Source organism: Vigna unguiculata, chromosome 6, assembly GCF_004118075.2.
Source record: "Vigna unguiculata cultivar IT97K-499-35 chromosome 6, ASM411807v1, whole genome shotgun sequence".
Taxonomy (NCBI): domain Eukaryota; kingdom Viridiplantae; phylum Streptophyta; class Magnoliopsida; order Fabales; family Fabaceae; genus Vigna; species Vigna unguiculata.
This window is the reverse complement of record NC_040284.1, coordinates 19,850,281-19,971,047: the sequence shown is the minus strand read 5'-3', so window position 1 is coordinate 19,971,047 and position 120,767 is coordinate 19,850,281. Positions and strand designations below refer to the sequence as shown.

At 29.3% G+C, this 120,767-nt stretch overlaps 8 protein-coding genes and 1 long non-coding RNA gene across 17 annotated transcripts in view; 7 read left to right on the top strand and 2 right to left on the bottom strand.

Moving 5' to 3' along the window:
- The first annotated feature begins 8,039 nt into the window (after positions 1-8,039).
- Positions 8,040-9,693, top strand: LOC114187030 (cyclin-dependent protein kinase inhibitor SMR9-like). Its single transcript, XM_028075134.1, has one exon. It carries the CDS (start codon positions 8,687-8,689, stop codon positions 9,143-9,145), a length of 459 nt encoding a protein of 152 aa, XP_027930935.1. The 5' UTR covers positions 8,040-8,686; the 3' UTR covers positions 9,146-9,693.
- A 23,362-nt stretch (positions 9,694-33,055) lies between these two features.
- Positions 33,056-37,822, top strand: LOC114186761 (uncharacterized protein ycf20). 6 transcript variants are annotated; one of them, XR_003605142.1, is made up of 4 exons: positions 33,056-33,134; positions 34,328-34,450; positions 36,357-36,979; positions 37,372-37,822. XR_003605142.1 is itself a non-coding variant. In XM_028074764.1 (3 exons), the coding sequence occupies exon 3, from the start codon at positions 36,418-36,420 to the stop codon at positions 36,871-36,873; it is 456 nt and encodes a 151-aa protein (XP_027930565.1). In that variant the 5' UTR covers positions 33,056-33,134; positions 34,328-34,450; positions 36,357-36,417; the 3' UTR covers positions 36,874-37,132. The 6 variants fall into 6 exon arrangements, 5 of the variants coding, with proteins under 5 accessions (XP_027930565.1, XP_027930570.1, XP_027930566.1 ...); XM_028074764.1 differs by lacking the exon at positions 37,372-37,822 and having other exon boundaries at positions 36,357-37,132; XM_028074765.1 differs by lacking the exons at positions 33,056-33,134; positions 37,372-37,822 and adding an exon at positions 33,314-33,389 and having other exon boundaries at positions 36,357-37,132.
- Positions 37,823-47,285: 9,463 nt separating this feature from the next.
- LOC114187709 (nuclear transcription factor Y subunit A-1) lies at positions 47,286-51,491 on the top strand. 4 transcript variants are annotated; one of them, XM_028076032.1, is made up of 7 exons: positions 47,357-47,587; positions 48,361-48,649; positions 48,803-48,915; positions 49,078-49,149; positions 49,381-49,545; positions 50,672-50,792; positions 50,895-51,491. In XM_028076032.1, exons 2-7 carry the CDS (start codon positions 48,373-48,375, stop codon positions 51,056-51,058), a joined length of 912 nt encoding a protein of 303 aa, XP_027931833.1. In that variant the 5' UTR covers positions 47,357-47,587; positions 48,361-48,372; the 3' UTR covers positions 51,059-51,491. The 4 variants fall into 4 exon arrangements, with proteins under 4 accessions (XP_027931831.1, XP_027931833.1, XP_027931830.1 ...); XM_028076030.1 differs by lacking the exon at positions 47,357-47,587 and adding an exon at positions 47,286-47,348 and having other exon boundaries at positions 50,672-51,491; XM_028076029.1 differs by having other exon boundaries at positions 50,672-51,491.
- A 1,099-nt stretch (positions 51,492-52,590) lies between these two features.
- Positions 52,591-57,241, bottom strand: LOC114188707. Its single transcript, XM_028077324.1, has 5 exons — positions 57,082-57,241; positions 56,170-56,484; positions 54,660-54,861; positions 53,141-53,369; positions 52,591-52,942 (listed from the first exon to the last, which is right to left on the bottom strand). Exons 1-5 carry the CDS (start codon positions 57,166-57,168, stop codon positions 52,705-52,707), a joined length of 1,071 nt encoding a protein of 356 aa, XP_027933125.1. The 5' UTR covers positions 57,169-57,241; the 3' UTR covers positions 52,591-52,704.
- A 3,504-nt stretch (positions 57,242-60,745) lies between these two features.
- Positions 60,746-61,708, top strand: LOC114187648. The gene is made up of 2 exons (XM_028075955.1): positions 60,746-61,136; positions 61,365-61,708. Exons 1-2 carry the CDS (start codon positions 60,836-60,838, stop codon positions 61,523-61,525), a joined length of 462 nt encoding a protein of 153 aa, XP_027931756.1. The 5' UTR covers positions 60,746-60,835; the 3' UTR covers positions 61,526-61,708.
- A 7,768-nt stretch (positions 61,709-69,476) lies between these two features.
- On the top strand, positions 69,477-78,078 carry LOC114188712 (THO complex subunit 3). The gene is made up of 11 exons (XM_028077333.1): positions 69,477-69,700; positions 69,863-69,958; positions 70,689-70,818; positions 71,158-71,249; positions 71,450-71,518; positions 72,679-72,736; positions 72,851-72,950; positions 73,154-73,240; positions 73,342-73,420; positions 77,598-77,730; positions 77,812-78,078. The coding sequence occupies exons 1-11, from the start codon at positions 69,638-69,640 to the stop codon at positions 77,844-77,846; spliced, it is 942 nt and encodes a 313-aa protein (XP_027933134.1). The 5' UTR covers positions 69,477-69,637; the 3' UTR covers positions 77,847-78,078.
- A 510-nt stretch (positions 78,079-78,588) lies between these two features.
- LOC114188713 lies at positions 78,589-80,137 on the bottom strand. Its single transcript, XM_028077334.1, has 2 exons — positions 79,218-80,137; positions 78,589-79,057 (listed from the first exon to the last, which is right to left on the bottom strand). Exon 1 carries the CDS (start codon positions 79,972-79,974, stop codon positions 79,273-79,275), a length of 702 nt encoding a protein of 233 aa, XP_027933135.1. The 5' UTR covers positions 79,975-80,137; the 3' UTR covers positions 78,589-79,057; positions 79,218-79,272.
- A 21,525-nt stretch (positions 80,138-101,662) lies between these two features.
- Positions 101,663-102,784, top strand: LOC114186542. Its single transcript, XR_003605108.1, has 2 exons — positions 101,663-102,086; positions 102,410-102,784. It is a non-coding gene; the product is annotated as an uncharacterized LOC114186542 (long non-coding RNA).
- Positions 102,785-119,068: 16,284 nt separating this feature from the next.
- Positions 119,069-120,767, top strand: part of LOC114186639 (proteasome activator subunit 4) — a 15,869-nt gene continuing 14,170 nt past the window's right edge. Inside the window, exons 1-3 of the mRNA XM_028074601.1 lie at positions 119,069-119,423; positions 120,558-120,660; positions 120,753-120,767. The exon at positions 120,753-120,767 is cut by the window's right edge and continues 98 nt beyond it. Coding sequence (XP_027930402.1) covers positions 119,263-119,423; positions 120,558-120,660; positions 120,753-120,767 — 279 coding nt within the window. The 5' untranslated portion in view covers positions 119,069-119,262. The remainder of the gene's footprint in view (positions 119,424-120,557; positions 120,661-120,752) is intronic.

The window sequence follows — 120,767 nt, the reverse complement described above, 5'->3', positions numbered from 1 at the left end:
TTACATTTATAAATAAATAAAAAATGTCAGTTTTCTTTTTATCATATCTTAGGTTTATATGGAGGAGGAAGTTTTATTGAAGAAATACAACACTGATTAAATTTGAGTCTAACAATATCAGACATTAATACCATTTTCAACCTAAAATATTAAGACAATGTGTTTATGAGTCTTTATTTTATATAATATTCAATTTTTTCATTTTTAACTAATGTGAAATTTAAACTTATACTTAGATTCCTAATCAATCATAGTATAACATTGCTAAAGTAATTACATCTGATATACATATTACTTTAGTGGTAGAAATAAGAAAGATTCAAAATAATTTATTTAAGAGGAATTATGAACAATACTTTATGCAAGTCACTGTTTCACCATTGTAGGAACATGCTCATCGGATTCTCCAGAAGTAGTGAAGGACGCAAACAGAGTTTTATAATCTAACATGTTTAGTGACCATGTTCTTTGTTTTTTTCTTTCAATTTTAAGTTTTTGTGTTATCATATCCTATTTTCAATCTGTGATTTTTTGAAATAGTTTATTTTAGAAACGCTGACAGCTTTATGGAAAAACTTAAAAAAGAAAAAACTTTTCTTAGTGCAATTGAAACATGCATATCTTAATTGTAATGGTGCTTGGATGTATCTGGAATTTCAACCAATATTTTTTTGTTTCAAAAGATATATATGAACTGAACTTTGTGGAACAGGTACATGTAAAATATTTTAAGTTGAGTCAGGTTCCAGAAAAGACAATAGTTACATAGTTGTCAACCTTTTCTTTAATGTTTTTCATTTCTTTTGTTCATCTTCAAATACACTCAGTGATTATATATATATATATATATATATATATATATATATATATATATATATATATATATATATATATATATATATATATATATATATATATATATATATATATATATATATATTATTTAGGTTTTGGGCGGCTTATAGACTCCAAAGAAAGTCTATGAAATGATTTCAAAAACAATTTATGCACTAATACTTCTAGTTTAGGTTTCATAAATATACTGAAAAAAAATATAGAAAAAGATTATTTATGTACATATATTTTTCATACCAATTTAAATATATTTTTTTCTCAAGTTTTTTGTGAATTTTAGAATTAGTACATTTTTAAAATTTTATATTAATTTAATCATTCATTTCTAAAAATAAGTGAATTTAGTTATTTTTATCAAATTTTGTTAAGTTTATTTGACATTTTAAATATATTTTATGATAATACTTAAGTTAATATTGAAGCGAAAATATGTTAAACGATGTAATTAATTTAAATATTATCATAAAATACGTTTGAAAGGTTAAATAAACTTTAAAAAGTGATTAAAATAACTAAGTTCATGTATTTTAATAAATGAATGATTAAATTGGTCAAAAATTTTAAAAAAGGACTAATTCCAAATTTCACTTAAACTACTTAAAGAACAAAACATATTTAACCATAATAAATATAATACACTTACACTTAAATTAATGTACATATATTTTTAAAACAGTGATACTAAATAAGATTAAATTGTGTACATATTTTACTTGATTAAACTTAAACTTTTGTTATTATTTTAACGCGATAGTATGTTATCAAAAATATGGTTTAACAATTATGTGCACAGTTCAAATAAAATAAATTGTATTGTATTGATAAGTTTCACAAAAAGTTGAGTTAAGAAAAGAATTGATTTAAGTGTTTTTGCCGACATTTTTAATGATGATGCAATTTACATATGATGCAGAGGTTGCAACTCTGACATGTGATTGTTTGCAACTCGAAGGGACAACCGACACCAACCTCTCTATATTTTGTATTTAAAATTTATGTGTGGACCAAAGGAGCATGCCCATTTGTCTCTCATACTTCTTATCATTCATCAAAATCGTAACACTAAAAATCCTCAATATATATATAAAGATTATTTGTTTGAGATGTGTCTATGATTTTGTCTATTGAAAAATATAAAAAAAATTAATACGAGTTTTGGTATAGTTACATATTATTAGGGATTAGGTATAAAGTTTAAGGTTTAGAATTTTGAGATTAGATATTAGAATGTCATGGTGGACTGCAATTTGCATTAAAAGAAATCTGTGGGTGAGTTAAAGTCTGTAAGTTTAAATAGATTTTTCATATAATTTGAAGGAAGTCTAAATGGATAAAGTGTGTATAAATTTGATTTATTTATTAAAATAATACATATATATATATATATATATATATATATATAAGTAGTAGGAACTTTAATTTTAATTTATGACTTTAATTTGTTTATGTAATTTCTTTTGTCTTACGGTAAATTAATCTTTAAATTTTTTAAATTATTATATTAAAAGTAAACTTCTGTTTTTTTTTTATAACTTTGTTGATTTTGTTTCAAAATTTTTCTTTTATATCATTTCACACTTATATGAAATGAAAATAAACATAATAACTTGTCAGCTTTTGTGCAAATTAGTTCTTCAATCAACATTACCAATTTACATATGCTATTAAAAGTTTAAATTCAAATACTTTATTTCAATTTAATAAGTAATTTGGACTTCAAGTTCTAGATATGCAATTATTAAATACTAATAGAAAAATAGGATTACATATATTAGTATAAAGTTTTTATTGGTTTTATCACTAATAATATTCATTTTTAAATAAAGTTCAATTAAAATATTATTATATACTCTAAAATTTCAATTATATTGATATCTCAAAACATATTTATTATCTGTTATTATATAAAAATTTATTAAAAATATAAAGAATACAAAACATGAAGACCAAACCAAATTTATGTTAAGAAAAGAAAAAAAAATACATGAAAAAAAAATCTGACCTTAAACTAACTTTTGTCTATCTTTAGTTATTTGCAACGTAATGACTATTAACATTGTTGTTACCCTTTAGCGTTACTTGTTATTTTGTTGCTATTTATAGTGGTGTTACTCGTATTCTCGACACTCTTTTCTGATGTGTATTATTTTTTTCATCTATTTTTAATGCATTTAAAAAGAAACTTTTGTCTATTTTAAATATCGATTGAAATTTATTTTTAAGATTTTAACTATGTTTAATTATTGGATTTTAAATCAATGAATTACGTTAGGAATACTCAGAGAACCTATTTTGTAGAATTATACAACACATTAGACATGATTGCTTTGTAAATTTATTTTTGTTATTTTGATACATATTATTGACGATTGTAATAATCATTGTAGTCATTAACATATGTAACTGTTTATTTTTTATAGTTTTGAAACTCACTAGTTTTAGTTTTATTTCTATAGGTTGCTTAATGAGAAGCATAATTAAAATTAAATAAATATTAATAAAAATTTAAAAGGTTAATAGAATATGGTTATCGAGAGAGTCATAGTCTATAAGGAATCATAAATTATTCTTGGAATAACCATAAGATGGTAAGTGATAAAGATTATAGTTAATGAAAAAACCATAATTTAAGTGATAAAATAGACTGAACTGTAATCTATAAATGGTAATAGAGTATAGTTATTGTGAGTGATAGTCTATAGATTATGATTTAAACTATGGTTTAAACTATGGTATGATAGACAATGATCTTATAATCTGAGATTAAAATTATAAAATAACTATATAATTTATGACCTTTATTATACTAGTGTGAATAAATTAAATATTCACATGTGTGGATGTGTACAAAATGTTTATGACCTTTAATATAAATTAAATATTTATGTTATGTGTGAATGTGTACAAAATGTTTACATGTAATTTGATAATTTATCACATTTTTTTTTAAGATTATTCAAATAAAATGGATAAGAAATACAGTTTTTTTACCTTTTCTTATACGACTTGCCTAGCTTTATGTTAGAAAAAAATTACTCAGATAATATTAATAATAATAAAAATATAAAATAATATAATAATAATTATTAGATCAATAATAATACTGAGACAATATATAAAACAATCAATATTAATGAGAGATTAACAATTATAATAACAATATTAAATAAAAGATAAGATAAAAGGTAGGGGAGTAGAAATATACTGGATTGAGGCATGCATAGCGCTATCCTTAGAGAGAAAACGTTCCTACTGCACAGAGCTAAACAAATATATCAATACACAATCATATGTGTTTCTTATCATATGCGTTTCTCTTCCAAGATACAACAACCCGTCAGATCGATCGAGTGCAGCGAAGGATCTCCGAACCTTATAAACACCACTGTCTTAAAAATAATATAGAGAAAAAAAGAAAAACAACACTTTTAAGAAAGACTCTAGTGTTTGTTGTCTTTATTGTTGTTGTTGTGTCTTTCTCCATGCACCTAGGAGGTATTTATAGGTAGAAAAGAGAGACAAAGAAGTAAATAGTAATAAAAATATAGCCGTTAGCCATAAAAACCATTAACCCATAAATTAAAGATTTACAAAAACTTCAATAACAATATATATTAAAGTTGTCTATTCTAAAAACAAATGATATATTTAGATTTTTTTTCGAATATTGGTAAAATAAATACTATTTATCGAGTTTAACGATTAAATATATGATATAAAAACAACTTTATATGTCATTTAATTACATGTGATCGTAATTTTTCAAGGTAATTACTATAAAACATTACTAAATATATATAATATCATTCACAATAAATTTTTATTTGTTTTTTTCATTATTCTTCTTGTTTCATCCGTGAAATATTAATCTTTCTCATATTTGTTAATTATATGATTTTTCATCCTATTGTAAAATAATATTTATTTTATATGGCAACTCCTGATAGCATTCGAAGTAGATTGATACTCCATTTCTTAATAATCATTTATGTCCTGAATATAACGATATAAAAGTAAAAATAAAAAATAAAAACAATTAACGAACCAATAAAATTCATATAATTAAGAAAATCGATACTCAGCAGATCAAATGTATTTCTAAAAAAATCATAGATAATATGAGATGAAAAGTCATAACACCAAACAAACTTTTGTTTAAATCAGTTTGATTATCAACACATTTGTTACATTCATGATATATGTGTGAAACTTTTAAAATTAAACATGTACCTATAATGATAATGATGTCATTTACCTTTCAATCTTTAAATATTGAGATTATTGAAAAAAAAATCACCAATATTCAATCACTTGCTAGCCAAATGATTAATTCAGTGTATAATATATTAAAATTGAAGGTTTGAATTTCATGTGACAAATAATTAATGAAATTTGGATGTTAACAGATGTCAAAGTTTATAATGTCTACCACAAACTTATTTAAAAAAAGTTTAAAGGTTTAAATATTATTTATAAATTTTATTCAATTTTAATTAACTTATAATTTTAAATATATTGTGATGGGTAACAAATCATCTTAACTTGTTTTAAGAAATAAGTAAATAAATATTTTTTAAATAAAATTAAAAATAAAATATATTATTTTGAAATATGAATGATGTTAATAAAATTATTTTTAATTTTAGAAATAATTATCTATATATACCATGATATATATATATATATATATATATATATATATATATATATATATATATATATATATATATATATTAATAACATTATATCATCTTTCTTATAAAAAATAATTTACTCATTATACAAAAGAAAATGAGAGAAAGAAAATAGAGTGAGAATTTGTATTGTTTGGATTAAAGAAAAAAGAGAGTGAAAAAAAAGTTTATAAATGACTCGATTAACATGGTAAATTAAAAAAACTATAAAGTGATAGAAATAATCAATTTGTTCTTATAATTATAAATTAAGTTTAATTAAATATCAAATTTGAATTTATTTAAATATTAAATATTATTATTATTATTAATATTATTAATATCGTAATTTCAATATTTGTTATATAATAATTTTATATTATATGATATAACATCATAAATTATGTTATTAGTATAATCAAATATTGTTACATGTATAACATACATGATCTTTTCAAGTAAATGTAAAAAAAAGCGGAAATTTTGTGCTAACTATTTTTTCATTTTACTTACCTAAAAAATGAACATTCAAAATTATATCTTTCCTATCAAATGATCAACGAAAATAAATAAAATTTTTCATAATTTAATTCACATGAATTATTCCATTAATTGTCTTCACAATCACAAGAAAAATCAATTTTATTTTTGTTATTAATTAAAATAAATCTTACTATAAATCTATAATATTCATCTAGCTTTTTATTATAAATATGTTAAAACTAACAAAACATTAAATTTTTTCATTATATTAATAAGAGATAAGACAATTTTGTAATATATAAATAGATAAAAAAACTTAGTTTATAATATTATTTGTAAAATGAAATTAATTTTAAAATTTTTTCATTAAAAAACATATTCTGTCGATAAATTTTACAAACAAATAATTACTAATGAAATTTTGTCCATTAAAAATTATTATTTATCGACAAATGTAATACATGATTTTTTTTATACCACAATTTATTTTTCTTGTTTAATCATTCTGGAAATCTTTTGAGTTTACTAATTTAATCCTATTTTAACTAATCTATATCTACAACAACTGCTTCTAGTTAAGTAAGTAATTAAAGTACGAAGTAGATAAGTTTTGTACTGATTTATTATCCTCCCACTCGTGTAAAATTTTCTAGAACTCTGTGCATACTATGCTACCAATTATTAACTCCATACTCACTCATAAACCTTTTTTATTACATCCTTATCTTCTTCAACTCCCTTTTTTTTTACACAAAAACACTTTGAATTAAAAACATGGTGGCTCGTGACCTTAACCTACCTAGAAACCTAAAAAATTCTAGCAACCTCAAAAATTCTTGTGTTCCTAATAATCTCTTCTTTTCACCTGTGTTTATCCAAATACTAATGCAATCAATTCCAACATCGAAAAGTTCTCTGGTGGTAAAACGTGTAATGGAATATGTTCATTGCAATACATGGGTGAAAAAAAAAATAGAAAAAAAATGAATGGAATAATAATAATAGAGTTTTAGCAATTAGCACACCCCTCCTAGGATCCTATGACGAAGAACAATAGAAAAACAATTTAGGAGTCTGATTCTGATAAGGTGAACCTATAATTTAGGGCTAAAAGACAAAACAATAGGACTAGAAGACAACCCTCTGTGCCCCTCCTATATTTCAACCCCTAAATTAAATTAATGTTACCAAACAAACACATCAATTAGTGGGTGCATGCTTAGAAATAATAACATAAATATTTTAATGTCTGAATCACACCATATGAGAATCTTAACTATTAACTGTTGTTCCTCGGGCAACGGGCACCTTCTCCTCCATCTACGAACCACAATGTACTAAGATCAATAAACTACAACTTCAAGAAATTAGAAGCTATGCTTACTAATTAATGATCATCTTCAAACCCATTAGTTCAAATATGTAAAAAATATTATTACAATTTACGCAATTAAAGAGGAATTTTTCGTGCTTTGAATGGAGGGAATATACCAAGAAAAAATGCAGAGAGTTACACATGAAATAGCCTCAAGTTGTGGCTACTATAGTGACATTATTGTAAAAAGGTTTCCTTTTTTGGCGACATTATTATTATTATTAAATAAACAAATAAAGTGGTAAAGATTTGATGGATGATGAATTTGGGTAGATCCTACTTACCTAGTACCCGAATTTGAATGTAAGGTAGCCATGCACAGTGCATTTGAATGGTAGCTAAGTTCTAAAAAATCCTATGTGATTAAACAAAAACAAAAAACTGAAAAGAAAAGAAGATTCTTTGGTTTAATTACTAAGCCTTTAACACTTTTGGTAATTGATGAAATCCCAGAAATTCAAGTGAAGACATGTCCATCAATAAAGTTTCAATAGGGTCCCCAAAATTTGAATGTGCCTCTCTCCCTCTCTAACTCTCTCTTTGACTGCTACGGGCAGCCCTGCCCGCTGCCCGTCATAATTCCAACATTTAAGATAAACAAACCCAAATAAGCTTGTCACAAATGTAAAAATCAAAAATCAAAATCCTCGCTTTTTTCTTCTCCAAAAAGAGTTAAAATTTGAGCCTGTAATCTCTTCTGAAGTGCTGCTAGGTCTTTTCTTTTCTATTCTCATAGGTTTTGTCTTCTTATGTTAATGTAATTTGGGGTTTCTTGAGTTATGTCATTAATTACTGCAAGAGTGTAATTATGATTTGGTTGGAAACTTAGGTTTGTGTAAAAACTGTAGCATACCTCTTCAGAATGCCAAAATGGGTGTTTAAAAAGTGCTTGATGTACCTTTTAAGAAACCTTGTCTTGAAGATTCCTTGCTCCACTCTCTTGAGTTTGGCTATTTCAGTGTGATAGTGGTGTCAGTTATATATATACAGAAGGGGTGAAGGAGAGATAGTTCCCACTTGAATCATCATTACCAAACTTCTCCACAAAACCAAATCCTCTCTCACTCTCCCTCCCAACTTTTGAGTCAAAAATTATCATTTCAAACTTCTCTTCTCCTGTAGGATAAGTTTGTGCCTTCCAAGTGTTTGTTTTTGTGACCCTGCTCTGGTGCCTGCCCTGGTAAAGGTTCAATATCTTGTAGTTGCCAGCTTTTGTACATGCCAGTTTATACCAGACTTTACCACTTCTTTTAAACCAAACCCCTCCAGAATAAGCTTTTCCCTCCTTTGTCTCAAGAAAATGGCACCTTCTGGAAGGACAACAACTGCAGCAACATCAACAAGGACAGCCTCAAAGACAAACACCACCACCACAACAACAACAAGGAGAACAAGACAGCAAAGAAGAACAGTACAGTTAAAGAAGAAGAAGCAGCAGCACACAAAGAGCAACAAAAAGCAAGAGACTGAACTTGTTCCCACTGTTTTACCCTCCAGCTGCTCCTCCATAAGCTCACAAGACTCCTCAAAGGAAGTGGACATGCAAGGTTCTTCTGAGGTCATTGATGTGTCCTTAAGTCCATGCTCCACACCAAAGGGTCAGAAGTTTAGGATTCCTGAGATTTCAACATGCCCTCCAGCACCAAAGAAGCCAAGGGTTCTTTCCAATTGCTCTTTGCGAAGGTCTCCACTTTCATTCTTTGTACCACCTGACTTGGAGCACTTTTTCTTAGTGGCACTTCGAGATGTCTCAGTTTGATTTTGTGTGTTAATAGATGATTGAGAAAGATACATGTGTTATAGTAATAAGATCATCACACTTTAGAAGATGGACTTTTGAAGTGGTTTTAGTATATTTTCTCTTCCTGTGTGTACCTCTAGCAAATGACAGAGGTATGCTTTTGAGAACTTTAGATTTTCGTGTGTTCATCTTAGAAATAGTTACCACTTCCCCCTTTCTTCAATTTCTGCTAATTTTAACAATTTGTAGGGTTTGCAGTCACTAAATTTAGCTTGGGTGGTTCCCCAACTAAATTTAGATTTTTAGCTTACTTTCATTTTTTTTTTCTTTTCCCTCTTATAGAAGACATGTTCTGACCTTCAAGTGTGTGCTGAGTGCAAATGTAATGGGTTTGGTTTAAGGTGTGTGAGTGTTCAAGCTTGCAACTCAACAAAGCTTCAGCTGTCGATTAGAGAAAGTAAAGTCATACACTTTCCTTTTGTATGAAAAATCCCTCTGTTTTCTTCTCCCTCTGCTTCTCATACTGCATCACTTGTTGGCAATGATACTTCTACTTTCACAGTTAATTTTGGTACCCTTTTGTTTTCTATGATACATTCATGGCGACAATAAGGTAGGTAAATTGTTACCAATCCATTTTCTGCATTACAGAAATAAATAATTTCAGAAGTAGTAGTACTACTCTGTACTCTGCAGATGAATACACGCAAATTGGTATAATAACAAATTCAAATCAAATCAAACATCATCTTCAATACCTGATATCATGATTAGCCACTCTTTGTAATTAAGTGTTTGATTTTTAATCTGTAGTTGGTAAGACTAAACCCCACTAATCATTATACAGTAGCACTATAGTTTGTCTTCAACATTTGATTAAATTAGGCTAAAATAGTGTATACCATAGTCAAACCAAGGGTCCACCACATGATACATGAAATTAATGATACTGTATGTGTCACCATCTCTTCCTCACAAACAAAACTCATTTTTCACAGACGACCCTTTTCTAACTATGTTGTTTTGTTTTCTTAAAAAATAACTATGTTACATTGTTACTCCTTATTTGGATCACATGAAGTCATAGGGATTCTACATGACTACAAAACACAAATCTTTTAAAATCATTTTGCAATTTTGCCTCGAGACAATTTTTAAGTGGAAGCAGTGAAGACATAGGCTGCATAGGTTCTGTCATGACAGTTTTAGCCCTTTCTGTCCAAGTTGGAAGTTCATGAAGGCTCGAGGTGGACGTATTTGGTGTACAGTTTCATTGTTTATTCATGAAAAAATCAACATCTCACGTGACACAGTAATATACGCAGATATTTTAATCAGGATTATACTTGACAAATACTTGTCTTAATATGTATTATGATAGTTAATAATAGTTAATAATGCAGGTTTTGTATTAACAAATGATGTGGTTTTCTTACAGAGGAGTGGCTAAATGGTGACTGAGAAGGTGGAAATGAAATGATTTTTATTAAGATGTGTGGTTTTGTGTGTCTGTGGATATGCCAGCATTTAGAAGAGAATCCAATGAAAGACTCTCGTGCGGGTGTGTCATTGTCATGTTAGAGAATCTCAAGAAATTTCTCATCATTTTTTTTTCCATACTTTTAGACTTTTTCTGCTTCATCATAGTTCTCAGTAATAACTTTGAGAGCAATTATACTCTACACACGGATGTACACTATTCCTCTCTACATATTGATAATAGTATATTCTGTTTATTTACTTAACTGAAGATATACATATGTATAGAAAATATTAACTTAGAGAAACATAGTTAATAAATAATGTCTTTTAAGAATATAACAATAAGTATTTAAGTTACCATTGTAAATATTAACACAGTAACATTCTTTGAGGAAAAAAAATTTTTTTTTAATGATTTATGTAGTAGAAAAGAAGTAAAGGGAATGAAGATAATTGAAATAGAAAAAAAAAGTCAGAATAGAGATAATTAGATTGAGAAGAAACATATATGAAATAGAATAAATTTAGAGATTTATTTAATTTAATAGAAGTAAAAACTAAAAATAAAAATATTTTATCGAGATTATTTAATTTTAAAATTTTATGATTACTAATATATTTTTATTTATATTGATAATATTATTTTTATTATTATTTATTTTTATTATTATTTGAAAATGAACTACATAATCAATTAAAAGAAAATGCTCACCGCGGTATCCTCAGAAACACCGATATATTTAATGATATTTGATGTTATATTTTTACATTAAAAACTAAAATAATTAATTTTATTATTTTAAATAATAACAAATTTTATAACAAATTTTATAAAGAAAAAAATGTCATTTAAAATTTCTAAACAATATATCTTACTTAAATTAAACATTTTAGAATTTCTATGATCTCTACCAGAATGCAAGCAAAAAATCTCTCCATGACACTTAAAGAGTCATTTTTTAGTGGAAGCTTGAAACATTTGAAAGTATTTCATTCTTGAAAAAAGAAATGAAATTTATAGTCTTTTTTCAAATTATTTCAACATGAAAATATCGCCTATGTGAAAATTTTTTCCCTTTTTCAATAATATATTTTGTCATTCTTTCAAATTAATTCTTTTACATTTGATTATATTTTAATTTTTAACAATATTAAAATATAGTTATTTAATTATTTAATTATTTTTTAATTTTTAATAAATGTGTGCATCAAATACTTATTAATTAGAGTTATATATTATTTATGATATTTTTGTCTTTAAATAAAATAAAATTACATTTATAATAATTAAGTCAAAATTCCTTTAATATTATAAATAATCATACACTTTTATAAAATTTAAAAGATATTAATTATTTTTAGCCAGAGTGTTTTTACTGAGGACCTAGAAAAAAATAGTAAAAACAAAAAATCCATATATCTTTCACCCATTTGCACAAAAAGTGCATGTGGGTTTATTTATTTATTTTTCTAATTCTCTCTTATAAAATTATTGCAGTCTCTTATCTTATTTCTTTTATATGTTAATTTACTTTAAAATCTATTTCAGTATTTGAAATATCATCCTTCTTTTTTTAATTAAGAGATGTTTCAAAATAAAAAATGTTAACAATAAAATTTTGTATGAAATCAGTATTTTCAGCAATATATGCTCCTTTTATATTTGCCTTTAAAATGTAGACAAAAATAATTTAATATAAAATAAAATTTATTTTCCAAAAAAAAATCTTTAAAGTACAAATAATTTATATTTTTATATAAATTAAACACTATTTCCTTTATATTAAACTATCTGACATTAAAAAAATATTATAATAAAACAATTTTAGTAAATCACTACAAAAAATTTATAAAAAAGCTTACAAACTTATATATATATATATATATATATATATATATATATATATATATATATATATATATATATATATATATATATATATATATATATATATATATTATAAGTTTACCATTAACCAATTCCTTCTTGAAAGCTTGTATTAAACATTCTTTACTAGAGTCTGACCTCTAATTCATTTTAGAATCTTAGGTATACAAATCTTGGTCGCATAAATGAAGATAAGTTCAAGGTATATTCATATATGACTTCAACATATATGTTAATTTATATTTTTGGACCTAACATATGTTTGATGACAACGCAATAAACTTTTCTCAAACTTCTCATCATCACCGAAATTTAATATTGTATATATTGTAACTCTATCATCGAAATTATTCGCATGGATTAAAATAATAGTTTGAGACAACTTATTATAGCTTTTTTATTTAAAGTCAATATTTCTAAAACTAAATCCTTAAAATTAGGACCTATCTAGTAAGTGATGTACCAAATTATAATAATGTCTGTGTATATAAATAAATAAAAGAAAATCTCAGGAAAGGCTAGACTTAAAACAATTTATATCTGAGGTTAAAATGTAAAATAAAAACTATAAATTTCTTCAAATTATTCGATTTTTTAATGTAAAATTAATTTTAAAGTTATCAGAATTAATTTTATCGTATGAAATTATAAGAAAAAGAATTCTAATTAAACAAAAAAAGAATATCTTTTTGTGATGGCATGCATTTGTCGTAGCATTTGTTTTTTCAATATTCGTAGCCGATGTTATGTATAAAAATACGCGCTTTTGTCTTTTTCCCGAAAGACAAGCCAAAATTGAATATTACATTTGAATCTATGAATTCGATTAGTTGAAAAAAAAGAAAAAGTGGCTGAAGAATAAATTCCTATTTAAAAGTTTGAATATTTTGTTTTTCAGTTCCTTTTAATTCAAAGAATACAAATTGGACCAATATAACAAAGTTGAATCTCACTTTCAATGATCTTCATCATTCACCTCACACATAAATATTCAATGTCATATTCCAAAATTCAAATAGAATCTTGCTGCTGGAGTATTTAAATTTTTGGGGATAGAAATTTGTTACACAAGTTTAATCTCTGAAACATCTCTTGATATAGATGTATATAACATTATCACTATTTAATTATTATTTGCACACACACACATATATATATATATATATATATATATATATATATATATATAATGATATTTTTTAACAGTTAAACTATTTTAATAGCCAGATAATCCATTTTATTATGGATGAAATAGAAATAAAAAAAAAATATTAAAACGTCTTGATATGGTAAAAGAACACAGGAACCATTAGAATTTTTCTATGTTAATCAAATAGCATTTTTTTTTAATATTATTTTAAGAAGTAGCTACAAGAAACCCTTATCTATGTATTAAAAAAAAGAAACTCGAAATGAATGCAAAGATATTTAAGCTTTAATTAGAAATTATAGTTAAGGCTGAAAAAAAAAAAGAAAAATGGGATTATGGAATTCAGTAGCTTCTTTGAAAGTTCTGAAGCAAAAATGAGTGTCAACTTACATGATGGTTTTCTAATAACACGACTTTGTTAAAATGAATCTGCTTGGTTTAATTCACAGAAGGTAAATTGCACTAAGTTATTTAATTGATATGGAAGTATTGTGTATCTAGCCTCACTCTAAGATTTAGAAATAATAATATTATTATACACTTTTTTTAACACCGTAATATATGTGGTCAAACTAATTAAATTAGCTTTTAATAAAAAAAATTGTATTTACTGATGGAAAAAAAAATCATCAACAAAACAAAATTTATTGACAAATTTTACTGATGCTTTTTAGGATTTTAAATACCAACAAAAATATTCATCGATAATAGATCTTTCATAAAATCTGTTAATAATTCAAGTTTTTTATTAAATATTTATCGGTAAATCTTGTTAGTAAAATAAATGTTAAAGTTTCCATTTTATAATTTTAACAATGTTATGATAAAATTTGTTGGTAAATATGTAGAAAATGAATTTTTTTAAATCCATTCGTAATTTTATTTTTATTTTTTGAAAATTTGTTGGTAATTATATTTTTGAAAATGCGTCGGTAAATCCTTTAGTAATTCCATTTGTAAACCTTTAATAAAGTAGGTGTCAAATTTGACAAAATATTCATTATGAATTAAATGGAGATAAGTGAGAAGAGAAAGAGAAGAAAGACCAAGGGGGAGAGGAGAAATAGGTGGCCTCATTAGTTATGGCGGTGACAATGACATCAATGACCATAGTAGTAATGGTAGAAGAGGAGGAGGAAAAAGAGAAGAAAGAGGAAAAGGAAAACATAGAGGATGAGAAAGAGGAGAAAGAAGAGGAGAAGGAGGCAAAGGTGGTAGCTACAACAATGACGATGATAGATGTGATATTTATCAATAAATTTTACCAACAAAAAAAATCATCGATAATTATAGAAAAAAATATTTAATGATGGATTTTCAGTCGTCGATTATTACGAACATTTTTTTTATTCGTTGGTAAAATTTATTGACGAACATTTTACCGACAGAACTTGGACAATCGATAAGTCATCATAGTTTTACTTTACCAACAATTTTTTCTTGTCGCCGACAGATTTTGTCTGTCAATAAATTCGGTTTTTCTTGGCATAAGTAGTATTTATTATGGAACTAAATACTTATTTAACTTTATCTTTAACATTTTATTTCCTTATTTTTGGTTGGTTATTTATTTTGTATATGTGATAGTCACACATCATTTATGAGTTGAGATTAAAGGCAATTTAAATACATATTTAAACCATTTGATATGTCTTTTAAAGATAACATGTGGAAGAAGTTAAAAACTTCAAAACAGATAATATCTCAGATGTGGTGATTGATTTCTAATTATGTTAACAAATTTGATGTTAAAATATTGATGCTATTTGTGGAAATGAAAAATGAGATTCTTAAAACAAACCCTTGTTCCTTTTAAATTCATCAAATAATTTCAAATTACTTAAGAGTAAAAAAAACAATTTAAATTCATATTTTTCTTATGTACTAAAAAAAACTATGAAAGAAGTTCTAACAATAGAAAATTTTGATTAGCTAGATGAGTTTGTTTGGAATCACAAACCATTACTTAATTTGTATTAAATTATCTGAAAGTAATTGAATTAAAATAGTTATCCAAAATTATAATAATGTGGGGCAATCATTTCCAAATCCTAGACGAAAATGAGTAAAATAGTATATCATATCCCTTGGTGGAATAAAAGGTGATGATATGAAGCTAACTAAGTAGGAAGAGCAGTGCCAAAGAAAAGCTTTTCATTATAAAGTGAGTTTTAAAGGTCAGCCATGTGTCAAAGAACTGATACACTACACAGAGATGATGATGATGGTGAGATATGAGACTCAGTGGCTAAAGCATCTACATATATAGCTATAACTTTGAATATTGAAATCTTTTTCATATGAAATGTGGAACATATATAACTGTGAAGGAAATTTTGCAGTCATTATAGATATTGGTGTTCTTCCACTTTTCTTTGTGCTACCACTTTCTTTTCTTCACACTGCTGTGGTCCCTTTCTGTTGGCCATGCATGCATCATCATATACACTCACATCTTCTATTCTTTTCTTCATCCACTTCTGCATCCCCATGCAAAACTATTTTCTCAAAAACATGCATGCATGTGCACAAAGAATAGATAAATCACATTTATTTTATATATGTTAATGTATTTTTTAAATGTTATATGTTAGCATTATGTCATAATCTTATATCATCAGTTAGAATAATTATTTCACCATTTGTTCAAGACATAAATAAATAATTGAAGGTATTGTTCGATCAATTACATCATCTGTTTATAAGAAAAAGTGTTATTCATAAATACTAGTAGGAACATTTAGAGAATTTTAATCTGACTTTTTTATGAATTTAAAACAAGTATATTTTTAATTAAAGTTAGAAATATGAGTTTTAAAGCTGAAGTTAAAGTTACTTGTTAATTTTTAACAACCATTTCTCAATAAGTGCACTGGTGTATAGTAATATCAGCAAGTGTCATATTCATAAGGATTTAACAAATATATTGAGAGTTAGTTTTTGAGTTTTTTTTATTTGAATAGAGAGTGCATGTAAAAATAGATAGTAGTAATTAGGTTAAGTGGAGTAGGAACTATGACTTGATTTCATCTTATCTTCTTCTACTACACCACTTCATCTTGATTACTTATTATGCAAATCATTCAATGGGAGTACTCTTTCTCTATAAATCTAGGTTCATCCCTGAATCACTAGAACCTAAGGACTTCAAACCCAATGTGATTCCTCAACTTCTTGTGGAATGAATCATTGATTTAATGTGCAAGACTCTTTCATCCAGCATCCCCTCTAGGTACCACGAAAGCACTAGTACATGTATGATGAATTGATTGGAGACCAATTTTTCAACTCAATCTAAACCAATTAAATAAATGAGTGATCAAGTCATCATTAAGCATAAATCCAATCACAAATAATTGAATGAAAGCAAAGATAGATACCCAAGAAGTAGAAGTGAAAAGAATCAAAATTGATTACATCAAACCTGGACACGAGGGAGTTCAACTACTAATAGAATATTACAATGTACTTCCAACAACATCTACACATAAGATTTACACTAAGAACATCTCACTCGAGCCTCACAAACCTTATTATGTCCTACTGTTACATTTCTAACTCTCCACTTGATGCTTAGAATGAAGACATAAGGTCTTTATTTATAGGAATTTTTTAGCAGTGCTCAGCCTAACTTTTGGTACTTAGCCACAAGGGTTTCTTCACAAGTGGGTTTACTTCTCAGCTCAGCCCCTTATTCTGGTGCTTAGCACTTGACCTTTCCCTCTTGGGAGGATTTTCTTGGCTGCTCAGCCTCATGGATTTCTCCTCCAGATTTCCTTGCAAAGAAGGTTTCCTCATGAGGCTCAGCTCCATTTGTTGTGGTCAGCCAGAAAGTCAAAATATGTTGTCCTGTCTTTTCTACTTCCATGACTCAATGCAAGTGATTGTGGATCAACTGTATCCTTGATATTTTCTCTCATATTCATTTCAAAACAAGAAAATATCATTATAATTCATAAAAATCCAATTCTCACTACATCATTCTATATCTTAAGCTAAGCATGTTTTTTTTATACATAAATAGAACCATTTGATGCATGATAAGTGTCAATTTCAAATGAAAAATTTACTTATTCTTGACACTTATCATTCAATCTCAGATATAGGATTAGTTTTCCAAACCTAATCTAAATCAGTTAAAGAATATGAGTGATCAATTAATCCACACATGTAATAGAAAAACCAAATCATTAACACTAAATAAAAGCTTATGTATATATGTAAATCAAAAGAAGTACAAAGAAATAGGAAATGTTTCATTCAATCTCAATACAAGAGAAAACTCATGGTGATGATAAATTCTCTTTTTACAACTAAATGGAGTTTGGGAGAAAAAGATTGAACTTCAATCTTTTTTTCCAATTGATCCAAGTGTCCTTCTTCAACTCCCTAACGCTCCTCTGTACATTCTTTCTCAAAAAGTTCTCTTCTGAATCAAAATAGCTTTATAGTGACAAAAAATAATTAGTCACTGTAGTAACCATTTTAAATACCAATTTATTAACTAAAAATTATTGGTAACTAAAATAGTTTCAAAAAATTATAATTGGTCTATAAATTTGTAACTAAAATAGTTTCTATTATGAATTGATTTATAAATTGGTCACTAATATTAACTACCTAGGTTTTGAATACCAAAAGAATTGGTCTCTAAATTAGACTCTAATTACGAAATTGGATACTAAATTGGTTTCTAAACATATTTTTTGGTCGTAAAAATGGTCACTATTTAATAGTTTTCTTCTAGTGTATGTTTATATAAGAATAAAATTGGTGCTCAGCACCAACTTTCAGCGGTTAGCTGTAGAGGTTTTCTTAAGGCTCAATCCTCTGCTTTAACACTCAATGTTGACATTTCTTCTCTATAAGTGTTTTCTCTGGACTCAACTCCTCATCTTGGTGTTCTACCTTCTAACACTCAACACTAATCCTGACACTCAGCTACACTAGTCCTTTTATCTTTTGCAAAAGTATTGCATTTTCATAAAAACATTCATTAAAATTCACAAGTAATTAATTCTTTTGACCATATTTTTGTGTTTCTAAGCTTAAGGGATATAATTTACTAAAGAATGTATAAATTTCATGTGTATTATGTGTCAAAAGCATATGTCAAATTAAGTAATCTAGACACTTACCAATATATATTTAAAAATTAAAAATTAATATTAGAAAAAACAATGTCCGAGTGGAATTTCAACATGTTGTTTTGATTGAGTGTTTCATTACAACAAAATCCTGATGACAAAGTTTACCAACCAAAAATAATTAGTCACTATAGTGACCAATTTAGATACCAATTTATCAACTATTTTTTTTAACTAAAATAGTTTCGAAAAGTTATAATTAATCTCTAAATTGGTAACTAAAATAATTTCTATTATGAATTTGTATCTAAATTGGTTAATGACATTAGCTACCAAAGGAATTGGTCTCTAATTAGTAAATTGGTTTCTAAACATATTTTTTGTCACTAAAATTGGTCATTATTTAAGAGTTTTCTTGTAGTTTTTAAACAGAACAAAGCATGAAGCATAAAACATGAATATATGTTGATTAGATCATGAGTCCTTTTGCTTCATCTGACAAATGATAGAACACCATGGCAAGTTCCAATAGAGTTGATAGGTAAATGTTGATCAATCAAGCAATAAGTATAATAGAAGACTTTAAGCTATCACGATCTCAAAGAATGTTCCTAAAGCTTAAGTTTGGGATGTAGGGAATGCCTTCACCATCTCTTGTTAAGATAATCACACCAAGTTCAAGCTTCTTTCAAATATCTCTTGGTATTCGAGTTAAAGTTGAAATGTCCCCAATTGTTTTCTTACACAAGTTGTATGCCAACTCTAGTTAAGCTATATGCCCAATATGGTGTGCACTTTTGTCACTCTTAGAGGTAAAAAGTTATGCATCCTAGCAAGACAAGTACTCTCGACTATCAAAGAAGTTGTGTAAAGAGGAAATGAGCAATTAATGCTACATGGAACACGTATTCAATGCTTCTCAACTTAAAAACTCAGCAAACGATAACAGAAAGAACAAGAAGATATTCAAATGAATTCAAAGTTACTCAACAGAAAGAAAAGGTTTGCAACTGTCACTTGTTCATGAGTCCATATAAAGACATTTTTTGAAGAAGAAAACAAGGAGAAAGTTATCATTTTGCAAGTACCAAAACTCTAATGAAATTTCTCCTTGCCTTAATAATTTGTGTCATCTTAGCAAACTAATAAAGAAGTATAACTTTTCTATACCTCAAAAGATAGTACCCTCTCTAGTGAGCAAAAACTATAATCTTTTTTATCATTCAAATATTGTATTTGTCTTCGGTCAGGAGTAACTTGTTAAAAGAATACTTATGTAAGCCAAAATTATTTTGTGGAAAGATAACTTCAACGGAGTTGATCAAGTGTGGAATGAATTTAAAAGAATACTCAAATTGAAAGAATACTTGAATAGAGTTAACCAGAAATAACTAGAAGCATACAAAATGTTTAATTATTCTTGACAATGTTAGTCTGCTTAGTGAAATTGATTAGTGAAAAACTAAACTTAATATATATAGTCAGATGAACCAATATAAAAATATTAAATATTTTTTCTTTAATTTTTTATAATATATATATATATATATATATATATATATATATTAATCTACCAAAAAAAGGAAAAAATTTAAAACTAAATTTATAAAAATACTTTATTTATCATCTTAGACTCGTCTACTTATCATTTGATAATATACATATGAACAATACAAATGAAAAACTGGAAAACTTTATAAACAAAACTCAATTCTCAATTCTTGTATTATTTCCTATTTTATGTGAAAACTAGTCAGTGCACCAGAATTCTCAATCCAGTGGACCTCATTTCTATTGACCAACGACAAACAAATTAAAACAGAGGTTATTATGTCAACCATTTTTGCACCCTATACTATTTTGATTTAAAGTAATTAATAATTATTAAATGTGATAACTGCTTTAAATATTTAAGAGCATAATATGATTGATAAAATATTATAATTTCAACACATAAATAAATATAAGGTTTCTATATCTAGACATAAATAACTACAATGTTAAAATATTGCTTAAACCGTAAATATCACTCAAAAACCAACATAAACGCTAGCACACAACAGTATATCATATCATTCCAGATTTTCTTTTCCTAAAACATTTAGAAAATTTAAAAACCATCAACTCACAAGTTCCAATACAAAATTTAAAAATGATATTTATTTAACACTAATCAACCTTCGCATCTATGAGATATGCTAAAAAGGGTACTTAAATTTCAATCTTTTTCTATTTCGTACATTTTAATAAATGTCATTTAGTTACACATTTATCATAATAATCATGTAAAACTCATAACAAAGAGTTTAGTTACTTCTAAATATTAGTCCGTCACACAAATAATGGATTATCATCATAAATCACTTTTATTTATGAATTGGAATATAATGTACATTTCATTTAAAAAAATGTATAGATGTAAAAGTTTATCTTGATTTTCGAAAAATAAAATTAAAAGGTAAGCTGTTTTTAAATCGGTTCAAAATGTAATACAAGTCTTTCAAATTTTAATTATATCCATTATTAATATTATTATTTATTTATTGATATCTGAAAAGGGTCATTTGACATTTGGTGTACCCATTATTTTCTTTTATATATATATATATATATATATACTGTTATATACTATAGTTTATGATTATGATTAATAGTAGTGCCGTGTGTATTAATAATATGTCACAGACAGACACCTTGGAATGAGGGAAAAGATAAAAAAAAAAACCTAAGTGAAGGCTTTGATTGTTCATACTTTTACATCCAAGAATAAAAAAATGGCCACTTGCACTTTGATTTAGGTTTAAAGTGGAGTGAATGAAGATTTTGTACAATGATGCAACTATATATTATACTATTATATTCATTAAATGACAACCTCTTTTACAGTGGAGGTTGCTCAATGTAACTTTTTACCAAACAAAACTTTGATTAAGTAGTTTGTTTGTTTAATCACATCTTTTGAGTCCAAGGACCAACTTGCAAAACAAAAACACTCACAAACTAAGATTGCTTAATTACCAAAATTACTTTATTATGTTCCAATGTTAATGTCATAATCATCATTAGATTTGTCATGTCACCAAGCAATGTTCCGATTCATGGCAACGCGTTTTTGGATTATGTGAAGTAAATAAGGGTTTGTTTGTTTGTTTTTCTTTCTTTCAATTTATTCCCAAAACTAGGTTTTCAAAATTAATGCAAAGTTAAACTAAATAGTTAGATCAACCTTTTCTTTCTTTTTCTCAAACCCTAGGATTCCCTTCTGCATTGTCACTATTACTAATATATTATGCAAAGATCATGTTATCTAATGGCTCAAGTGTAGTAAGACGCAAATAACTTATAATTAGTAAATATTTTTCTACCATGTTAATGTTATTCAATATAACTTAATGAATTAAATATATTTTTATTTTTTGAACTTTGATTCAAAATTAAAATTTATTTTTATCTAAAATTTTGATATATTTTATCATAAATTTTAAAAATGAATGAATTAATATAATTATTTTAATTCAATTACGTTAATTTTGTTTAATGAGTCAAATACATTTTTCAGTAGATATTGGAGTTGAAATGTATGAAATAGTATAAACAACTCAAATACTAATATGAAATAGGTCAAAAAAATTTAACTTACATAGATTAAAAGGACTATATTAATTTATTTTTAAAATTTTAAAACTAAAATATATTAAAATTTTGAATAGGAACAACTTTCAAGTTTGTATCAAATTTATGAACTAAAAAAATACTAAACTAAATTAAAAATTATGTAAAGAAAGCATCGATTCAATCGATTAAACTGTCTTATATTAATAAAATATAAGTGTATACTATTGAAACAATGTCTTGCATTTTTTTCAAAAGTTAGTTGAATTGCTAGAATAATGTTTACTATCTGTAATGTTGATTTTTTTGTCATTGCCTAAGTTTTTCTTTATATTCACGTGTGTCTTTTTTATGCAGACATCATTAAATATTAATTAAATATGCAAATGCCTCTTTCAAAAAATACTTCTACTTTTATTTATCATCTTATACGAGATTTGAAGTTAGAACTAAATTTCGTTGATATTCTAATGCTAATTAAAGGAATTTAAATATTTAGTAAGTAAATAAATAAAAGTAAAACACTTTAAATTAATTCAAAAAATAGTACTACTACATGAGAAATCATAGAAGTTATTCCACTCTAACAAATTAATAGGCATTAAAAAATGTTACAAGGGATAGATGAATTAAGCTAATAAAAATCATAATAATGAAAACTAGAAAGAGAGATTTAAGCAATTTAAAATTTAATTTTGATTTGATTATAATTTTATGATCAAAATGTATTACTTTTGTAAGAGCATGTTCCCATGTAATTATTTTATGTAAAATTTAATTATTTTATTTACTTTTCTTTATATATAATAAAATATATTTTACTTTTGAAATATATATATATATATATATATATAGATTTACTTAGTTTTTTTAAAAAATATATTAAATAATTTTAATTTTATTTCACTGATCAAAAGTTAATTGTTTAGCAAGTACTTATGTGACAACTCTTTTATAACAGGTTTAACTACTTTGGTTTCTGCTTTTATCCAAAAGTGTTAAATTGATCTTCTAGTTTTTGTAAGTTTCAATTTGATCCCGATTTTAGAAAGATTGCTGCAATTTGGTTCTTCTCGTTAAATTTTTTTAAAGCGAATCAATGATTTTTTTAATCAAAATTGGCACAATGATTATGTTAATAATTAATTACATCAATAAAGTAAATTATCTTTATTAATAACTTCAATTTTGATGAAAAATATTTGATATATTTCAATAAATTTAATGAAAATGACCAAATTGCATCAATTTTTTAAAATTTTAGACTAAATTGAAACTTAAAAAAACTGAAGGACTAATATAATATTTTTAGACAAAAACAGAACCAAAAGAATAATTAAACCTTTATAATATTTATAGAAGTTTTCATGTTTGCTTCTTATAATTTATTTAAAAGAGTTACATTTTATATAAAAGAATTACAGACAAATGCACTTTTAAATAGAAAACCTTAGCTAATTTGATTGCTCATAATTTGCTTTCCATAGAATTTACCTAGTTCTGTTTTTTTAATATTTTATTATATTATTGTTAGATTTTCCTCATTCTTCAAGCGATTTGTGATCTTAAAAACAAGACATGTCATTTTCAAATTTCATTTAAAAATCATTTTTAATAAATTACTCATCTTTAAATCTTTATATATGATACGATTTTGAGATATTCCTAGTTACTTATAAATTCCACAAAGCAGAAAAGATTGTGATTTCAATCATTGTTTTAATTTATCCTCGTGAGACTTTGTTCATTAATTAGCTTGTCGCATCCATTTATTCAATTATAGGAGAACGTAAGTGACTCATTGAGTATTTCATCTCCCTCTAAACTCCACAATTTTCAAAATAATCATCATTAGAAAAAATGATGAACACAATTTTAGTAATATAATTGGCATTAAAATTTATCTATTATGCATATATTTTCAGTTATACATATATGGTTATATACGAGGCTTCACACTAGTAAAAAAAATAACTTTTTAAGTCTGTTAAATTTTAAAGATGATAGCAAAAAATCATACGTAAATTTTAAACTTGTTAACAATAGACTTAAATATGGATAGATTCTACATAAAAAAACAACCAATTTAATTTTGTTGTGATCATAATAAACTTAAATTTATTGTGTTTTTTATTATATTAATTTTGTTTTAGCACTAAACTAAAACATAATAATTGAAATGATTCATTTTCAACATACAATAAACAATTCAAAAATCAAAATAAACATTAAGATGTCTAAGTTAAAATTGGTAATCTAAACCTTAAAACAAGACCTAAACAAAACCTAATCTCCACGTAGGAGTAGATAACTTGTCCATTGATGTGTTATTTCGGCCATGTCCTTCATTGATATAGGTGACAAATCGAACACCTAAAACAAACAATATTATTATGTAATGGAGTTCCTTAAACCGTATAACTCATGCACTAGTTATAAGTGTTTAACATTGTTCAATTATCATAAATTCTTGCCTGAATGATAGCTTTTATCCAATATATCACGTAGTAGCCACATTCCCATGAACTAACTTACCTATTGCATTATAATAAAAGAAAGAAAAATTTACATCATACAACTTGTACACCAAAATAATTAATTTAAGAATTAAATGAAATCTCACCTTAGGATATATAATTTTAATTTGCTTTTATCCAATATATCACGTAGTAGCCACATTCCCATGAACTAACTTACCTATTGCATTATAATAAAAGAAAGAAAAATTTACATCATACAACTTGTACACCAAAATAATTAATTTAAGAATTAAATGAAATCTCACCTTAGGATATATAATTTTAATTTGCTTTTGTATATTCCTTTGACATAAAAGGTTTGTGCCACCCACAACTATGGTTAAATTGAATATACATCGGTAATAATTGTTATGTACGTATTGGATGATATGAAAGTTGTATCATTACCCTTGAAGTAAGTTCTTTAATTTGTCGTTGGGTTTCTTATGAAGAGAACATAACCAAACAACTAGGCAACCCAAGACATAATGTTATCCTCTCATGCTCAAACAATCTCAAACAGAAGAAACACAAACATAATAATCCAAGATTATGTTACACTGATTCAAACATTTCAAAATTAACAGAGAATCAAATTACTCTAATACATCTAACATAATATTCTACTGAGGTGTATATGAGTACTAAAACTTGTGACGTGTTGCCAAAAAAATTAAAAGATAAATTTAAATCAATCGGAGAATTAAAAGACTTAAAACATCAATTTAAGTTTGTTGGATAATTAAACAAATAAAAAAATTTAAGCATGTAACAAACTTCAAAGTCTATTTTTGCACTAACATTTAAAAAATAACTTTATATATAACTCTTTCATACAAAATTAGCTTGAAAAAGTAAGATTTATATGTCCTTATGTAAGATAATCGTCTTATTTTGTAGTGCACGTAAAATCTTTGACAAGATTGAATTATATTTTTGTAGACACAAAAAGAATTTCTTTATAAAAAAGATATGTTTCACTATATAAGTAATATAAGTCCATATGCACTAGCACGCAATCGTGTACATGAGATAGGTTTAATTGACCCTAAGTCTGAAAAACGTTAAAATGTTGACTGAATAAAAAACTATTACTTTGAAAAGCAAATGGAAATTGATTTGTGCAGATTGAGCCGTGGAAGGCATAGAAAACGGAATAAAAGGAGAATCCAATGTGGCTGTTCTTCAACTTGATTTGATAATGTGAAACGATGTATAACCAACTTGTGTTTGTGATTAGTGAGACAAAAAAGTATTGTTTGGTTATTAGTATTTTGTTAACCCTTTTTTCTTCGTGCACACTCACACAAAGAAAGGGTTAGAAAAAAAAAAAAAAGGTTTTCGTATGTTAAATCATGTTGAAGGGTCAATTCACTACATCAAGAACAAGCCATGGAGACTACTTTTCTTTTCTTTATTTTCCACTACCTAATGTGCATGGCTTGTGGGTGCTTTTCAGACATTATAGGTCATACTTAAGAATAATGTTTAGAGTAACATTTTCTAAGGAAATTTTTACTCTTTTTGATTTCAAGAGTATGAAAACATTAAAACCTTGAAATTAGCCATGGAGGAATGTTATTGTCTTCCTTCACTCATGTTGTCTAAACTCTTGCATTATGTTGTGCACTTGTTAACTGTATATTTAGATTTTATTTTACTTAGGTAAACGTATTCATAAGTGTTTTTATGCTATAAAATAAATGACTTTTTTAATATGTTGAAATTGATTTTTTTATAAAATCTTTTATTCGGATTTTCTAAAATTTGTGGTGAGTATAAGTTAATTTTCTATTTATCCAAAATATTTATTAAGTATATCTTGCATATTTTTTGTCGTATTATATTTTTAAATGAATACCTTTATAATAAGGTATCAAAAAAAAATAAATTAATGGGTTGTACTTTTATTGTCTGGTCTAATGATGATTTGTTATATGAAATCAAATTGATCCTTTTTTGTTTTTGTTTTATATAAATTTATATTTTAAATTAAAAAAAATGAAATATATTTTTATTGTGTTTTCGGCTATATTGGAGTTTGACCTACTCTATTGTGTTGAGCTAAATTTATCTAACTTTTTTAGGTCGCTCGTATTTTAAAGAATCTAACATCCAACTGTCCATCTAAATGATTAGTTAAGTTTTAACTAATTTAACATCCTTAAATATAGGTTTTATTTTTTTTTTATCTGGTCAAAAGATTTCAATGAGAATTCTCTCACGTTTAAAACGAAAAAGGAAACAAGTTATAAAAAAATTAAATTACTCTTTTAGTTTTTATTTTTATATTAAATTGATCTTTTAAAAAAGTGATTCAATTTGTTCTTTGTGATTAATTTTTCACAAGTAGAGTTAAATTTTAAAAAATAACAAATTAATACGTGACGTTAATTTTAGTATCGTTTGTGAACAAATTAATAATAATAATAAAATTAAATATATTTTTTTAAAAAGAGAGACTTAATTAAAAAAAAATATTGAAGGACCATTTGATATATTTTTAACAAAAATAAATATTAAAAGAGTAATTTAATCTTAAAAAAAATCTAGAGAGAGAAAATATTAATTTTAATTACCAATAAAAAGATATTTATTGGATACTTTAATATTAATATTTTAATTAAGTTTTCAATTTTTAACTTAAACTGCTCATTAATATCATTTTATTATTAAATGTGAATTACTAAGTGAGAGTTTTTTTTTTTCAGAATATTAAAGTATGATTTTCCAAAATAAAAAACGTTTTGAAACTTCTGTATTGGGAGATATGGATCACATGTCCTAATATTTCGTACCTTGTCTTATATGGTTCTTGGTGGCAGGGGCTATGATTAACATAGCCCATGAAAAAAGACTCACGGGCACTGCAAGAGCTTTATAGTATCTTTCGGAGATATTCATAAATTAATATTTTATTAAAGAATTAAAATTTTTATAGTAAGAAATAGTATTAAATATGTTTCTCATCTACAAATTATTTTAAGGAAATAAGTTTTATTTTTAAATTCAAATAGACACTTATTTTATCTTTGTATTTTATAAGTAATATGTAAAATATCTTTCGAAACAAATGGTACGTGAACCGTAAACAAATGTTAGATTACCTATAAGATTTTATCTATGAAAACAAAAGTACCAGTAAAAAGAATTAACCGACAACATTTTAAAGATAGATTTTATTGACATATTATTAATTATAAACAAAAATATTTATCGATAAATTATAATATTTATTTGTTGATAACGTTTGTAAATAATTTATAATGTTTATTATCGACAAAAAATTTTGTTTGTAAATTTTATTAGTAAAATAGATGTCAAAGGAGAAATAGAAAGAGAAAGAGGAGAGGATGGAACAAGAATAAGAGTGGCTGGCTAGATTTTGGTCGTCAATAAATATCTAAGATTTTTCTTTTATATTTTATAATGTAATAAATTTATACAATATTTCCTATTTTCTTATTTTTCATATATGATTATTTTAATTTGATGTACTTTATACAATGTAATTATTAAAACGTGGAATAACTTTTATTTTAAATCATTTTATCTCAAAAAGTTGTTATTGGATGGAAAATTCCTTAATTTCTCAAAAAATGCATATAAACAAATTATATTAACTACAAATATTTGATATATAATCAAAATTGATGTTATATATATTTACTACAAATATCAATTGACATAAGATTATGTTTTAGTTTAATGAATGTATATGACTTACCAACGTATTAAGTACCAAATATCGAAAGAGAGATCATTCGCAAATTTATATATATACGAGTATCAAATATGTTGGCACATTTATTTTTAAAATAATAGGATATATTAAAAAATGCATAAATTTTTTAAAAATATGATAAATATATTATTGTTATTATATAAATTCAAATTAAAATTATATATATTAAATATTGTAAAAATAAAAAATATAAATTATTGTTATCATAAAAGTATTATTATTTTATAAATTAAATACTTTATAAATAAATATCGGTCAAATATTTTAAAGTATCGGATATGAATACATAATTCAAATTAAAATATCAATACATTTTAGATAACAACTTTTAGTATTACCCGTCTTCCTAATGAATCATTACCATATAATTGATCTTTATCTATTGAGTTAAATATGTTTTTGGTCCCTTAACTTTCAGAGAATTTTGAAATTAATCCATTTCGAAACTTTGGACCAATTCAGTCCTTCATCTTTCGAAATACGTAGATTTAGTCTTTTTAATTAAATTTTGTTAGATTTATTTGACATTTCAAGTGTGTTTCATAATAATATTTGTCTTAACATTAAAGCAAAAATGTGTCAAACAGTATAAACAACTCAAACACAATCCTCAAATGCGTACGAATCATCAAATAAACCTAACAAAATTTGATTAAAAGGACTAAATCTACGTATTTCGAAAGATGAAGGACTGAATTGGTCCAAAGTTTCGAAATGGACTAATTCCAAAATTCACTGAAAGTTAAGGGACCAAAAACATATTTAACCCTTATCTATTTTAGAAGATTATGCTTTGTGATTTTTGATACATATATAAATGTGAAATTTAATTTTAATTAATATAAATATACATAAGTTATATGAAGAACTTTGTTTAATCCAACAAATGAAATTGAAAAATGTAATATAATATATATATATATATATATATATATATATATATATATATAATATTATAGACAACAAACTATATATTAATAATATAAAATAGTTGTGTACCATAATTTAATCAAAATTCATAATATTTTAAAAATATAATTAAATTTTTCATATTTATAAATATTTTTAAAGTTAGTACATTAGATTACTTAATAAAATAGTGTAATTAAATCTAACCTAATATCAAAATAGATTTAATAAATTGTGATTTATATACTGCATCCGAGGTAGAATCTCCAATAATTGTAAATGCTTGACATATATGTATAATACAATTCAAAGGTATATCTTTACAATGTATATTATGCTAATTGAACAATGTAAAAGTTGAATTTTTATGAGGTGTAAAGACCTAGCTATAGTATCGAATCTTCGTTTTAATTAAAGGGCTAACCAAGGGATATGTGGTGCAAGGTTTAAGAAAGGACACCTTGCCTTCGGTGTAAATCAAAAATAAAGCAAAAGTACTATTTTATATAATTAATTAATTAATTAATTAACATAATTTGATGTTAAATCGTTAGTGTACATCATTTTCTTCATAGTTATATGTGATAACAAAACCAAAATGAAAATACAATTCTACATTTTGTGGTCCTTAATTACACAGAGAAATTAATGCATTCTAATTATATTCCCAGAATCAAAGATTGATATTGAACAGAATATATAGCAGTTCATCATTGCACGTGGATGGAGACATGGATTAGCATGCATATTCTTAGGGTTCCTTGACCTAATTCATATATATACCGGGAAAGATAGGATCTTAGTAAATTTCCCTTTGCATATAAATAAAAAAGAAAAAAAATGAATTATAAGAGAGAAGAAAAAAAAAAGGAAGAAGACAAGAAGAATCCATTGTGTATGCAGATGGTTTATTTTAGACCAAGCTAAAGGATCACTCGAAAGATTGTGCCAACTTTTATGTAAAAACTTTTCTTGATAGATAAAGGCAAAGGTGTGTGCATAGGAAAACCACTTATCTATCAAGAAAGTACTGATAACAATGGAACTTTAGACTGGAGCAGCATTAAATTTTGAGCTTATAACTTTAGTTGACTCTAACAGCTACCCTCAAAATTTCTCACAACAATCTCACTCTTGCATGCATAAACCCTACCACCATAACCTCATGCTCTTTAAAGGTGTTCATAAACTTACTCTCAAATCTCAAATAATGCATTTCTTTAAGGAATTATTGCATATCATACGTTCTTAATAAATTTACGTTCTGTGATTGTACAATTGTCTTGTAACGAAGGTTAGGTGAGCCAAGTCACAATCCAAGTGTGAGATTCTTAGAAGAATAATTGTTGAGGAGGAGATTGTTGTATGTGACATCAATTGTCTCATTGCAAAGACCATATGGGCTGAATCATAATCAAATCATGACGCTTGGACTGTTATGTTCTGAAGCAAAGAGAGTTGCGTCCTGATTAATGATTATAATTTTTGGTCTAGTGATAAGTGTTCGATCCTAACGAAAGATCACCATAAACATATTTTGTTTTAAGGAACACATAAGCAATCGTCTTTTAATTTTCACACGAAATGAATCTTAATCAAACATGAAAATTGTAAGCCTTGATCGAAAAACGGAGTGATGAAAAACTTTACAAGATAAATTAGTTAGTGTAACTTAGTACTGATCGAGCAATAACTTCTTTTGATGGAGGAAGCATGGTTCAATGATGAGGGACAGAGGTTTAGATATAAATGACAACAATTATCTTTTTCTGCTTTTATGATTGGCAAATAAAAGGAAAATGCATGCACGAAGTCACATGTACATGAAAAGAGAGAGATGAATGGTTGGTGTTTTCAATAATGTATAATATTAAACCATGTTTAAGGCAGGTGTGAGTTTTTGTGTGTATTTCTAAAGCAAAACAAAGCAAAGCAAATTGGTCAGTAGATTCCCATTCCCTACTTATTTACAAAAGAAGGCTTTAACACTTTAGACAAACCAATGCATCAAGATTCTCTCCTTCTATATCCAATCAAGGAGTGTCTTCTTTTCTCATTCTGCTTCATTGTTTCAGTTTATTTATCTAAGTTTTTCAATTTCATGCATTTAAGATGCTATACAATTATATACTTACATATATAGAATTTATCCACATTATACCAAGTTTAATTTTCAACACATCATTTAATACCTTCAATCTTCTTGTATCTCCTCCCTCTTGCTACTAATTTTGTAAACAACAAATTTTGATATTAAATATTTAGCAATTCCCATTTCAATTTTGTTATAAGTATGCGATTTTGTTAATATTAAAAGAATTTTCACTGTGATTATATGTTATAAGTTGCATTGTTTTACTGAACGCACGACACTTTGGTGTTTAATTATGGGTCTGGAAGCAAAATATTACACGCAGGTGTATTTGTTGATCGGGAAGTTCTTAAAATAGTTTATAAACGAATTTGAATCTAACATTGGACTTATGAAAATGAATCCAGTTACTCTCAATGATTACCGACTTAAACAAGTACTTATAAAGTAAAAATTCTTAAGATAACATTTTTTTAGTTGTACTTTAAATATTTAAGGTCCTCTCTTTACACACATGTTAGGATGATTTTAATTTATCCAAAAACTTCATCGTAAAATCATGATATGTATAAGGGTTGGGACGTCCTTAAAATGTTTCTGTCTATATATTTATATGTTTTGTTGATTAAAGAAAAAAATTGTAGGATATGATGTTGATAATTTCTATCAAAACAAAAAGCACCACCCACATTGTCATCAAGCAAAAACGATGAATATGAATAAACAATTTGAATGTATCGAACTTAGGCTTTATTTTCATTTCCTTATAGTTTTTGTCAATTTATTTTCATTAATAATTATAAAATATCACATTATGTTTTCGTTGAGCGGGATTTTCTTATATACGATATTGAACTTGTGAATAGAAAAAATGGAATTGGAAAGAAAAACTTCACCATAAATTAGCAGTTACTCCACACGAAAAATCGATAAGTATTTTTAATAGCACATTTGAAGAAAAAACACGCATTTAACATTTTTGTCATAGCTAAATCAGCCAACTATACCACATTCTTGAATTTTAGTTAGAATAATGCATATTAATTGCTAACAATAACTGAAAAACTTAAATTTTTCAAAATCTTAGTATATCAACTTGATTAAGAAAAGTATAAATTAAATTAAATAAAGATAAAGAACCATTTTTACCTTAACATTTTTTTTCCTTTAGTCAAACTCTATTGACTCCTTTACAGGTATGTACGGTTCTTTTGTTTATTATGGGCCATAGCTACAAGATTTTGCTACTATTGGATCTATTAATATAAGGCTTTTTCTTCTTGCACCATACCATCGCTGCTGCTACCGCTTCTTAAAGATGGTTTTTTTATGAAAAATAATGTTTTTGTAAAGGTAGGAGTGAAATTAACAAACTGGGTGTGAGAATAAGAAATTCATTATGTAACAGAGTACGAGGAAAACTAAAAGCCCAAACCAGGTATTGGTTCGATTCAACTTCCTCTCTGTAGTGTGGTTCACTTATTTCGTTCCAAGCAAGAGGCTCTTGGATCCTGGGCAATTAGGTGAGAACACGATTGAAAGAACTTTTCTTAATAAATATATTGCTTGTCTTTATATTTTTTTAGCATTTAATTACTATTTTTTCTGCATATAATATCATACTGAATTTGTTTTTGGACATAGGTTAATTCATTATTTAACTCTAAAATGATATACATATTTCCCTTTGGAAATTATTTGGATGAAGCTTAACAGTGGATGAGTTTCTGACCAAGAAAAGCATGGCTTCTTCAACCAAGATGTAAATCTTAGTCATAGTAAGTTGGAGAGGACGTTGTAGTTATCTCTTAAATAATCCACACACAACAAGAATAATAAAAAACCTTGTCACGAACAATCCCATGATATTTGTTTTTGATGAAATGGTAGGTTTTAGGATAGTGATGTTCATGAACAAGTTGTTTGACGTAATGTCTGAAAGAGTTGCACCAAATATGTGTATATTTTCTTTCTGAACTATATGAATGTGAGACAGTGATCCAATGGGGTGCCTTTCAAATTCATTTACCGTTGTTTCTCCATACCTGATACCACTGAAAATGGTGTTATGGTATTGCTGAAAGAAGCACGGAGTATATTTGGCTTGTGTATTTAGTTGTCTTCATTTTGAGTGGATTGTGCCTCTCTTGAATTCAACTGAAATTTTCCGTCTGCAGTGCCGGTGGTGGCGTCGGTTCCATGTATGGTTTCAACATTTGTATTTGTGTTATAATTGTTTGTGTAAACACCAGTACTTGTGGAGCGAGCTTATGCCCATTACTTTGGACATTGCAATTCATGCAATGAACACCACCTGTTCAACGAAAATGGCCAAAGAATTCCCCCTACAGCAACATTTCTAACTGGGTCTCTTTCTCGTTCCACACTTCGTTGCTTACTACCTTAAACCCACTGCTACTACACCTATACTTAGTTTATGTTTCACTACTTGTTATGTTCATGATATTTCCTATTGCTCAATATTTCCAATTCATATATGATATTGGAAACAGTCAAGTCCAGTCTAGAGTGTCATTTTTATTTTCAACCATGGGTCAGCCCTGGCGCCCTCGGGAGCTAAGCCCCATTTTCGTGGTCCACACAAGAGGGAGCTTTTTCAAAGCCCCCATGAAGTGGGTTGGGACAGGGTTAGCCCCTTCATCTCTTTTGTCCAAAACTTTATGCGAATGAAAATTTCTTCTTCCCCTTCGTGCAGTTCACAACAGTCTTCGGTGAATTTGCCACAGTCTTCGTCGAGCTCGACAGCAGCACACGGTGGTACACAACAACGGTGATAGTGACGACAACCGAGTGGTAGAAGAGGAGAATCATCGGCGAGGTTAACGTTTATTTCAACTATTTATGCAATACTTGCTTCTGTTTATTAATCAACAACACCGATTCTTTGTTTCACATTGAATTTCTTCATTTCTTGGAAGCAATTCAGCAACTTTTGCATAACCCTTTGTCTCGATGCTTGATTTGGTTGATGGGATATGTGGATTGGGTTCACTTATGTTTTGGGTCTGATTTTGATTTTTGCATTTGTGGGGTTATGGTTTCCAGGGGAGCAAATATTGTGGTGCACTAGTTTTGTTGGATGGAATGTCTCACTGAACTGATACTTTCTACCCTTCACTTTGGAAAACTTAACCCCTTTCTAACTTCTATTTCTTGTAATATTTGAGCTTCAGAATTGTTGTCTATGGCTGCTTCTGCTTGGTTGAGCTACGTGCTTCTTTACCTAGTGAACAACGACTTATGAATGTGTTAAAAGTATCATTCTCAGTTAGTTTATGTTGGAAGTTTCAGGCTTTTGCTTGGAATTAGGGAGAGTAGTCGAAAGAAATTGATTGAAAGAAAAGAGGATTTTCGTTCTCTTCCTTTTGTTCATATTAATGCTATTTGGATCATGCTTGGTATTATTATTGTGGCTTGTTTTTGTTATTAAATTTCAATTATTTATTAACTTGAGAGTTTATCATTGACATTGTAATTCTGTGAAGTTATCTAACTATTTATAAATAGTTCTACACAATGCATGGATGGAAATTTTCGTAGAATCTGATTTCAAACAAAAAAATACTCTTCCGAATTTAGATGTAGATTATAGCTAAAGTTGTATCTAAAGAAAGCAAAGGATTTGATTTTAGAAATGGATATATAACAACTGCACTAACCAGCTTTGATATATCATCAAAACCAAAAAGTCTCGAATTTCGTACCTCTTTGAATCTAATGATATCGGGGTGCTTCAAACGTTTATCTATTATACTCTTTGAGTTTCTATTATGTTTATCTAACGTTTTTGCCAGATGTTTATGTCATCTTGTTTGTGCCTGGAATAAATAAATTTGGGAAATACCACATGCACTGATAATGAATCATAACTGTTTTCAAAATTGTTTCAATAATGATTTCTGATTAATTGACTAAGTGATTTTTGTATGTTGAGGATGAATTGAAATTAAACCTTTATATGTACAAGATAGGAGAAGATGACTGTTACAAAATAAGAGAAAATGGGATCCAAAGATATACACAGATGGAATAACAGTTTGCAGTTATTATCAGAATATTAGGCAACAAGTTGATATAGTTCAACTTAAGAATAAATTTATAGTCATCGTTTGTATAATTTAGTATTGAACATACTTATTAATACTTATGAATATTCTAGTAGTATCATAATATTTATGAATAGCATCAGTTGGGATCTTTTTTTAACAGTATGCCACCTTATGTTGTTTATAAATTCATTATTTTAGGATTTTTGGATTGCAAATGATATCATTCTCTTATTAGGTTTGATTGGTTTTGTATCTTTGTAGAATGTAACTTATAACGTTTCATTATGGCTATGTACAAATCAGTCCACGAACCAAAGAACTATTCTTGATGAGTCATGCAATTAATACAGATCTATTCAATTTGTAACAAATCAGTAAGGACTCTACAACTATAAAGCATTAAAGTCCTTCTCGCAGTAATGTCCTTCTTATTTATATCATGAAACATACCAGGTTGGATGTCTATTTCTGTAAGCTAAGTTCTAATATAATGCAAACTACGTGTCATTTTCTAGTTTCATTGAAATGATCACATGACTATGTAAACAATATTAAAGTCATCATGTTACATTATTCTACTCAATTGATAATTCTTGCATATGTTTTGTGTATCTTCTCAATTCTTGATATAATGATTTTGTGATAGCCTGAAAAATAATAGTTTACATTTCCCAGGGAGGCGTTTTTCCTGTGTGAGTGTGACTTTACTGATCATTGATATAAATAAGAAAGACTAATGGCACATTCATCAAGCTTGATCGCTATGGGCCTCAATTTTGGTCCACTTCCTAAAACCAAAGTCAGTGTTTCTGGAAGTTTTGTACGCAGATCTTCAGCAGGACTTCGCATTAGGGCGGTGCAAGAAAATGGTGGACCACGAAGGCTGGTGGACATCATAAGACGTGTGCCTGAGTTCTCAAGAAATTACTTCAAAAGTCCTTCTCGCAGGGCTCTGTTTGGAGGAATCTCCTTGTTGGGTGGATTCTATGTTGCACAAACAATCTCACTGTCTTTTGGAGCTCTAGGAGTTAATGATGTTATTGCTGCAGTGTTATGTGTTCTTCTTACAGAATATGTGACTAAATTCTATTACAGCCGACCAAAAGTTACTTTCCCAGTTGCTCTTCTCAACAACTTTAAAATGGGTTTCACCTATGGACTATTCATTGATGCCTTTAAACTTGCCAGTTGATCTTCAACATCAATTCAGCCACTAAGCTTGTACGTGTACGTGTCAGAACTGGTCACCACATAAAATGCAACATGTCATGATACGTTGTACCTGGTCACACTCCAAGGTTGGTTTGCTTGTGTTAAATGTCAAACCCTTGTAAATGTTAGAATTGCTCCTAGAATCATACTTACATTTCTTGTAAATTAACTCACATATCAATTATTCCTCCCTTATATTTCTTCCAATTCTTTTATAATTTGTGTGGGTATTCTGGTCTTTTCACTATTCTTCTGTTCCTGTTATGTTCTAAATGTTTTGTCACTCACAATATTGGATTTATGAGCCTATGATCCCATTTTGATTACATTTTTTTTGTGGACCTTGAGGATAAATGGCTTCATAGAGAAATGGTATCTATCCCATGTGATGGATAAAATATAGATTTATTACGGTTTCATTATATCCATTGATTATCTAAATCTAATTTTTCAAAGTTTTTTTGTTTTTGTTTTACAGTTTACTACCCTGCCATTCTATGGAAAATCTACATTCCTGGCTCTATTATGTTGCTGAAATAGTTGCAAAGTAGTAGTTATTGAGGCACTTATAGCAAAAAACCAAAATTGTGACAATACTAATCCATAAACGTAGATAGTGGAGATGTTTGGTCATCAAACCCATCAAAGTCTGAGACAAAAAACAAACTGTTTGATTTTATGGGCATGATGTTTCTGGTTTGTTGATATCATCTTTGTGAATGTTAGGTGAGGGTGTTAAAGTTCTGGATATTTAGTCCTTATCAATGTCTTCCGAGGAATCTTCTAAACTCGGTGTCCCAAAACAAATTCAGTTGACTATATTCATTGCTTTGGGAAAAGAGGCTAAATAATTTAGAAGAATATGTATATAGTGAAGGTAACTCGTAGGGTATTATTCTTTTTTGTTGGATATTTGTATACTTCCACTTGCTATCGTTACTTTACTACTTAAACTTAATAAATCAATAAAAGATATTAGTTTAAAAATAATTTCAAAATTTCATTTTTGGATGATGTGATTTGTTTATGTTGTGTTTATCTTTTGAATATTTCTTACAGATGGTATTAATTCCCCGTAATGAATAAAGTGGATTAGGTGGAGTGAGTGTTTGAAGTAAGAAGAGTATCCAACCATATCTAAAATCTTTTATGAAAATTGTACGAAAAATATACTTTTATCACTTAATATATTTTTCTTTAAATTTATCATCCCAAATTACATATATTAATTTAAATGTGACCATAGTTTTATGTTATAAAGTTCAAAACCTGGTTTTTCTATTTATTGGTGTATAGTTTCAAATGTTAGGTTGTGTATTAGTAATGTCTTCATACAAGTTTTATCATCACTTGTATCAGGTATAATTTATTATTTTAATAAAATAAATTTATTTTATTTTCAAAAAAGATGAAATTTTACTTTAAAGAAAATAAAATTTCATTTCACTCTTAAATTACATCAACTTAAAATTAAAAATATTCAATCATAGTATTAAAAGTATCCTAATATAATACTAAATATAACTATTCAAGAACTTTAGTCATTCAAACATAAGTTATAACATAACGAAATTAAAATATAATCATAATTAAATTTGAGTTATATAACAATAAACATACTGTTCCTTGAATCTATAATATGATATTAAAATATAATCATAATTAAATTTAAGTATATAACAGTAAACATACTGTTCCTTGAATCTTCTAAGTTGTATAATATGATATTAATAAATTGGTGTATTTAACACCGATTCACTAGCATTTAACAATGATATTAATAAAAATTAACTTTTGAATTTCTAAAAACAAAAAAGTCAAAAATAACAAGATGATATCAAATGGTTGTTAAAAAAAATTAACTTTTGTATTTTTTTTAAGTGAAAAATATTAAGATAATATCAAATGGTTGCTAAAAATTCTGGTATCAAAGTATACTGTCCTATGATTATTTATAAAATATGATTAATTAAATTGATATAAAATGTGTTGCATTAACATGTTATCATATTTTAAAATATAGTTTTCATTTTAATGTATGCTATTTATGTATTGTACTGTAACTTAACTTTTGAATTTTAATTTTATTTTATATTTTTAATTATAATTTTAGATATCGTTTACAGAGACATTTCTACTATAAAATATGTGTAGATAAGTAAAACCAATCTTTACCATTTTTCTTTGAGAGAAAACAAAAACTCCCAATCCTTTACTTTTTATCATTACGAATATGATATACTTTGTTTGAATAAAAAATAGATTTGAACACTAATAAAAGAATTTTATAAAAACAAAATAATAACACATTTTATAAAAACAAATAATAACACATTTTATAAAACAAAAAAGAATTTACCAAAAATATAAATATATCTTTTTAAATGAAAAAATTACACATTAAATAACTAAAAATACAAAATATTATTAGAAAAAAGAAATACTCACAAATAAAATAAAATACTATGTTGCATATACATATAAATATAAAATTATCATTATTTGTAATCATTGACATTTTCTTAATCCAAAAAAAAAAAGAATAGTAAATCAATTTTAAATTTTATTATTGAATCATTTAAATTTAATGACCTTATTTCTCCAACTTTGTTCAATAAAATATCAAGTATTACATATGTAGATTAAAATATTGTTAAAATTGTCTTTGCCCAACCCAATTGAATATTTTTAAAGGGTGATATCATCATTATTTATTAATCTTATTTCTCCAACTTAGTTAAAAAAATATTAAATATTACATATGTGAATTACAATATTGTTAATTGTCCTTGTCCAACTCAAATGAATATTTTTCTCAAAAGCAAGGATGATGTCATCTTATATATTAATCTTATTTCTTCAAAAAATAAAAAATATCCAAGATGTGAACTATAACATTGTTAAATTATCCTTAAATCCTACCTATGAAACTTTTTAATGACTAATTTAATGACTAATGTAAGGTTCGTTAATATTATTTATTATTCTTTTTGCCCTAAACTAAAGGGTTGTTCTTGTAAGTGGATTTAAGGGGGCTGGCCCAGTAGATAAAATCATTTCCAGTTGTCCTAAGTCACATTTTCATTTCATTTCAGAGAACTTGAGCTGCAGCCGTCAACCCCCTCCGCTAGGGTTTTGTTCCACTGTCACGTTAAGCTAAAGGAACTTATACTCCATGTAAGTGTCTCTTCCAGCAGTGCTAGTTCCCTTTTTGCTATCTTATTTTGTGTTTTCGATTAAAAGCCTTCGTTAACTCAGTTTCCCTGGTTCTGTTCCGTTGTCCCGCTAGTTCTGCGAACCCATCTTTGAGTTGTTGCGCTCCGAGGTCCCGTGTCGAAGCTCGGTTAACCCTTTTCCAGGTACGGGAAGTTAGGGTTTCTAGTTTCGAGTCGTTTTGAACTGTGTATGAGTTGGTTGTTGATTTTATGGTTTGATCTTTCGTTTTGATGCGTGAGAGTATCTTGCATGATTTGTTTGGTTGGAAAACATGGCTGCTGCAGGTGAAACAGTGGTGAGACCTATTAATCTCGTTCAGGCGAGTCAGCCTCGCCTAGGCGAGACAAACAGGGGCTCGCCCAGGCCAGTTTACGCGAGTGGTCGCCCAGGCGACCCACTCCTTATTTTGAGCGAGCGAGCATCTCGCCCAGGCGAGAGGGGTCTCGCCTAAGCGAGATCCCGCGTTGCTTCCTGATGCCTTTTTCGAGCCCTCGCCTAGGCGAAGGGGACTCGCCTGAGCGAGAAGGTCTTGCCTGAACGAGACCCTTCAGCCTGAGCAAGGGATTGGGCGAGACTGTATTGTGTTTGATTGTGTGTTACTCTCTTATGATTGGAATTGTATGGGTATGACTGCCATGATGAGATACATGTACATATGTATGGATATATGCCTAATAGATTGCTATATATGTGTGACATGATTCATAAATGATGAATGATGAGTGTTGTGGGAACTTGGCATGTGAGATGAATGAGTGTTTTGGAACTAAAGGAACATGGTATTGATATGAGATGAGGCCCTAGACTCATGGGGTGGTGATGATCAGATGTATGGATTCAAAATGTGATGCGTACGAGGAATTAATCTCAGGGATTGGTATGGAATTGTAAATATGATTTAATGTTCTCTTACTGCTGATTTATGAATGTTGGTCCGTGTCAGCGTGTAATTCCTTGGGGTCTCTAGGTGGGACCTCCGGGGTTGCGCTTCAGTGGTCGGGACGTAATCCCATGGCCCCTGGTAGTGGGTGTCCATGGTGGTGCCCCATCTGTATAACTAGGTAAGGATTCAAGGTAAGGTTGCATCCTGACACTCTAAGGGGTCAGTTAGTCTCACCTAGAGCAGACTGACTCTTGTGGTGAGAGTAGCAGAGGCCCGAAATTCATTAAGGGCTAACCTTGTGGTGAGGGAAAATTGATCCATCGTAACACTTGTAACACATAGCTCGGGGGTGAGCAGAGGTATCCACCACAATTGCGGGCATTCGCTGAATCCGACCAAGTTATACGTATCCGGATGAGTCGAGTCGAGTCGAGTCGTAGTGTATTGATTGAAAAGTCATAACATGCTTGGTTGTTGTGTGGATATTGGATGGTGAAAGTATATTTGACTGTATGATGAAAATATTATTGGCTCTAGCTTACCCTGTTTGTTGTATGGTTATCTTGTATGTGGTTCTTCTTTCTTGCGATGATCATCAATTTGATTGATGGGAGCAGATGGGCGAGGTTCTCGTGGTCAGCAAAGAAATGGTAATTTCGCTGCTTAGCCTTTTGGGCCGAATTTATCTTATTCATGATTTCTTTAGGACTATGGCCCATGTATCGCTTTATGCATTACTACTCTACCCTCTTTGATAGACTTGTATCTGGTTTTCCGCTGGCATCGTGGTGTGCCCAGGTTGTAGGGATTGTGTTAAGGACCCCCAGACTACTCCATATTACTATTTTGTGTGACGTGTCTTTTAATTTCGCATAATAATTAAATGGGACGTTACAACTAACACGTCCAAGTCAATCTAACTCAACATTATTAAAGCTAGTTCTATACATTTGACTATTCAAAGTTACTAAAAATGAACTTCAATCTGAATCCATTCCTAAAGCTCGTTTTTTGATGTGAGAAAGAAAAAGACCCTTAAGTGTGAGTGGTTTTAAAGTGTGTATAAAAGAAACTTAAAGTTATGAAAAATTTGATAACTTCTCAAATTGTTGAAGTAGAGAAATAAATAAGAAAATCTAATTTCTTTTCTTATTTGATTAAAAAATATATCTACTAACATATTATTATTGATTTGGTAAGTGTTGGTTATTTAAAGATACGACTTTAAAAGAAAATCAAGACAAAAAAATATGTTTTGAAAAGGTATATAAATAAGTTTAAAACAATTCATTGTTCATTCTATTTAAATTTTTATCTTTCTAAATAATAATATGTTTTAAAATTTTATATTTCTAAAAATTATATTAATATGCTCCTCATGAGATAGTACTAAACATCCTTTATTATATAAATTCTTATGTAAGGATGTATGTATTTTGTTTTTTATAATGTATTGGTGGAATGAATTATTTTGATTTGTTATTGTAATGAATTATAACAAAGTTGTTTTTATTAGAATAAAAAAGAATCTTGATATTATTTTGTGTGTAATAAATTATCATTACAATGTGTATATGCTATTTAGTGATGATGAGAATATCCATAAAGTGATTCACAAGTGATGTTATTTATTTTTATGACAAAGTAATATTATTCAAATGTCCACTTGGTCACTTAGGTCAAGCCATGTTTCATACTTTAGGTAAGTTAAATTGACTTTCCCTCTTTCAATAATTTAGGTGTTCATACGTTGATTTGCTAAAAAAACAATCATATTAAATTTTGTTGTCTAAAATGGTTCAAGTGTTAATTTAGGCATTTGAATAAGAAAGAGTTAAGGATGATTATCTTTACACTAAATGATATATTTAATCACTTGAGTGTCATTTCATCCTTAAAACAATTCTTTTTATCGGTAAATGTTAATTGTTAGTTTTTTGTTAGTGAGAAAGTTGAACCAACAACCTATCCTACCTTTCTTTCTAAACCTATCAAACCAACATTATTTATCCAAATGAAGAGTCGATATTGATTATCTTTCATTTTGAAGAATGTCATCTAGTAAGGATGATTGATTTTTAAAATGACATTTAAGTGTTTGGAATAAAGTATCAGAGTCCATTGATAAAAGAAGACATCTTGGTTTAAGACTTGTGCTATTTTTGTAAAAAAACAAAGAAATATAAAAAGGAGGGGATTGTATAGTAGTGTGTATAAAATTTTACAGAGAGGTGTGATATATATATATATATATAAATGAAGAATGTAAATATAAGTGAGATGTTTATTCCTTAGTCGAGGCTCAACTCTTTTTACTTAAGAACGTAATAGCCCAAGCCCAACGATTTGATTGTAACTCGGTCCACTTAACTTTCACCATGAGACAATTGGTGCCACATGTCAGCAATTGTCTTTCTAGGAATTCCACTCTTGGGAATTGTGACCCACCAACCTGGCCTCCGCCACGAGATGATTGTGCAATCCACAAGAATCTGTCCCTTAACAATTGTCCATCTAGAATCAAACTCGTAACCTTGGCTTTGATACCAATTGTTAGATTGTGCACACCAAATCAAAAGTTATAGCTATTAGTGATGACACAACTTTTTTTTTTACTTAAGAGTCTAACAGCTCAAGTACCATGATTCAATTGTGACTCAGTCCATCTAGTCTCTTTCACGGGATAATTGTACAAATCACAACAAAAAATAGTATTAAGCCCATTAAAATATATGTTTAGATAAATTTAAGTCTTTTTTTCTTTTTGGAATAAAAAAATGTTATGTATGTAATATTTTAAAAACTTACCAAGATTGATGAAGTTAATCGAGAAACTTAGAAGATAAGCTTAAAACAAGAACATGTTTAAATCTATATAAAAAGAATTAATACCACTATTATACCAAGTTTTATGTAGAGAATGCGAAAATTGTATAATAAATTAATCATAAAAGAAAAGTATGGTTAATCTTTGTTATAAATGGAAAAAGAATATGGTTGATGATTAAATGAGTAGAGTCAATCTTAGCCTTATTTGAAACCGGATGGAAACGGGGACAAATTATATTAAAAAGGTTTAGTAATTTAGTTTTATATTTAGATATTTAATTTACTTTAATCTTTATTTTTTATTTGATTAAGTTTCTATTTTATTTTTTTAAAAATCAATCGAATATCTTTAAAAAAAAAAATAAATCAACGTGACTCATTCTCTTAAATTGACGTTAATGTTTTTTTGGAAGTGTCACTTGTTAAAATATGGATTTATCACGTGTTAAAATTTAGGTGATATTTTATTTGGAAAATTTTAAGTGTCAATCAAAATCAGAAGAGTTCCAGGTAAAATATAACCAAGATTTTAACACCTAGTGACCTAAATTTTGACATGTGACTTTTTTGAATGGTACTAGCACCAATTTAAAAGAGATCACATTGAATTTTTTTATAAAAATAGGAACTCATTTGAGTAAAAAACTATTCGGAGTCCAAGCGTGAGTCTAAGTCACACGTTGAGTAGATATAAGAAAGTTGAGCATAGTATAAAGATGAAGACCCATAAAATTCATTGTCTTAAGGTTTTAGGTTAGACTTAAGTCAAGTCTCATTACTGTTGTGTCTCCATAGTAAACCTACTCCCTTGATAAAGACTCATAAGGGTATCAAAACCGATAATTAGTTTTGGTGATTGGCTCATACAAGTAGAACATGGTTTCCATCTTGAAATTCTTCCTAACAAAAGTTTTAGGTAAACATGTCTTGAGTCTAAGTCTCACATTGATAGATATTAAAAAATCAAGCACTGTATAAAGATGAATATCCATAAATCCATTGTCTTAAGATTTAGAGTTAGAAGTGATGTCAATCCCTTATGTGGGTAAAACATAAACTTTTTCTCTTGAGTAGTTGTAGGATATTCTTAACAAACTTAATTAGTAATTTGGTTTCTATATTTAGCTTTTTTATTTGTTTTGGATGGGTCTTTTTATAGGGAGGAGAATGCACAAACATAACACTAATGAAACCTGAGCTCAAGGGATTGACACCACTTTTAACCCAAAACCTTAAAGAAGACAAATAATATAGAAGATAATAGTTTAAAGTTACCATGTTTTGTAAAGCTCGTTATATTGAGGATAATTTTATATGTACAGGGGCGATTGAGGGGTTGGAAGGTCTAAAACAAACTTAAGAATAATGTATTTTATTTAAAATTTATTTTTTGTGCTTTTTTGAATGCAATATAATTTATTAAATTGTCATAATTAAGTTCATTAAACTTTCACACTGTTCTCTAATTTCAATTTGTGTTCATCATTTATTGCATTAGAGATTTCATCTTCAATATCCACCAAAAGGTCAAACACTAACTTGTTTGATAGTTATGCAATTCAATTCAAGCAAACGAAAATTCTACTTTCTCATCAAAATATATGCAACACAATTAAGAAAGAAAAGCATACTACTGAACAAAGAAACAAGAGGATAGAAATATTAGTACACACAACCAACATGAGATTCAATGAATGAAATTTGTTAAAACTTTCAAAGAATAACTCTATAATAGAAGCAAGCAAGAAGGGGTGGAATCCCTAGATGATAAGTTACATAGATAAAACAAGAAAATTGAAATTAAAATTGATTATAAGAGAATAAAAATAACTAATCATTTTTTTTCTAAACAAAATTATAATTTATTGAAACAAAATTTAACTCATTAAATATCATTTTTAATACAAACAAAAATTAACATTGGTAATTTAATTAAATTTTATTTTCAAACATACAATTATAATTAATTTAATAAAAATATATTAATATTAATTTTTTTAAAACATATTTTTATAATTAACTTAATAAATATATCAATGCTAAAAAATATTTTGATATTTTTTTCTTAAACACAATTTTATAATTAATTTAATAAAAAAAATTAATATATATATATATATATATATATTTTTTTTTTTGTTTATAGAAATCAAAAAAAGGATATATGTATTCAAGTTGGGTCAGTTTCTTTTTCCAATCCAATTAAACTTAATTAAGCTGGATGGATATTTCTTTTTTTTTTTTTTCATTTAACAACCTAATTCAATCAGCATTAAATTTTTTAATTGATTTAAGAAATATTTTTCTTGACATAAAAATACCTAAAATTAGATATATTCGATGTCTTTTTTAAATTTTATAAAATAGTACTGATACTTATAATGCATACACAAATAATATTTTTTTTAGTGAAATATAATTATTTTAATAAAGCCATTCATAATTAATATTTTATTATAATTAACCTTAATCAAACTTATTTAATTTGAAACTTATAAATTTGTTATCAGCTAAATTTTTCGAATTGAGTAAAAAACTAGTATAACGCAATAATCCAATTCATGAGAATATATATAATATGGCTTATTATACAATTCACATGTTGGGTGTGACCCAGTCTCATCTCTTTCATTTAATAAAAAATTAAACTTTATTTTCTGATATTATAGTGATTAGTCTTTCCTTTAAACTCAACATTTCTTTTTCTGTGTAAGTTAAGGTTCATAAGTCTTAAGCTATTCATCATATATCCAAAGATTTATTTATTGAAAATTTAATTATAATAAAATACATATATAAAAATAGCTGCTTATAATAATATTAATTACAATCATTAGTATTAGTATTATTATTTTATATAATAACTATAAAATAAATCATCAAAATGATTAAAAAAAATCAAACATTACAAATATGGATTAGGATCACAAAAGTGACTAATAAATAGTATTTATCATTATGATGGATGATTAATAATGGTTTAATATAATTACCTTTTTTCCTAGTTTGAAAAAAATATATTAACTTTCTCTATTAATATTAAAGGTAATCTTTATCTTCTACGACTTTTAAAATTTAAATGATAAAAAAAGTTTGAAAAGCGTGATGCATTTGGAAGGGAAGGGTGAGACACGTGTCTGAGGTTGCTGTCAGCTCTGGAAGGATGTGGTCCCCACACAGAGGCCACGCGTTTCGCGGATTTGTGCTGCTCAAGTGCGTGTCACGTGGGCCACATTTTTCTTTTGTTGGGTTCCTCTCAAGGGCTCTGATAACCTCACCCGCACTCCTCACCCTCCAATCTCCAACCCGCTATCTCCGGTCACCTTTCACCTCCGTCTCCCACGACGCACCCTCTCGTGCCACCGGCACTGCCGGTTCCCTTCTCCACGTGTCCTTGATGACCCACAGGTAGGTGACGTCATCATTACCCCTTTTTTGGAAGAAAAAAGTAATCAATTAATTGATTAAATAAAGGAAAATGCACTTTGAGGACTCAGGACTTAAAAAGACCAAGACCCAAAGACTTTGTGAGTGTTATGTTTGTTATTTTACCATTTTTTTTTAATTCAACGTTTGTTTCAATTTCTTTTTTTTATTTAAACTTTCTCTATGGTAATTGGTGTTGCTGCTATTAATTAATTTCTGGTGCTAATTTGAGAGAAGTGTGTGTGAGAGACAGAGAGAGAGAGGAATCAAGATAGCTCCTTTTGAATTTTCTATCAGAATCTGAGGACCCAAAATCTAGGGTTTTCTGTTCCTTCTCTTGGTAAGTGAGTGGTCTGGTATTCTTTTCACTCGATTTTTCTCTCGATTGATTTGGGGGTTTCGTTTAATTGCGTGATTCGTTTCTGTCAGAGTCTTTTTGGGGATTAGGGTTTTGGCTTCGTTCTTCCTGGGTGAATTGTTTGAAGATTGGTCGGAGAATTTGTTGACTGATTGAGCTGTGATGTGGGAATTCTTGAATGGAATCACGAAATATTTATTTTTTCGTGGCGGGAAGGGGATTTTAGCTGAGCTAGGGTTGTGTGTGAATGTGGGGAGAATTGAGGGTTTTTGGGTGGTGTAAAGTGACAAATTTGTTGAAATTTGGTGAAGCTGAGCTTCGTAGGTAGTGTGCGGTTGGCTGTCTGGCGCTGACCGACAGTTGGATAACATATGCTGTTGATGTATGCTATGGTTTTCCTGTGGTTCTGTTCGGTTGTCTGTTTGACTAAATACGGCTTTAAAAATTTAAGATAGTATTTGAGTTTTAGTTCCCCTGCTTTTTATCTATAGATGTAACTATCATTTGATAGATGTTGTCTATTATACACAAAATGAATGAATTCCAGCTTTGTTACTTTTTAGCTGGTTAAAAAGGCTTGTTTGTTTTTATGATGAATCATGATCAATTTCGGTGGGAGTTGCTGGTTGGTTTTTATCTTTTCCCCTTGAGATTGAATTTATTCTTATAAAGGTTATCAGTTTTGTTTTATTATCAGTTGGGTTTGTCTTAATGTAAGGAATATGTTTTTGTGGATCACTATGTTTCTTTTGTAGGGATCTGTAGACATGCAGTCCAAGTCTGAAACTGCAAATCGACTGAGGTCAGATCCTCATTCCTTTCAACCTGGAAGTGTTTATTCCGAGCCTTGGTGGCGTGGTATTGGTTACAATCCCTTGGCCCAAACAATGGCTGGGGCAAATGCATCCAATTCGTCATCTCTTGAGTGCCCTAATGGTGATTCTGAGTCCAATGAAGAAGGCCAGTCTTTGTCCAATAGCGGGATGAATGAGGAAGATGATGATGCCACTAAAGATTCGCAGCCTGCTGCTCCTAACGAACCAGGTGCTTAGAGTATCATTTAACCATTTAAAGACGCATGATGGAAATGGAATTAGGGAACATAATCAAATGAATTGGTACTTTTTGATTTTGTATTTTGTAACTTTTTCATTCTTCCAAGTATTAATACGTTTTGTATTTTTTACTTCTTTGCAGGAAATTATGGACAAGAACAGCAAGGGACGCAGCATACTGCATCATCTGCGCCATCCATGCGTGAAGAATGCCTTACTCAGACACCGCAGCTGGAACTTGTTGGTCATTCAATTGTTAGTCTTTTCCTTTGGTCTCATCACTTTTTTAACATTTAAACATGGTCCAAATATTGACTACATTAATAGCATAACTATAATTTTATAGAAAATATGTAGTAGAATTTATTGCTGCATGTTTTGTGGAATGGATTGGACTCTTTAAATTCTTTGATACAGGCGTGTGCTACAAATCCTTATCAAGATCCGTACTATGGGGGCATGATGGCTGCTTATGGTCACCAGCAGTTGGTATGTAATTAATCTTGTGCAAATACTTTATCAAAGGTTATTATTGCATATATAGGTCATAGTATAACAGTTACTGATTTGCAATTTCCTCAAATTAGTGTAATAGGAAATATGGTTAGCGTATAATCCTGGACAGATATTTGTTTCATTTTCTTTGGTCTATTCTCTTGCTTAAAGCATTGGTCATATTTGGATAACAGATAAATAACTAATAATATTTTTTACCATTAGGGATATGCTCCTTTTATAGGAATGCCTCATGCCAGAATGCCTTTGCCCCTTGAGATGGCTCAAGAGCCTGTATATGTGAATGCCAAACAGTACCAAGGAATTCTGAGGCGAAGACAAGCCCGTGCTAAAGCAGAACTTGAAAGGAAGCTAATAAAATCTAGAAAGGTACAAATGTATCGAAGCTAATTTGTCTTTGTTATTGTAACTACTATTTGAACAAGTGATATATCTAACTACATTTTACGTGAAATACTTTTTCAAACGTTTTTCCTTTTACTGTCCTTCTGTACTAAACCTTATTAGTCTCTGGTGATCTAAAAAGGAAAATCATTGGGACATGAATTAATTTGTCTAATCTATGTGTGAAGTTTTTCTACCAAAGATGCAATGGAAGTAAAAAAGAAGCCTACCTCTTGAATGTAATTCTGTTTGCCGAAGGTGTAATATAACCATGAACACTGAGCATGTTTAGATGAAAAAAAAAACTAGTGGAATGTGAGATTCCTGTTGTCATGTTGTACCATTGTACCACATGACCATATTTCATTGTGTGGAGGTCAAGATACTTGTGCATCAATATCCATTGCAAATGTCCATGACTATGCTGAATTAAAGATGTTGTGACAAATTGGTTCTTTTTTATTCCAAATTGGAAGTTGCTGTGAAAATATTATGAACATAAACATCTATTGCGTAATAGGCTGAATCATAATAAATATAAATAAGAACAACTTCCAATATACTTTATGCTAGGATCTATCATTGTAAGTCAGGAGTGTGGTAAAAAAAAATAGCATTCCAATGCAGGAAGCAGAAAATACTGTGCATAAACGTTAACAACCTTTTTATAACCTATGTTGAAAATCAGAATAATATATTCTGTATTTATTGTAGACATGAAATTTTTAGTAGAGGAAATAAAATATTCTCTATTCATGCATTAGGAAAATATAATGAATCACTTTTCACGGTTTTCATTCCAATCTCTCTGATTTCTCTCGTAACAACCCAGTATCTCCTATAATGATTTTTCTGTATTAACTTCTGTGGATTCTCTCTAATTTTGCCTTTCAGTGGTAAACATCATATGCAGTTAACTTTATGCAAACAGTAATATGTTTGAAACTGAGAATCAAAACAGGAATTGAGTAGCTTATTCTTTTTACTTGACATGTTGAAAATGATGTTTTTATGAAACATGTAATTCAGTTCTACTTGTGCCACTGTCATGTTTGATATTTTCTGGATCACTGTTGCACTATTGGGCTGTGCTAACATCTGTGTCTCACAGCCATATCTTCACGAGTCTCGGCACCAGCATGCTATGAGAAGGGCAAGGGGTACGGGAGGACGATTTGCAAAGAAATCCGATGCTGAGGGCTCAAACAACTCAGGCAAGGAAAAGGATAATGGTACTGATTCTGTCCTATCATCACAATCAATTAGTTCATCTGGTTCTGAACCTTTGCATTCTGACTCTGCGGAAACCTGGAATTCTCCTAACATGCAACAAGATGCAAGAGCTGCAAAAGTACAGAACAGGTTTGATGCAGCTGGTTACCGAAATGGCAGTGGCTCTTACAATCATCACGGTTTGCAATCTTCGGTGTATCATTCATCCTCAGGTGAAAGAGTGGAGGAAGGGGACTGTTCAGGTCAGCAACTAAACCACAATTGATGGGGGGGATTTAGAGGCCGAGGTTGGTTTGTATCCTAGAGACATATTGGTGAAGAATACCTTGGTTATCTGTAAACATTCTTGGCAATATATGTGCCAAGCGGCAAATCATTCTTGGCTTGTTCTTGTGTTTGTGGTGTGAATGATATTATGGGGAGCGAAAAGAATGATTGATTATTGATATTTGTGATTTCTGTTGAAGTCGGTCAATCAATCCTTCATTCTTTGCTCATTTTTAATTTTGTACAGTTTTATAGTGGTTAGTCAACTCCAACTTCAACCAACTTGGATGGATGATGATGATCAGGTTAGAAGAAACAAACTCTTGATGTACCAACACTCTGTTTGACTGCTTTATTGTGTAGTTCAACTGGCTGTCAATGTTAACATGAGACGTCATAGGATAATGAACATGCTCTTAGTTATTACACCATTTGTTGGCTTTTGTGTTTATTTTTCGCTTGTCATTGTTCTATAGAAAATTATATTTTCGTGAATGAAAAAGTAATATTTCTGGCATATTCAAACGTAAGTTTGGTCTTGTAGAAGTGAGCAAGATTTACTCGTCCGATTATTCTTGTATATTATAATATAAGTGGGAATCTGTTCAAAGAGAGAATAAAGGTGCTTTTATCTAAACTTGAAGTACATGTGATTCCTTGGTCATTAGCTTGTAGGACAAATATGTGTATGTTTTTGTTTCATTCAAATATTAAAATAAGAGGCCATTGAATTACAATGTTATCCATTGAGTTTAAAAGTTATCAATTCATTCCCATGTTTTATTACTGAAGTGATGTATTCGCCTCTTTAATAAGGCAGTTCGATGGAGAAAAGGCCAATGTCGTGCTCGTTCTGATTTCTCCACTTGCAGCTTTGCGTAGTTATTTTGGGCGTAATATGGTAAAAACGCATGCATTATTAGTAAAGAAAAAACTGAAAAATGGATCCACATTCTTTAACACTTGAAATTAGTAGAATCGCGATAACATAAAAAATATTTTAGTTCTTAAAGTAAAGAAATATTATCTTATAAATTCTAATAAAATTATTTGAACAGATGAGCTTCTAAGGTTCTTGACAACTTGATTAACAAAATCTGGTCAAATCCAAAGGACTCATTTACTAGAAAATTAACAATTTCAGAAACTGAAGTACATACACAGACTTTTAGGAATCAAATCAGACAATTAAAAAATAAAAGTAACATTAAAGTGTTTCCTTTGGAAAACAATTTATTAATTTATTCATAAACGACAAACCATTTAAGAAATGTTTTTTCAGCAACATGCAAGATTATGATGCCACTTTCCAATATTACAGATGTTTTCCGTAACAGAGTCCTCACGATAGTTTGTTCTACAAAATAAAATAATTATTCTACTTTACTTTTAAGATGTAATCTTCATTTTAAATGAATATATTTAAAACATTTCTTACCTATCAGACAAAAACTAACCTCTGCCATTTTAACTTGGGCGCGCGCATGAGAAGCACGTCGAGGAAGAAAAATAATCCGTTAAGAGCATCGATTTGAAAGCGAACCACTTTTATGTTATTATTTCATACATGGTACTTTTACACTCAAAAGGAAAATTGTGAACTAGTCACTACATATATTTCATTTAGGTATATATGATTAACCTTTAATCATGCTGTTTATCATCATCCACATCATCTATCACATCTTCGGTATTATTATATTGTCCCATGAAATTATTTTCATCATCAACATCATCTGCATGCTCTGCTCCAGTTTTGCTAGTATCAGCAGACCCAGTGGCATTAGCCACATTTTGTTGTTTATCCATCATCCCAGACAAGGCTAAAGTTGGAGACCATTCAAGAACATCGTCAATGATGTTAGATACCCTCTTGTGGTACCTGCAGAAAACCAAAGCAACATTTTGTAACAGTTAGAAAAGACCAACAACAAATAGTTTTGGTTTTCCACTTTATGGGTTTGTTTATAGATGCAAATGAAAAGGAATTTAAGCTCGAGTTGGAGTTTATGATTATTTTTCTGCCAGAATGTGAAAGGATATAATCATTTCATCCATTGTGTTTGTGTTTAGGGCGTACCTTGCTCTGGCAGCTTCATCAGGTGCATGATGCCTCAGCAATAATATGAACAGCACAGCTACCCCAGCATAGAAAAGTCTCGTTGTCCACTTGGGCTTCTCCTCTTCATCTTTCTTAGGCCAAAATCTAAACAACTCCCGAAGTGTTGCTTCCTCGGCAAGGATGTTAGGGAAAAACCAGATTCGCTTTCCAAGAGTGATATATAAAACGCCAAATATTGCACCTCTTACTACAACATTAAAAAAATAATTCATGAGGCCCAGGGAAGCACGGAACCAGAATGTGGTGCACTTAATAAGCATATTTCAGACAATAACCCACTTCTAATAAGATAGTTACAGCTGCCAAGAGCACAAGAAGTTAAAGCAAATATATCGTATTCCTTGAGCATCTAACAACTATTACAATATATACATTCCAGAAGTCAACAAGTTACGATGTGCATTAGCAACCCAATGGAGAAAAATAGCTGGACAAAGCAACATAACGTAAAAATTTGAAAAGGCTTGTCGAAATCCAAAGCCAAGCGACATAAAGGTGCATGCGATGGATTCTCATATTTAACAGTTCTAAAATCATCCGGCTTTCAAGCCATATAATTCAGAGGGGGGCATATATTTTTCTGCAGAGGGCAAGAATTATTCAATAATAAAAATTCCCTGTGCAGCAGATGTATTTTTTCCACACATATCTCCATTATTATTGAAAATGACCTCCTCATGTATCATCAGCTTAACAGAGTATTTGTACACAAAAATATGTGAATAAAAATCATACAATGAATCCTATTTTTTCAATTTTTATGATTATATTCTTTACACAATTCAAATTTCAAACTAAGCATTCAATCCTCCTCCTCCTTTGAGGTCGAAAACTCTTGAATCGTAGTCATGAATGATAGATCGACTTCCAATCACCTAATGTAAAAGGCTTGTTTCCTCTGTTCATAATCATTGTTATTAGATTAATTTCTAATTTCCTAATGAAAGCTTTTTCACTCCTATTATTTTAAAAAATATATTAACATATTCATATCTTCTCTTAGAAAGTGGACTTTACTCTAACTCAATTTCCGACTTGACTAGGTGAAGTTTGCACTTAGTTATATACTATAATTTGATCATATATCCCTAGTATCTCTAGCAGATATGAGATCTCCAATACACCCCTCGTGTTGAGAATTAGACATCTCAATCGTGTGACTAAATATTCTTGATAGTAGGTAACAGTCACAACAAATTTCGTTCAAATAGGCTCAAATACTATCTTAGAAAGTGAACCTCAAACCTAATTCAACCTCACAAAACAAGCTTATAACATGAGGTTAACACTCACTTGTATACTATAAGTTAGTCTTATCTCCAATTGAGAATGTCCAACATCTTTAAATTCTAAAAATTGTGCTATTTTGCACTGTTATAGTACTATAACTAGCTCATGCAACACAGACTAAATTAACTTAAACTACATGAAGAAACTAGCCAAAAACAATCAACTATTAAAGGAAAGAAAAACTTACTTAAAAGTACAGATAGGATGAGGAAAAGGATCCCAGCACATGAGTAAAGTATCAATAGCTTGCAGCGATGAGGGTACACGGGGAATAAGCATATAGCCAACGTTAACACAGGCCAGAAAAATGAGAGGAGTGTCTGCCAAAGTGGATGGCGTTTTGCAAACGTCCATGCAAAGAAAGCATCATTTTCAGAAAATGCTTGTTCCTGAAGACAATCAAATTTTGTTAAATTCAAGCACAAAAATAAACCCAATCACATAAACTACGGCAGAGAAAAAACCCACATCGTGATAATTTTAAAATTGGAAATGCACTTAAACTCCATGAATACCTTACAATGTTCATATATTTCTTCCCTGAAGTTGTTTTCTTTATTTTTTTTCAAGATAAAAAATATACTGAATTGCAAAAATATGTAAGATAAAAATACAATTGTTTCAGTATATGATGCATCATACACATAGAGGTAGCAAAAGAATATACTTATCTATGAATGCACCACCAACTTATAACGTAGAAATTGAAAAACCAGACACCCACTAATGCAAACAAACCTATTCTAGATAAAACCAAAATGAATATATCAACACCACAAAAAATTGAATGATTCAATCAGCAACATAGTTATCAATCTAGTACAATAGCAAGTCGCACCCAAAAATATTGTAGCAGTATAGAATGTGGCACAAAACAAATGAAATTCAGCCAGAAACAGAAGGAAATGTCGCAGCCACAGGAAAATGAATACAGTCACACGAAAACTGTCAGAGAAGAGGCCCCTAATAACAGTGAGAGGGCATCCTTCTGAGCTCAGTGTGCGTGCTCCAAAACTGAGTGTGGGAAACCGTAAAAGGCCTAGCTTTCATTTAAGGTTGGAAAAAGGAGTAAAATCTTATTTGGCACCCTAGAAACCCAAAAATGACGCTGGAAAGAGGCTAAACATTCTAGCCTGTTTTTTAGTAGCAGCCTAAGGATGCTCCACTCCACAACAGCCTTATAGCACCAATATTAATAACTATGAATTTATCAAGCTATTGAATTCTCAAAATAACAGAAGTAACCATATCAGACAGAGGCAAACCAAAGGTCCATTTAGAATGACCAAAAGTTTCCAACATGTAAAGCTTCCCCGTTGATTTTCCCCTTTTACATTCGACTACTTACCAAATCTAGTTCTCTTAAAAGCCTTCAATCAATTTATCTTAGACTTTTCTCATCAACCATTCTCAGTTCCACCCCTCATCCTGTAGAAGTGATCTGAGAACTCTAGCATCAAGACCTGAGAAACCAAACCTACCCACCCACCTGCCCGGATAGCAATAAAAAAAAAAAGGTTCGATGAACAGCTTGTGGGGGTAAAAGAAACGTCAAACAGGTCAATAATGCAGAGCCAGAAATTTCTGAGATATTGACAGACTACATTCAAGCACATACATGTTGAACTTTCTGATATAATCATTGCAGCTCAATAATTGCAGAAAGAAGGCTCAAACCAAGAGTAAACAACACTAACAGGGAAAATTTCCAAATGAGCAGGCCAGGTAGACAACTTTTTCTTCCCAGGACGAACAGTTTTTACAACACGATCACAGCGCACTAAAAGATTTTTCCCAAGTAGAATGTTGGCAATCTCCTCTGTCTCTAAATTCCTATCTGATTCTAGAATATCCTTGAGCTCCGGATTGTTTTTCAAGAAGCTCACAAAATCCTTCCCTCTAAAATACTCAACACGAGTCTCCTGTAGAACAGCCCATCTCGAAACCAATTCCTTGTGGTCTCTAACCTTCTCAGCAAACACCTGGAACACATCTTTCTTGACAGCTTGTTTCTGAAAACAAAGAAACCCCAACTCAGTCACAAAATAACATAAACAGCTCTTTTATCGGTAAATAAAAGAGGCAGAATAGCAAAAATCGAAGCCTAAATCAATAATCAAAACGGGAAATGACATTCTACAAACGGGAACAAATAAAAAAAAAATAGACATTTCAGCATATATCGAAGCCTAAATCAATAATCAAAACTACACACACCAGATCAAATGTCAATAAAAACTCAACCTGGCTTGCCAAATTCTCTTTTGCCATAAAAAACACTAGTGAAATTGAAAATGGGGAAGAAAATATTACAATCACAACAAAAACCCTATTTGGAGAAATTAAAAAAAAATTGAGCTGAAAACATGGCACTATCACACACTCACGCCAAAAGTATAGTGCTTAACATTCTTCCGCGGTTACAATCAGTACATTACCGAAAGCCAAACCCCCAAAAAAAATTGAAACCCAAAATTTGATCCGATGTGTGATTTGGTGACAACGAAAATGAGAAGAAAAGGCGTAGAGTGAGATTAAGAATGAGAGAAAGATAGGAGATAGAGGGATTTGGAAGTGGAAAATTGAAGATGGGAAATGAAAACCCTAACCCTAGGAGGGACGTCGGAGGCGGGATCTGGTGCGGAGGAGCGTCGGGGCCTCTTCTTGTCACCTGCGCCTCCCGAAGACTTCTTCATTTTCTTGTCTCTGTTACCCTACTCTTTCTCTCTCTCCTATTTTTCTAACATTTTATTCACACTCTTCTGAATCTTTAGATTCAACTTATACATGTCCAAAAAGAATATCTTCAAATTCAAGTGTAATTTAACTAAATTTTTGACAAACAATTATACTTATATTTGACGTTTATTATTTTAAATATTAATTAAATAATTTAAAAAATTACAAGTATATATATATATATAATACTATAAATTATTTAATATAAAATAATATTATTTTCTTTTCTCCACGAAAAAAATCATAATTACATAAACATGCAGTAATAACAAGATACATTTAAAAAGTTATAAAAATATTAAAATTAATTTACCATAACAATAATAATTTAAGATAGAGATAACTAATGGAATGGGACAAGATAAATACGCATATACCTAGAATTATATAATCAAGTGTTATTTATATAGGTTTACGAGAAAAAAATAATAATATACATTCACGGCTTCATTTAATTGCAAATTATGTGAGAAAAGTATTGGTTTGCTATTAATTATTTTAAAAGTTATATTGGCAGTTTTTATTTCGCTGACAGTATAAATTTGTCACTTCATCTTCAATAAAATCATAGTTTTGTTGCATTTAAAAGATTGAAAAAAATACGTATTCACCCATGACAAATTTGTTAACTTATAATAATTATCTTAACATATCAAGTAATATAAAATTTCTTTCTTTTAATTCTTTTAATTATCATATTTCTTAACTGAGAATGATAGACATTAATCTTAAAGTATCAGAACATGTTTAAAATAATATATTCTTACAACTATACGATGCTTTTACAAGGTCGATGATCTTCTGTGTTCAGGAGATATGATGTGTCTCCTAATACACTTTAACATTCAGATTAGTAAAGTAACAAATACGATAAAGAGTAGCATGTATAATTTAAGATTTTCACATATTTATGTTATTATATTAGACTTTTATTTGTATAGGATGTATAGCCAAAGGGTGTTCATGCATTATTGTACATTTTTAATACATTTTTCTATAATTAACATTTTACAAATATGAAAATATTTTATCCATTATTGCACCGAAAATAACAAAGAGTTGCTAAATTATTGGCAAAAAAAATAACTAAACAAATGTTGTGAATGATTGAATTTTAAACTTTCACAAATTTTACATATGACAATACTAAAATTATATATATATATATATATATATATATATAATCAATTAATAATATAATTTGGTCTCTATTTTAGGTTGTTACGTTTTGATTTTCATTTTTTTTACTTTAATTTTTATTTTTTAAGACTCAATGTGATATCTTCTATTAAATTAGAAATATCATTTAAAAAGTGTCGTGAAAATATATATTAATCACTTGAAGTCCTTCCACTGGTCCAACAAAGGTTATAGACTATGGTTATTTTAGGATTTACTCAACCGTTATAAAATTGTAGTATATCAAATTGTAATTTAAAACAAATATCTCAGATTACGATTGGAATCATAATTTTTATTTATAGACCATGACTCTTGTACAAGGTCGATTCAAGATTCAAGGGTAAAGCAAGTAAAACACTCGCTAATTATAAAATTATGTCTAAAAAATGCCTCAATTATTTTTTTACTTATATACCCATATCAAATTAATTATAAAATTATGTTTAAAAAAATGCATCAAAAAAATATTTTATTACTAATATAGCACTATTAAATTAATTATAAGTTGATGTTTGAGAATAAAATTTAATTAAATTATTATTAGTGTGTTATTTTTTATTGGTATTAAAAATGATGATTAATGAATTAAAACTTTTATTTAGTAAATTATGATTTTGTTTATGAGAAAAAAATGATTAGTTATCTTTATTCTCTTATAATCAATTCGAATTTTATTTTTTTCTCTTCTCTTTTTGTCTATGTGACTTATGTCTCTCCTTACTTTCTTCTCTTACAAGAGTCATTTTTTTAAGGTTTTGCTAGATTACATTGTTTGAATATCATATTATCCATGTAAACCAATTTTTTCATCCTCATATTTGGCTAGTATGTTTTTCTTTTCTATTTGTGTTGTTGTTTTTGTTCTGGTTTGAATTTGTATGTGAATTAGAAATGTGTTTTTTTTTTCCAATTTAAAATTTCGGTGTTTTTCGATTTACGAGTTTCGGAAGTTTTTTTGCATATATCTTAACGACGAACTTGAATTTTTTTACAAAACTATTACTTAGATTAGTGTGTTTAGTCTTTTGATGGATAATAGATTAATTGGAGAATAATTCAAAGTTGGATTTTTTGTAGAAAGATAATTCAAGTTCAGAAAAAGAAAGACTTACCATCAAGAGTTGAGAAGAACAATAATTTGTTTTAATTATTTGTATTAATGATTAATCTTAATTAAACTCTGCAAGTTTGTGAAAAGTGTTAGAATTGAGAAGGAAAAAGATACCTGAGAGACTTCAAGATACTATAAATCTACTTAGAAGTTTACTTTCTTGACAACCATAACCAAGTTTTATTGTTTTAACTCATTCATTTTATATACTTATCTTTAGTACTGTTTTATATATATTATAATTTTTATTTTATATAAGATATATAGATATGTCAACTAGAAAATTTGAACAAACTATTAAAAAGTGTAAAAAAGAGGAGAATTGAGGCTTTAATTGCATCGCATAAAGGAGTTATGAATAAATTTATAAAAATAAATAAGAAAAATGAATTAAGAAATGATGCTTTTTGAATGAACAAGATAATAACAACATAGGTACAAATAAAAACAACAACAATAGAGAGAGTAGTAGTTAGAGAGAAATAGTTAATGACGGGGATAATTCTGATTTCAAACTCATGGTAACGAGGAGGAGATTAAGAGACTAAATCATGATTGTACTCTTGACAAAAGTATATACATCAAAGCCAATGGTAGAAAGAAATTTCTTAAAGATAAAGATAAAAAAATATATTTAAAAGCAACAATATCTCAAAATAAATTAAATGTTTTATTATCTATTAAAAATTGTTAAATTAAATTAATTATCACAATTTTAGGTCTTCCAAACTCTTGAGTCAACGAAACCAAATGTAATTTCAAATATACTTCAACCTTAATATAATTAAAAAAAACGTTAAAATAAACACCAAATAGATTTTTTACGATACAGCAATACTATATACTTTTATTATTATTTAATTATAAATATTAAATATGACAAGACCAAAGTGCCCTTTAAGATATCTATATATCACACATGGAAGGTTGGATTTGATTAAATTTGAGTAAATTCCTTACCAATTCCAACAAAAATATCTTTAGATGAATTGAGTTGGATTTCTCTATTTTTCTGGTAAAATTTATAATTTTAAAATATCTATATTATACTCTTCTCTAAAAAAACAATTTATTTAATATTTAAATATTTAAATAATTTAATATGTCATCACATTTATAAAATTTTAGTTGATTAGAATTCACCTAATAAAAAATCACTGTGCGACAAACAATAATACTAAAAAACATAAAATTGAAAAGGTCGGTGTCATGAACACCAAAGGTAAAAGACACAACATTATCTTCAATTTCAATGGTTGTGTGTTGTGTGTTAGATATTTGGGGTGAGTGAAGGAGCAGTTCCAGTTTCCATTTTCCATTTTCAATTTCAAATGCTCTCATCCATGCAACTTCTTTGCTTCTACCAGCAGCCACCATCATCATCACTGTTTGTTTTGCACACTAATGGAGCCATTTTCAAGAACAAGAGGTTCATCACAAACCCTTCTTCTTCTTCTTCTTCTTTCAGTTCTTGTTCTGGGATTGTTCATGCATCATTGAAGGAAGATTCACAGTCACAGCAATATGAAGTAGAGCCAGAAAAAGCCAGAGAAGCACTCAAAAAGCTTGATGAACAAATGCAGTCTCTCTCTAGTAAAAAACTACCCTCCAATAATGCTCCAAAACTCAAGAGTACTCTCTCTCTCACTTCTTTTCTTCTTTATATCTTCAATCCATTTCTGAATCTTTTTCTGCTTTGAATTTTTCAGTGATTGATGATATATATTATATGATTTCCAGTGACCCCATGAGAGAAAATTTTGAAATTTAAGTTATTTTACAGTGTTTTTAAGGTGTAATTTTTCTGCTATTCAGTATGATTCTTGACCTGCATATTTTTCATTATTCAACCTTTTTCAGTTCCAAAAGTGAAGCTTCCCACAGAGCAGAGAATTGACAAAGACAAGTTAGAAATTTCAGATTCGTTTCTTGGAAGTGTAGCTGGTGTTCTGATTCTCTTCACTATTTTCTATAATGTTCTGTTTTATACAGTGATTAAGCCTTCCATTGATGGTTCATAACATGTGGTGCTGGTGTGTGTGTATACATAGAAAAAAGTAGAAGAGAAAAGCATAAACTTTTTATAGCATAAGAACCTCATTTCATTTTATATGTATATGTATATGATATGATATGAAATGCAGAGTTGGACTGTATCAGTGTTCTGAAGATTAGAGATTCAGAATTTGGATGCCATTTTGGAAGAAATCACTATTTCATCTCACTTCTTTGAGTTTTCTACAGCATTTACACACCACTCCATTCAATTAAAAGGTAAAGTAAAATTAGAATCTAGAACTTGTAAGAAATCTGATGTTAATTAGAGATAGATTTTATCTTACCAAAGAGTTTGGTTAGACTAAATTAAGTTTAAAATCCTTTGAGATTATAATTTATTATCTAAAGTTTTAATTTTATAAGGTGGACTCAAGGTGTTTTTGGATTGGGAAAAAGATAATAGGGAGATGAGGTGGATGAATTCGAGGGAATATAGAGAGAATTGTGGTGTTGTTTATTTTAAAGGATGAATAAAGGAATTTGGAAGAAAAATTTGTGAAAATTTATAAATAATTTAATTGATGTGATGGATAAAAAAATATTTTAATAGATAAAATGTGTAGATTACTATTTTGTGCTTATGATTAAAATGAATATACAATAAAAATGTAAATGATATTATTAATAGGGTTAAATATGTTTTTGGTCCCTCAAGTTTGAGCGAAATTTGGGTTTAGTCCCTCATAAAAATTTTTGACCAATTTAGTCCTTCATCTTCCAAAATGCGTGAATTTAGTCCTTTTAACCAAATTTTGTTAAGTTTATCTGACATTTCAAGCGCATTTCATAATAGTATTTAAATTATTTATACTGTTTGACACATTTTTGCTTCAATGTTAACTTAAATACTATCATGAAATGCGTTCGAAACGTCAGACTAACTTAACAAAATTTGGTTAAAAGGACTAAATTCTCGCATTTTGAAAGATGAATGACTAAATTGGTTAAAAATTTTGATGAGGGACTAATTCTAAATTTCGCTGAAACTTGAGGGACCAAAAACATATTTAACCCTTATTAATATAACAATAATAATTATCGTTGTATTGTTATTATTATTATTAATTATAATAATTAATATTATTATTATTATTGATATAATTGTTACTATTAATAATAATATTATTGTTAATGTGATTATTATTCTTTAAAATTGTTGATATTAATAATTAATATTATTAATTTTTAATATTATAATTAATATTAGTATTATTAAGCGTAGTTGTTTTTTGTTTGTTGTTATGGATTTCGTAATTCGTTCAACATGTCGGTGAAGCTTTAATTTAAAACGAGGACGAAGTTATTTTTGGATTTATGTGAATATGGATGTTATTATAATCTTTCCATTCATGTTGAGCAATATATTTGCATCCGTCCCTTTTGTTGGAAGAGTTGTTGTTCATAGGATTTTCAGTTGAATTACTTTTTTTGGTAGAAATAACCATGATATAATGGGTTTTTTGGTTACTCGTTTCGGTTTCTGTAATGAGCTATATGAAGCCACTATTACCATTGAATAAAATCAGGCTTTAAGAAGTACAATTAACAATTTTTGACCGTGACACCATGGGCTGCTTCTTAGAACTCCAAGCAACTAAGCCATTTTAGGCTGAATTTATTTTTGCATAACCATTTTCATAGCTTGTTGATGCATAATTGTTGGAACTTCTATGAAACGAGTCACCAAACTCATAACATACATTAGGCTTGGCCTAGTGGCAATTAAGTAACTAAGACTTTCCACCATTTGCTTATATGCAGTAGCATTAACCTTCAACCCTCCAACATTCTTTGTGAGCTTACACCATAGAAAGATTGGATTTTTGACAGATGAGCAATTTTGTAATCCAAATCTTCTCAGCACTTCATTAGCACACTTCCTTTGACAAATAAAAATACCATTTGAAGTTTGTGTGACTTCCACGCTAAGAAAATATCTCATGCATCCGAGATCAGTCATCTCAAATTCCCTTTAATTGAGCTCTTACTCTTCAAAAATTTTCTCACTCTTTTATGTAAAAATGAGGTCATCTACATACAAATTCTCAATAAGAACACATGTCTCCCATTCATTCTCTATAAACAAAGTGTGATCATTTGTGCTTCTTTCAAAACCTTCACAAAGTATGATTTTGTGAGGATGGTTCATCCAGAACATCCCTTCCAATCCATTTGTGCAAACACTCTCAAATGCTAAAAAACAAACACATCATCACACAACCGTCCATGCCTACGATTCATCCCTTAATCCAAACACAAGTTATAAGTCAAGACTAAATTATAATGCAACAATTGAGTTAATAATATAATTCAATAATGCACAAGAATAAAAACTTACTCAAAACCGAAACCAACCTCTCTTGAAATAATTTTTCATAAAACATTAAAAATTAGTCCATCCATTTCAAGTACTAAAATCATAAAAAAAAACACCTTTCATACCATAATTTGTTTCCACAAAGTCCATATTCATTTATCTTTGAAATGTAAATAAAATTACAATTAAAATATGGAATATTTCATCTCTAAAAATTTAAGTCGTAAATTCTTACCAATAACTAAAATATAAAGATTATAAAGCTTAACTAAATTTTTCCAAACCATATCATGCATTAAGGGTTTTAAAAGGGTTAAATATGTTTTTGGTCCTTTAAAATTTATTGAAAATTGAAATTAGTCCATCTTCAAAACTTTGAACCAATTTTATCTCTCATCTTTATAATACGCAAATTTAGTCATTTTAACTAAATTTTATCAAGTTTATTTGACGTTTTAAACATATTTCTCAACTAACATTAAAATGAAAATGTATCATATGATGTAAACAACTCAAGTGCTATCATGATATACATTTAAAACGTCAAATAAACTTAATAAAATTTGGTTAAAATGACTAAATTCACGCATTTCTAAAATTGGAAGACTAGATTGTGTCAAAGTTTTGGAGACGAATTAATTTCGATTTTCATTGAAAATTAAAGAATCAAAAATATATTTAAACCAATTTTAAATAATGTACACAAAAATCTAAGTTACCTATCGTTTTAAATATATACATGCAAATCAATATCCAGCCTACCAACCCATTTCTTCTTCACACTTAAAAGAAAGAAATGTGAAGAAAATAACTTACCTTCTCTTATTTAATTATGGTGTGCAATATGCTAATCTAGATATTTAAAGGATTTAACTTAGAATTTTCAAAACCTATGAATCATAAAAAGTTTAGTTTTTGAGAAAAAAAAAAGAAATGATGGAAAAAGAATTACTAAGCCAAAAATTAATTAGTTCTCTCTTATATAAGGGTTAAATATAAGGTGGTAAAATGGGCCACGGTCGTGGGCCGGTTTAATCCGTTGCTCTGTTTTGGCCTGATCTGCCAAATTGATAGACAAAAGATAGGTAAGTCCGCTAGCCTGTTTTTTAAATTTAAAAATTAAAATAAAAAATAATTTAAAAGATTAATTTTTCTAAATAATATTTTTAAAGATGTAAATAGATAATACTATTGTAATTTAAATCATTAACAGTTACAAATTAAATTTTAATTATTAGTTTAATAGTAATTTAACATAGAAATCTAATATTTATTTTAATTAATTCAATTAAAAATATTAACTAATCAATTAAAAACTTACAAAATATTTATATGTTTAAATATGATTTTAATACTCATTTATATGTATATTTATAAACAAGTTTTAAAAGTAAAAAAAAAAAAAGGTATCCGGCAAGCCTTTCAACCAATCTTATGGCGAGACAAGTTACACCTGTTAGCCTGTTTAGTTTCGTAGGCTAGGCCGACACGCCTTGTTTTTGGCAGACCAAGGTTGACGGGCCAAAATAGGTCCGATTGACCTTAAATATCTTTCTTAGTCCTTAAATATTGATGCAAAATTATAATTTATGTTCCAACCTATAATACAATTTAGTCTCAAAACTTTAAAAGTGAAAAAATATATTTCTCCCAACTTAGCTGCATTAAATTTTATTTGACGTATTAAGCCACGTTTTATATAAAAAAAATAATTTTACATTTAAATTTAAATTCAAGGAGGGATTATAAAGATCTTAAACCCTTTTTATAATTACATTGTTGATAACAAAATTATGCGTGTGTTTTTTTTCCTTTTTTATATATTTTAGATAAGTAATTGTAGAAGCATGTAATATGTTGTATTATTATGGATAATGATCATTTACTATCACATTTTGACAACATTTTGACTCCATGACGTGGCGAGCTGACGTGGTAATGATTTTGAAATTTAGTGAGTAAATTACGTGGCATTTGTTTTTGAAATGAATTAATGTAAAATTAAAAGAGAGTATGGCTCGAAGAAACCCATGTGAAGTGCGGTCTCTCTGCCATTCAAAGTTTCCATTTTGTTTTTCCTTCCATCTTTGTGTTTTCTGCAGTGCTCTTTCTCATTCTCCTTTTATTCCAGTAAATGTTTGTGTTCATGCATTTTGATTGAAGTCCATCTAAAGCAAAGAGAATGCAAATGAGTTGTCTGTCGCGAGAAGGAGTAATAGCAGAGGAACAGAGGTGTCTGTTTTTAGAAGAAGGAATGGCAGAGGAACATAGGGTTTCTCCACCATAAAAAAGCGAAGGTTTCTGTGCCCAGTTGGCAGTGTTGTGGGGTTTGTGGTCTTGACCATTAAAGTAAGAAAACAGAAGCGGTAGTAAGGGTAGGGAGAAGAGTATTGTCTCTGTCGTTGGGGTTAGGGAGAACAGGTGGAGGTGGTTGCTGTGTCGTGCAGAGGAGCAAAGCGAAAAGACATGAACTTGAATTGCTATTCTTGAATCCCTAAGGCGAAGCCCCTCCTCCGTCACCCTCTGTACAAATTTACAATCTTAGATCACTCATAAGGGAGAAAATATGTTCACTACCTTTAAGAAATCATACCATGCTAATAAATTGTTTTCAAGGTTAAATAATATTCGGGTGGTTTAAAATGTGATAACTTGTCCAAATAATCCAATATCACATGATCTCATCTCACTGTAACTATTACTTGGTGACCAATTAACAATTAAATGGTGACCAATTTATCCATTTTTGTACAAGATCACAATCTCAAATTACTCATAAGGGAGAAAATATGTTCATCGTCTTTATACATGCTAATAAACTGTGTTCAGGGTTAAATAATATTCGGGTGGTTTAAAATGGGATAACTTGTCCAAATAATCCAATATCACATGATCTCATTTCACTACAACTATTACTTGGTGACCAATTAACAATTAAGTGGTGATCAGTTTATTCTTTTTGTACAAGATCACAGTCTCAAATCACTCACAAGGGAGAAAACATGTTCATAGCCTTTAGGAAATTATACCATGCTAATAAACTATTTTCAGGGTTAAATAATATTTTGGTGGTTTAAAATGGGATACATTGTCCAAATTATCCCATGTCACATACCTCATTTTCCTGCAACTATTACTTGGTGAACAATTAACAATTAAGTGGTGACATTCTTATCACTTCTTGAACAACATCAAAATATCATATCACCAATGGGTATAAAATATGACCACCACCTTTAGAAAGTCATACCATGCTAATAAATTGTTTTCAAGGTTAAATAATATTCGGGTAGTTTAAAATGAGATAACTTGTCCAAGTTATCCAACATCACATGACCTCATTTCACTGCAACTATTACTTGGTGAGCAATTCACAATTAAATGGTGACCTGTTTATCCTTTTTGTACAAGTTTACAATCTTAGATCACCTATAACGGAGAAAATATGTTCACCACCTTTAATTATATTATATCAAAAGTTGTTTAATGTGGCATTAATTGGCCAAAATAGCCAACAACACATGACCTTATTTGACTGCAAATTTTATGTATTCACCACTCAATAATTAAGTTCTGACCTCTGCTCATATTTTTTGCACAAAATCAAAATCTCATATTTTAGAAAACCAATTTTACTTTCTTCTTCACCATAAAAATATGGTTCGCACACCTTATAACAACATAACTCAAACTATTCAATACACAAAATATGAATCAAAAACACAAACTAATGCAAAACACATGCAACTAAACTTGATCCAAAACTACAAAGGGAGTCATAACCCTAAAGGCACAACATCAAAAACAATAATCCTTCAACCAATTGGGTTTGAGATTGCGTTAGGGTTCAACAATAAGATAGAAACTTCGGAAAATAGGACCATAGAAATTCGTCTTCTCCCACACCCTATTCTGGATTTAACTTCAACCCTAGGTTCACCAAAATGGTCGCGCTTCACCTCTTCTCCCAAATCACTTCAACACGAAGAAAAATCTCTTCTCCTTACCACTTGTGATAATGCGCGAGAGAGAAAACACAACAAATCTTCCACCTAACTCGTTCTCTCTTTCCCTTCCTTGGTGAAACAATCAATTGTTTCGCCGAGACAGTAAAAATGTTCGAGCATGGTAAAAGACTTTATGCGAGAGCCACTTTTTTTTTTTAAATTGAAACTGTCACCACAATTTTTACCTAAGTTCTTTTATTAAATAATTTTAAATTAAAAAACAAAATCCACGTTTGCAAGCCATGTCAGGAAGTCAGCTTGAAGTTAAAAACTAGTAATTAACATACCATTATCCTATTATTATTAGGTTAAAATACCTTTTTGGTTCTAATTTTAGTCAAGTTTTTTCAAATAAGTCCTAATTTTGGTTTTGTGTTCAAATAGGTTTCAATTTTCGTCAATTTTATTCAATTGGGTCCTTTTTTGCTAACATCGTTTAAATCATTAACGACCATGAACAGTGACTGCCACGTGTCACTTCGTGGTTTTTTTGAATTATTTTTATTTTTATTTTTATTTTTTTTAAATGTTTTTTTCAAAATTTTTAATTTTTTTTAAATTTTTTTAAATGTACACGTGTCAACCCAAGAGTGTGACACGTGTCACTTCGTAGTCTTTTTGAATTTTTTTTAAAATTATTTTAATTTTAATTTTTTTTAAATATCCACGTGTCAACCCAGTAGCGTGCCACGTGTAAAAGTCAATGTTCTAAATTCAATTTGGTCCCTATATTTGTTATTTTTGTTCAATTAGGTCCCAATTTTTGTTAACATTGACCAATTTGGTCCCTCTCCAAATTAAAACCAAATTTAATTTTTATATTAAAATTTATTTTTTTATTAAATATTTTTATATAATATATTAAAATTCACATCATTATAACTTTGATATAAAAATTAAATTTAGTCACATTTTTGATAGGGACCAAATTGGTTAATGTTAACAAAAATTGAGATCTAATTGAACAAAAATAACAAATATAGAGAACAAATTGAATATAGAATATTGACTTTAACACGTGGCATACTACTGGGTTGACACGTGGACATTTAAAAAAAATTTAAAAATTTTTAAAAAATTTAAAAAATATAAATAAAAAAAAAAAAAATTCAAAAAAACCACGAAGTGACACGTGACAGTCATTGTTCATGACAATTAATGATTTAAACGGTGTTACCAAAAAAGGATCCAATTGAATAAAATTGACGAAAATTGGGACCTATTTGAACACAAAACCAAAATTAGGACTTATTTAAAAAAAATTGACGAAAATTGGGACCAAAAAGATATTTTAACCTTATTATTATTATTATTATATATATAATTTTTTTTCATTTATTTCCATATCATCAATATTTGTAGTTTTGAATTTTTTCAATCTCTATTTTTTGTCTATTTTGTTAATTTCAGTCATTCATCTCATTTTTAGTGTTTATTTTTAATCCCTTTAGAGAAATATTAAAGAGTAAACGTAAATTATTCACATACTTAAAAATAAAAACAATAATATTTTCAGAATTATTTTTAAAACAATTTTATTAAAGCAAATAATATATATTAATCAGCAAAAATATTCAAGCTCAATTTTCTACAAATTTCTCAGGTAAAAAGACAACACTTCATCCCCTTGTTCCCCACCTGTGCGTGAGTTTCCACTACAATCATCACACACTGCTCACAATAATCACAGTTACTGCGAATCTTTCTACTCAAGCTTGAGAAAAGTGCTTCCCAGATTCGTTGCTTCCACCATGGAGGAACAAATCCCGTTTAAGAATCTCCATAGCCGAGAGTATTCGGGTCACAAGAAGAAGGTACCCTTTTGCTCCCTCTTTCTCATTCATGGTAAACGCGTTCAAAGCTCGTCACTTTCGTGCCTCTTATGCTTGAAACCTTTGGTTTGTGTGGAAAACAAGCCCCTTTTCAATTTTCTGCTTCAATTATGAAATGGGTGTTTTTTGTTTTTTCCCCAATAGGTGCACTCTGTGGCGTGGAATTGCATTGGCACAAAACTTGCTTCTGGCTCTGTGGACCAAACTGCGCGAATATGGCATATTGAACCACATGGGCATGTGAGATTACTCCTCATTGCTCCCCTCTATTTTTGTGTTTGTGGCCCAAATTTTAATTTTGCATTGATATATAATAGCTGTCTGAAGAATGAGACAACATGTTATCTTGTTTAATTTCATTGATTAAATTATATTAGCCTTCGGTCCGGGCCGACTTGTAGGTTGTTGTACCTGATTATGGCTTGTGGCTATGGAATAAAAGTGTCATTATTCACGAAGAGATTCTGTCATTTGATTGGAGAAAGCATAAGTTAGAGTTTACAAAGAATGTAGTAGGAGTGCTGTTTGTGAAAAAATTGAATACCCAAGTGCTGATATCTTGTTTAATAATTTTCACTTTGAAATTACTTTGGGAAGCTTTTTACTTTATGGGGATTAGATAAGATGACCTCTAAAGGATTTGGGTTTAGAGATTTAACCAACGGTTAATCCTTGAAGTATGTTAGCAGAAGGAAGAGTTAAACTTAATGTGGAGATGTATCTAGAGCAGGGAAAGGACTAGAGTCTGTTGGAATCAGTGGATGAGGGTTTTCAAATTGATTACTTCTGTGATCCAAAACGACGGTAATGTTAGAGAGGATGTTTCTATTAGAATTCGATCTTGTTTGATCAAATCAATAATGACATTGTGAACTCTGCATAATCTGAAAGGAAATCCTTACTGAAGCTTTAGGTCAAATGTTTATTTTTCCAGTCTCGTTCAGTAAATGAAACATGATGTTTATTGTAGGGCAAGGTCAAAGATATGGAACTGAAAGGTCACACTGACAGTGTGGATCAGCTATGCTGGGACCCCAAACATGCTGATTTGATTGCAACTGCATCGGGTGACAAGACTGTTCGCTTGTGGGATGCTCGAAGTAAGTGATTATTCAGATACACAGATTATTTTAGAGTGTCATATCAGAAGGGAGGAGATTTATTGTGGCTTTTTATACTTTGGGAGACCTTAATGCATTGCATGGTTATATTTTTTCTTGATCCAATACAAACCTATACCATAATGCACAAATAATTGTTTTTTTTACTTGAAAATATTTCTGTAGGTAAGATACGTGCTTTTTTTGTTAATAGTTGGAAAAAATGCTAATTGAGTTAGCTCAACGGAAGTCTAAAATGATGTAAACAGATTATTTATTATTTTGATGGAGGGCCAGGGAGGGGGCTTGGAAAAGGTTTATGATGTTTGGTTTCTGCAGGTGGAAAATGCTCACAACAGGCAGAACTTAGTGGGGAGAATATCAACATCACTTACAAACCTGATGGGACTCATGTAGCTGTTGGTAACAGGGTATGTGACACAATCCATTTGCTTTAAGCTCTGAAATGCAGTTGTAGTGGTGATTGGATATCAGTACCAACTATAGGCTGTTTTGCTTGAATTGTTTCTTGCTCTAGAATCATTAGATCTGTAGTTATTAAATAGACTATGTCTATGGTTCGCTTGCTGTTTTGGTGTGGTAAAGTTATTCCTTGTTTTGTGTTTAATAGGATGATGAATTAACAATACTGGATGTTCGGAAGTTCAAACCAATTCACAGGCGCAAGTTCAATTATGAGGTATAAACTAGTTTATACTTCATTCTTGTTGTTGGATCCGTTTCTTTCAATTTGTTAAAGCTGTTATTGAGGATAAGAAATGATGTTGGAACTTGAAAATTATGAGTAACTTGTCTTTAATTAGCCTTTACCAGCGTAATTGGTAAAATACATGTTATGTTTGTTTATTCTTGAACTATTGAGCCCATAAACCCATTAGTATATGTTGTATATAAATATATCCCTTTATTTTTTATTTTAAGGGAATACAATTAAGTTTCTACATGGTTTTAGAGCGAGGTTTTTTCTGCCCTTTATTATTAAAAAGATGTCTAGTTCATCCTCTTCCAAGTTCGTGCCTTTTTCTCTGCTTTCACTTCTACTCCAGCCATTGCAACAGAGAAAGTATGGGGTTTATCCATTTATGTTTTGTGGTCCAAGGCTGTTGAGAAGTGGTGTATTGGACAAGGATTGAAGAATCACCTCTACACTAAGCTTGAAGGTGTGAAGAGGATAGGGAAATTTGCTAAAAATGATACTTTGTTGTTCTGCACTCTGATATTAGGCCCAGAAGTTCATTAGTATATTTTTGTGTATAGGTATATCCTTGTACTCTTATTTTTCATTTAAGTGAATAGAATTCAGTTTCTACATGGCAATCTGATTATCTTCACTTTTAGACCTTCCAACCATGTTGAGGAATAGGAATTGAAATTTGCAGTCCAATAAAGGGCTTGGCTTTCAATTCCTTGCTTTTGAAACCTGATGAGTCTTTTAAAATATACATAGTGTTGTTTTTTCACTATATCCACACCAGTGTAAGTCTTTAAGGATTCACCCTGTATGGAAAATAGTGTGGATTACTATATGAACGAATACCATAATGCTTCTACTTCCCATAACATACCCTCACTTTCTGAACTAACCGTATTTTTTGGTTCCTAGCTTTTGTTTTCTTCTCTTTTTGCATTCATCTCAATTGAAGTTCTAACTCCTTCATTATCATTGTTTTTGTCAATTACACCAAACTTATATTTTGGGAGGTCATACGCGTCCATCTGTGATTTACACACAATACTTAAACAGTGTTACATCCTTTATGTTTAGCACAAAGGGAAACATAACTCTATCAGGAAGAATTGATTCCATTGAACTCAATGATTGTTTTTTTCTTTTTCTAGGTAAATGAGATTGCTTGGAACATGACAGGCGAGATGTTCTTTCTAACAACAGGAAATGGTAAGATCATTGACTGACTTGGTACTTTCTAAAACATGAATCTCAACTTGGGCTTTCTAAAAAATAAAGTAGAGGACTTTCTTATATTTTTATTATTACATCTTGCCCTCTCAGGGACTGTGGAAGTACTGTCTTACCCATCCCTTCGACCTCTTGACACTCTCATGGCTCATACAGCCGGTTGTTATTGCATTGCAATTGATCCAGTAGGAAGGTATGTTTCCAAATGTTTGTCATGTCTGGTCTCATTGATAGCATTTCAATTAAAAAGTTAGATACAAATATACAACCATATATCTGACTCTAAATTTTTAATTTGTTGTTTTCATTTCCATCAATTGAGTATCCTTACTTTCCAATAGAAAAAGTTTCTACAAAAGGACGTAACAAATAAATAATGCCATCTTATTCTGGCAGATATTTTGCCGTTGGAAGTGCTGATTCCCTTGTCAGCCTGTGGAACATCTCAGAGATGCTCTGTGTGCGTACCTTCACAAAGCTGGAGTGAGTTTTCAATGTTTGTGTATTCAGCTTTCATTCTTTAGGCTATATTGATTGTTTATCTTGTTTTTGTGACAAATATGGAATGCTTGTTTGTTTCTTAGGTGGCCTGTCCGGACAATTGGCTTCAATTATACTGGGGATTTAATTGCTTCTGCAAGTGAAGACTTGTTCATTGATATAGTAAGTTACACGATTCTCTTTCTTGGTTTCTTTCTTAAATGCTTCTGCAAAAGAAGACTTGTTCATTGATATAGTATGTTACATGACTTTCTTTCTCGTTTTCTTACTTGCCTTCTTTTTTGCTTGTTTTCTTGCTTTCTATCTTGCTTGCATTCTTTCTTTCTTGTTTACTTTCGTTCTTGCTTTCTTTCTTGTTTTCCTTCTTTTGCTTTCTTTCTCGCCCGCTTTCTTTCCTGCTTTCTTTCTTTCTTTTTTGCTTTCTTTCCCACTTTTTTTTTCATTGTTGCTTTCTTGCCTTCTTTCTTGCTTCTTTCCTGCTCTATTTCTTGCTTGCTTGCTTTCTTGATTTTTTTTCTTGCTTTCTTGTTTCCTTTCTTTTTTGCTTTCTTTTTTGCTTTCTTTCTTGATTTCTTCCTTGACTGCTTTCTTGTTTCCCTTCTTTCTTGATTTGCTTTCTTTCTTGCTTTTGTCTTGCGTTCTTTCTTGGTTTCTTGCTTGCTTGCTTTTTTTCTTGTTTTTGTTTTTGCTTTCTTTCTTGTTTTTGTTCTTGCTGCATTTGTTCCCGCTCTCTTTCTTTCTTGATTCCTTTCTTGCTTGCTTTCTTTCTTGATTCCTTTCTTGCTTTCTTTCTTCCTTGCTTTATTTATTTCTTTCTTTCTTTCTTTCATTCGATCTTGCTTTCTTTCTTGCTTTCTTTCTTTCGTTCGATCTTGCTTTCTTTCTTGCTTTCTTTCTTTCATTCGATCTTGCTTTCTTTCTTGCTTTCTTGTTTCCTTTATTGCTTTCTTTCTTTCTTTCTTGTTTCTTGTTTCCTTTCTTTCTTGCTTTCTTTCTTGTGTTCATTCATGGTTTCGTTCTTTCTTGCTTTCTTTCTTCAACTCTTTCATGGTTTTGTTCTTTCTTGCTTTCTTTTTTGCGTTCTTTCTTGCTTTTTTTTGGCTTGTTTTCTTTCTTGCTTTCTTTTTTTCTTGCTTTATTTCTTGCTTTCTTCCTTCCTTTCTTGCTGACTTGATTGATTGATTGCTTTCTTTTTTGCTTTCTTTCTTGCTTTTTTCTTGATTTTTTCTTGCTTTCTTTCTTGCTTGTTTTCTTGCTTTCTTTCTTGATTGCTATCTTTCTTTCTTTCTTTCTTGATTGCTTTCTTTCTTGCTTTTTTCTTGGTTTCTTTCTCTTTCTTTCTTGCTTTTTTCTTGCTTGCTTGCTTTCTTGTTTCCTTTCTTGCTTTCTTTCTTTCTTATTTTCTTTATTGTTTTCTTTCTTGCTTTCTTTCTTTCTTATTTTCTTTCTTATTTTCTTTCTTGTTTCTTGTTTCCTTTCTTGCTTTCTTTCTTGTGTTCTTTCATGGTTTCGTTATTTCTTGCGTTCTTTCATGGTTTCTGTTAAGATATCTTTAATATCTTATTTTCTGTTTCTATTGTTATTATTCTTCATATGTATTTTGGGCTTAGCCCATATGTTCTTTATTATAAATACAACCTCTATGTGTATTTTCTGCACAAGGAAGATTAATCTTAATCCCTATTTTTCTTATATTCAATATGGTATCAGAGCTGATGGTTAAAACCGGCTCAGACGAGTGCAATATGGTTCTAGTATCGAAAGTCTTCCTGGCAAGGATTCAAAGTAAGCATGTCCCGTTAAGAACGACGGTACAGAAAAAGGCAGAAAAGGAGTACTCGTGGTTGGGAATAAATGAGAAAGTAGAGCACTATATAAATAATAAAGATCCATAAACTCATTGCCTTAAGGTTTTGGGTTGAGAGTGGTGTCAATACTTTATGTTGGTTCTTTTTTTGCTTTCTTTCCAGCTTTCTTTTTGCTTTTTTCTTTTTTGGTTTCTTTCTTGCTTTCTTTCTTGTTTCTTTCTTGCTTTCTTTCTTGCTTTTTTCTTGGTTTCTTTCTTGCTTTTTCTCTTGCTGTTCTTGCTTTCTTTCTTGTTTCTTGTTTCCTTTCCTGCTTTCTTTCTTATTTTCTTTGTTGTTTCTTGTTTCTTTTCTTGCTTTCTTTCTTGTGTTCTTTCATGGTTTTGTTCTTTCTTGTGTTCTATCATGGTTTCGTTCTTTCTTACTTTCTCTCCCGCTTTCTTTCTTTCTTATTTTCTTTGTTGTTTCTTGTTTCTTTTCTTGCTTTCTTTCTTGTGTTCTTTCATGGTTTTGTTCTTTCTTGTGTTCTATCATGGTTTCGTTCTTTCTTACTTTCTCTCCCGCTTTCTTTTTGGCTTTTTTCTTTCTTTCTTGCTTTCTGCCTTCCTTTCTTGCTTACTTGATTGATTGATTGCTTTCGCTTTCTTGCTATTCTTGCTTTTTTATTGCTTTCTTTCTTGTTTCTTTCTTGCTTGTTTTCTTGCTTTCTTTCTTGTTTCTTTCTTGCTTGTTCTCTTGCTTTCTTCCTTTCATTCTTGCTTGTTTTCTTGCTTTCTTTCATTCTTGCTTTCTTTCATTCTTGCTTGTTTTCTTGCTTTCTTTCATTCTTCCTTTCTTTCTTGATTTTTTTCTTGCTTGTGTTCTTGCTTTCTTTCTTGCTTGATTTCTTGTTTCCTTTCTTGCTTTCTTTCTTATTTTCTTTCTTGTTTCTTGTTTCCTTTCATGCTTTCTTTCTTGTGTTCTATCATGGTCTTTCTTGCTTTCTTTCTTGTGTTCTTTCATGGTTTTGTTCTTGCTTTCTTTCCCGCTTTCTTTTTGGCTTGTTTCTTTCCTGGTTTTTTTTTTCTTGCTTTCTTCCTTCCTTTCTTGCTTACTTGATTGATTGATTGCTTTCTCTTTCTTTCTTTTCTTGTTTTCTTTCTTGGTTTCTTTCTTTTTTTCTTGCTATTTTCTTGCTTTCTTTCTTTCATTCTTTCTTTCTTCCTTTTTTTCTTGATTGCTTTCTTTCTTTCTTCCTTTCTTTCTTGGTTTCTTTCTCTTTCTTTCTTGCTTTTTCTTGGTTTCTTGCTTTTTTTCTTGCTTTTGTTCTTGCTTTCTTTATTGCTTTCTTGCTTTGCTTTCTTTCTTATGTTCTTTCTTGTTTCTTGTTTCCTTTCTTTCTTGCTTGCTTGATTGATTGCTTTCTCTTCCTTTTCTTGGTTTCTTTCTTTCTTTCTTGCTTTTTTCTTGCTTTTTTTCTTGCTTTCTTGTTTCTTTCTTGCTTGTCTTGCTTTCTTTCTTTCATTCATTCTTCATGGTTTTGTTCTTTCTTGTGTCCTTTCATGGTTTCGTTCTTTCTTGCTTTCTTTCCCGCTTTCTTTTTGGCTTCCTTTCTTTCTTGTTTTATTCCTTCCTTTCTTGCTTACTTGATTGATTGATTTCTTTATTCTTGCTTTTCTTGCTCTCTTTCTTTCTTTCTTTTTTGCTTTTTCCTTGCTTTCTTTCTTGGTTTCTTTCTTACTTGTTTTCTTGCTTTCTTTCTTGGTTTCTTTCTTACTTGTTTTCTTGCTTTCTTTCTTACTTGTTTTCTTGCTTTCTTTCTTACTTGTTTCTTGCTTTCTTTCTTTCATTCTTCCTTTCTTTCTTTCTTACTTGTTTCTTGCTTTCTTTCTTTCATTCTTCCTTTCTTTCTTGCTTTCTTTCTTGCTTGTTTTCTTGCTTTAATTCTTGCTTTCTTTCTTTCTTCCTTGCTTTCTTTCTTTCTTCCTTGCTTGCTTTCTTGTTTCCTTTCTTGCTTTCTTTCTTGCGTTCTTTCATGGTTTCGTTCTTGCTTTCTTTCCCGCTTTCTTTTTGGCTTGCTTTCTTTCTTCCTTTCTTTCTTGCTTTCTTGATTGCTTTCTTTCTTGCTTTTTTCTTGGTTTCTTTCTTGCTTTTGTTCTTGCTTTCTTTCTTTCTTTCTTTCTTCCGTTCTTGCCTTCTTTGTTGCTTGCTTGTTGCCTTGTTTCCTTTCTTGCTTTTTTTCTTTCTTGCCTTCTTTCTTGCTTCCGTTCTTCTGATCTTTCATGGTTTCGTCGTTCTTTCTTGTTTTCTTTCTCATGTTCTTCTTCTGATCTTTCATGGTTTCGTTCTTTCTTGTGTTCTTTTATGGTTTCATTCTTTTTTGTTTCCTTTCTTGCATTCTTTCATGGTTTCGTTCTTTCTTGCTTTATTTTTTTCTTGATTTCTTTCTTCCTTTCTTGCTTACTTGATTGATTGATTGCTTTCTTTCTTGGTTTCTTTCTTGCTGTTTTCATGCATTGTTGCTTTCTTTTTTTAATTGCTACTTTATGAAACAGTCAAATGTTCAAACTGGAAGAACAGTGCATCAAATTCCTTGCAGAGCCGCTATGAACAGTGTTGAGTGGAATCCTAAGTACAACTTACTTGCATATGCTGGTGATGACAAAAACAAGTATCAGGCTGATGAAGGTATCATTTTTTTTTTGTGTGCGTCTGAAGTGTTAATTGAAACACAATGACACTGCTAACTTCTGTGCACTTTGGTTGCAGGTGTTTTTCGCATTTTTGGTTTTGAAAATGCTTAGTATTTGTTAAAGGCATATTTTTTTGGTATTTATTTGAGTATGCAAAGAAAGGGAAATGGACACTTGAGAATGGAGGTTGATTTGTATTATGAATGGATTGGATTTTTGGACCATATATGAATAGGGTAAAGGAATTTTTTTTCATTTTTTTTAGTAATTTTAATATTTTTTTAACAATTTATGTTATAGAAGTTATGACCTCCACAGGATAGAGTTATTGATGTAGTTAAAAGTATTGATGATACAATTCTCCAATTAGAATTGAAGATATCACTCTAGTAATCTAGACATATATAATTCGACATCAGATTGTCAATTGTAAAATGCTGAAAAAAAAAAAGAAAGAATTTCAATTTATTTTAATTACGTTTTAAATTATTTGTAATTTGGTAAATCTCCTTAATTAGAGGGACTATCAACTTATAAATTGGTTTCAGTTTGGTAATTAATAGTATCATTCAATCAAGAATTTTGTAACTGTATGAATTTTGTAACTATATTATTAACAGTAAAAAAAACCACCCTATTGATCTGCTTCAAGTTTGTTGCATGAAATGCTCTTATCTTTCCAAGAACAGCACCAAAACCAGCATCAAAATGGCATTAATTTCTTATCTACCAACCTACCAAAAAGCTTTATTTGGGAACAGGGAACACTCGCAGGTTGAACGAACATCAGCCAAAAAAAGACAGAATTTTTTTATATTTATGGGAAATAAGAATAATACAATGTTACATGAACTAAACAAAGAATGAAAGAATTTGTTTATAACTTTGTGTGAAATAAGAATAATAATACAATGTCGTTACATTGAAATGAATTGTAAAAAATTAGATCTTGTACACACACACTTGGCTAGATTTATTGCAAGAGATTGTTCCAAGAAATGAAAGGATGAGTCAAAATTGAAGCAGCAAGCAGTGGTAACTGCATTGTAGATAGAGTTCCCAACATTGTAGATTTGTCAAGAGCACACAAGAGGTGTTACTTCCAGCAATCAGCAACACAACCATCGAGTGAATCCTTCTCAAAATAAACAATGAACTTCAAAAATGTGTCTTCTGTCTCCCATAGGTGGTCCTGTAGCATGAAATATCACATGCTCAAGCCCCTCTCCTTGCAAAATCTGAACTTTGCATTGAAACATGAGGCTTCTCTTTTGTTCAAAAGGGTTCATCGGACCAAATCTGCTTCATTCCCCAGCAAAAGACTAAACAAATGAAACAGACAGACCATAAAAAACAACAGTATTTTCCTCAAATTAAGGAACAAGCTTTACCAAGTATAAAGTTGCCATCTTTAGAAACATCGACTGTGAAAAACCAGAAATGGATTTTGTATGTAAAAATTATTGTAGACAAAAATTGTACCACAACAAGTCCCTCAGCAACAAATTGATGCTCCAAGGAGGAGGCAGATCCATGATCAGAAGCCACAGAGGAGCAACTTGGAAACAGGAAACATGAAACCTGTAAAACAAACAAGGGAAATGGTGAGTAAGTTCTTAGAACACCAAGTGAGTGGTCCCCACTTGATCTCAACACTGGAACTCTTCATCCTCTTTCCACTGTTAGGCTCCTTAGAGAGATCAAAACTAGCCCCTTTCATCCTCAATTCCTGAATGCACCTTGTCACAGCCCTCCCATCACTCTTCTCCCTCTGCAACTGCCCCCACACCTTCCAATACCTGTGCACCTTCACCTGAACAAGAACCACAAACACAAGGGAGGTGCAGAGGGACAACATGGAGGGAAGCCACCACTTGTGGCAAACACTGTGGTGGGCCTGCTGGGCCTCTTGGTGGGCCCTGGCCCATGAAGTGAACAAGAGGGTCAGGAAGAAGCCATGGAAGATGAAGAAGAAAGAAGACAGTTGAAACAGTTCAGCTTTGATGGTGTCCATCCTTGTCTCCTTGTGAGCAATGCGTTTTGCAAAGAGTTCTTCCTCTCTCTGCCATAGCTTCAGAAGCAGAAGGTGGCCTGGACTTTCTGAGATTTCTGTCAAAGGGTGATCCTCTATTGCCTCAATCATGTTGCTTGTCATGGAACACAACACATTCTTGGGATGAAGATGGTGTTCTTGCTCAACTGGGATTTCTACTACATGGGTATCTTTTGTTTCACCCATTGTTGTTATGAGAAAAGATTAAAGTAAGAGAAGAATGTGATAACACAAAGATGGTGGATTGTTCTTGAACAAGGAAGAGGAGAGAAGAAAGAAATGAGAAATTGTTGTTGTTGAGAAAGAGAAAGGGAAAGCGAGAGTTGAAAGTGAAGTAGTGTAATTGAGAAGAGATATCTAACGTTATATATTATTTTGGTTATCAACCGTTACAATGAAGGTTCCAACGGTAACATTTCCCTTTAAGATCTTTCTCTCTCCTTCTGTGCTCACTATTCTCTTTAGTTTAGTACTGTTAATCTCAACGGATACTTCTGTTCACTCACATTTTCTTATTGATTAGTTCCATATAAATTAATTTTATATTTATAACAATTAATTGTGGAAATTGAATTTTGTAACTATTATATATATATATATATATATATATATATATATATATATATATATATATATATATATATATATTAAGTTTTTGTTATGTACACAAACCACACATGAATACTGAAAGTGTTTCATTTTATAATTATAATCATGATTAAAAAAAATTATAATCGGACTCGGAGAAATGAAAAAAAAAAATTAGAAGAAGAAAAGAAAGGAGAGTATACCATTAAAATTTAATTTAACCAAAAAGTGATTTCAATAAAGCTATAGAAATCTAAAACATTTATTTTTATTATCATTATTACATGTATATTCAAACAATTTTTTCATAAGAAATTAAAAAATAATAATAAAGCAAATCAAATTAGTATTTCATAAGTTAATTAGAAGAAGCTTAACATAAAATAGTTTTAATTCATAAAATGTTTAGTCATTTATTTTATAGACTCTACTTATTTATTATATACTTAATTCCATTTCTCCGTAGTTTTCTTCATTTTTATTAGAGATATGAAAATCGATTTTAACCCGTGAGTCAATCTAGTTAATCATAAGTTTGAGCTGAACTAAGTAAAAAAAAATTCAGCTTTTATTTTTAATGTGGGTTGAAGTGAGTTTGACTCAGTTAATCTACAGATTAAACAGGTTCAAACTGAGTTGAAGGTAAGTTAATCTATAACTCATTGGCAACAACACTTTATTAGTATTTTTTTATCATTTTTTATAAATTTTTAATTAAAATTATTTACTACTTTTAATTATATAAATCCACAATTTGATATTTTAAAGTACTATAATACTGTTTAATAATATTTGAATAGTTTAGATATTTAATTTATTTGTTTTTTCTGATGGTCAAGTTAGATGCTTTAATTTTTCAATTACTATCTTTATAATAATATTTAGAAAATTAGGTAAACTCCTTGATTTCACTATTATAGAAAAAAATTCAACACTATTAATCGAGTCAATCCATTTTTATTGTACTATAATAAATATATAAAATAAATTGCAAGAAATAAAACATCCATAAATGAGTCAATCTAATAACTTGTCAACTCTTTATAAAATATATAGAATCGAACTGGTTGCAAAAGTTATGACTTACCAAAATATGAGTTGAATTGAATGACTATTTTTTAACTCAATATATATCAAACAATCCGTGTAAGCCAAGTCTACTTGACACCCCCTAATTTTCATATTCAACCTTATGCTTAATGCTTAATGACACAGAAACAGAAAATGAAATATACATATACAAAGTGATTTTGAATTAATTTTATTAATATTTTAACAATACTTTATAATAAAAATTATCATTATAGAATAGCGCACTTAAATCTATAATCAAATTTATTATTCTAGAATAAGGTTTAAAAAACTTTAAAATATATTATAGAATGGTTGTTATAGAATATAGAAACATCTCTAAATGCTTTATTCCTAAATTTATATAATAATATTTATTGACTGAGTTATTGGATTTATCAGAAAAGCTTCATCAAGAAGACATACTTATTATTGACTTTTATCATACTTTTATTGTAACGACTTTCAAATTCAATTTAGAATAAATATTTTAGAATATATCTTAAGTTTTTGAAAGGTTACTTTATACAAAAAATTAAAAAATAAGCAATTCTTAATTGTTAAGAATTGACTTTGGATTATACATTTTCATATGTATTTCATAATCTTTATTTTGAAATAAGTTCCTTTATAATAGTATACGATCAAAAGATGTTTAATACATTTTAGATTATATTTTCCAATAACCATACAGACTTTTAAATATCATTTTTGTTATTCCATTATAATGGAGGTGTGGTAGAAAAAACAATTGACCATTCGACTAAGGGAAAGTGGGCTTTACCAGTTTTGGATTATGAGTTTCCCTAAGCAAATGTTATTCGTATTTTTCTTTCTGCATTCCATTATTACTAATTGCACTCCCATACCAACAAAGAAATATTAAGATATCCATTCTTTTCTTCACTGCTCCACTTAAAAAAAAAAAACTCAAAAGAGAGGAAGTTATTACTAGAAAAAAAAAACCTTTTTTTTTCAAAACGTATTTTAATCGTTTGAAAAATTTGTTTCGAAAAATTTATTCCAAAAAGTGTGTTTTAGAAAACTTATTCTACAATATATTTTTCCTCCGGAAAAAGCTTATTTTGAAATGCATATTTAATGTGTTGTAGAAAACTTGTTTTAGAAGTTGTGTTTCAGAAATCTTTTCTAAAATTTTTGTTTTGAAGAACCTATTCTCGAGATCGTGTTATGAGAATTTTAGAAAACCTAGAACAAATAATTTAGAAATCACTTCTTTTACAAAAGGCAAATTGTCATTTGAAAAATTATAGGGTGTAGAAAGAAAAAAGTCATTTTATTTTTGTTTGTAATACAATGACATGCCAACTCACCCACTTTATATATACTCTTCATTGTTTCATTGTCAAGGTTCAGACTTGACGATGGGACATGCAGAGAATGTCTTGGTTCCTCTAGTGGAGTATTGGAACCCCACCTCCATCCATTAACAAGACAACAAGGTTCAGACTTGACAATGGGGCATGCAGAGAATGTCTTGGTTCCTCTAGTGGAGTATTGGAACCCCACCTCACCCATTAACAAGACGACGATTGTGATGTCTATGAAGAAAATTATGACATGTCAATCACAAAAATTATCTCATGTCATTGAGATATCTTCAATGTTATATATATATATATATATATATATATATATATATATATATATATATATATATATATATATATATATATATATATATATATATTAATAGATTAATTCACTCAAATCATGAATCCACATATATTAGATATTTAATTTTTAAACTGCACATGATTGCACGTGATATTATTTAATTGTTTATTTTTATTTTTCATTTTCAAATGTTGAATAAGTTTCCTAGTAAAAGTAAATGTTCCTAGATTTTAAAAGAGAATATCTCAATTAGGTTTTTCTTCTATTAAAACAGTGTTATAAATGTATTTCAAATGAAGAGGAAGGTGGACATGTACACATTTTGGAATAGTTTTGATGGAACTAATTAGCAATAGAAAGACATTGGACAATAGTTTGGGTGAAGAAATGTGTCACTTGATTATCGTAGGATTCTAGACAACATGGAAAACATCCCACAAGTAATTGATGAAAGTTTGAACCTTAATGACAAAACAATGGAAAACATATGTAAAATGGTTGAACTGACATGTCATTGCACTACCCCTGAACCTAATAAAAGGCCTGATATGGGGCATGCCGTGAATGTCTTGGTTTCTTTGGTGGAGCAATGAAACCCCACCTCCACCCATCAACAAAGAGATGGTTATGATGTGATCTATGAAGAAAATTCTGACATATCAATAACAAAAATTCTCTTAAGCCGTTGGTGTGTATATATATATATATATATATATATATATATATATATATATATATATATATATATATATTTTTTTTTTAATGGATTAATTCACTCAAATCATGCATCCATATATTATTAGATATTTATTTTTTAAACTACACGTGATGTTTTTTATTTGTTTATTTTTCATTTTCAGTTGTTGAATAAGTTTCATAGTTAGAGTAAATGTTCTTATATTTTAGGAGATAATATCTCAATTAGTTTATAAATGTATTTCAAATGACGAGGAGATCGGACGTGTACACATTTAGAATAGTTTTGATAGAACTAATAAGCGGTAGAAAAACATTGGAAGTAGTTTGGGTGAAGAAATGTGTCCCTTGGTTTCATGGTTTCGTAGGATTCTGGACAACATGGAAAACATCCCACAAGGTAAGTGATGAAAGTCTGAACCTTGACAATGCAACAATGGGAAGCATATGTAAAGTGGTTGAGCTGGCATGTCATTGCACTGCTCCTGAGCCTAATAAAAGGCATGATATGAGGCATGTAGTAAATGTCTTGGTTCCTCTAGTGGAATAGTGGAACCCTACTTCCACCCATCAACAAGAAGGCAGTTGTGATGTGATCTATGAAGAAAATTATGACATGTCAATGACGAAAATTCTCTCGAACCATTGAGATATCTTCAATTATATATATATATATATATATATATATATATATATATATATATATATATATATATATATATATATATATATTAGATATTAATTTTTTAAACTGCATATGATTGCACTTGATATTTTTTATTTCTTTATTTATCATTTTCAGTTGTTGAATAAGTTTCCTAGTCAAAGTAAATGTTCGTAGATTTTAGGAGAGAATATCTCAATTAGTTTTTTCTTCGGTTAGTGCAGTGTTATAAATGTATTTCAAATGTCGAGGAAAGTGGATGTGTATGCATTCAGAATAGTTTTGATGGAACTAATTAGTGGTAGAAAGGCATTGGACAATAGTTTGAGTGAAGAAATGTGTCACTTGGTTTCAAGGTTTTGTAGGATTGTAGACAACATCGAAGACATCCCACAGGTAACTGATAAAAGTTTGAACCTTGACTATGAAAAAATGGAGAACATATGTAAAATGGTTGAGCTGGCATGTCATTGCACTGCTCCTGAACCTAATAAAAGACCTAATATGGAGCATGCAATGAATGTTTTGGTTCCTCTGGTGGAGCAATATTGGAACCCCACCTCCACCCACCCATCAACAAGAAGAGGATTCTAATGTGATCTATGAAGAAAATTATGACATGTCAATAACGAAAATTCTCTCAAGCTATTAAAGTATAGTCTCTATTTTTCTGTTATGGGTTGTTAAAATCATTTCCTTTCTGTTTTGCTTTTCTTCAGAACTTAGCTCTATATAAACTAAGTTTCTGTTTTTTTAAGAAGTGTGTTGATCAATGAAAGTTATATGTCTTTTCTCCGCTCATTACCCTATGTTATTTTCAATAAACTAACATGGTATCAGTTTGGTAATATTCTTCTTCGTTTATGCTCTCTTTCTTTCTGCTTCTTGATTGACCATGGCTCAACCCAGCCAAAATCCTCCGGATCATCTCATAAATCCGGCAAACCCTTTATATCTCCACCCGGGTGAAAACCCAGCCCTTGTTCTTGTTTCATCTCCCCTACTGAAAACACCTTCCATCAATGGCAAAGAGAAATTGTAACATCCCTAAGGAATATTACTGATATTAAATAAATAAAAATTTGAAATCCAACAAGTGCTGCATTTAATATAAACTATTTCCCAAAACACGGAAAATTTAAAACTTTAAAATTAAAAATCCATAAATCCAGGAGTTCATAATTCATAAACCGAATTAAAAGTCAAAAACTCCCAAAGGGATTACATAATTTCCTCAAAGTTAAAAATGTACATCTATACAAAATTATCCCCCTGCTAGCCCTCGCTTCGCGTCTAAGTGTCTCCTGGCCCACCTGTCACATCATCTGCTCCCGGATAACAAGTTATCCGATCATCGCCACACACACACAGATAGGGTGAGCTATGCACAATAAAACATAAACAGATATATGTGAAGTAAATATGCTTCCCCACCCAAAACAATATAAGTACAAAACTCATAATTTCCAAATCACCCAACCATGACCTCATAGTCCTTCATGAGTCATAGATATGAACTAGGTCTTGGGACTTCCTTGTGCTCCCACGAAACTGACTCATTCGTGGTCCAACCCTATGAGCCTATCCCGCTCATAGTCCTGCCCTATAGACTCCTCGTCTGTAGTAAAAACATCCAAGTCTCACACTTGGACCCTGGCACGCACGCAATCACCGTATTATGGACTCCTCGCCCAATAGTAGCCGACAGGAACATAACAGTTCCTTGCCCATCGTGCGCCCGACACATGCAATCACCATACTAAGGACTCCTCGCCCATTAGTAGCCGACGGGAACTCAACCAGTTCCATGCCCATCATGTGTCCAACCACCGAGCACATCCCAGACCCCTATTGGACTTAGTCCTTCAAGCCCAAACATCACACCACATGCATATACAAATCCATCCTTATGATAAACAACCAAAACACGCACTCACAAACACATGAAAAACAGTAACTCACATAAACTCGCTTAAGTTAGGGACCTCTCGCCCAAGCTAAGCCCTCAGCCTCGCTTAGGCTAGCTCACCTCGCCTGAGCGAGCTTTAAACAGTGCCCACAGTACGTTATCTCGCTTAGGCGAGATCCCCTCGCCTGGGCGAGCCACCAATTCGCCTAAAACCACATCCAACCTCGCCTAGACGAGTATTCAACCACACACACACACAAGAGAACACTTCGCGAACTTGCTTAGGTGAGCTACTCTCGCCTAGGCGAGAGTGTCAGTCGCTCAAAACTCAAAACATCTCGCCTGGGCGAGATATCGCGCTCAAAACTTCCAGGTTCTCCTCGCGACCTCACTTAGGCGAATGCCTCTCACCTGAGCGAGAGACCATGTCGCTCAAACCTCTCCTGGGTCGCCTAGGCGAGAACCACGAATCAGAGCTCAACGTGAGATTCTGCAATTCTCGCTTAGGCGAGGTGGACCCGCTTGGGCGAGACTTGCAGGGTTTCGAGTCTGATCACGCACCCACTTCGCCAAAACCATACCAAAATACTATCCAAACGCTACCAACACAATGTAATGGAAAACAAACATCAGAAACAAGCATTATCTCCAATTAAGCTACCAAAACACAATACTTAGGCTTCCACATCCATTCCATACCTAAAACCCTCATTCCCAAAACATATAATGCATTACAGGATTATGCGCACAACATCAATCAATAAAGCTTTCTCTCACCATACATAATGTACGAATTTCATGCCACAGAAATCAATTGAAAACAGAATTGACCCAAAACCATAACACATGTCAATCAATTTAAGCGCATAAGGACAACTCCCCTAACCTGTGAATCTTTGCTTCCAAAGGTTGCCTAATTCCTGACTTTGTGATTGCTAGAACCCTCCCTTTTTGCTCTCTCAACCACCACCGCTTTGCTCTTAATCCCGTTTAGCTTTCTCACTCAAAACTCGTAATCCTTTCTCACTCAAGTTTTCATACTTCCAAAACCCTTCTAATGGCCTAATTCTCCCTTTTTATATGACTCCCAATTGTGGTAAAAAAGAATAAAACAAAAATTGACTTTTTAATGCCTATTATTACCTTTCATAAGCTATTATAGACTGTTTTTCTAACTCCCTTGGCTGGCCCACTACCTCTAGGGCTTTCCCACCCTTTCACATTCAGACCACAAGCATTATAGCAAAAATAAAAAGATTAATTTGCTCTCATCAAGGTTTGAACCCATGACCTTCCACTCATAAGGCCAAAGCACAACCACTATGCCAAATCCCATTTAGTGATACACACAATCAACATATGTTTACATTTCAAATTCCACACTCTTACATATTATTAAAATAAATCATAAAACAACAACACAAAATTGGCAAACATAGGACTCAAACCCAAGTCCTCTCACACAATTAAAGTACTCTTAACCACATGAGCTAGTACTTTTCCACACACATTAAACCACAATTAATGCCATAAAGGTGTCTTCTACCCGCCTTTATTAATTAATTAATTATTTAATTAATTAATTTTCCTGGGTCTTACAGAAATGATGGTGGCTCTCGAAACCAAGAACAAAGAACAGTTTGTAATGGTAGTCTTCCATGCCCTCCTATCGACGATCCTCTCCACGATGCCTGGCGTCGCTGCAACGCATGGTCATGGCTTGGCTCACACGCTCTATGAGTGCTTTAATCGAACAGTCTGTCATGTGGATGGACACTGCTCTCGAGATATGGATTGATATTAAGGAACACTGTCAGTATAGAATCTACATCACATGAGTCACAACAAACCACTGAATGTATATCACGAGTTTCTACTCGTCCCAAGAAGCTACCAAATTTCAACTATGGACTATTTCCAAATTAAGTTCAAACTTTAGGGACCAAAAGCATATTTTTTCCAGTTTTGTGAAAAGCGTCGACTAGGCTGATGCTAGTTTTTTTTTATAAAAAAAAAATTAAATAACACGTTGCACGCCGTTTGTTATTTTTAACGTCGTCCAAAAATAGGGACTAAAAACAATGATTTTGAAAGTACAGGGACTAAACAATGACCAAGTTTCAATCAGAGACCATTTCCAAATTTGGGTCAAACTTGAGAGACCAAAAACATATTTTTCCCTAAATTTAATAATTAAAATTTATATTTAAACTCATGTTTCATACCATAATTTTTAAATAACTTTAATATAACTAATATAATCATATCAATAACAATAATAATAATTATAATATTGTTATAAAATATTATACTATTTCTTTTATATTTAATTTAATTTATTTACAAACCATTCAAAATATATATATATATATATATATATATATATATATTATATTTGTCTATATTTAAAAACATATTAGTCATAGATAAAGTGAAAACATTTCATCTTCATTCTTAATGTGACTCATCATGTGGACCACACAATTGGGACAACAACTCTAGTCAGGTGATGAAGTAGCTAATATCAACAAATGATTGCTAGTCCATGGGTCCATGGTCCTTTTTTTTTGTCTCTAAAATTTTAAGTCTCTTTTAAATTTTATTATTTGAATGGTTATGTTATTAATATCCGATTTACATAAACTTCATCTATGACTAACATTTACAATAAAATTTGGTAATACTCAAACAAATTGACTTTATGTAGTTTCTATTTTAAAGTTTGTTACAAACATAACATAATAGTGTTTTCCTTATTTTATGTCATTGTATCGAAAGTTTATTTAAAAAAATTAAATATTTAGGTTTAATTTTTATCATATTCACTATTCATTTTAAGAGAATTTTAAAATTTTTAAATAATTAAAAACAACTTCTAACATTTCCATAAAAACAAAATTGTAAATGACTTACACGATAGACAATAATTTACTTATTTGATTGATGAAAGAATGTAATTCTTTCCTTTAGTATGTGGGATCAAGTAGAGTCCAATTTTATGTGTCATAATTTACTGAGAGTTGTTGTTGATTATATATGTGTGTGACAGAGAGACAGAGAAAGTGTGTGTGAGTGCATGTAGTCATTTCTAAGGAGGAAATACTGTGTTATATGATTATACTTATTTTTTTCTTACTTTCTTTCTTGCGTTCTTTCTTGCTTTCTTTCTGCCTTGCTTTCATGCTTTCTTTTCTGTTTTTTTCTTGCTTTTTTTTTCACGTTTTCTTTCTTGTTTTTGTTCTGGCTTTCTTTCTCTGTTGTTGCTTTTGTTCCCGCCTTTCTTTCTTTTTTGCTTTCTTGCTTTCTTTTTTGATTCCTTTCTTTCTTGCTTGCTTTCTTTCTTCCTTTCTTTCTTGCTTATTTCCTGCTTTATTTCTTGCTTGCTTCCTTTCTTGCTTTCTTTCTTGTTTATTGCTTCATTTCTTTCTTGCTTTATTTCTCGTGTTCTTTCATGGTTTCTTTCTTTCTTACTTTCTTTCTCACATTCTTTCTTGCTTTCTTCCTTCTTTTCTTGCTTACTTGATTGATTACTTGCTTGCTTTCTTTCTTGGTTAGAAGTGAAACAACATTAGACGACTAAGAGAAAAAGTCTAACAAATATAATAAGGTTGATCAATTAGTGAAATTTCTTAAGTAGATTGCTTAAGAGATTGGTCATAGCTTCAGGTGGAGGTGAACTAGTATAAATCCTTTAAGTACATTTTCTCTATCCCTACTCTTTACTTTGAATAGTTTGTGTGTTTTCTTGTTTGTGTTCGTATTGTTTAAATTTGTTACATGCTTTATTTGTCCTCCTTCTAAAGCCACATTACACCAACATGTGTATGTCTAATGCAAAAGTAGTCATTTCCAAGGAGGAAAGACTATGTTATATGTTTATATGATATATTGAATGATGATTCTGAAGAAGATTATCCTAACTCTTTTAATTATCAGACTTATAGAGAAAGATATTTAAGTGGAGATTTGATGGAGGATCCTACAATCTAGAGAGGGGTGGTATGAAAAAGGATTGTGTCTCGTAGATAGAAGGATTTACCTATCATATCATAAGGATTTACTTCCTGATATGTAAGTCCAAGTAGAGTCCAATCTTATGCCATATTCTCTAAGAGGGTGTATAACAAGTGCAAAATATCTAAGTTTATTCAATGCATAAGTCTCTTGGAAGAAGAACATTGTGTCAGTAAAAATTATTACATCGTTTGAATGATATTGTGTATCTTGGATGTGATGTGTAGGGATGTGAAATCCAACTATTATTTGGATATCAACTACTCCTAACTAAAACCTTGAGTATTAATTAGAACTCAACCACTCCTAATTAACCTACAAAGTATTGTTTGGAACACAACCCCTCTTGGATAAAAATTAAAATATTTACAAAGAAAGTAGTTTAAGAGAGATTACGAGATTAGTCATTATAAGAGAGGTTAAGTTTTACGAAAAATACAAGATAATTCCACTCTTTTAGTACTCTTGAACACAAACAATGTTCGTTTTTACAACTACAAGGCTAAAGATAGCTTGAAAACTTGAGGTTGTTCTTGTTGCAATACTTCTATGAACCTTCTTTCTTTAAAGAAATCTTTTATATATAGAGCAAAAGAAGGAAAGAATAATTGCACATCCTTTGTAGTTGTTGTGAGGGTTTTCTATTAGTACTACTTTTTCTTGCATTTAATCATTCATTAAGGTTTCAAGACACATTAAATGTTCTTGAATTAACATTGAATGTGTGTGATTTCTTTGACAACACATTTGGAGCATGATAGAACTTCACAGGCCAAGACATGTGGCTTTTCTTCATACTTTGAGCAAAGTGTATGGCTTAACACAATTTACTGACTCTATAACATTGTCCACCTTTTCTAGAAAAGTAGTTTGCAAGAAGCAACTTTCAACATATTCTTCTTTAACAATTGAAGAAGCATATAAACTTGGCAAGCATAAAATAAACATTTGTTAAAGTTTGACATGTATTATGAAATGTTTCAAACTTGTGTGTGTCAAGTCAAGTATACTCATTGTTTGTTCAAACTAAAGTTTATAAGATGAAATATGTGCACAACATTTTGCATTTGTCAAATGAAGCATAATATAAACATTATTTACACTTGTCCAACCACACAACTTGTGTTTATTGGGCTAAATTAGATACTTTGTGTCTAACATGATCTATGACACATCAAACTTAGGACAAAGGTTGGATCACAATAAAGAAGATTGAGTTGTACTGGTTCAATGGTATTTAGTACCATTAAAACCTGAATAATCTTGAACATGTTCAACTCAATCTTCCCCCAAGTGACTCAAACTTTATCCTAAGTTTGACTTCTTTTTTTACTAACTCTTTTTTAACTTTATCAAAGATCTTTTCTTTAGTACGCAACACCCAAACTGAAACAAGTTCAGAAATCCCATTTCATTGTAGTTTTTTTTTCATTGGTAGTAAAAATGAACCAAGGTGAGAATTGAGGTTCGATTTTGATTTTAAATGTCATGAAAGTAAAAAAAAATGCAAACTTTTTTACCATATTCTCACAAACAAACATGACAAACAAAACAAGAGGATATTGATGCAAAATCATGATTGAGTTTCCCTAATAAACAATCACCGTCAAAATTGAAAATGCAAAGATTAGCAAACAAATCTCAACGGCAAAGCAAAGCCAACGACAACGCAAATAATCTCCAAACCACCACCATTTCGTTGTTAGAGAACAAACCATAACCCGCAAGAACATTTTCGTTGTTTTCGTATAGTAAGAAATGAGGAAGACAACTCTGAATATGATATACAGAAAGAAATTTATGTGTGACATCTTATTGTTTGATGTAAAACAGATCATTATTGAACACTATATAGTCGGACATATATTAATATAACTTATTGGTGATATTTTTTTATGTGGATTTCTTCACTATCAAATGTAAATTACATGCCGAATATTTTTGTATAAATGCATGTTATCTATGTATTATGTTTTGTAAAAATATAATATCTTTTGAATATTGTTATATGTGATTTGTGTATGTATAAATGAAATGAAGTTGTGATTATATATATATATATATATATATATATATATATATAAAATATGAAATGAATTCATGTATATATAATTATTTGTTTACGTTCTAACAGTTTCATCTCAATTAAAACTCTACCAACAAATGATTGATTTGTACCAAAAAATCCCAATTAAACAGTTAAATATCGAAGCAGTAACTTCATCCTTTTTAATCCAATTAAATAAAAACCTATAAATACAATTAATACACTCTTTAAGTTAAAGTCTTTGCAAAAAAAACTTCAAACAAACTATGTATATAACAGTTATAATATATAAATAGGAATAATTTCTTATATCGGTTTTACAAAATTAAATTAGACTCAATTCATTTTAAAAAATATACCTTGCAGTCAAGGCCAAACTACCCTAGAGAGGGATTACTGTAAGAACACCAAAACGAAGAAGAACCAAATCCGGCACTGAATGTTTACCGATTATGATTGTAAAACTAATTATCTTAGCTAAAACTCGAAAGCACAAGAATGAGTTAATAGCTTATTAGTGGCTAGCCACTACAGTAATGGAACTATAACAACATTTTTATGTTTTCTTGAAACCTATGATGCACCGAAACTTCAATTTGATTTACGTATTCATATTCGACACGTATCATGTCCGATACTTTAAAATATTGAATGATACTTATCAATGAAGTATCTAATTTATAAAATAGTTGTACACTACAATAAAATCTTTGAATAATGACTAATTTTAGTGATAAACAATAATTAGTCACTATATATTGACCAAACTGACAACTAAAATAGTTTCAATGATGAATTGATTTTTAAATTGGTCACTAACATTAGCTACAAGGTTTTAACTACCAAAATAATTGGTCTCTAATTAGAAAATTTGGATTCACACATTAACAATCATATATTTATTATGTTTGTTAGAATTATTGTACGTTTTTTATTATTCATATATTACGTATCTATCACGTATCGTATCCTATTATTTTAAAATAAATGTATCGACGTATCGGATACACGTATCGTATCTGTTGATGCACTTTTAGTACAATTTTAATTGTTAATTATTATAAACATAAAAAATAGTAATTTATTTGATGATAATAATCACCACATATTTGTTTTATCAAGTAAGCATCTCATTGACCAATCCAAAGTTTATATTATAATAATAATAATAATAAAATAAAATACTTGATGATGAACCATGCATGATGTATGACACCCCTTTAATCCTTGTCCATCCATTGTAATCAAAGCACTAACCTAGCTATCTAGCATGACTTTAACTAAGGATGAAATTACAAAAGGACAGAACAATAGCCATAAATGAGAGAATATACATATTTCAGTGTGTTCCATCTGCATCACAAAACTGGAAAAATAAAATACGTGTATGTTAATGTTATTGAATGGGTTCTTCACCACTTTTTATTTTATTTTTTATTTTATAATTGTTTGGGTACTGATTGGAACATCTTCGTCATCTTTAAATCTGTGTCGCACATTAATTTACGTAAATGTATGTAGGGAACATGATGAGGCTTCACTTTTGGTACTAAAGTTATGCAAGTTCGTTAATGGAGGCATCCCATGAAGAATGAGAGTACCTATATTACTTGTTATATTAAAATGTGATGAAAAAGGAGTAGGGATTTTTTTAATCACGTGTCGTTCATACGGTTTATGTTACCTTTGATGGACTGCTAGCAACATTCAAGTCTTTTCAAATATAGTTTACCCATCAACACTAACAAAAGTGATAGAGATTTCTGAGATATGGAATTTGATTATGGTTCATATCACTTCCAATACAAAATATATTAGGTTGAAAGGAAAATACACACGTTGTATGACTTCAAACAAAGAACAAGAGGACCGATAAAAAGAGAATATAATTATTCAATCTATTGGAAATTTTATATCGATTATATATATATATATATATATATATATATATATATATATATATATATATATATATATATATATATATATATATATATATATATATATATATATATATATGTTAGAAGTTGACTTTAAGCCTAACTTAACCCCACAAAACCACAAAATTGACTTGTTAAGAAGTGAGTCTTATCTCTAGTTGATGTGGGACTTCCATCACACCCCCTCATGCCAAGTATATACATCTCGTGTGTGGGACTAGAAATTAATGAGTGGTCCGTTAGCAGTCCAATAACGGATGGAACAGAATGTCCAAGGAATCTCGCTAGGATAAGTTTTTTTTTCTTTTAAACAATGACTCTGATACCATGTTAGAAGTGAACTTTAAGCCTAACTCAACCACATAAAACCGCCTTGTTAAGAAGTGGGTCTTATATCTAGTTGATGTGAGACTTCCAACAAGATAAGATACATTTACAATATATAAGTGTAAATACCACTTTACAGGTTAATTTTGTAAGGTTAAGTTAAACTTAAAATTCACTTCTTAAAATGGTATCATAGCATCCAAAATTTATTGTAACATGATTTATTATTTGTTGAGTCTATTGTGTCATTTACTATCGTAATTGTGTAGTCTTATCCTGTCAACATAAGAAATGTGTTGAAGATCTCGCATCAACTAGAGATAAAACAGATTTATTATGAATGCAAATTTCATTTTATAAATTAATTTTATAAGATTGAATTAAATATAAATTTACTTTTTTAATAAACTATCAAGTTTATCTCAACAAAATATTGAAGATTTTACATTATTAAAGACAAAATTTCACTACTTTAACATAATATCAGAACTATGAGTTTATAATTTAGATTTATTGTTTCATCCATTATCAAAATCTCTCAATTCCTATGATTGATGTTATTAATGTTAACATAATGAGAGAGATTCACACCAACTAAAATTAAAAAAAAATTCATAATATAAAAGTTAAAATTAATATGTCTATCAAAGAAAGAATTCACTCAAAATATATAAGACTACTGAAACACAAATTTAACATGTTTCAACTTTCTTATTTTTTATCCGATATAAAACATAAACTCACGCTTTGAATAAACCTTACTTGACTTACTATTTCAAATGTTTATTTTTTTATGAAAAAAGAAAAAGTGATACAAAGAATGGAATACTATGATGTATAAATCATTGTAGATCTCTTCTCCATAAAAAAAGTTATAATATTATTTAAGTTTCGTTGATGAAAGATAATTCCCTTTTATTAGAGAAGTCCTATATTATTTTTTATGATTAGTCAAAAAGGTGATGGTGTATTAATTCTTTTTAATTAAATAATGATTAGTTTTGAAGCTCTCAAACTTTTAGAGATGGATACCAAATGTTGAGATGGTTGGTTATTTATAATTAAATAAAATAAAATGTGTAGATGATTAGATAGGTGGCATATATTGGCTTTTCGTTTGATTTGGTTGGTGCGCATTTATAGCTGTATTTATTCCATCATTATAAAACTGCTGCAGACTTATTTATTACTACCGTCTATTTCTTCTACGCCTCTGCTCTGTAAAATAACATCCAATATTTTAATTTTGTACATAGAAAAAATATAATAAATATATAAATTTATTAGTGATCATCACTACTAAGTATTTTATTAAATTCATATTCTTTAAATAAGATTAAGTTTCAGTTTTATGAAAGAAAAAATTATTATGGATAAGATTTTATCAGTTTAACTCGATCCTATTATTATATATGTGGTAATGCATTATTCTAAAATAAAAATCAATAACAAACTTAAACATGTTTTTCTTCGAAAAAAAAACTTTAGTTTATATTTTAATATTTCAATTTATTCTTTTTAGTATATATACAAGGGAAATATTAATATATTTGTAATTTTAAAAAATTATGAGAATATATATATATATATATAATACTTCAAGTTATGTTATTTTTGACATGTATCTATATTGATATTTTAGAATATTTAATCCATATTTATCGATTAAGTATTTAATTTATAAAATAATAATATTTTTATATTAAAAATAATTTAAATTCTTTTGTTAAAATTTTTTATATATATAATTTTAATTATTCATAAAATAACAATGTTTATCATATTTTTTAAATTATTATATACTTTTTAATATATATAATCACATATTGTATTTTATTAGTTTTAAAATAAACATACAGATGTATCCTATACTTATAGTATTCAATACACATATAAACATATGATTTTAAAAAGTGATTTTTGTTACAAAAGAATTTTATACAAGAGAAAAAATATAATTCTCTTGCTAAATGCTACTTCATGTTTTGTTGGATAGAAAAAAAGAAGAGAGAGAAATTAGTTCAATGAAAATAAGTAAATGTATGAAGAGAGACGAAGAAAATAAATAAATGAGAAATAATATAATAGTGTCATTATTATTTAAAATTGTTTATTCTCTCTTCCTCCCATTAAACATACCATTTTAATTATTTCCTCTTCCATCTTCGTTGTCACAATCAAACATAACTGTCATGGTAAATAAGTTAAAACTGACCCACAAGAAAATAACAGAAAATACATAAAAATCATTATACTTAAACATATTTTAATTTTTTTAAATATTGATAATTCTTTTCGTCTTTTAAATTAATTTTTTTAGTTTCCGAATTATAGAAAAGTACTTTTTTTTTTTATCTCATGTTGTGACTAACAACATCCACGTAAGTAACTATGTTAAAAAAAACTAAGTGTACAGATTTACATTTTAGTTTTTTTAATGTAATTTTTTTAATTTTAAATTTTGAATCAAATTTTATGTTAGTCCTTCAAAATATAAAATTAATACTTTTAAGTTCTTAAAATCTAAAAAATAATAATTAATTCTCTAAATTTAAAGATAATTATTTAGTCTTCAAATTTTAAGAATAGTGTTATTTTGATATTAAAATATAGTGGTTGTGATCATAATGAATGACTACAATATTTTCTTTTTATTAAGTTTTTGAAGTTTAAAATTAATAGTAAATCTATCATAAAATAATGATAAAGTTATCAACCATTAGCACTTCATAATTTATATTTTAATTTAAATCATATGAAATCAAATTAAGTCATTTAGAATATTTAAACCTATTAAATGAAAGGAAAATATTCTTTTTTAGTTAGGAGAAATTCGTTAATCAAATCTTTCTTGTCGCAGCAAATTTTTTCACAAATTTACAAATTTTTCTATAGTGGATTTTTGCATACAAAAACATCTAATTTCATTGAGTGAAGTCCACTAAAGAATTACCTAATTCCCCTCATTTAAATTTTGTTTTGAAAAAAAGTATACATATATCAACATACTTATAATTTGGCAAAGATCAATCATTCATTTATTCCAATTCTATTTCACATTATAATACTCAAAATATGAAGCTAAAAAGAATATAGCTTACACTTAAAAAAGCCAATACTCTCCACTCATGCCTACAATACGTCATTTTAAATATAATATTGGAGGGCGAATATAATGCATAAAAAATTAAGTATAATATATTATTATAAATATTTATATATAGGTATATTATATAGATACAAACATCTAATAACATTCATAGTACTCAAAATCAATGTATCAATCTTGAAGTTTCTTCCTTTCACTCTTACCTACAATAACATGATAAGTACTAACAATTCATATGCTCTAAATTTATAAAAATATATAAGCAGTGTTGAGTATTTGAAGATAAACTTTGAAGGAAGGTTTTTAATTTTTGGGTTAAATATATTTTTGGTCCCTCAAGTTTCAGAGAATTTTGGAATTAGTCCATCTTCGAAACTTTGTACCAATTTAGTCTTTCATCTTTAGAAATGCATAGATTTAGTTCTTCTTACCAAATTTTGTTAAGTTTATTTGACATTTTAAACGTATTTTATGATAAAATTTGACTTAACATTGAAGCGAAAATATGTCAAACGGTGTAAACAAGTCAAATACTATCATGAAATACGCTTAAAATGTCAGATAAACTTAATAAAATCTGGTGAAAAGAACTAAATTCACACATTTCTAGAGATGAATGACTAAATTGGTCAAAATTTTTGAAGAAGGATTAATTCCAAATTTCACTGAAACTTGAGGGACAAAAACATATTTAATCCTTAATTTTTTAATAAACTTAGAAAACAAAAACAAGTTTAACCTAATTTTTTCTTTGTCCAAACCAGGCCCCTAACTTGGTAATTTATTTCAATCTTGTTATTCAAAGTGAAAGATTCGTATTCCCTTATACACACTTTTATATATATATATATATATATATATATATATATATATATATATATATATATATATATATATATATATATATATATATATATATATATATATATATATATATATATATATATATATCAACACCATTGACTCAATATATTATCTTAACCAGGACATTAATTATAAAATCATTTGGAACCATTTCAATTTCTCTTTGTTAAGTGGGTTTATCATTTTGACTTTCTTTTGGGACGTGACCACGTAGTTTACATTTTAGACCAAAAAAAAGGTACTTTTTTTAGATTGAATAAAAAAACAGAAGAAGCTTTTGAAGACGAAAACCGACGCAGAAACATCGCATTCACCACCCTCAACTTTAGGAACATATTCAGATCTAATAAAGAAAGAATCCAACGTTAGTATTCGTTTTCAAATGTTTTTTTTTTATTCTGTCGCAACCAAATTGTATAGTAATGAGTACAGTTGTGTGCCATGTAAGCAAAAAAAAATATAGTTTGTTCATATTCTTTTATGTGTTTTTGGATTACATCACGTGACTATTTGAGAGGTGAAAGAATGAGAATTGGATTTATGGTAATTGGAATGGAAGCAATTGTGGTGTTTAAAATCCAGGGTAAAGAGAGGGAATATTTGGGTAAGATTTGTGTACATGATACACGGTTCACGTTTAAAGATTGTGCCACAAAATTTCATTAGATCTAGTAAAAATAGATACAAAAGTACACCATACCTTTTAACTAAAAATTAAATTATATTGATGTGATTTTTTATGCATGTAAACTATAATTTATATAACTTATATACTCTTTTATATGTTTATGTATACATTTAGTAGAGATGATTTAAAAAAAATAAAGGTTGGAATTTTAACAATCTAATAATTTAATTTACAAATGTATTTCTAAATTTCTTTCTTTCTTTTATTCTTTTCATCTTTTTCTTCTTCTTCCGACACCATTTCTTATAATTTTTCAATCAAAAAGTGCAATTTAGAATATAATAGTGTTTAATACAATCCAAATTATATAATTAAATTGTAACTTTGAATAAGTTCTTTCTCTCTTTTTCTTTTTTTCTCTTTTTGGTGTCAAATTTTCTCTCCGTCTAAGTTCATAGTAATATTTTTCATTTATAAATCAAGTCCAACGAAAATAAGTTAGCATTTCTCTAACTATGCCTAACTTTTGGACACAGGAGTTGAGGTAAAAGGAATTAATTAGATTTTTGTATAATATTATAATTTTATTTAGTTAGGTTAAATTGAATTGATGATTTGAAGTAGAGTTTGGTTGAATGTGAAGTAGTGAGATTTCTTGATTGATGTGTTAAATTAAAGTAGAGAATAAGAATAAAAATTACATCTAATCATTATTGTATTGAATAATTAGACATGTGGTTACAATCATTTAGAAATGATGTTAATTTACTTTTATGTTAAGATGCAATTGGGGTTTGAAATAGTCATTTTGAGTTTAAACGTGTTTACATATAGGTTGTGATGGAAAATTACCTACTTTTAGGTATTGTAGTATATTGGTTAGTAAAGATACATGTGTGTTAGTGAATGTTTGGTAATTGTTATCAACTTTTGTTTTTCTTTTTATATCTTCGTTCAAACAAGAGATTTTGTTCATAGTAAAGCAAGTGTTTCCTTTGATGTTACTCAGGTAAAGATCACAAAAAGGCAAATTATCTTTTCTTAAAAGAATTTTCACTTAATCATGTATGACGAGTTTTATTCAAGTGATGACTTGGCTATTTATGTCAAAATCATCACAAAAATAAAGTTAGTTATTAGAGTTGATTTTCACTTAAGAAAAAAAACTCGTTCAAGCAACCTTTTTATGAATTATGTTTGTGTGTATATCTAATGTTGTATACTGTAAATCATTAAGTGTGGTTGGGAAAATGTTGTGAATTATTGAGTTCATCATAGAAATGATGTGAATGTCGAGTGTGACGAATGAATTTATATGTGATAGATTATATGATGAGTAATTGAGTAATCGTGATGAACCCCTAACCCTTACCAAAAATGGAGGAAAGAGTTTAAGGAAAATAAGCATGATTATGAGGGATTTTTTTTCACCTTTCTTCTATTAATTTATTTAGTTTTTGTCTTAAATAAATTCTATACTCATGTTTGTATGTTGTTTTTTGTAAGTTTGGTAGTGGCACCACTCCTTTTGACGAATATGGGAATGAAGGTCTTAGGAGGAACCTAGGTTAAGGTAATGTACTCACCACACCTCTAGTTTTGCTAAAGAGATATCCAAGGAAGCGGAGAAGAGAGCATTTTGGAGCGGTATTTAAAAGGGTTTTTACCCCATTTGTAAAGGATTGTTGAATGAAGAAATAACATTATTATAGTCATTTTTGGTGAGCTTGAAGACAAACAAGAATAACATGAAGACAAGATATTGTAAAGCTTGAAGCTCTTAACAATCAACTAATCATCTAATTTAGTTGTGTATGATATTGGTTGTTGACCAAGTTGGGAAGTTGTTATCTCCTAAACATCAAACTCATAACTTTTTCAATTATAGTTTTGGACATGCCATATGATTGATCTTTGTTCATTTTTCCAAGTAAAGTATGTTGGAAATATTTTAATATAATTTAAAAAATATATAATTAAAATATTATGCTATGGTTACTAATATTTTTATGGACTTTTAATTTTATGGATAAATGTTATTTATGGTTAACAACTATATTTTTATTACGAATTAATATTTTATTTAATCAAGACTTATCAATTGACTCTTGAGTCTCTCTCTGCTATCTATAAATATCTACTATTTGTATGAGAATAAACACAACAAATAGCTCACATACAAGTGTTTTGTATTCTTCTCTACATTACTTTTTAAGACATTGGTGTTTATAAGGTTCGAAGATCTTTTGTTGCACTCGATTGATTTGACGGGTTATTGTATATTGGGAGAGAAGCGCATATTTCTGCTCCTTCCCTCATTTATTTTTTATCTCTCATTAATATTATAATTGTTGGATCTCTATTAATATTCGTTGATTTTTTACATATATGTCTTACGTAATGTTCGTTTGAGGGTTTTATACTGTTTAAGTAATTTTGGGAGAGTGGATTTTGGTACGTGGACGCGTTCGTTTTAGATGAATTGGAGGGATATGCGAGAGGAGATTTAGGGGATGGATGGATTATCCCATCCCCTCAGAAGTGCGAGGATATGCGATTATACTGCATATGTTTTGTATAGATTACGAAACTACCCTTCAGTTGTTTCCCGTTTCCAAAACCATGTGCACATATTCTTCCTCTAACTTCCTCTGCCAAGATTCCTGAAAATATTCCTGAGTCCTTCCTCCATTCTTTCTTTTCGAAGCTCATTTTAAAACGATGGAAGCTGTGAATGTGAATGTAGTGTGCTTGTGACCCGTAGTAGTGTGCTTGTGAATGTCATCCGCTGGTGTTTTGAGAGGTGAGTTATGGTGTGTGTGTGTGTGTATGTGATTGTTGAGTGCATGGAGGGGAAGAAGATGAGGTGGTTTGGGATGTGGTGGTCGAGGAATGCCATGAAGGCGTGGTCGTGCTTTGTTGAGGTGGTGGTTAGTGGTGTGGTTGGACGATGTGGTTGGGTGGTTATATGCATCAGTGTTACGGTGTTGTGGTTTTTTGAGAGGAGGATGACACCAATTATGTAACCGGTACCTTAGTTTATAAAGGAATGACACCGGTTACGACACCGGTGTCGATGGTTTTTGTTTTTATTTTTTTTTTACATTAAGTTTCGTTTTTTTGCAGGTGGAGTAGTTGGTTGAAGTCGCCGGAGTTTTCGGAGGAGCTGTGTGTCTCCATTGCCGGTGAAGGTGGTCGGCCGGAGCTGATGGTTTCTTCGCCGGAGTGAGTTATTTTTTGCCTGTTTGGTTTGTTTGCAGGGTGGAGGTGTTGCGGAGTTGCAGGTTGCGAGTTGTCGGAGTCGTGGGCCTCCATAGCTGGTGCAGGATATCAATGATGCAGAAAAAAAGTTGAAGACATGTAAGATTTGCATTTTATCTAATTAAAAGTTCTCCGCACAAAGGCCAAAGTGCAGGTTGATTAGAAGGCTTTTGTGACTGTGTATTTTTGTTCTAGTTAAACTAAGACATTCATAAATATATAGTATAATTTTATGATTCATGTAAAAGACTCTAATCTCTGGAGTGAGTCGGCCTACTTGTTCCTTTCACACCCCAATGGTTACAAAGGTAGAAGTCAAATTCATTTGGATGAGTGATCACTGAATCAACCACAGTCCCTGTAGGAATGTTTTCATATAGAAAATGGTTTTGACCAAATCAACATTGAAACATAACTCATCATGAAAACCATCAAATGAATGCAAAACATGGACCAAACCCTTTTGATTGAACTCTAGAGATATACAAAAATATGAATTTTAACCCCAAATGAGATTTTTCGTAAGTTGTAGTGATTAAATTATTTAGTATATATTAAACTTCTTAACCATAAAACTAAGAAAAAATTTAATATTTTATTGTAGTATTTTTTTGACATTAATAAAAATTAAAAAATTTTATTTTTTTGTTTTTCAATTAATTTTAATTATTTTTATAATGGAAATTAATTATTTTAATTTAATTTAAGAACATCAATTAAAAAAATCCATCTCTTTTTACACAAGGATATTATAGTAACTTAATAATTATATCTATTTTAACAATTAATTTTATCTATCACACCAATCAAATCTCACTAACTTTCATAAAACTTATGTCCAAATCTACTTACTTTACTATCTAAATCCACTTAAAAAAACAAAAAAATTCATCCACTAAAATCTACACAAATTCATCTTCACACTCTCCCTATATCCATCCTCCCATAGGAACAAAGCCTTAGGGCCTGTTCGCTTTAGCGTATTTACTGTTGTCATGTAAATCTGTAGATGGATTAGGAGGGATAAAGATTGTTCGTTTTCCATGATATGCAAGCGAGGTTTACCAATGATCTGAAGGATACGAAAAATTTTTCATCCCGCTTATTTAGCTCAGATTGAGAGTTTTATGAAATTACCCATTTACCTTGATCACATTTTATTATTCACGTGTTGCATGTGCTTGGTGCCTGTCATGAACCATGATACTGGAACATGTTGCTCTTGTTGGTGCGAATGAGAGTGAAGAGAAACACCAAACTGGTTACAATTCCAAGCAGCGCTTGTTGTTGCTCTTCTTGGTGCGAATGAGGGTAAAGAGAAACACCAAACTGGTTCCAAGCCGCGCTTACTGTCACGCCAATGACGGTGCAGTCCCATTGGATCCAATCTGAGAACGGATATGAGAATTCGCAATGCAGCTTGGAACGATATTGGTGGCCTAGAACAGATCCAAAGGTTTCTCATGCAGCTTGGAACGATCCAGTGAAACTTGAAATCGATCCCAGAAGTAGCAGATCCGATCCCCAAGCTTTGGAACTGATCCCTCCATTCGTGGACTTCGTGCAACGTGGTGGAGTGGCGCATGGGAGAACTTCTCTGGCTTATTGGAGAGTGGAATCGATCCGTGTTTTGCCACTTATAAATATTATTGCTCTTCAAATGACATGGATTGTACAATGGTGGTGTTCCATACTAATTTTTTAATTTCAAATAAAATGATATTCACAATGGCTTGGTAAAATTTATTTCAATACTATGAAATAAATAATTTATCTTATTAATTTTTGTAAATTATTTATTTAAAGTGTAGCATTAAATAAAAAATTTAAAAATTGATTAAACTCATACAAATACAAATTTATACTACTTATTACATAAGGGCAAAATGGTAAACTCTCTTTTAAATATATTAAAACATTTTTTTAATTTATCATATCAATCAAATCACTCACTAACTCTCACAAATTTTACTAGTAAATTCACTCATAATCACCTCTAAATCCCTTAAAGAAAAACAACACACCCTTCAGTCTCAAATTCACTTAAACCCATCATCTCCCTCTCCCTCAAATCCATTTAAGGAAGTGAACAAAGTCTTAGTGTTATTATTGTTCTAATAATTATTATTATATTATTTCACAATTTTATTATTAATAGTATTATTTGATTAATCATTTTCTAACATTCTTAGAGAGAAAAACCTTATTCATTTCTAACATTCATTTAATCTTTTTTTATTAGTTTTATGAACTTAAAAATATTATTTATAACATGAAATTAAAATGAATTATTTGATATCATGCTCATGATCATGCGTATGCTGATATAAAAAAAAATCATATCAGAAATTGAGATGGTCAAGTAAAATTAAACTTATCTTGCAGAAATTATCTTATTCTTAAAAAGAAGTTTTTCATGTTTCTGGATTTAGAAACTTTCTTTATGCTCAACAAGGTTATGAAGTGTTTTTTGAGTGCAATAGAATTATCACTTCTAGACATGTGTTTTGGTTGGTAAATGATATATTTATGATAGTTGAGAAATTTGGTTAGAGACCATTCAAATTATAAAATTTTACAAAATTAATTAAATAGAGAAGTGATGATACATGTCTATATAAATGAGTTTTTGTGTGTAAAACTCATGATATTATTCATTTAGTAACATCTTCATATAGTGTACGGTGCTCATCGGTGCAGCAAAAGAAAAAAAATGCTTCACTATGGTAAATGTTAACTTTATATTCTACTTGCCATATTTTGAATATAAAAGGTTGTGATAAAATTGAAAATTATTTTGTTGTTTTGATGAATCATAGTATGATACTAACCTTGATCCATGAGAGATCCTATAATAATGTAGGATACTAACCTTGATCCATGAGAGATCTTATAATAATGTATTCTTCAATCTCTGTTCTTCAACCTCCTTTTCCCAATTTATCTCTTTGCCTTCGTTACTCCTCTCACAATCTCTTTCTTGATGGCTTATTGTAAGAGAATCTTATGACCAGAGACAGAACCCTAATATCCTTTTATAAGCCAAAGTCCATCAAGTTAGGCTAAACTTTATTTTATTTTATTACGATTTCCCATGATAACCAATAGGTCCTTATATTTTATTAAATCACAATTAGACCCATCATAATATTTTAAATGAGTCACATAATAGAATTAATTTGTCAATTAATTCTAACAAAAATTCCTTACGAGTTATGGAAAATAGGAAAATCATATTTAAAATATTTCAAAGTGTGGGAGTATCTTGCAATGGTTAATATACCTCTTAATAAAAAATAAATAAAATTTCTAGTTTATATATTCTAAAGTGAGTGAAAATATACCTCTAGTACTATTTTGTCATCTATTGATAATATTATTTGTGTTTCTTCTAGTTATGACATTCAATATGTCCATTTTTTTTTTTGAGATTATTGAAGGATATATTAATGTAAATTGGATATTGATTCTAGTGACACAAAATCAACTACTGGTTATGGTTATGTTTTAACCTTGGATGGAGGTGCACTATCATGGAAATATGTTAAAAAGTTGTTGTTTTGCAAGCATAAATTATTCCTATTTTCAATGCATTCTAACAATCAAATTGTTATATTTAAAGTTTCTAGTAAAAATGTTAATGAAAAATTGACATATGAGAATGAAAGACAAATTTATTAGAAACTTACCACTCCATGTATTATCTTTCTTAACTTTGTCAGGTTCAAAAGACATATTGCAGATCTCCTTATCAAAGAGTTGATGCATCAACAATGGGTATTCATCTCCACTAGAATGGCGATCCCATGAAATGGGGTTCAATAGGTAACAATGAAGTTGTTGTTGACTAAAGTACATAAACTAATTTGATTATATTTTATATCTCATTCCTATGATAATGTGTACTATAAATTGTGACAATAATAAGGTTGAGGTATGTGTATTATTATGCTTATTTTATAAAATGTGTCTTAATAAACCCAATGACAATTATTGTACGAGTGTGAGTCACAAACCACCCTTTGAGGGTTTACCAAGTGAGTGTGATGGTGGGCAGTGGCGGATCTTGACCAACATTGTTGGGGGTGCCCAAATAATACATCCAAAATTTATACATTTCATTATTGTCAATCACACAATAAAAAATGAAGTATACGAAGAAAATTGAGAGACATAAATACCAAAAATGATTTATCAATATACCTATTTAAATAATCTATTTCTTTATTCTTCATCAATATACCTATTTAAAAAAATAATACTAAAAAATGATTTATCATAATCTAATAAAAAATTGAGAGACATAAATATCAAAAGAAAATTCGATGATAATCAAACCACACTTAAAATTCAATTATAAAAAACACACAGTACAATCATTTTTTTCTTCTATGTTGATAAAATAAAAAATTAATATAAAAGAGGCTCATTAAATAAATTATTAAACTAATATTTCACTATCAAGTGAGACAAAAGAGAATTACCTTCTTCTTTATTTATTCGAATGGAAGAGAACAGTTGAGAGATGAAAACAAAAATAATTAATCTTTTTCTCTTTCGAAAGAAAAGAAAATAGGTAAGAATGGAAGATAAAAACAATTTGTAAGAAATTCAAGACATAGACATTAGACGTATAAAAGAGGCTCATTAAATAAATTATTGAATTAATATTTCACTATCAAGTGAGACGAAAGAATTACTTTCTTCTTTTCTTCCCCGAAGATGGAAGAGAATAAAGGAGAAATAAGAGAAGAAATAATAAATCTTTTTCTTTTCAGAAACAAAAGAAACCAAATGAGAATGAAATATGAAAACAATTTATGAAAAACACAATCTATAATGAAAACAAATAATAAAAAATATCTTGATAAATCTTTTTAATCTTTATTCTTTATTATATTTGATTTTATATTTTATTATTTATTAGTATTAATTATTATGTTTATAAAAGAAATAAAATATTTAAAACAAAATAAAATCAAAATACCTAATATTTATAATAAAAAAATCAAAATATCTATATAAAAAAATTTTCAAAATTTTTGGGGGGGCCAAGGCCCCTCCCTGCACCCATGATGATCTGCCTCTGATGGTGGGGCAAGTCTCTAAGTGACACTCATGAAACAAGATACATGCACAAGATCGTAACGTGCAACCAGTGATTAGAACAAAAAATGAACACCAATATTGTATGTGTTATTTATTAAAACCCGGTCACAGGGGATATAGCTGAAGACAATTAAGTCTCTACATCTTTCTGGGTGGAAATTTATAAGCATTATGTGTAAGGCTTAAACTAGGAAAGTTCCATAAGCTGAAATACAATATTTTGTTTTAAAAGATAATATATTCTTGTTTTATTTTATTTTATATTTTAAATTATGTGAGGGACTGTTGGGAATATTTTAATATAATTTAAAAAATATATAATTAATATATTATGCTATGGTTACTAATATTTTTATGGACTTTTAATTTTATGCGTAAATGTTATTTATGGTTAACGACTCTATTTTTTATTACCAATTAATTGTTTATTTAATCAAACTTATTACAATTGACTCTTAAGTCTCTCTACTACCTATAAATACCCCCCACTATTTGTATGAGAATAAACACAACAAACACTAGAGCGCGTACAAAAGTGTTTTGTATTCTTCTCTATATTATCTTTTAAGACATTGACATTCATAAGGTTTAGATATCTTTCACTGCACTCGATTGATTTGACGGGTTGTTGTATCTTGTAAAAGAAGTGCATATGATTTTGTTTTGCTTAGGGGTATTTTCTCTCTAAAGATAACGTTATGCGTGCTCAACCCAAACTATTTCTACTTATTCCCTCATTTAGTTTTTTATTTGTTATTATAATTGTTAGGTTTCTAATTAATATTCATTTATTTATATACATATCTTAGTATTATTATTGTTCTAATAATTATTATTATATTATTTTATATTTTATTATTAATAGTATTATTTGATTAATATTTTCTAACAAAGTAGTGATATCTTCAAGGTATTGATGTCTTCTTTACAACATACACTCCGTGTTGATACCTTATTCACAAACATGTTACTTTTAAAACAAAGTTCATGCATTCATATAGATTAGTTGTCATGTGGTCAAAACCCTTGCCTCTATAACATGTTTGTGTTTACTTGTCTATGATTTATCTAACTTGTTATCTAATACATATTGTATCAAACAATTATATACGTGTAATTTAATGTATGTTTGATCATCCTTTTTGTTCACACTCAATTTTCCAACCTTCACAACACCATGTTGATCAATCTAGTTTTCAACCATATTCAATATGTGGATATCATCATCAACAAGTTCCATACACCTATAATATATTTTTATCCCAACCAATTTTTTTTTTATCAAATATGTTTGTCTCTTATATAATGTCATCACCTTCAACATACAATCTAATGTCACTCATGAATTGTTATAGACCCACAATCCACATAGGTTCGATCATGAAACTGGAGATGACAAAGATGAACATAAAAATGATAACAATGTTCCACTAAAAATTTGTACACAATTTCAACTACAACAGTATTGAAGACTCATGTGACAAACTAGAAGACCAATTTTTAATAAATACATATCTTGTTTAACTTTGCTTATGTATTATTTTTCCAAAGTAATTTTCACTTGTTTTTGTATATGATTCTTTAATTTATTTTCAACCATAGTCTTTGTAAGACTCACTTTTTCTACTCCTTATATTTAAGGGGCCTGCCCTAATCAGTTGGGCCTAAGATTGGTCCATAGGATGCCCAAAACCCCTAGACCAGCCCTAACCCCCTCATTATGCTCTTTTTAGAAAAATAGTTTCCCATCCCCTCTCCCCTTTGCTGCTACGTGAGCTCTGCTAGGGCTTTGCTCCCACTCTTCATTGAGTTAGAAGAAGTCCATTTTATTCCACGTAAGTTGTTTCTCAACTCGTACCCTTCCTTTTCTAAGCTCTATTTCGTGATTTCCAACAAAGGTGAACATTGATACCCTCGTTTTTAATCTGTACCGTTGTTCCCAGTTTTCGAATCTATTCCTGGAGCTGTGGTGCTTTGTTGTTCGGTGCTGAGGTTATATACAAGCCCTTTCTAGGTAAGGGAAGCTAGAGCCTTTTTGTCTGGTGTGATTGTGGTTTGTGCTATTTTGATTTCATGATTTTTTGAGTGTGTACTGTTATGGATGCCTGGATTGTCTGATTATTTTGTTTGGCATATGTATATGGCTGATGCAGATGCGAACAGTGGCGAGGGATGATAATCTCGTCCAAGCGAGCTTGCCTCGCCTAGGCGAGATGAGTAGAGACTCGTCCAGGCCCTTCCACGTGAGTTGTCGCTCAGGCGACTAAACCTTATTTTGCGAGAGGATGTCTTGCTTAGGCGAAGGGGGTCTCGCCTAAGCGAGACTGCGCAGAAGGCCATTGTTCCTATTATCGAGCTCTTGCCTATGCGAAGGGAGCTCGCTTGAGCGAGACCCTTCAACCTGAGCGAAGAGCTGGGCGAGAGTGCGTCCTGGTTTGATATTTTCTCTGTTCTTGGATGCTTGGCATGTATTTGATTGGATTATTATATAATGGCATGAGGTGAATGAATATGCATGAGTGAGAGGGTGTATGAGTTGTGAATGGTGAACTTGGATAATTCTTGGCATGTAATGAACATGAAATGGTTGGTTATGAAAGTGGCATGGTATTGATATGAGGTAAAATTCTATATTTATGGATGGAGAATGATGAGTTGGTATGGGTTTAACCTGGAATATGAAAGAGGTTGGTTACAAAGGTTGACATGAGATGTATATGGATGATAAATATTACTTGGTTGTTTGAATATGATTGGTATGTGGTCAGTACGTAATTCTATGAGCCTCTAGGTGAGACCTCGTGGTAGTGCTTCAGTGGTCGGGACGTAATTCCATGACCCCTGCTAGTAGGAGTTCATGGTGGTGCCCCATCTATATAATTTGGTAAGGATTCAAGGTAAGGTTGCATCCTGACGCTCTAAGGAGTAAGTTAGTCTCACATAGAGCGGACTGACTCTTGTGGTGAGAGTAGCAGGAGGCCTGAAACTCATTAAGGGCTAACCTTGTGTATGGGGCTTTGAGATATTGTAACACTTAGCCCGGGGGTGAGCAGAGAAATCCACCACAAGTGCAAGCATCCACTAAATCCGACTAAATTATACGTATTCGGATGAGTCATGTCGAGTCTTAGTGTATTTGGTGGAAGGTCATAACATGCTTGGATGATGTATGTATAAATTGACTGTGAAAGTGTATCTGATTGCATGATAAAACTATTTTGGCTATAGCTTACCCTTCTGTTCTTTGTTGCGTGTTTTGCTGTGTGGTTCTCTCTTTTTGCGATGATCATCAACTTGTTGATGTGAGCAGATGCGAGGAACACCCGTGGTCAACAAGGAGGTGATGGTTCCACTGCATAGCTTGTTTGGGGGTGGATTCTGTTAGTTGGGCTCTCCTTTAGGGCTCCGGCCCATGTGACTTTTGCTCTTGGGCTTTAGCTCCAAATACTGTTGTTTAATCATTATACTTGTTTCGCATTGTGGTGTGCCCTTTTTCCTTTCAAACTTCCTTCGGATAATTGTAAGAAGTAAGGTTTAAATTTTTGGACCGCGTTTCTATATATTTTGTGTGACGCTTCCTTTAATTAGCTTTATTAATTAAATGAGGTGTTACAATCTTATTGTTTTATATTTTATAAATAACATCGAGTGAACATTACTAATTTAATTAATCAACCACATTATTAAAAAAACATGTAAATTAAAATAAACACACACAAAATATTTTAAATTATAAAACATAAGCAACCTCATAGTTTTTGGAAATAATTTTTTTAAAATAAATAGAAATCCAATAATTTAATTCAAAAAAACAAACACATAAAATTAATATTCATTTTTTGTTAAAAAATTTATAAAAAAAATTAACAAAATCAAAACTAAAGAAATTCAAACTCACAAATGGTAATTCAATGTACTATTTCCTTAAAAAAATAAATAAACATAAAGAAATCGAATGAGTTAAGATTTGAGTTTTTTTTTATCAACAAAAAATGAACAAATTAAATAAAATAGAGTAATTGGGGTACTTTAACCCTTCTATAAAAAGAGTTACAAGGTACTTTCACAAAAGATTTATGTTGCAGGTGGCAGCAATTGTCCCGCAGAGGCCGGGTGGGCCGAGTCACAATCAAATCATGGCGTTTGGGCTCATACGCTCTTAAGTAGAAAGAGTTGCGTTCTGACTAATAGCTATAATTTTTGACCAAGTAGTAAGTGCTCAATCCAACAATTTACACATTTTAGAGGTACTTATACTAACAAAGTGTTGAGGAAGAGACTAATATATTAGTCAAATGTTACATCAATATATAATTGCATAGATGTTATAGAATGATAAGTATATCTAGTAACATAATAATCTTTCAAACCTATTCACTTCATATTAATCCACAGGTTACATAATCACATGAAATAACATTTCTAATATGATGTTATGTTGACATAATCGACATAATAGGATTAAGATTTGAGTTAGAAGAAAAATAATTGTATTTCAATGTACAATTTGAATTAGAAAAACAATAAAAAAAAAACTAAAAACAATTTAGAAACACTGGATGTAAGCCCAAAATAATTTTTGAAATCATGATCCAAAATGCAATTTGCCCAATGTGGTAATTTTCTTCAAATATACTCATTTATATAATATTAAAACAATCATCCTAGTCTTGTGAAAAATGAACCTTTGAATATTCACTAGTGACTAACAATAATTCTTTTTCCTAGCCAAATATAAAGTAGGTGAGCAAAAGTACCATGAAAAGATCACGTGTGAATAATAATATGCGTCTAGATATTTTCTTCAAAGTAAATTTAAACCTCGTGTTTTGAAATGTATTTTTTTAAGAATAAATGAAAAATCCATGTAGAATTAAAAAAAAGTGAAAAAAAGGGAAAATTAAGAAAACCAAAAAAAAAAACATTTGTAATTTACTCTTTTAAAAAGGAGTTCAGAGTTCTTTTATCGTCTACGTTTCCACTATTTTAATCTTAAAATCTTAAAATAGTGCAAGTTGAATGATTCATCTTTGGAAAAATGAAAGAAATTAAACACAACGAAAAGAGTTATTAGATTAAAACCGTACATCAAAATGAAAAGAAAAAAAAACGTGGGATTCTGGTGTGAGTAGAAGGGAATATTCTGGTTTGTGAAAGTTTGGCACAGGAAAAGGAATAATGGTGGTGGAGATTGGAGAGAGAAGAAGAGAGAGTGTTGAGTGAAGAAGGAAGAGTATATTCCAATTTTCCCTTTATAAATTGTAAGTAAGAAAGATACATCAGAATCTTGTTAATACGTGTGTGTGTGTGTTAAGGGGACCAGAAGTGGCTTTTCTTTTGTTTGTTTGAGGTATATAGCGGATAATGAATTGAAAAAGAAAAACTTAAAAGAGAAAGGAACACTATGCTCCAATATTGGATGTACATCTAGTTTGCAAAAGAAAAAAAAATGGTTTAGTAACTAAAGTTTGAAGTTTGATGTAAAATTTGAAATTTGTTTTTGTCTATAATTTTGATATTCAAACTTTGAAAATAAATTAATATATAATCATTTTAATTTATATATGTTAAATTTGTTGATTTATCAAACATGTTTTATTTTAGTATTTGAGTTGTTTATTTTATTTGACACAATCCTATCTTAAATGTTACTTGGGAAACACGCTTAATATGTCATAAAAGTGTAATATAATTAGATTAAAAAGATTATATTTATTCATTTTCAAACTTTGAGAGCTAAAATGTATTAAAATTTCATACATAAATGAATTTTATTATTATGTTAAAATTAAAGAACAAAAATATATTTAACCTTAAAAAAGTATTTAACAGATTGAATATTTTAATTCACAATTCGTTTAGGTTTATTCCATGTAACCTGTAGTTCATAATAAATAAAGGTGGGACCTAGAAAAAAAAGTATGGGACATATTGAATATTTTAATTCACAACATGTAGGTTTATTTTGTATAACTTGTAATTCATACTAAATAATGGCGGAAAAAAAAAAGTACGAGAGAGATTGAATATTTTAGTTCACACCCTGATTTATTTTGTATAACTTGTAGTTCACAGTAAATAATGGTGAGATCAGTTAGATTAATTCAGATAACCCTTTAAAAGAAATTTATCATATTTTAATATTTACTAGATAAAATTATATTACATTTAATTAGTAATTTGATTTCAATATTTAGTTTTTCGATTCATGTTGGTCTCTGTATTTTTTTCTCTACTTGATTGAGTCTCTACTTAAAAAGAAAAAAAAAAACCCAATTCAGTTTATATTTTTGTAAAAAAAAAATACTTAATTTGACCGCTTATGGTAAATTGACATTAATAATGTTTGGAGGTGCCATGTGTCAAATTTTGACACTCTGCCACATGTCAAACTTTGGGTTATCTTCAACTTAAATGGTATTGTGTATTAAAATCTTCCAAGATAGAAGATAACCTAGATTTTTACATGTGACAGATTTAGGTTTTGATATACTGATTTAATGGAAGATGCCACATTTAATTTTTTTTTTTATAAAGACTCGATTGAATAAAAACAAATATAAGAATTAAAGTGAATCAAAAGTATAAATATAGGACCTAAATTACTAATCAAACCATTATTTTATTTTATTTTGTTTCTTTCATTATATGCTTGATGCTTAAATTAGTTCTCTTGTCTACCTTTAACATTGATTGATTATTATATTTTGTTTATAGTTTAGACAATAATTTATTTTATACTTTTCTATTCATCAAAATTTAACATTGACATATTCATTTTACTTAATTTCAATTTATTGTCAATGGTAAGCTCACTTGACACTAAAAATAGGAATGATAAAATGGGTTAGTCTGATTCATTTAGTTTGACCCGTAATTGGCCCGCCAAAAACGGATTGGGTCGAGTTAGATCGTAACTAGAAAACAGACTATAGTGTGAAACTCGTCCTTCAAGATGGACTGGCGAATTAGTCTGTCAAATTTGACCTATTTTGTCACCCTTACATAAATTAAATATTAGAATATTTATATAAAATTATTTTAAGAGTTTATTTATGCACACTATCGTGCATACCAACAAAATTAGCCTATAAATCTTATGTCATATGAACCAAACTTATCATTTTTTCCAGGTAAAACCTATTCATATTATCATCTTGAAAGTCAAATTCTCTGTATTTTCTTTATTATTTGTTTATTATATTTTTACAATATTTTGATATCATTATATTAAAAGAGTTTTTCTTATATTATAAAAAATTAACATTAATATTCATTAACATATTTCGAAGTCGCATAAAAAAATAATATCAAAATATTAAAAAAAATAAAAAGATATCCAAATTTCTAATTCTCACATTCTTCATTATTATTTTATGGGTAAAAGTGGGGACTCCATGGCCCTAACTTTTAATACTAACATCTTCCATTTAACATTATCTTAAAGCCTATGTTTGTTTATGTGATGCAACTATTATCATAGATATCAGAAGATGGATGTGAGAGTAGGTCGGTAGTTATGATATAATGATATTTCAACTTAGATCATGTATCCGTGTTCGACACATATCTTGTTTGATACTTTAAGATATTTTAACGATAATTATGAATGAAGTGTCTAACTTATAAAGTTGTAGTACACTACAATAAAATTTTTGAATAGTGACCAATTTTAGTGATAAAAAATAAATAGTCACTATATAGTAATAAATTTGACAACTAAAATAGTTCTAAAAAATTGTAACTGATCTCTAAATTGATTTTTAAAATTTGTTTTTAAAATTGTCACTGACATTAATAATTTGTTTTTAATTAGAAAATTTGGATTCACACATTAACAATTATATATTTATATATTTATTATGTTTGTAAGAATTATTGTAAAACTTTCAATATTCATATATCATGTATCAAACATGTATCATATCCTATTATTTTGAAAATAAACGTATCGACGTATCAGATACGTGTCATATCCGATATATGTATCGTAATTTGTGCATCATAGCTTGATAGTTTGATAAAAACAACTCTACAACTTTATTATTTTATTTTCTTAATTTTCATAAAAAATAAAAAATTACTCTATTTAGTAATTTTTGTTTTATCAATATAATGTTTGTCAAAAAATTATTTTTTGCTTATAAATTAGTTAAGAATATATTTACACACATGTATTCATCTGATTTGACAATATTCTCTAGGAGCCATTCAATTCATAGGGCAACAATTTTGAAAATTCCATTTGCATAAAATTTTGTTATGAAAGACCTAATAACTAAAGCACCCATCTTTCATAGGCTTGATGAATTTTATAGTTATTTAAATCACAGTACGTTTCTTCTTTCCAAAGTTACATGAGTCTTTTCTTCCTAAACAAGAAGCCTTTATTATGTCAATATTTGAAAAATATAGATAAAGTTTTAAGTGTCCAAATCTATGAAATGACAATTAGGTTTAAACCTAAATTTCCTTTTCAGCTACTTTTTCCTCGTTAACTAGTACAATAACGCTTCAAAAAAGACTAATTAGGTTTAAGAATAACATTTAAAACTAGATACTTTAATTTTTTTTTTTAGATTTAGTTAAATCTTAAGTTACTCGTAATAAATTTAAATATTCTGGTTTTAAATTTTATTAAAAAAAGTTTTTTTATTCAGTATTTAAAATATTTTTTATTTTATTTTAATTTAAATATTTTATTTTGCCTACTTTTTTTTGTTAATATAATGATCTGATTATTATTTCTTTTTTATTTTCAATTTAACAATTAACTTTATTTTATTTTTTAATTTGTCGGTCAAATTATTGTTTTCTTTTTAAAAAGTGAATTGACTAATAAGTAAAAGTATATTGAATAACAAAAAATAAAAAAATAAAAGCTGATTGGTGAATTGGAAAAGAAATAGTAACCAGCCAAACTAAAAAGTATTTCCAACAGTAAATAAAAGTAAATCTAAATTTATGTTGTAAATTTTAATAAAAAACTTAATTAAAATAGCTCTAATTTTATGTTGTAACTAAATTTCTTAATTAAGCTCTTATTTTAATTTAAAACCCGTTGTTACTATAATAGGACGAAAAGCAATATACTAATATGCCACCAGAAAAAGAGGAAAATATGACTTTTTCTCTTAAATGGTGAAAGTTGAGAAATTATTGAGTAACTTTTTGGTATGCTGATAAGCATATACTCATTTTCCATATTTTGTTCAGCTGTGTTAAAATTTTCATAAACCCCTATGCACTGTATAAAATAATTTTAAACTGTTTTTTCTTTAATTAGATTTAATTGACGTGAAATATTAATGAAAACAAATTTGGTCAAATTCATGTGAAAAAAAAAATATGGACTCTAACATCGCAACTATTTATTGGTTTTAATATTATGCACTTATATTCATATTCATACATCGTTAAATTTATACGAGACAAATCTAAAAATTTATAATATTTCTACCTACCATCTATTTTTTTTTAAATATATTAGATATTCTATGTCTTATTTTTTATTTATTATTATTATTATTATTTATATTCATAATCTCTTTATTATAAATACATTACTTTGTCTGAATTTTAATATAAAAAAGTTAATCTTATACATAATTTTTCACCGTATATTTAACATAATATACATAATATCTGATTATAGAGAGATAAAACATCGTATTAGAAGTGAGATTATAGGCCTACCATCGTATTAAATCAAACTTATGGTGAAATCACAATACTCATTATAAATTAGAAGTAAGATAATTATTTTCTTAACTATATGAGTAATATATGAATAATTATGTATCTATCTTATAATATAAAACATATAAAAACCTAAAAAATTAATATTAAAGTTAAACTTTAGCTATTAACATCTACTACCGCTTGTCTATATTATGGTTCATATATTATTGACCAATTAATATATATATATATATATATATATATATATATATATATATATATATATATATATATATATATATATATATATATATATATATATATATATATATATTTTACTTAAACCTCAGTATACGAATTGGACGACCAATTATATACTTGAACAATAATGTTTCGCACCCAAAACATTTTCGAGTAAATTAGTAATAATAATTAAATAACATACATAAAAAAAAAAAATTGTATAAGATGCACGATTGGTTGTAATAATCTATTAATAATTCCTACATGCATGTTTTGGACATCAATTTATACATATCTTTTATATCAAAATCACAGTTTTATTTTAAATTATGATGTTTTGAACATCAAGTAAAAACATTCGAAGTTTTTGACATATTGTTTGTTGGGGTTGAATGAAAATGTCTCGAGAAAACATTATCTTCAATACACTAGAGAAACAATTTATAATATTCAAATGTATGATTTTGTAAATGTGGTGGGAATCTAATAAGAGATATTGTAGCGTTCTCAAAGAGACAATACTCCTTCATTAACTTGTTGTAAGAGAAGTTGATAAGTTAGAACTGATATTTGAATGAGAAGTTCCCTTAAATGTGTTAAAGAAAACATTGTTACATAGCTCTTAGAAACATAGAGAGATAGAATAGTGATTGATTTTTTTTATTGTAGAGATTGTCATTAAAGACTCTAACCTTTATAGAAAATTGTAAAATTATAGAATAAAAGACATTTAAGCAATGTAACAAAACAAGATAACAACTACGTCCACTCGGTAGTAACCACATAATCTGATCAATAAAAAAAACTTAAACAATAAATATCTAATTAAAATTTAATTAAACTTTTTTGTATTATTGTATTATTGTTATTAGCGTAGCTTTTTTCTAACAATACCTCTACTTATAATTAAAAGTAATTAACAGATTTAAAAGAGATACAAAGTATCATTCCATTAGAAAACTAATAGTTTTGTTTTGTTTAAACTTTTAGTTATTTTACAAATTGAAGACAAATTTATAAAATTCACGAGTTATACCTTTATTTATATCTATTATAACTATAGTATTGTAATTGGTGATATAGTTGTTCAAGTAAGGACATTCTATTTTATAATAATAATATTAAACAACTAAAAAGTGTTTTTACCTGTATTAACTAATTTCTTTTATCCGTCAGTTAAAATTATTCAGAAGTTTTTTATACAAGGAACAAGATCTATGATATAATTTTTTTAATGAATATAACTGATAGAAATAATTAAAGATACTACTACATTCAAACAAACATGTCAGAGCGTTGCAAAAACTTATCATATTGGAATTTACTACTGTTCGAATCTTACATAGGTTCGCATCAGCAGAACAGAACTGGGAGAGAAAAAAAAAGAAAAAAAAAAAGAAAAGAGAAAAAAGGTTTAAAGTAATTCCGCACCTTGAATCTGAACTGAATAATGAAGTAAAGTCAATCCCAAAATGCAAACCCCCTAATTAAGTCTCCTCTTGCTCCAATAATAATAACTCTTTACACTCTCTCTCTCTCTGTGACGCGACTCAATTCACCTTTTTCGTGTTCACAAAGTTGCTCTCAATCTTCAATCCTATATATACGCACGCATTCCCAAACAAACGCCACCACCAAACTCTCTGTATCTTCGTTTTTAGCATTTCTCCGAAACCGATACCAAAATGCATCTCTACAATGCATGGCTTCCGCCGCCGGTGGCCGCTCAGACAGCCGCAGAGCGCGACTCCTTCACTCGCGTCATCGCCGCCGTCAAGTCCTCCTTCCGACCCGACGATCCCGAATCCGTCTTCTCCACTCTCAAATTCATATCCGTCCTCGACCTGTCAGTTTCTACTCTCATTTCCAATCTCCGTCTCTTCCTTTTCCCTAATTCATCATTAATTTATGATTTCTGTTTTCATTTCATCTCTTTTAGCTTTCGCTTTCGGCGTATTTCTCCGCCGTACGGCTTAATTGAGAAGATTCTGGAATATCGCCTCGATTGATTTTTATTTATTTTTTTCGTTTTAAGTTTTTACTTTTAGCTAGTGCTGTGGTGCGAGGTTTTTCGTGCTTGTGCCGTGAGGAAATGCTGTTGAATTTGTGATCGGAGGTTTCGGAGGAGTTAGTAAAACGCCGAGGAGTGTGAGATTCATGGTCTTGTGAGCGGTTTTGCAGATTATGTGAATTGATGAATAGCTTCGGGGAGTGGGGGTTTGACTTTGTTTATAATTGGGTTTGCATGTTTGATTTTTCTTAATTACTAGGAAATGACGTTGAACTTGTGATAGAAGGTTGGGAAGAAGTTACTTAAAGGCTTAGGTGTGTGAGAATCGTGGTTTTTGTGAGCAGTTTTGCAAAGTATGTGAACGGAAGGATAGTTCCGGAGAGTGCTGGATTGACTTCGTTTATAATTGTTTTTGCATGTTTGATTCTGCTTAATTACAAGGAAATGATGATTGTTTTTCTCTTCTAAATAAATTATTCGAACAAGATTAAGTAATTTCTTCCGCTGTTTGTTGTGAAGTTATTTTGTGCTTAATTAACACTAAAAAGGACTTAGTATTTTGTTATATTAACTGTTAAATTTCTTCAAAGGTTGTGTAATACTGTTATTACTCGTTTTGGTGTATGTTAGCTGATGGAACACTTTTCTTATAAATAAGGTTTTAAATTATAATTGTAGTCTTAGTTTCATCACAATCCTTGAGATTGTGGGAATTTTTGGACAAACGCGGTTGCTGCAGCCATAATTGCAGTTGGTGTCATTCCAAAAAACCTTATTTGTTTTGCTTGATTTGAAACCACGTTCGAGAACTGTTGTTTAAATCTTTGGTTGCAAGTAATGGCTCTGCTTTGCTTCCAAAACTGCATTATAATCTATTAGTAGTGGATTTGAGTTTTTCCCCCACTCAATTTGTATTCAGAGACAGAGTTTGTTGCTGGGTCGAATCTAACTTTTATGCTTGTTGTGCAGTTTCATAAAGGCAAAAAGTGATGTTTCTTTGGAGGATGTTCGCGACCTTGCTCAGATGGGCCTTGAGATATTTCATGTGGCCCGTAATAAGCTTTATGCTCAGGTGCTGCTGCATTTTATCTTGGATGAAACACGGAGTGTTTATTTTTGGTCTCTGCTTGCTCTTAAATGATTGTATCATTTTTTGTTTATTAGGTTAGATGGGGAAAT

Bases quoted from the DNA above. Each gene is read 5' to 3' on its own strand.
- LOC114187030 (XM_028075134.1), top strand. From the start codon at position 8,687: ATGGCACCTTCTGGAAGGACAACAACTGCAGCAACATCAACAAGGACA.
- LOC114186761 (XM_028074764.1), top strand. From the start codon at position 36,418: ATGGCACATTCATCAAGCTTGATCGCTATGGGCCTCAATTTTGGTCCA.
- LOC114187709 (XM_028076030.1), top strand. From the start codon at position 48,373: ATGCAGTCCAAGTCTGAAACTGCAAATCGACTGAGGTCAGATCCTCAT. The intron at 48,916-49,077 runs GTTAGTCTTTTC...TCTTTGATACAG, and splicing joins AACTTGTTGGTCATTCAATT to GCGTGTGCTACAAATCCTTA. The intron at 49,546-50,671 runs GTACAAATGTAT...TGTGTCTCACAG, and splicing joins AGCTAATAAAATCTAGAAAG to CCATATCTTCACGAGTCTCG.
- LOC114188707 (XM_028077324.1), bottom strand. From the start codon at position 57,168: ATGAAGAAGTCTTCGGGAGGCGCAGGTGACAAGAAGAGGCCCCGACGC. The intron at 56,485-57,081 runs GTTAGGGTTTTC...CTTTGTTTTCAG, and splicing joins CCTCCGACGTCCCTCCTAGG to AAACAAGCTGTCAAGAAAGA. The intron at 54,862-56,169 runs GTTAGTGTTGTT...GATTGTCTTCAG, and splicing joins CTCATTTGGAAATTTTCCCT to GAACAAGCATTTTCTGAAAA.
- LOC114187648 (XM_028075955.1), top strand. From the start codon at position 60,836: ATGCTCTCATCCATGCAACTTCTTTGCTTCTACCAGCAGCCACCATCA. The intron at 61,137-61,364 runs GTACTCTCTCTC...AACCTTTTTCAG, and splicing joins TAATGCTCCAAAACTCAAGA to TTCCAAAAGTGAAGCTTCCC.
- LOC114188712 (XM_028077333.1), top strand. From the start codon at position 69,638: ATGGAGGAACAAATCCCGTTTAAGAATCTCCATAGCCGAGAGTATTCG. The intron at 72,737-72,850 runs GTAAGATCATTG...TTGCCCTCTCAG, and splicing joins CTTTCTAACAACAGGAAATG to GGACTGTGGAAGTACTGTCT. The intron at 73,241-73,341 runs GTGAGTTTTCAA...TTTGTTTCTTAG, and splicing joins CGTACCTTCACAAAGCTGGA to GTGGCCTGTCCGGACAATTG.
- LOC114188713 (XM_028077334.1), bottom strand. From the start codon at position 79,974: ATGGGTGAAACAAAAGATACCCATGTAGTAGAAATCCCAGTTGAGCAA.